This window comes from Pristis pectinata, chromosome 20, assembly GCF_009764475.1.
Source record: "Pristis pectinata isolate sPriPec2 chromosome 20, sPriPec2.1.pri, whole genome shotgun sequence".
In the NCBI taxonomy this organism is placed as follows: Eukaryota; Metazoa; Chordata; class Chondrichthyes; order Rhinopristiformes; family Pristidae; genus Pristis; species Pristis pectinata.
In genome coordinates, this window is record NC_067424.1 from 15,439,823 (window position 1) to 15,584,001 (window position 144,179).

General features: G+C 42.6%; 1 protein-coding gene and 1 long non-coding RNA gene across 6 annotated transcripts; one reads left to right on the forward strand and one right to left on the reverse strand.

The window, feature by feature from the left end:
* The first annotated feature begins 24,257 nt into the window (after positions 1 to 24,257).
* tfeb (transcription factor EB) lies at positions 24,258 to 91,641 on the forward strand. 5 transcript variants are annotated; one of them, XM_052034470.1, is made up of 9 exons: positions 24,258 to 24,567; positions 49,750 to 50,001; positions 60,098 to 60,376; positions 60,656 to 60,751; positions 70,049 to 70,154; positions 76,826 to 76,882; positions 77,923 to 77,998; positions 81,156 to 81,303; positions 82,409 to 91,641. In XM_052034470.1, exons 2-9 carry the CDS (start codon positions 49,801 to 49,803, stop codon positions 82,820 to 82,822), a joined length of 1,377 nt encoding a protein of 458 aa, XP_051890430.1. In that variant the 5' UTR covers positions 24,258 to 24,567; positions 49,750 to 49,800; the 3' UTR covers positions 82,823 to 91,641. The 5 variants fall into 5 exon arrangements, with proteins under 5 accessions (XP_051890430.1, XP_051890431.1, XP_051890429.1 ...); XM_052034471.1 differs by having other exon boundaries at positions 76,832 to 76,882; XM_052034469.1 differs by having other exon boundaries at positions 60,098 to 60,349; positions 76,781 to 76,882.
* LOC127580706 (uncharacterized) lies at positions 51,795 to 52,958 on the reverse strand. The gene is made up of 3 exons (XR_007957868.1): positions 52,873 to 52,958; positions 52,386 to 52,448; positions 51,795 to 51,914 (listed from the first exon to the last, which is right to left on the reverse strand). It is a non-coding gene; the product is annotated as an uncharacterized LOC127580706 (long non-coding RNA).
* Positions 91,642 to 144,179: the final 52,538 nt, after the last annotated feature.

A 144,179-nucleotide genomic window follows, 5' to 3' on the forward strand; every position in this document is an offset into this window, starting at 1 on the left:
AAGTCCCAAAATATTCTTTTCTGAGCTCTACTGTGGGAAGTGATTATGAGACATACAGAGGAAAAGATTCAAGGATGTGCTAAAGCCTCCTTGCAAAAAAAAACACAATACCCTCAGTGACTCTTGGGAACCCTGGCCTATAACTACTCAAAGTGGGGAAGGAGCATTTGGGATGGAATTGTGAAGCTCGACACCATGTATCAGGAGCACACAGAGCCCTGTGTAAATTGCATGAGGAGTGCGCCACCTTGCATATTGCCCACTTGCTTGCCCCTCTCCTGCCCCATCTGTGCAAAAGTCTGTGGTCCCACAACAGCCTCATCAATCATCTCAAAATCCAGAGTGGAAGCAAATCATCCTTGATACCAAGGGACTGTCTTAGACAAGTTTACCACTGCAAATTAAAAATGTAAGATTAAGAGAATCTAACAGTTAACTACTTAGAATAAAATTACACCCTTACTTGGCAAATCTGCTTTCTGTAGATGGTGCGCTCAGTGGACACTGCAAGCTGTGTGAAAATACAGAAAAGTTCAGAGGAGTATTGACAAGTGGTGTTATTCACACTGAAAGAACATAGTTTATGATGAAGGTTGAGTTGAAAGGAAATGTCGATTATGGCATTGACAAAAAGGCCCGGGTAGAGATGAAGAGAAGTTTTCATCTAACACAGTACGATGTTACTGAACTGGAATGTGCTGCCTGAAGAAGTGATGGATTCAATAATAACGTCCAAAATGGAACCGAATTAAGTAACTCCAAGGGGGAAAAAGATTGCAGGTCTATATGGATAGATGAGGCAATGGAGTTTAATGGGCTAAATGGCCTCTAATATGGTATCATTCTTTAGTCTATCAGCCAGGTAACAGTAATCATTTCTGGAGCAGATGGTCTGAGCAATATGTAGAAAGTTGAGCCTCCATTACACAGTGGGTATATTCTTAGAAAAACACTATGCAAATAGAAACTGTAAAGTGATACCAAGAGTCAGTGGGAAACAACCAACTTTACTGGATGCATCTATGTATCTCGGTGACCAAGTGGCACTTCTTTTTTTAAAAAGATGAACTCATAAAGTAAAGGGTCACAATCAAGGCCTGACTATCACGTTACAAACATAATGCCTGGAATAAATTGCAGAAGTCGACACGCTTTCATGTGGTGTACTGGGGGCTGTGTATTGTGGCTGAGAAAGAAAAGAAGAACATTGTCTTAAAGTTCAATTGCAAAATTCATTTTTCAGCATTATGCAGTTGAAAATTGATTTTGTTTCCGAAAAAATGAGTAACCATTTCTGTGTTGTTTCCTGTTGGAAAATTTTGACCTGGCACGAGTCATCCTTGTGATCTTGATGTGATAGTTATGTCAGAGGTGCACGGGATTAGGTAATTGTCATTGCTTGTGGAACATTGCAGGGGAATTTGGACGATGTTGTTTTGGGGGCACCTGTTGTTGGGAACTCCCCAGGTCTTAACAGCCAGACTGGGAGATGTGCATAGTAAGTAAATTACAGACTTGCATACTTGTCGGCCCTGCACTGAAACAGCACGCCAACAACACTCAAGTCCTTCCAGAGACCTCTCACCTGCTTCTGGCCATGAGCAGGCTCTGAATGTGCAGTGCCCAGGCTCAAGGACAGCTTCTATGTGCTGTTATAAGACTATTGAATGGGCCTCTTGTATGATAAGATGGACTCTTGACCGCAAAATATACCTCATCATCTATCTCATCATGGCCTTGTACCTTGTTGTCTGCTTGCACTGCACTTTCTCTGTAACTGTAACACTACAATCTGCATTCTGTTATTGTTTTTCCCTTGTACTATCTTGATGTACTGATGGATAGTGTGCAAAACAAAGTTTTTCACTGTACCTCAGTACATGTGACAATAGTAAGCCAAGTTACCAATTTACTATTTAATTTTATGCTGTGCCCCATTAACATTGCCACTTGAAAATTCATTATCCCCTTGACATCAGCCCATCCATTGTGCAGCAGTGCTTCCATGCTTCAAATGAGATTTTTAGCCTGTAAGATGCAAGATTTTATTCATGGTTTTCTGAGCTGAAACTGTAAGTGTCATCAATGGAGTTAAGCAGACTACTTAATGCCTATAACGTGTGGCATCTCATTATTGCCAGACTTCCCCTCTCCCTGCCTACCTTTAGAAAAAAGATATTACAAATATTAGAATGGATCCAGAGCAATGATCTGCCCCCTATATTGCTGGAGTGTCCATAATCTGCTGATCCAGTCCTAGTTTTGGGCCATTGGAGCTCTGCCTCCAAGTGTTCACATGCACAAGTGCCATCTATGTATTTCAGCTCAGTGACTGAAGTTGGAGTGACTTTGCTTTTGGAGTGGAGGGAAAAGGGTTGGAGTGACAACATATCCTTGCGTAACTCCAGTCTTCACTGGGATTGGGTCTGTGATCGATCTGTTTGTTAGATTTGTGACTTGCATGCCCTTTCATAGCAGACATGAATTTTTGAAGGTAAATTTGATGTGGATTCATCAAAATCTGTCTCTGAGTCAAAGGCTTTTGTAAGGTCATGGAAACCTTAAGTTCATGCTACACTCTGCATTTTTTTTGGATCTTTTGCCCAGTGCAGATCAAGCCCGTTATGCCTTTTGATCGATGGAACCTGTACTGCTTCCTATCAATGGGTCATTGTTGATTTGGTCACAGCAGCACAGAAGTAATAGGCCTGCACTAAACATCTGCAAAACAAAATGTTCTCTACCAACCTGCCTCTCTTGCACAGCGTCTTTCCCTGGCAGTACAGGCATGATAAGTCCCTGGAAAAGGTGACACATGTTCTGTATCTCAGATGCTACACCTCAGCGAATACAGAGATCGATGAAATTCACATTTGCCTTCAGCATGTAAGCAAAGTCTTTGCCCATTTAAAGAAAAGAACATTTGAAACTCAAGACCTTAAACCTATCACAAAGCTCATGGATGGCAGCCACTCCTGTCTTGCTGCATGCTTCAGGGATGTGAACCATCTTTCACAGGTACCCTGAAGAGCTGTAGAATTACCACTGAAATCCGCTGGATAAGTGAACCAACATCAGCATCTTCTCCCAGACTAACATCCCCAACATTGAGGCTCTATTTATATTACACCCAGCCATCTGTGGTTGGGGGTTCGGGGGGAGTGGGAGCTGCATGGTTCATGCCCGATACCAGAATTATGAAACACAATCAGAATTTTGATTGTATGACGTGAAATGTGTTGTTTTGCAGGAGCAGTACAGTGCAAAGACATAAAATTACTATATATTACAAAACTAAATAGTGCAAAACAAAAGGAATAACGAGCTAATGTTCATGGGTTCATGAACTGTTCACAAATCTGATGGCGAAGGGGAAGAAGCTGCTTCTAAATTGTTGAGTGTGGGTCTTCAGGCTCCTGTGCCTCCTACCTGATGGTAGTAACGAGAAGAGAGCATGTCCTGGGTGGTGAGGGCCCTTAGTGATGGATGCTGCCTTCTTGAGGTACTGCCTCTTGAAGATGTCCTCGATGGTGGGGAGACTTGTGCTTATGATGGAGCTGGCTGAGTCTACAACCCTTTGCAGCTTCTTGCAATCCTGCGCATTGGAGTCACCATATCAGGCTGTGATGCAACCAGTCAGAATGCTCTCCAGTGACATACTGAATCTCCTCAAACTCCTAATGAAGTAGAGCCGCTGGTGGGCCTTCTTCGTGATTGCATCAATGTATTGGGCCCAGGATAGATTCTCTGAGATGTTAATGCCCAGGAACTTGTCGCTGCTTACCCTTTCCACCTCTAACTCTGCTCTGCTCAACTCTACACCAAGCTCAGTCACAGGAGAAATTACTGTAAATAAAGAGAAAATACTTCAAAGGTGTTCTGGAAGCCTTCTTGCAAAATGTAACTTCATCACCAACTTGTGGAATCACAGACCTATGATTAAGGCATTATGCTGCATTAACAAATATAACAGTATGAAGCCAGTTGTTAAAATGTAACAAATACTCTAAATTTAGTCATGGATGATAAAAGTTTAAAGAAACTTTAGAAACTGCTTTAGTGTGCAATGTTAATACAATGGCTAATGATGGTAAGGAACAAACAAAACAATTTTATGCAGGATCTTATTAACTAGTGCATTATCAAAGAAAATTAAGCCTTATCTGACATCGTCTGACACTGAGTGAATTGTGAAGTGGGGTTAGTGGGAGAAGTGGCTGTTAAAGTGTTTTGTGGCTGGCAGCTATGGGTTCCTGGACACTGTTGGTTTCTGAGGCAGTGTGTGGGGATATGACTCTGGGAAACATTGGTGAGCTGTTGTTTTCATTGTCCCATACTGGTCTCTTTCACCTTGAGAAATGATACTCTCCTAAAGAAAACAACATAGGTTAAATACTTCACAACCTGCAGGATATCCAACCCTGCTGAGTGATAAGACCATAAGATATAGGAGCAGAATTAGGGCATTTGGCCCATCAAGTCTGCTCTTCTATTCAATCATGGCTGATTTGTTTTTCAATCCCTTTCTCCTGCCTTCTCCTAGATGTAGGCTTTCAACTATTGAAAACTTGGCTCTTGTTAAAGGGGCATTGTGATCTGCAGGAGACATCCCATTTAATTCTCTTTGCATTGCAGGAGTTAGGAACATGGGAGCAGGAAGACTGTGTCAGCTGGGTACTCAGAGATATCACAGCTAATCTGTACCATTTATTTGCTGTACCTCCATAATGCTCAGTGTCTTTATCCAACAAATATCTACTGACCTTAGCCATGATCATGCCAATTTATCCATAAAATATTGGGAGAGAAAGTTTGGGATTTTTATTATTCCCATGCTTTCATAAAAAAAGGGTTTCCTGACTTCAGTTCATGTTATCCAGAAATTTGTCTGTACCATTCTCCCAGCATTAAAACAGTATTGGCCATCTCATTAAAGCTGTTTTAGAAAACTCTTTAACAGCACTGGTGGGCTTCCATGGGTAACACAACTCCATTTCACGAACAGTGGGTTGAATGTTAGAGTGCCTATTCTCACAGCCCTGTCTTGACGAAGTGGCCTATAAAAGACTCTCCAGAATACAACCAGCACTACTTCTTGACAAGGTAAGAGTGCATGCTGCAATTATGGGAGTGTGGTGGCAGAGACTTCCCAGGAAGAAAGGGAACCTGTACAGGCATTTGAAGAATCATGTGTGAAAGAGGCAACTTTCTTGTGTAAAGGGGACTTAAGGTGGGAAACTGCCAGAGGGTGTGTGCAAGGGCATGAATGCCCTCTATGAATATCTGCACTGTGAGGTGTGCTGTAATGCAGCCGATGCTCCTTCTAGGTGCGAATGCAAAAGACAAATGGACTAAAAATAGAAGTTTCCCCACTTTGCCAGCTGTCCTTTGTTGACTTCTGCAATAGTGAGCAGCCAAGTGTCGTTGGTGGCACATATCAGAGGAGCAAACTTACATGGGTCCTGAGGTAAAGTTTCTGATCCTTTGACCTTGAGAGGAGAGCAGGCATTCATGTGAGCTTCTACTGAGGTTGTCATAGGTCACAGATGAGGGGCCTAGGTAGAGTGAATACACACCATCTGGGGAATCAAGAACTAGAGGACATAGGCTTCGGGTGAGAGGGGAGAGATTTAATGGGAACCTGAGCGGCAACATTTTCATCCAGAAGATGGTCAATATATGGAATGAGCTGCCAAACTAAGTGGTTGAAGCAGGTACATTAGCAACATTTAAAAGGCACTTGGACAGGTACATTGGATAGGAAAGGATTAGAGGGATATGGGCCAAATGTGGGCAAATGGGACTAACTTAGATGGGAATCTTGGTTGGCATGGAGCAGTTTGGCTGAAGGGCCTGTTTACATGCTGTATGACTATGTGAGTGAGGGTGACCTTATGGGAGGGTAGCCTGCATAGACTTTGCTCCTGCAGGAAGTATCGATGAAAGAATGCCTCCCTGCAAAGGCTAGGCTGGAGAAGGTTTTTGGCGCCACCTCTTTTGCCAGCTGATAAATTACTCTTTAACTCGTATTTCATGTGATGATCATGGAACCATCTCCCTTTTTGCAGAACTACTTGCATTTCTGGCTGTGTAATTTTGAAGGGGAACCTGCAGAAACCTGAGGTTGGTGACTGGGAACCAGTTTGGGTCAGTTTACTCAAGGCTTGTCTTGCAGAGAGTTGTGTGGCACCCTGTCAACGAAAGCAGGAAAAAAATTGTTTCGGCCTTTAAATAATGTTCAGTTTGAACCTTCAGAGCCGGTTCTCCTTTGAGTGAACAGTGCCAGTCACTATTAAGATCAATGAGGTGCAAAATCTCATCAGGACACAATTTTGGGTGTTATGGCCTGTGTGTGAGATGGGAGTCAGGATAAATATAGGCACAGGAGGCAACTTCCTTGTTCAAAGGCCAGTTGAGGCAAGAAGTTGTCAGGTAAGGGTTTATGAAAATCTCACTCTAAAAGGTCCAAGCACTATTAGTGGTGTGCATTAGCTCCCCAATGCTGCATTAACACTGTTTTCATGTACAGTGGGTAGTTCTGGCAACGTACAGATGAATTTCTAGGCCAATACAATTGAATATAAGTATTGTGAATTAAACTGATCACAGCTAAAAAATATCCCCTCTAATTTGTGGAGTGATTTTAATTAATTTGGTTTTAATAACCAATAAATACCCAAAGATGGGTATTTGGTCATGGACTGAAGCATCTCTGAAATGAAAAAAATGTGTCCGCAGTGTGTCTCTAATCTATTTGTGAACTTTGCCCCGAGTGAACTTAATCACTGATTCTCAATTATTTCATCTGGTTATCTCTGATAATTAAAATCTCCATGACAAATGTAAGGAGAAAATTTAACTCAACCCTGCACTGCTACTCAATTAGATCATGCCTGATTTGACCTTTGGCCTCAGCTCCCTGATCCCCGTAATCCTTGAGTCCTTTGTGAAAATCTACCTTGTATCTTGCCCTTGAAAATATTCAATGACTTGGCATCCACAGCTGATAGAGTCATAGGGTTGTACAGCATTGAAACAGGCCCTTCAGCCCACCACATCCATGCCGACCTTTTTGTCCAATGTACACAAATCCCATTTGCCCACGTTAGGTCAGTATCTTTCTATGGTTGGCCTATTTAAGAGCCTATTTAAGTGCCTCTTAAACATAGTAACTGTATCTGATTCCACCACTTCCTCTGGCAGCGAGTTCCTGATATCAACCACTCAACCTTCTCACCTTAAACCTATGCCCTCTAGTTTTAGATACCTTACCATAGAAAATAGATTCTGACTACCTACCCTATTTATGCCTCTCATAATTTTATATACCTCCATCATGTCACCCCTCAGCCTCCTTCACATCAGGAGAAACAAGCCCAGCCTATCCAATCTTTCCTCATAATGAAAGCCCTCCAATCCAGCCAACATTCTGGTGATTCTCCTCTGCACTCTCTGCAGGCAATCACATCCTTCCTGCAGTGTAGTGACCAGAACCACACATAATACTGCAACCTAACCAGGGTTTTGAAAAGTTGCAGCATAATGTCCCAACACTAATATTCTAAGCCCCAATATATGAAGGCAAGCATGCCATTTGCCTTTTTCACCCTATCCATCTGTGTTGCCACTTTTGGGAAATTATGGACTTGAACCCCCTAGATCTCTCTGTTCACCAACATTCCTTGGTGCCCTACCATTTACTGTGTATGTCCTACTCCTACTTGACTTCCAAAATGCTTCACCTTTGGGTTTATATTCCTGGGGCACAGAATTCCAAAAATTCACAATCCTCCAAGAGAAGAAATTCCTCTTCACCTCGGTCTTAAGTGGTCGACCTCTTATTCTTAGACTATGTCCCCTAGTTTCAGACTGGAATTATTTGCTCAGTCTACCCTGACAAACCTTCTCAGAATCCTTTTTCAATGAGAGCAGTGATAATTCATTCTTATCCTCTGGTTTATTCCCTGACTGATGCCTCACTGTAATTTGTTTTGTATATATAAAAGAAAGAACTGCTTGGTTTTTTTATTGTGCCTTTCAAAATCTCAGGATAACCCAACGCTTACTTCAGCAACTACCCACTTTTGGAAGGGTGGTCACTGTTGTCAGGTAGGAAGTGTGACAATTGGGTTCTGCTTTGCAAAGTCCTACAAGCAGCAAGATCAAGAAATGCTGAACAAAATAGGAAAAATACTGAGTAGGATGATCTGTATTATGTGGAGAGAGAAACAATTAGCATTTTGGATTGCTGACCCGTCATCCAAACTGGGAAATATTAGAGACTTTTTGTAGTCTATAAGGAAGTAAAGTGACAAAGAAAGAGAGAAGAAAGGGAAGACTTGGGATGGAAGGCAGGTGCGATTAAATGCCAGAAGGGCTGATCGTGCAAAGCAAAGGAGGATGGTATTGGAACATGTGAAATGGATCTAAAGGAGGTGTAGATACAATGATAGAATGATTATTAACAGCTGCTATTTAATGAATGAGAATGGTGGTTAGGGTCTGAACTTCTTTAACTCCTCCTGAGTCCAGATAGCTGTAATGTCCTTCATCAAGACAGGAGTTGCTGTCCCTTGAGTTTACATTGCTGTCTTCAGTTCCAACAAAGTTCAACCAGAATGGGAATGGGAGTGAGACAGAGAGTTAAAGTGAGAGGCAATGGAAAACCTGTGGACTCAATGGGTGATAGCTATGTGGAATATCTCCTTTTAATCCGTGTTCATTCTCCCAGTGTAGAAGAGGTAAACAGCATTAGATAAGATTTCTTTATTAGTCACATGTACATCAAAACATACAGTGAAATACATCGTTTGCATAGAGTGTTCTGGGGGCAGCCTACAAGTGTCGCCACACTTCCGGCGCCAACATAGCATGCCCACAACTTCCTAACCCGTACGTCTTTGGAATGTGGGAGGAAACCAGAGCACCCAGAGGAAACCCACACAGTCACAGGGAGAACATACAAGCTCCTTACAGACAGTGGCTGGAATTGAACCCGGATCGCTGGCGCTGTAATAGCGTTATGCTAACCACTACACTACCATGCCTATGAGCAGTGAACACCATATTGAAGTACAGGTGAATAATTGTTTCACCTAAAAGGATTGTTTGGGTTCAGAATTCTGGAAAGGGAAGGATAGGTGCTGCGCCTTCATTTGGATGGAACTTGTGGTTGGAAGCGAGTTGTTTGTGGGTGATTGAAGAGTAGGCTAAAGTGTTGCAGAAGGGTTGGGTCCTTCAGGGTGATGAAAGGGGAGGGGCGAGGGAAGTGTGCTTGCTGACAACATCTCCCTGAGGTTGATGGAAGTGGCCAGGGCTGATACACTGAATGTGAAGTCTATACTATACCCTCTCAGCTTCCTGTAAGGCTGCCTGCACACACCTACAAACACCTACTCATCTTTTCACAACAACAAGTTATTTTTCTCCTCCCTTCCCACCATCCACAGCTCCAAATGTACTCACCAGGTGAGTCAACAGTTTACATATTTTATATAGTTGCATGATTGTGCCTGGAATGCGCTGCCTGAGGTGGTGGTGGAGGCAAATACGATGGGGGCGTTCAAGAGGCTCTTAGATAGGCACATGAGTGTATGGGAAATGGAAGGATATGGACATTGTATAGGCAGAAGGAATTAGTTTAGTTGGGTATTTGAGTACTAATTTAATTAGTTTGGCACAACATTGTGGGCCGAAAGGCCTGTTCCTGTGCTGTATTGTTCTATGTTCTAACTGCATAATGGGAAGACCAGATGAACTATTGAATGAGCAATTTTCTGACCACCTCAATTCAATCCGCAAGTATGATGCTGAGCTTCTACTTGTTTGATATTTCAGTTATGAACATAGAACATGGAACAGTACAGCACAATACAGGCCCTTCAGCGCACAATGTTGTGCCAACCTTTAAACCTCGCCTAAGACTACCTAACCCCTTCCTCCCACATATCCCTCTATTTTAAATTCCTCCATATGCTTATCTAGTAATCTCTTGAATTTGACCAATGTACCTGCCTCCACCACCACCCCAGGCAGTGCATTCCATGCACCAATCATTCCCATTCTGATCATGCCCGCTCCCATTCTGATCACTTAGTCAAGTCAGGTCGAGTTCATTGGCATGTGCACAAGTACGGCGAGGTACAGGTACAATGAAAAACTAGCTTGCAGCAGCATCACAGGCACGTAGATTCAGATGACACACAGAGAATAAATTATGCATAAATTATACAAGAGACTGAGGGAAAAGACTAACATAGACAAAGAAAAACAAAATTAGAAACAAGTCCATGGGAGTGCAAGAGGTGGTCTAGAGTGTTCCATTGCTGAGGTAGGCTTAGGGACCATCTAATTACAATTTTTTAATGAAGTCTGAAGAATGACATTTTGTCTACTCATAAAGCACATTACACTCTTACAGGTTGAATGTTGCTCGCACCAATTTCAGATAATTTATTTTGGACATCAGATTTTGGTGATGATTCTGCTGTAACAATTCACATCTCCTTTAGATCAATTTTTTTTTGTTTTTTTTTCAGTTGTCCAATCACCATCCCCAATGACAATAACAACTTGGCAGGGTCTGGGAGTTGCCATTTAAATACTCTACTGTCCCCTGGAAGTTCCTGTTCCAGCTTTAGTTTTCTTGAACTGAATAGACACAAGGGAACAGAATAGAGGAAGAAGTTGCTCTTGAGTTGCCTTGTGCATGGGAAGAACTTACCAAGCATTTTGAGAGGAGATATCACAGTTAATGCCTAGAAGAAGAAAGGAATTGGAAAGGCTTCGGGGTGAGGAAGGTGAAGACATAATCACACATGAGATTTTGTGGATTGTCACAAATATGGAAGAGAGGGAGAACATGGGGTGAAGCATTGGCAGTGGGATGGACAGAGGTCCTGCAGAATGAAGGAACGGAGCGGGTAGCTGCCTTGGTGGAGGTGACATCAAACAGAAAGAAGACTGATCTTGTGGAGGATGGGGATGGGTGTAGACTTGGTGAGAATAGGGAGATCCTGAAAGGAGTGGAGGAGGGGAAGTTCTGACCTCGGAGAGGGGGATGACGGAGTGGAGAACATGGCAACCTTTAGGATGGAGGATGCTTGATAATGGGATGCAATATCTCGGGCTGTGGGAGATTACTTGGTGAAAGTGGAAAGTGTGGGAAAGATCTGACAACAATTTTGTTAATTTATTGGCTGAGTTATGGGAGTGGGCTGACCTCCTGTTTACCTTCAGCATTTTCAATTTCTTTTCCTTTTCTTATCCAGTTGTGTGGCTGCCATTGTCTAGCCCAGCTCCCAATATGCTCCCACAAAGACTCCATTTCCCTTGTCTTGAATTTCTAGGAAAGAAATACCATCTGCCATCGTGCAAATCTATAACCAGCAGGGTACAGTACAAAACAACAAAATTTGATAATGGCAAACATGGAAGCCATTGGGGGATTCAGCATGTTGTGAATGATTACCCCAGGCTCGTCAGTCTGAGCAGTCCCCTCCCTTCTTGTCAATTCAGTGGCCTTCCCAAACTGCATAGTGTAGATTCAAGGACCATCTGATATTCCCTGACTTCCTTGCTTATAAAATAGCAGGGAGAACATCTTGACCCTGATCAAGGAAGCAGCCAGTGGGTGAACTTAAACTTGGGAGAACAAAGAATGCTTTCCTGTTTTTGAATAACTTTGCTTTGTTGTTATTGAAGTCTGCAGGGAGATGCACGTGTTCACAGGCTGTGGAAGGATGTGTAATTAATCTTCACACTGGTTGGACTGTGGATGTGAGCTTGGCTCAGTTAGAAACTGTCTCACCTCCATGACCTAAGGTGAAACTGTCTCACCTCATGGCTAGAGTTGCAATTATACAAAATATTCCGTCAGCTGCACAAAACAGATGGGGAAAAATATTAAACACTTGCAGTGGTTTAATAGAAATTGCTAAAGGAGGAAATCTCCAGGGTGTGTCTGGAAAACTTTATAAGTTTTTTTATGTCTTTGGTACATTTTCTAACACATTGCATTGAAAATATGCAGTGTTATTTTTTGACTTTATGAAGTGATGCTTGGGGTTGTTTTGGGAAGAGGTGCTGGGGGGTTGTTGAAATCTTCACCCATTAAAAATGACTTAGTTTTAATTCCAGTTAAGCTTATTTTAATTTTGATCATTTTGGGGACTGGTTAGTTTTGTGTTCCTGAAACGCTGTACCTAGTGTTGGATATTGTCAACCCACTGGCTTTTGCTCACAGCTCATGCACCAAACTCTGGTGTGCGTGGGAAAGCTCAAAAGCTTTCTTCATAAATGAATGCACGAGGCCTGTTTATTGCTGTGGGTTAACGTCACAAAATGAGAGAAAGACGAGCAAACACTTACAACAATAGTTCACCATTAGTGAAAAGTGTCAGAAATTGTGCAGTGTTAGTGTGAGACCCCATGAACCACAATGTTAACCCCAGTGGGTTGGGGTCTGGGTCATGTGTTTAAATTTTTTGAAACCCACACCCTGACCCAACACGACTACAAGCTGCCCTGGTCCCAATTTACCAGAGGCGGGACAAGGGATCAGTTGCTGACCTATTCCGATAGCAGCCCTGGATTTGATATTACTGGATAGATTTCCCAAGATTTGGAGCTGAAGTAAGGTGAGGGTAGTTTCAGGGATGAAGTGAGTGCTTTTACAGCTTTGTTTGTGGGTCAGGAGCTGGAATACTTCTTCCTGCCACAGACACTTTCTTCTCGCAGTGGGTGTTGAATCTCTAGAATTCTCTATTCTGGATGGTTGTGGAGGTTAGATCATTGAGGGTATTTAAAGAGGAATCAAGTACAGTTTTGAAAGATCAGGGAATTGAGTGTTATGGTGAGCTGGTACAGAAGAGGCGATGAGGCCTGGAGCAGATCAGTCATGATCCTATTGAATGGTGGGATAAGCTCGAGGGGCCGAGTGGCCTATTTCTGCTCCTAGTTTCTTTTATTCTCATGTGACACCTAACTCCACATATGATCAGATCCAACATGAACAAAGACCACTCATCACCCACCTCCCAAACTGGAATGTGGCTTTTTGTGGAATAGTAGCCAAGCCTGTTAATCAGGCTGATTTCCAGAAGATCAAAATAAAACAAAATGCTCAGTGATCTGGAATCAACTCTCCATTGCTTGTGGGGATAGCTGGACTTCTCTGTAGTGATTGGGGTTTGTCAGTTTGTGAAATGGTTTTTCCATTTAATCAGCTGATTGGATCCAAACCTCAATGAAAATTGGTGAAAATTAAGGCTTCACTCAACGTTGTTAAAGGAAAGTGTGTGGCAAAAATATTGGTCAAAATTAAGGTGACCTTCCACATTTTAAAGTTAACGATTGTCTCGGAACAAATTTTGGATGCTGGCCAGTACCAGTTCTCTCTGTTATCTGATTTAACGCAGCATTAATCCCCCAGTCTGTTATGGAGATAGCCCTGAGTGATTAGCTTTATATTTGCACATTAGGTGCATTTTAACCCCTCTTCCCTCTTTTTCCCATTGTTCACCCATTACTGTCAGCTGATGTGAGTGAGCCCTTGCAGGTGAGCAGCTCCACGGCCAGTCAACCAGTCTTTCTTCAGTTCTGAGTTTTGATAGTGAAAGGGCAGTTTTATCTGGAGTAGTCCTTTGTAGAGGATAAGACTACTCCAATGCTGGGTTTAGGTCCACACTCAAGATAAGCACCTGTCCAAACCTACCACAAGTGCCATAGAGGGTGATAGGCTGGAATGACAATGGAAAACAAATCCTATTAATATAACACCTTACCAAAGAAGGGATGTCCAAAGAATGTTGCCTGCATTACTACTTGTAATTGCATGGCAGTTATATTCTGTGGCACTTAATAAATATAAAATTATTATTTTGTTACCCCTCTAGCATGCAATATAAACTCACTACCTTCTGAACCAGAAGGAAGAATGCTAAGCAAGGAGCTACTGATGAAATGTAACTGTATTAGAGAGAGGCAAGTCTCATGTGGAGACATTCTGAAATGCAAGTAACAGTCTGTTTAATCCTTTGCATCTTGTCATCAGTAAACCACACTGGTGCCACTCCTGAGTTCTGTTGTTCCAGTGGCTTATACTTTGAGAATGTGAGGGTAACTTTGAACAATGATGTGGGTGGATTTGTGTTTCTGGGTTGATTAAGTGTTAATTAAGAAGTGGCAGGAACAGATAAACACATATGGGTGGATATTTCCCAATGGAGTTCCCAGGGCTGGGATTGGGACTACACCAGTCAGTCTCATCTCAGCACTTGTTTTTGAGACGGCTACAAACAGTTGATGAATGTCATCTGTTTAACATTTGCTTTTTAACTAAGCAGTTCGTTGAAGTCATAAGCTTTGGCAATTTTTGTTTGATAATACTCATATTAAAAAGCACATTGGGATGGTTTTCTATGTAAAAATCATAAAATGTGTTTACTGCCTTGATGTAAAGTTCCACCTTTTGTATTCTAGAACTAGTCCTCAACAAGCTGTGCCTGTGGGACTTGATTGTTCCAGTTTGGCACAGCCCCTGCAGATTTCCAGGAAGTTACTGCGTGAAAGGATTTTCAAAGCCAGCATTCTGTGAATGCATCCAGACAGATAGATAAAGGCAGAAAATACGGAAAAGGAAAGAAGTTTCAACAGAATAAAATGGCTGGCTATTATGAAGGAGCATCCTGTGACAGTGATTCAGCACACAGAACTAGATTAGAGCACCAGAATAATGAAGAACAAGAAAAAGTTGTTAATTCCATCAAATCGATTCCCTTTGTTTAAAAAAAACTGCAACCTACCTCTACCTGCCCTCCTTCTCACCATGTTCTTAATCCTAGTTTCTCTTCTTTATCCCCCCTTATGCACGTTCTCACCATGTCGTAATACTTTTCAACTCCATCAAATATTCCCTAAATGGATTCCATGTATTCTCTTTTCTAAATAACATAAGTTCAGTTTTCTGGACCCACTAAGTGAGTTTCACTATCTGATGCCTATGACATTTGCCTCTGATCTCTCCATTTTCTCCTACTGGTCTGGGCTTGAGGGCTCTGCTGCTGATGAAAATTAATTGGAAACCTTTGCTAATTAATCCACTGAGTAACAGACTCTGGCAACTTGCTAGTGAGCAAAGTGGAAGAGGCTGACTCTTTTTCTCAAAGAAAGAAATGCATTTACCATTTGGCTTATAATTTGGAAATTCTTGAACAGAAAGTGGACTCTACAAAGTTGGATGGTTAAAACTTACAGATGTGCTCCTCCCTGCCAAGGAGGAGCTCTAAGTTATTCCAGCTGCTAAACTGTGATTTTATTACAGCTGTTGCTTTCTCCCTTGAACGGAAGCAATTGGTGTCAAGTGTCTATGGCAACTCACCTGAAGCCATGGCAGTGGCAGACATTGTTTCATGTAAGCTTGTGGAAGTGTAGTTCACATTTCAGAGTTCTCAGAATGTAAAAGAGGCCTTTTGGCCCATTCAGTTTATGCTGGCTCTCAGAATATTCCCATTCTCCTACAAATTTCCTGGGAACTTATTCTCTCTCATGTGCCCATTAACTCAACTCCAATTCTCCTACCACCCAATTATACTCGGCCTGTTAACATACCAACCAGAATGTTTTTGGGATGCACAGACTGGGCATCTTGCAGCCTGCCTGACTTAACATCAAGTTCAGACATCCCCGATGATGATTCATCCTCTTTGTCATTTACCTCCCACATTCTGCAGTTACAAATTGTCTCTTTTGTTCTTTTCTCCTCTTCCTTATGTTTGCATAGTTTCCTCTGGAAATTTCTCCAGTTTTGATGAAAGGTCATTGCCATTAAATTTCTTTCTGACCTGCTGTGCACTTAAACCATTTTATTTCAGGTTTTCAGCAACTGGTAATTTGATTTTATTATATTGGTATTGGTTTAATATTGTCACTTGTACTGAGGTACAGTGAAAAACTTGTCTTGCATACCGTTTGTACAGATCAATTCATTACACAGTGCATTGAGGTAGTACAGGGTAAAAACAACAACAGAATACAGAGTAAAGTGTCACAGCTACAGGGAAGTGCATTGCAGGTAGACAATAAGATGCAAGGTCAAACAAGGTAGATTGTGAGGTCAAGAGTCCCATCTCATCGTATAAGGGAAGCATTCAAAAGTCTTATCACTGTGGGATAAAAGCTGTCCTTGAGCCTGGTGGTACGTGCCTCAGGCTCCTGTATCTTCTGCCTGATGGGAGAGGAGAGAAGAGAAAATGACCCAGGTGGGTGGGGTCTTTGATTATGCTGGCTGCTTCACCAAGGCAGCGAGAGGATAGACAGAGTCCATGGAGGGGAGGCAGAAGAGATTTAGTTTAATTTGACATCATGTTTGGCACAGACATTCTGGGGCGAAGGGCCCGTTCCTGTGATGTCCTGTTCTATGTTCTATTTCAAATTCAGTTTGAGTGTGAGAAACTTGGATCTGAAACATGTCCTAAACTTAAATAAAGGCAATTGCAATGGTACAAATACAAATTTGACTAAACTGGATTGGGAAACCAGCTGCACCCACAACTCTCTGCAGTTTCTTGCGGTCCTGGGCAGAGCAGTTGCCGTACCAAGCCGTGATGCATCCAGATGGGATGCTTTCTATGCTGCATCGATTAAAGTTGGTGAGGGTCAAAGGGACATGCCAAATTTCTTTAGCCTCCTGAGGAAGTAGAGGTGTTAGTGAGCTTTCTTGGCTGTGGCATCTACGTGGTTGGACCAGGACAGGCTGTTGGTGATGTTCACTCCAAAGAACTTGAAGCTCTCAACCCTCTCGACCTCAGCACCATTGATGTAGACAGGTGCATGTACACCACCCCCTTTCTTGAAGTCAATGACCAGCTCTTTTGTTTTGCTGATATTAAGGGAAAGGTTGTTATCGTATTAGAGCAGGAACAGTTTTCAGGAATGTCAGAAGAGGCAGGGAGGTTAAGGGAGGAGATTTCATGGTTGTTGGGACCAGGCAGCTGAAGACAAGGCAACTGGAAAAAGACCTGACATGTTTTTAGGACTGGAAAAGATTTTAAATGTAGGGAGGTGTGAGGTAATTTTTGATCAAGGATGATAATTTTTAAGTTGACTCGTTGCTGGACTGTGTGCAAGGTGTGTTAATAAATATAGGAGTGATGGATGAATGGGACTTAGGATGCTGGCGGAATTTGGCATGTTTGAGTTTTTATGGACTGTATGATGCACCAAAAAATAACCTCTGAATGTCTCCTGACCAGCACATCAATTTTTTTTTCAACATTCCCCTCTTCTGATTTTTGGTCTGCTAGTCTGGCTGATTATGACTCTTGTTCCATGTGTAATCTCAAACCACCCAATTATACTCTGAGATCAAACTATCCAGCAAACAAATCCAGTGAGTGCAAAATGGGAGAAACATTGTGTGACAGTAACTGAAGTCAGTGGGAGGAATGAATTGAGTGAATGGTGTTTTGATTGGATTTTGATTTTAGTGCAGAGGAGAAGGGGGAGATACTCCTGTATTGTCAGATCCTTGGAACTTCATGCAGAGTTTAGAGAAGTGCTAACTATCATTAGTTGAGACAAGAAAGCATTTATGTTCTGAAATTAATTACCCAGCTGCTTTCTGAATAAGTTATGCTAATGTACAATGGTTGTTTGTTGACCTATGAAGGGTAAAAGCATTGGCACTGAATTCTAAAAGGATGTCATGAGTTCCTATTTTTTTTGCTCAAAACATGATTTAATCTGAACCAAACAATTTGAATGCTTCCCCATGGCAAAGGTATCTGAGAACAGGGAGTCTGAGAACAGAGGGTATAGGTTTAAGGTGGGGAGACTGAGGAGGAATTTTTCAATCAGGGGGTAGTGTATATCTGAAATCTACTGCCTGAAAAGGTGGTGGAGGTAGGTATTCCCAACATTTAAAAAATCTGGATGAGCACTTGAATTGCCAAGACATTGTCGTCTAGGGATGAGGTGCTGATAAATGGGACTAGTATAGAGAGGTACTTGATGGTCAGCATAGACATGGCAGGCTGAAGGGCCTGTTTTTTGCTACATCACACTATAACAAGAGGCAACTGTTGTATGAATTACATTTTAATTAAAAGATCAATTGAATTAACTGACTTTAAGAGGTGTGGTCTGTTGCAGCCATTTTGGCAAGTTGGTGCTGGAAGGTCATTTGAGTGAAAGTTAAGTTTATTGTTATATGTATAAGTAGATGTATGCACAGGTGCAATGATAAACTTACTTGCAGCAGCATCACAGGCACGCAGCATCAGATAAGCAGCATTCACAAGGAAAACATAAATTAAGCACAAATTTTACAAGAAAGACCACAATTAGAACAAAAGAACGGTCCATTGAAGTGTAAAATGATCAAAGCCCCGTGTGTGTAGCGAATCCACAAACTTTTATGTTTTTAAAAAAACATAACATTTTGTTAGCAGACTTGGCTTTTGTCTCTGCCTCTGAATCAAAACTCTAGTGATGAGGGTTGTGCTGGTTGGTTATGAACTGAATGGTTGAAGGGAAGTAGCTGTTCTTGAACCTGGTGGTGTGGGACTTCAGGCTTCTGTACCTCCTGCCCGATGGTAGCAGTGAGAAGATGGCATGGCCCGGATGGTGGGAAGCTTTAATTTGGAGGATCTGTCATAAAGCATTGTAATAAAATAAATCTATCTCTGACCCATGCAATTAAAGGACCTCCTGTAACCAAGGTTGCAAGGTCACTGAAATTAAACAATGCTCAGTTCTTAAATGCAGGGTAAAGTCAGGAGTGAGTTGAGTTATCCTGAGGGTGACTGACTTTCTGCATGTCCAGCCCACAGCCACAGATCAGTGATTGGTGTTTTGCTCTCAGATGGACTGGCCTAATGTGTGACAGAGTGTAACAGCCATCCAAACATGCACTTGAATTTAAACATCATCCATAAATATTTGCAGTGTTTCATTTCTGGAAAAGTACTTCCTTCATAATTGGCTTTTGTTTATTTTACATTTAATGGAATTTCCACCAGGGTGCAGTGTTTTATATTTTTCAACACTACTGAAATTGGTCAAGAGATTGCCAAATTGGGGAATTCCAAAAGCCCCGTGTGTGTCGCGAATCTACAAACTTTTATGTTTTTTTTAAGAAATGACATTTTGTTAGCAGACTTGGCTTTTGTCTCTGCCTCTGAATCAAAACCATTATCATAGCAAGTTTCTATTAACTGAAATACCCACTTGTGAGTGATAGAGATGGATTTTTAAACCCTAAATGCACAAATGCACACATTTTAGAAGCTTTAACCTTTCTATATTTTAATAATGTGACTGAATACACCATCTTAGCTAGTAAATGGTCGTGCATGTTTTTTATAGCCATTTTCAGTTAAAAACTGTTACCACTTAATGGGATATTTTGATGCAAAGATTCCACCTTTAAATGATCAAGTTTGAAGACACCGACTGACTGCAGTGGTTCACGGCAGATTTGCATTTGGGGATATACAAGTAGTTAGAACAGAAGTGTGAACAAAATAAAATATTTCTCAATCTAAGTGCAATTTTGAGTGCATTTCGCAACTGAATCCCAAATTGGGCACAATGCAGAAACCCTTGGCCTTTAGATGTTGATTAGATCTTTTCACATCTGATGAGTGTTCACAGGTTCCAGCTCTTAGTTATGAGGTTAATGCATGGAATAATGATATATTGGGTTAATTGTTTGCCTCCCATTTCTCCAATTGAGATTATGTGATCCAGGAATGAACTTGGCTGCACAGTTTACCATTACAAAGTGACCTGCTGAGACTTGTAGTGGCCATTTGGTTAAGATACTGTATCCCCCAGGGAGAGGTGCCCCCTCTGGATTCATCCCCCCAGGGAGGGGTGTGTCCTGTGGTCCTGTCCCCCCAGGGAGAGGCGCGCCCTCTGCAACCATCCCCCCAGGGACAGGGGCACCCTTTGTAAACTTTTTATTTGCCACCACATCCCGGGGAGATGGTTCCAGCAGATCACCACCCTCCCTGGGGAGTGGTGAGGGGACAGAATCCCCTGGAACCATCCCCCTGGGGAACGATGGCACCCTCTGGAACTGTTTTCTTCTCCCCCATCCCCCCAGGGAGAGGTGCCCCCTCTGGAAATGTCCCCCCAGGGAGAGGTGCCCCCTCTGGTCCCATCCCCCCCAGGGAGAGGTGCCCCCTCTGGAACTGTTCCCCTGGGAGAGGTGACCCTCTGGAACTGCTCCCCCAGGGAGAGGTGTCCCCTCTGGAACCTTTAATTCCTCCTCCCCTCACTACACCATGGAGAGGCAGTGCCATTTGGAAGTGAATGGTGGATGTTCCTTCCGGTGAGTATATTTTCTCTCTGCGTTGCATCTGCACTGCCATTGATTTAAACACGTGAGCCGCCTCCTCTGATTGTGGGCGAGGTGGATAGCTGCCGTGGGTACCAGGTTTACTGTGCATCTGAGTAGGTGGCAGTGATGCCTTGCTTTGTGGCATCTCCTGCCACTGTTTGGCAGTGCAGAGCGCAGTGCTGCGTACCACTGAGAGCAGACGGCTGGAACGAGTTTGCCCTATTGTTTGCATGGAATTGTGTGAACAGCTGCAAATGTGGATTCATCAAGGAAGCCTTCAGAAAAAAAGCAAAGAGCGCCATTCAGAGGTTGATTGCTTTGACTGTTGCTTTGTGTGAAAGCATTTCCAGTTAATGTGCGTCAGGCTAACACTCCCACTAACTTCCCGCTATTCTATCCACTCACCGCCTCTCCCTTTTGGATAACTTTTAAATGATCTTGAACTCTGTTCAATACTTGTGGGAGCACTGGTTGAGGCAGTGTGTGACAAAAGTAGTGGTAACATTTTCCAGCTTCCAGACCCAATAAACCAGTGAGAAGCCTCACAATGGTTACAACTCTTCATGTTTAATTGCCTCTTCTGTTCCTTCACATCCTTTCTGGAAGACACAGTATTGTGTTGTCCCTGCTGAAATAGGCAATTCAACCATATGGGGCATCACAGTCAGGCGTGATCTAGCTGGCCTAATATTCTTACACACAACCTTCCAAAAAGTCAGTGGGTGACTTTCCTTCATTCGTCATTTCTCTTTGTCTTCCTGTCTGCACTTGTTTTTCCCTTTGGCCTTTCCACTTTGCCATCTCTATTTTTTTTCTGTCTTTCATCTTGTTTCTTCCTTCTTTCTCTGCCCCTTCCCTTTGTGTCTGATTTTCTTCTTGTATCTGTCTACCTTTCCCAGTAACTTCCCCTCTCGCTCACCTCTCTGTGTTTGGTGACACAAGAGACTGCAGATGCTGGAATCTGGAGCAAAAAACAAACTGCTGGAGGAACTCAGTGGGTCAGGCAGCATTTGTGGAGGGAAATGGACAGTCACTGTTTTGAGTCACACCCTTTCATCTTGACTGTCCATTTCCCTCTACAGAAGCTGCCTGACCAGCTGAGTTTCTCCAGAAGTTTGTTTTTTGCTCTCTGTGTTTGCCTATGTTTGCATTCTGCCTTTTTTCCCATTTCTTTTTTGTTTATCCTTCTGGTCACACTTTTTACCTCTCCATCTTCCCTGGTGAATCAGTGTGGTCAATTTTCGCTGCGTTCCCCTATGACAAGTACATCCTTTCTTAGGTAAGGAGACCAAAGCTGCACACAATACTCCAGGTGTGGTGTCACCAAGACTATATAATTGTTGCAAAATGTGCTTGCTCCTGCACTCAAATCCTCTTACAATGAAGGCCGATATACCATTCGCTTTTTAGCTGCTTGCTACACCTGCGTGCTTACTTTCAGTGACTGATATACAAGGACTGATACACAAAGTGACTGATATATAAGGATGTCCTTTTGAACATCAACATTTCCCAAGCTATCATCATTAACACAATACTCCGCCTTCCTGCTTTTTTCTACTGCAGTGGATAACTTCACATTTATCAGTGCTATTTTGCATCTGCCATGTATTTGCTCACCACTTCAGCTTGAAACTCCTTTGCATCCTCCTCACAATTCACAGTTCCATCTCGCCAGCAAACTTAGAAATATTACTTGCAAATCTAAAAGTTCCAGATGTTGGAAATCTGAAGTAAGAACAGAAAATGGTGGGAAGAGTCAGCAGGTCAAATGGCTTCTTGGAAAGAGAAACAGAGGTGGTGTTTCAACTGGAGTCAGAGACTCCAAAAACATTTAAGAAGTATGGAGACAAGCACATGAAATGCCATGGCATAGAAGGCAATGGGTTGCATGCTGGAAAATGGGAGTAACAGAGATAGGTGCCTCTTAATTGGCACAGACATTGTGAGCTGAAGGGCCTGTTTCCATGCTCTGTGACTGTGAAGTTGAAGATCCTTCATCAGAAATACTGGTTTCTTCATTCAAACCATTGATATGTTTGGCTGTGGTCTGGAATTGTTACCTTGATTTGAGTCCAGAGGGCGGGGATATTTTTAAAAAGGATTGATGTGCAGGCTCCCAAGCCTCTGATAAGCTGATTGTTGCTGGCAAGTGTGTGATGCATAGATGTTATTTCAGAAATGAATGAGTTTGGTTATGGTTTTGATTTAATCACTTTCTAGATCTGGAGGTTATAGTCAGGATAAGAAGTTGGCCATTTAAGATTGAGATCTGGAAAACTGATTTTTACTGATTGGGTTATGAATCTTTGGAATTCTTAACCCTAGAGGATTGTAGATGCTCGATTATTGTATAGTTTCAAGATTGAGATGAATGGATTACAGACTGTAAAGGAATTAAGCCATTAGGGGAATGGGTGATGAAAAGTGGCATTGTGATAAATTGCCTTGATCGTAATAGATGGAGGAGGAGGCATTTGTCTTCCTTCTTGATTCCTTAATTTCAAACACCGCTTGTGTTGTAGTTGTCATAACTCTGCTTGTGTAACTTGCATCCTTGGCTGAATGTGGATACAAGTTCTTTTGTGAAGGTCAGAATAGCACTGACTCATTCAGTGGGATTATGATACGTGACACTTTTTGGTCATCAGCAGATTTTACATTTTGGGAGATGTGAAATAAAACCTCAAAATAGAATACTGGAAAGCTTTTGACGCTTTCTTTACCTTTGGTTGCACTATGAACTTGGGGAGATTCCAATTCTATATTTATATAGCTATCTAATATTTAAGAGTTTTTGATGGTTGTTTTTCATTAAATATTGATTTGTTTTTTTTTGGAACCATTTCCAACAAGCCCATCAGGAATCCATGATTTTAAGACAAATCCCCACCTGGTTTTAGGAGGCAGCTTGGCACAAGTTGGTAGGTTTCTCACCTCTGGGTCAGAAGGTCATGCATTTAGACCTAGCAACAAAGGCTTGAGCATGAAATGTGGGCTTATATTCCCCAGTGTGCTACTGAGGGATTGCCACATGTCAAAGGAGCACGACTGATGAAGGGGTCCCCATTTGGATGGACAATACTAAGGGAGTGGGATGGACAATACTGAGGAAGTGCTGCACTGTTGGAAAGACAATGCCAAGGGAATGCTGATTGCAGGAGGCTGACATCGAAGGAGCACTGCACTGACAGTGATGGTCTGTTGCACAGATTGAGGAGCAGCATCAAGACTGCACTACACATAGAAGGTATTAAACTGAGGCTCTCACCTTCTCAATTAGAAGGATGTAAAAGATTACAACGTAGTAAGGATGCTTGCTGATTTTTCCTCCTTAACATGAGGACTTAACTTCAGGTAAGCTGGTATTCAACCAAGGATTGAACTGGGTGACGAACCTGAGCCAAAATTTGCCCATCCGTTTATTCACTGGGAGTGATGAATAAATAAAAGTTATTTTTTTTAATTGAGCCTGCTAGGAATCTCAGTAAGCAGAGTCTGTTCTATTCATTATTTAGTTTCACCATCTCAGTGTTGACATGTTTCAACATGAATGCCGAAGTGAGTCTACATAGTAAATACAGTTCAGTTTATAAATAGCTTCTTAATAAAGTCTAAAAGAATCCTGTGATGCACTGTGGCTGTTCCATAATAACTCTGATCTGGCATCCATATCCATACTTCATTCCCCTCCCTTGCCCCTACTTCCTTCAAAACACCCATCATATGGTTTGATAGACTGAAAGTGCAAGATTATGGTTCACAGTGACTCCACCTTCTTGCCTCTTAGGGCAGGCCAAACACTTCACCCAAATGAAATCTGCACTGAACAAACCAAGTAGTGACAGAATTTATTTTGCTTGTTTGTGTGAAGGAGGAGTTGATTCCGTGGTACACAATGAGTTAACTGCAATATCACAGATTCTCAGGCTTCCTTTATTGTGTGTCAGAGCATCGCCTGTTCTTGTTGAGGCATTTCAAGAAGTGGGAAGGTCCTGAGCAATATCATAACTTTCAGTGACCTTGCTGAGTGTCAGCCATGCGCACTTAGTGGGAAAGACACACAGGGAGACAGCAGACTTCTTCTTTCCGAGCTCTGTGAGTTATACCCACTAAACCTTCCTTTTGCAGCCACTGGAGACTTCAAAAAGCCTTATTTATATGAAGGAGTAACATCGGCAAGGGTGCAACGCTGAAAACATCAGGTCTGCAGCATAAAGGAGGTAATCGTTTCAAGTCTTTTAACTGCTTCTCTTTATCTGTTAACAGCAAGCAGCACAGAATGAAAGCTGATCTTCTCATTGGGAAAGAACAAGCTTGATTTGTATAGTAACTTTCATAGTCTTGCCTTGCCCTAAAGTGCTTTACAGCCGATACCTTTGAATGTTATAAAAACAGAAAATGCCGGAAACACACACCAGGTCAGGCAGCATCTGTGGAAAGACAAACAGTGTTAACTTCTGAGGTTGAAGATCCTTCATCAGAACTCAGCAAGTTCAGTTTTTATTTCAGCTTTCTAGCATTTGCAGTTTTTGACTTCCATTTTCGAAATGTAGTCACTATTGTTGTAATGCAGGAAATATGCAGTTGATTTGCACACAGCAAGCTCCCATGAACAACATCTGATAGCAACCAGATGGTCAGTTTTGGTGATGTCTTTTGAGTAATAAGTATGGACCAGTACGCCGGAGCAAACTCCACTGCTTTACTTCAAAGTAGTGCTGGGGAAATTTTGCTTCCACCTGACACACAGGGCCACATTTAACATCTTAACCAACAGATGGCAATTTCTACAATGAGACACTTCCTCTGAACTGGTGACCTGGATTATGTGCCCATGTCACTGGAGTGGGACTTTAATCCACAACCTACAAACTCAGGAGAAGAGAGCAGAATGGAGCAGGGTTCTTGCAACTCTTCCTCCAGTAACTTTGGTTATATGGACATTGGATGAAGGAATTTGTTTGTCAAGCGGTTCAGTTGAACAGCTGGGTCACTGATTTGGCTGTCTCACAAAGAACAACAACTTGAGAATAGCAATGGAGGGCCACTAACACTTGCGAGATACCAGTATGTTAAGTCTCTAGGGTAACATCATGCTATTTGTCATAGTTTGGGGATTAGCTTGAGACATGCCATTGCCTTATCATTGTCACATTGTTTGGGAGAGCTTGCCATGAACAAATTGGCCAGTGTGTTTTCTTACATCCAACCAATGATTATATGCCAGAATAAAAAAAACATTAATTATACAGTGTTTTGGGATGCCCTGAGGTTATGAATGCAAATCTTTCTTTTCCCTGTTAAACTGTGTTGCCTTAAAATCTGCAGACAGGGGATCAAAGGCAAATTTACGAGGTAGGAACAATGCAATTTGCAGCAATTGTGCTGTGAGGATTGATATAATGAAATATAGTCGCCGCTTTTGGTTTAACATGCTCTCTGTGTAAAGTCCGAGATGTGGTACACACTCTTGCAGCAGTAAACATTTAACATGAAACTATACAGTTACTATTATTTTTCGTGTAACTTTAGGTAGCAGGTACAGTTCTGGTAAGATACAGAGCTCATTTTTCACTGTTCCTAACGTGCCTTCAATCCACAATTAGAAGAGCAATCACCACAACTTCAGTTTGGTCACCTTGTCGGAGTTTCAGAGTATGAATGGTGGTTGAGAGTAAACATTTCAATCCTGGAGTAATGTTGGAGTTTGGGTGATTTTGATTGGAGAATTGGTTGCAGAAGTTAGCCCATGCAATGGATCGACCATTAGGTTCTTGGTTGTCAAAACAAATGGATGAAAAAATTGGGATCACTGCAGACATGGCATACTGGTCCCAGATCAGAGTGAGGTGGAGTGGAATCTTGCAGAACTTTTGTCGTACTTGCTCAGTGATTTGTGGTGGTCCAATTAGGATAGGAATAAAAATTCCACAATAAAAACAGAAAATGCTGGAAATACTCAGCATCTCAGGGGACACATGTAAAGAGAAGTTTAATGTTTAAAGCAAATGACTTTTCATTAGAACTTGACTAATTCTGCTGAAAGGTTGTTGGTCTGAAACTTTCTCTCTCCACTGATGCTGCTTGACCCACTGAATAATTACAGCATTTTGTTTATTTTTGGACTTCCAGCATCAGCTGTACTTTGATGTTGTTTAGAAAAGAACACAAACTCATGTCAACTTAAGAAGCTTGTGTCCATATACTGTTATTTAGAATTATACAGCACAGAAACAGGCCCTTCAGCCCAGCTCGTCCATGCTGACCAAGTTGCCTGTCTGAGCTAGTCCTATTTACCTGCATTTGGCCCATATCCCTCTAAACCTTTCCTATCCACGTATCTGTCTAGATGTCTTTTAAATGTTGTAATTCTACCTGTCTCTACCACTTCCTTTGGCAGCTCGTTCCATTTACCCTCCACCCTCTGTGTGAAAAGCTTCCCCCTCAGGTCCCCTTTAAATTTTTCCCCTCATTTTAGATCTAGGCCCTCTAGTTTTAGACAATAGACAATAGGAGCAGAAGTAGACCATTCGGTCCTTCGAGTCTGCACCGCCATTTTGAGATCATGGCTAATCCTCAACAATCAATATCCTGTTCCTGCCTTGTCCCCATATCCCTTGATTCCCCTATCTATAAGAAACCTATCTAGCTCCTTCTTGAAAGTGCCCAGAGAATTGGCCTCCACTGCCCTCTGAGGCAGTGCATTCCACAAATTCACAACCCTCTGGGAGAAGAAGTTTTTCCTCACCTCTGTCCTAAATGGCCTAGCCCTTATTCTTAAATCATGACCCCTGGTCCTGGACTTCCCCAACATCTGGAACATATTTCCTTTCTCTATCTTGTCCAATCCCTTAATAATCCTGTATGTTTCAATCAGATCCCCTCTCGATCTTCTCAATTCCAGCATGTACAATCCCAGTCTCTCCAACCTCTCAGCATAAGACAGTCCCGACATCCCCGGAATTAACCTCGTAAACCTACGCTGCACGCCCTCTATAGCCAGGATATCCTTCCTTAACCCTGGAGACCAAAACTGTACACAATACTCCAGGAGTGGTATCACCAGGGCCCTGTACAAATGCAAAAGAATCTCTTTGCTTTTGTATTCAATTCTCCTTGTAATACAGGCCCCTATGTTGGGGAAAAGACTGTGACTATTCACCTTATCTGTGTCCCTCATGATTTTATAAACCTCTCAGGTTTTTATGGTATATAAAAAGAATATAATAATAAGGACATCTTCCATGCTCCAGGGAAAACAGTCTCAGCATATCAGTTCTGGGATATTAGGAATGGGTAACAAATGCTGACGAAAAACATGATGATGCTGGAGGAACTCAGCAGGCCAGGCAGCATCCGTGGAGAAAAGCAGGCGGGCAACATTTCTAGGAGGGAAAAGCAGAGCAGTGATAGGTGGACGAAAGATGGGAGGGGGGGTGGGCACAATGTGGTGATAGGCAGGTGCAGGTAAGAGATAGTGATAGGCAGGTGCTGGGGGGGGGGGGTGGGGAGAGCAGATCCACCAGGGATGGGTCAAAGGTAAGGAGGAAAAAAGGGGGATAGGGGAAAGAGAGAGAGGTGAGGAAAGGGAAGAAAAGAGGCCTAGCCTGCTGAGTTCCTCCAGCATCATAGTGTTTCTCATCTAGATCCCAGCATGTGTCATAGATCCCATGAATGCATTCAAAAAATAATTCATAGAGTCATACAGGATGGAACAAGCTCTTCCACCCACTGTGTTCGTGCTAGGCATCGAGTACCTACTGTATATACACTAATCCCATTTTTCAATACTTTGCCTGTAGCCTTCTATTTCAAATGCTCACATAAGTACTTCTAAATGTGAGACTTCTCTGCCTCCAGCACTCCCTCAATCAGTGTGTTCCAGATTTCAACTACCCTCTAAGTGGAAAAAATTCTTCCAGTGGAAACCAGAGTGCTTGGTAGAAAGCCACACTGTTACAGAGAGAATAATGCGAACTCCACACATGCAGCACCTGAAGCCAGGTCCATGGAGCTGTGAGTTAGCAGCACTATCTGCTGTGTCACTGTGGCACCCAATACAGATTAGAACATTACACTTGAATCTTAAACGTATGCTGACGTTTGTGCAGAATTTCAGAAAACCAGAACATTCTTCATATTTTTTGCCTTAGTGAAAATAAATCAGAATTAGAGTCCCAAGATCTGTTGGGGAAAGCAATCGAGAAATCTGGAAAGCTTGGCAATTGGGATTGAAACTTCTGTCCTTGTTCTACAGGTTCCCTGATATGTCCCAGGTCTGCTTGTGATGATATAATGGGGACATCAGTTAATCAGGCATTCTCCCACTTCCATCTCCAAAGTCTTATCGCTTTAGCATTGTTTTCTGCGTGTGGTGAAGCAGACCAGTTGCCTTCAGAACTTGCGTTATTTTCTTGTTCAGGTGCACCTGCCGCTGCATTAGTTTTAAAATATTGATTTCCCTCTCCAGGCATCTACCCAACCCACCCATGCTAGTTATCACTGCTACACAGCTTCCTCTCATGTCTGCTGTGAGCTAAAAAATACACCACCAGTTTTGAAAAGAGGAACTGTTGCTTAAACCAATGGACCAGAAACTCATTGGTGTTTAGTACTGTTTGGGAACACTTAATGTTTGACAGGTCTTTGATATCAATTTAATCCTGTTGATTTATTTTTAAAACATTAATATTTTTATTAATTGGTGCCTTTTTAATTTGAAGCTCCATTTTCTTATTCTTAGCAAATCTTCCCTGTTTTATCCATTCAACTATTGTCAGTACTGCTATGAACTGGCTTGAGCTGTTTTGCTTAAAATTGAAGTATGTAAGCCTACTCAATCTTTCCTCGCCTTTTGCATTGAAAGCTTGTTATGTTTTCTCCTTGGCCACATTTCCCTGGATCATGAAGCTGAATTCCTTGCATTCTTTCTCACTACAATATGGATTTTAAACCAGGCATCACCTAACTTACACAGTTTGTCAACCTGGACTAATGAAAAGTCAGAATCTGGATCTATATTGCAGATTATTTTAATCTTTTGAATAGTAATTGAGAGTGGATTATTTTTTGTCTCTTCTGTTGCCCACTGGTACAGTCAGCTCAATGCAGAGGGGGTGGAGCTTATGAACTTCCGGGTCATTGTGGCCCAGTGGTACCCTGAATGTACAAACTATCCTCTTACTGGACTCATGAAACTCATGGGAGATGTAGAAGATGCTAGCAGGGCCTGCCTTTGTTTCTGTCTCTGGAGAGAAGATGGTGGTGAACCATCGTGCTGTCAGGCAGGGATTTCCAAGATCAAGGGTGGGCACTGTGGTCGGCGTGGACTGGTTGGGCCGAAGTGCCTGTATCCATGCTTTATTGCTCTGTGACTCTCTGACCCACTCATGATGAAGAGTTTAAGAGATGAATAGACATCAGAGTTAAGAGCTTAACCATATAGTAATGTAAGCTCCTCAATGCCCGTGTCTAGGCATTCTGTTTGCTCTCTAGCTCCTTGCTGTGATGTTCTGAATCAGCACATTAGAACCAAAGCAGTGATGATGCAGCAGCAACTCTCCAATGCTGCAACATTAGCCCAGTGCAAACAGAAACCTGGAAGTGCCCTGCAGGATACTCAGTGTCTGAAGGAGGAAGATAGTTTCGTAACCATCAAGATGTCTTGCAGGGAATGATCTGTTAGTAGAGTTTAAAAGATTGGGCAGATGACAAGGTACTGAACCAAACACATTGGCTGAGACAGTGTTATGTAGTACATGGGCACAAAATCCGGGATGGGTGTTGGTGAATGGATGAGACAACAACAGTTGACAAAATTACTCGGCAGGAGATCCAGTGGGTTAATGGGGGAGAGTCCTGAGGTCAGTGTTCAGTCCAAACAACTGAACAATTCTCTAGTGGATGATAAGATGATGTTTTTGCCAAGTTTGACTTTGAGCTCAACTGGGTAGGATAGCATCCTAAGAACAAAAAAGAGTAAAGTGGGAACTGGAGTGGACCCTGGTATGGTGAGTACTGCTGATGGGCACTATAGCAATGGTTGAACTGTGTTCAGGAAAATAAGCAGAGGAATGGGACTCATGGGAATGGTCTGAGAACCAGCATAGAGTTGATGGGTGAATGGCCTCTTCAGTGGTGAGAAAAATGTGTGTTTTTGATCTCCCCATTATAGAGGCCACCTGGGTTGTGATGTTCCTGAACTGGAGGAAGAGCAGGTGAGTTGCTGTATTGCCTAGAAAGGGTGATTGAGAGCCTGGTTAACAAAGTGGCAAGAAATGAATGGCAGACCTTGTACCCGCAAAATTTATAGGGAACCTGGTTACAATCTGTACTCTGTTGATTCTGTCGGGAATGGCAACAAACCATCAATTTACTTCATGGCCTCTGCTCAGAAGTAACCTTAAGTCAATTCTTCATCTAATATGAAAGACTATTTAGAACTGTAACTGATACAATTATACTCTGGTACATAGGCAAACTTCAGTAGCAAACACTTTTGAAACTGCAATGAAATTGAGCAGCTGGATTGAAGAATTTCACATGAACCCTGCAGATAAGATACAGGGCAATGTGTTTGGTTTAATGAATGTGAAATTCATGCACATGATGAAGGCAGACAAAGGCAGAAAAGAAGTGGGTGTGACAATTCAGTAGAAGTATCAAGTTAATTGAGAGTCAGTTGTTACGAATTAACATTGTGTTAGTTTGCATTTCTGAGGAATTTGATTTTTAAAACCCCATAATAGTTTATTTTAACCCTGTATAACTCATTATTAATTCTGCATAGGAAGGCTTGTCTCTCCTTTTGGGCTCTCTGCCATTGATTCATTGGAAGAAGGTTCAATTACAAACAACTTCCTATTTTAACTGGTTTGCTCTTGGGGATCTCTTCCACAAGAAAATTAAATAAAATCTGAGAATCTCCATTATGAGGGGAATCTACGCAGAAGAAAAGAAATGTAACCAGATTTTATATAATTAGTAACATTAGATTTTGTTTAACTGTATTGTGGAGAAGATCTCCAAGAGCAAACCAGTTAAAATAGGAAGTTGTATGTAATTGAAAAAGGAAGAACTTGCATCTTTATAGAGTCTTTCATAATCTCAGAATGTCCTAAAGTGTAAATAGGTTTGAAATGCAAGCTAGGCCACCAGGGAGAACCCTTTGAATAAGGACATTAGATATAGCGACAGTACAAGACCATTTGACCCCCCCCTCCCCCCGAGCATGATCTCTCATTCATCAAGATCATTGCTGATCTTCTCACTCAGCTCCATTTTCCAGCACAATCCCCCGTCTTTTGATTCCCTTAACATTCAGAATTATATTGATTTCTCTCTTAAATAAATGACTGAGCCTTCACAGACCTCTGGGGTAGAGAGTTCCAAAGATTCAGCATCCTCTGTGTGAAGAAATTTCTCCTCATCTCAATCCTACATGGCCTGGCTCTCATTCTGATAGTGAGTCCTAATTCTAGGCTTCTCAGCCAGGGAAACATCCTTGCTGCATCCACCTGTCAATCCCTGTAAGAATTTTGTAAGTTTCAATGAGATCTCCACTCTTTCTTCTAAACTCTGTAGAATGTAGGCCAAGTTTACTAATCTCTCTTCATATGGCAAACCCACCATCCCAGGAACCTGTCTGGTATATATTTTTAGGAAAGGAGACCAACACTGTGTATAGTACTTCAGGTATGATCTTATGAAGCCCTATATAATTGCATCTTTGATATGCATATTACAATATAGAAGGAGGCGATTCAGCCCATTAGGTCCATGTCAACTACCAACAGCAATCTCATTAGCCCTGTCATCTCTCCTTATTTCACTGTAGTTCTGCAACATCTTCTCTCACATTCCCATCAATTCTCCTGCCATTTACCTAGACCCTGAGATAATTTACTGAAGCCAATTAACCAACCAACCTGTGTCTTTAGGACGTGGGAGGAAGTGAGAGAACCCAGCAGAGAACCACACGGTCACAGGGAGAATGTGCAAACTCCACACAGACAGCACCCGATGTTCAGGTTGAACCTGGGTTCCTAGAGCTGTGAGGTACTGTTGCCCCATTATTACTGTACTTAAATCCTCTCGCAACATAGGCCAATATACCATTTGCCTTCCTAATTACTTATTGCAATTGGCTTTCAGTGACTTGTGTGGAAGGATACTGAAATCCTTTTGAATGTCAACATTACCCGATCTCTCTTCATTTTAAAATATGTTCACTTTTCTGTTTCCTGCACCAGAGTGGATAACATCACATTTTCCATATTAAATTGCATCTGCCATGTTCTTGCCCATTCACTTAGCTTATCTATTTCACCTTAAAGTCTCATTACATTCTCTTAAACATGCACAATCCCACCTAGTTTTTTTTTTATCATCTGCAAACTTAGTGATATGGACCATGAATAGCTGGGGCCCAGGGAGAGATCCCAGCCCACTGAGTAGTTCTGAAAGAGGCAATGAATGGGTGAACAGGTTATTAAAGGATTTCAAAACATAACTAAAATTGTGCAGTGTGGATCTGTGCAATTTTTTAAAAGAAGGGCATTTTGGATTTCTTTTGTTTACCTTTTCCTCCCAACAAGTGAGAGAGCGAGGAGCCAGTTGACCACAGTTTCCGAGGAATGTCACTCTCTGTCTTTAATCATGACAAGCTTCCACACTCTGTCCAAATGGGCCTCTTGTTACAATTTCTTATTCCACAGATGAATGGAGCAGTTAGTTTTGAGAAGTACCTTCGACTGGTGTGGCCCATATTAGGAATACTAAGGTATGATTCTCTATCCATAGAGAGGCATACATTTGTATAGCAAAGAAGTGGGCCCTTCGGCCCACCATATCCATCCTGACCTTTTTGTCCATCTACACTGATTCAATTTGCCTGCATTAGGTCCGTATCTTTCTATGCTTTGTCTTTTAAGCGCCTATCTAAGTGTCTCTTAAATTATTAAGTGATTATATCTGACTCCACCACCTCCTTTGGCAGTGAGTTCCAGATGTCAACCACTCAATGTATGGGGAAAGAAACATTCTCCTCAAATCCCTTTTAAAACTTCTTCTCACCTTAAACCTATGCAGTCTTATTTTTGATACCCCTACCATGGGAAAAAGATTCTGGCTCTATGCCTCATAATTTTATATACCTCTATCAGGTCAACCCTCAGCCTGCTTTGTTCCAGGGGAAACAAATGCAGCTTGTTCAATCTGTCCCCATAACCAAATTCCTCCAATACAGGCAACATCCTGGTGACTCTCCTCTGCACTCTCTCCAGTGCAAACACATCTTTCCTACAGCGTGGCAACCAGAAATGCACATAATACAATAACTACAGTGTAATCAGTGTTTTGTATAGTTGTAAAATATTGTCCCATCTTTTATATTCTATGCCCCAACCTAGGAAGGCAAGCATGCCATAAGGTTTCTTCCACCTGTGTTGGCACTTGAGGGAATAATAGATTTGAACCCCAAGGTCCCTCTTTTTTTTTTTAACATTCCTTAGCACCCTACCGTTTACTGCATACGTCCATCTCAAAATGCATCACGTCACACTTATTAGGATTAAATTCCATCTGCCAATGTTCTGCTGAACTTTCCATCTGATCTATATTCTATATTCTGCTGCAGCCTTAGACAACCTTCCACGCTATCCACAACACCACCGACTTCTGTGTCATCTGTACACTTACTAATCATATCTCCCAAATTCACATCCATGTCATTAATATATATAACAAACAACAAGGGTCCCAGCGCCAATCCCTGGGTCAACCACTGGGCACAGACTTCCAATCACTACGCTCTGTCTCCCATCCCCAACCCAACTTTGGATCCAATTAGCCAGCTCTCCTTGGATCCCATGTGCCTTAACCTTCTGGACCAGCCTACCATGCAGGACCTTGTCAAGTGCCTTACTAAAATCCACATAGACAATGTCTACTGTCCTGCCTTCATCAATCTTCTTAGTTATCTCCTCAAAAAACTCAGTCAAAATAATGAAGCAGGATTTCCCCTGCACAAAGCCATGCTCAAAGTGTTAGCAAAAAAGCTTTCAAATTCTTGCAGCTCACCTTGGATCCTCTTTACTTCTTTTCAGTCTTCCCCCTCCCTTGCACTGTTTCAGGCATGGACTTTCATTGGTTCACAGATGTCAGCAATTTTGTTTTGCAAAAGTCTTCCTCGTCCCAAGGGGCTTCAAGCACCACCTCCCACTAGCTGAAGATTTACTCCCCAAATCATCAGTCCATCATGAGATACTTTATATATTATCTTCACTTCAAGACAACTTCAAGAAAATTATGGGTAGTTTGATGAACTACACAACATGGCCTTTCTGGACCTTAAGTTCCTTCTCAACTTTAGCTGCCCTCAGAAATGCAACTCCCTTCTATATCTGCTACATTATGATATGCAAGTTGTGATTATGACCAATGGATCCATACAGACACAATCCCAATACAGATTAAGTCAAGCAAGGCTTTGTCATTGCTCCAACTCTGACCTTTACTGGTGCATTATTACACCTCACATCCCACAAACTTCCTGCTGCAGTGGAGCTAATCTATGGGATGAATGGGAACGGTTCAATCTCCATCACTTCCAGTCCAGAAACAGACTGTGTTCTGCTATGTAACCTGCAGAAATGGAGAAAGCGTTATACAGGGGACAATGTGCACCCACTTCACTAATCCTCATCTCTTCATGTGTAGGTCTTTGACATCACTGCAATTAGTGTCAACCTGACCATACTAGACTTATGTGACACAAATTGTATTTTCAGAGTGATTTAGAATTACATCATCAACTACCCTGTTTTGGGTCGAATGGACTGGGTTTTAAATCCGAATGCTTATTTCCCTCCATGCTTATTCCTGTAACTCTTCACGAGCAGCTGAGAGTGGGTCAGGTTCTCAAACAGTTTTTGTCAGTGGCATTCCAGCCTGGCTCCCAAACACGCCCACTGATATGTTGCAGACGTGACAAGAAGTTGACACTTAATGTTTGTGACGTTATCACAGCCAAATAGAGAGAAGGATTCATTGACACTTCTGAGATGCAAATAATCTTTACTGTTGAAAGCAGTTTCTAGATAGAGTAAAACAAGCAAGTGAAGACCATTGGTAAATGCTAATTTCCAGAAACCCTTGAGACACACATCATTGGAGTTTGGCATGAATGCAGCACTGTTCCTGCAACATAACTCAATTCTGCTTGCCTTTCCGGCATGTGGACATGCCATGGGTTGCTGGTGCAGAGGCCTGAGGTCAATTACCATTGTAATTCACAGGCACAAGGAGTGCACTGTTTGGCGCTGATTTACATGCTGTGCGCTCCCTTCCCCGTCTTTGATCTGTAGCCAATGCCAAGCATGCAGAGATTCGAAGCTTCTAACCAGCTAGTCCAAACGTTCTGCAGAATCGGATGATGCAAAATGTTGCCATTGGGGCCATCGTGCTTGTGCCAGACCTTTGAAAAACCACACAGAGACTCTTTCTCCAATTTTCTTTCTGAAGTTACTCATATGATCTAATCAGAAAATACTGCAAGTACTCAGTAGGTCCTGCAGGCAGCATCTATGGAGAAAGAATATACTTTCATCATCCTTCTGGCAGACTATAAAAGAAACCATTCTGGTCTCTCCTCTGAATTTTTTGCTAAATAAAATAATTCTTTGTTTTCTGGTTAGCATGATTATGACAGGGAGGATAGTTATTCTGCCAAAACTTCAAAAATGTAAACACCTCCATCATATATCCCCATAGCCTTTTCTGCTGGGCTCCAGTGTCTTCATGCAGTTGAAGTCCCTCATCCCTGGTACCAGCCTAGTAAAGGTATCTCTCAAGGCCTTGGCAATGGTGCAGCTCATATCCCATGCCATCCCACTCCAGCAGCTTGAGATCAGCTTGTGGCCCCATACCTGAAGTGACTACAGCCCCTTCTCAAGCATGGCAGCTCGGTCAAGTGCTGCTTCAGGCTGGCCAGCTCACCCTTCTGCTCCTCTGGCCTGTGCACTTGGTAATGTAGGTGCAAAGTCAGTAGTGAGGCCCATTATTCTTAATTAATGGTGCCCAAAGTAAGACACAATATTCCAGCTTCAGTTTAACCAGTGGCTTATAAAAGTTTAACTCCACTTTTTGTTTGACCTCTGGTTCTGTTAATAAAGGCAGCATCAGGTTTGCCTTCATACTATAACTTAAATTGTTAAATACCTAAATAACTTAAATAGCACAAAGGGACATAATTTTAAGGTGATTGGAGGAAGGTATAAGGGGGATGTCAGGGGTAAATTTTTTACACAGAGTGGTGGGTGTGTGGAACACACTGCCAGCAGAGGTTGTGGGGGCAGACACATTAGGGACATCTAAGAGACTCTTAGACTGACACATGAATGATAGAAAAATAGGGGGCTATGTGGGAGGGAAGGGTTAGATAGATCTTAGAGCAGGATAAAATGTCGGCACAACATTGTGGGCCGAAGGGCCTGTACTGTGCTGTAGTGTTCTATGTTTATTACCTTCAGGGAGGTTATGCTTCAATTATAAAGAGCATTGGTGAGACCACAGCTGGAGTACTGTGTATGGCATTGGTCTCCTTATTTAAGCAAGGATTGTACTGCACTGGAAGCAGTTTAGAGAAGGTTCATATTTCTTCCTAGTATGGGCATGTTGTCTAATGAAAAAAAGTTGGACAGGCTAGGCTTGTACCCACTGGTGTTTAGAAGAGTGAGAGGGGCTTGATTCAATCAAGGTACTGAGGAGTCTTAACAGGGTGGATGTGAAGAGGATCTTTCTTGTGGGGAATCCAGAATGAGGAGTCACTGTTTTAAAAACAAGGATTCCCCCACTTTAGGCAATGATAAGACAGCAATTTTTCTCTGAGATTTGTGAGTCTTTGGAAATCTCTTCCTCAAAAGGCAGTAGAAGTAGAGTTTGAAATAACTTTAAGCTGAATTAGATGGGTTCACTTTGCATACAGTCAGGCTGGGTTTTAGTTTTAGCAAGGAGCTAAAAGGTTAACGTGGGTAGACTGGACCGCAGAGTTGAGGCTACAATCAGATCACTCTTGGTCTTATTGAATGGAAAAGCTGGCTTGAGGGGCTAAGTGACCTAGCCTTTGAATGTAGGTAGGTTCCCAGATTTATTTAGCAAGATCTCCAGGTCTTTCCCCTTTTAAAATTGTACCAATTCATTCATATTGACATTACTCACTCTTCCTCCTAAAATCCATCACTTGTAACTCTTCCCTTTTTACTTTGGAGTACGAATAGAATGATGGGAGTTTGGAGCCACTGATATATTTTCAATGCACCCTCTCTGTCATCTTGCACTGCTTCCAGCTCTCACTGAACGAGAAGCTCTAGTTAAAAGGCCTTTTACTTCTGCTACGTAACCTGAACTTTGGACTGATGCTCAACTGAAAGAAAGAACTTGCATTTCTTTGGCATCTTTCACAACCTCTGAATGTCCAAGAGACCTTTATCACCAATCGATAAGGTCCTCCTGACCAGTTTAAGTGCAGCAGTGTCCTGGGATAAGTCCCTTTGCTCTTCAAGTGGTATCATAGGAGAATGGGCAGGGATTTAATATTTGGAAGTGTGCCAGGGTATAAAACTAAAACCCTACCTAATCGTGGCCAGTGTGAATTTGATTTGAGCCCTGGGACTTGTAATTTCTTCCAAACCCGTGTCCAAATGACACAGAAACATTTGCAGAGAATTGAGCTTGGACACTGACACCAGATTTGACATCTGCACCTGAAAAAGAGAGAGTCCAAGCCTGGGTGAAGTCCCTCATCCATGCCCACCCCCTACCATTCCCACACCCCTCACCCTTCTATGGGTGTATGCCACTGCCTAACAGTAGCGCCAGGCAAACTAGAAGCCATTGCCTGGGAAATTGATCTCTGACCATTGGCAATATTTGGTATTCACTCCCAGGATGAGTATCACTGTCTGACCATGGAGCAGCGGTGAACTGGAGACAATTGCTTGAGAAAGCACATCACAAGCACAGCGAAGGCCGTGTCTGTATTTTCTTGAAATAAATATCACATTTTGCCACCAGCACTGAGCCAAATGAGATGATGGTGCCCAGAAAAAACAGTCCAAGTTCCTTGTACACTTCCTATTACAGACATCACTGCTGACTCTGGCTTGGAAGCAAACTTGAAACTCAAGCTTGAGAAACTCTCTGCAAGACTAGACAACATTCACTGTCCCCTTCCTTGCTAAGTAATACACCCTGCCTCTGACACCTGAAAATTATCCCTCTCACCCTGTGTGAAGGACTGACTTAATAATGGTACTGAACCAACCTAGCACAATCTGGCCTGAAACTGAATATTTCAGCAGAATGTGCTCCTGATCCAATACATATAGTTGGGTCCCATTGGGCTCAAGTTGGGGGCCCAGGATATCTAATGTATCATCAAAAAAAGTAGCCTAGATTTTAATGCCCAAGTCTCTCAAGTGGGATTTGAAGTTGTAACTCATAAGTGAAAGTATTACCCACTGAACCTCAGATGACACAACTTTTTGAAAATAAAAAAACCTGCAGATGCTGGAAGTCTGAAATAAAAACAGAAAATATTGGAAACAGTCAGCAAGTCAGGTGGCATCTATGGAAAGAGAATCAGAGTTCACTTTTCAGGTCTGAGACCCTTCTGAAAATTAGTTCACCAACTAGGAATTTTTTTAATGTCTTTTCAGATTGAGTTTTGATCCCTCTAGTGTGGTACAGGGTCACTAATCCAGGAAAACATCAGCATCAGTTCCAGGATGGTATAATGTTAATAAGTCACAACTGCAGTGATGTGAACTACAATATAACTTTAGTAACCCTGGATTAGGGTAGGAAAAGAATGGTTTGACATCTCATTTAAGGGTCAGCGCTGTGCGCAGAGCCGCACTCCCTTGATTGACAGTGGAATGTTGGGCCAGATCACACACTTTGTCTTGACTCCCTGACCTGACTCTGAACAAGACCTCTACCAGCTGAGCTGGCATACAGCCATTTGGGTGACAATATTTTTGATGATGGTTTTAATGTAATAAATAAGGAGAAGCTGCTTCCATTAGTAGAAGAGTCTATAACCAGAACTGAAGTAACTGGCAAAACAACAAGTGGTGATCTGAGGAAGAAAATATTATGCAGTGAGTTGTTTGGATCTGTAATGCACTGCCTGAAAAGTGAATTGAATAAATAGTTGAAGGCTTTAAAAATTCCAGAGCTATGGAGAAGATGCAGGGTATTGGGATTAATTGGTTAACTCTTCCATAAGCATAGTAGCCCCATAGGCATCCTAAGCCGTGTAAATCTCTGACTCCATGTTGGGTTAAAGATAGGAGTTGCATTTTGCTGTTATGCAGCCCAGAGATGATTGACAGGTAAGCACCCAAAGTTGGATTCACAGCCCTATTAGCAACACCGACACATTCATTCCAATGAATTGATTACTGAGAATCCTGGTTAAAGCTATACTTTGCTAGAAGATGCCCCCTGTAGGAATATGTGTTGCATATGCAAGTCAGAAAGTTCTATTGTCAACAAGTTGTATATAAGCATCTGTCAGAATCAGTGTGCATGAAGAATAACCCCATTTTAAATTGATACTGGGACTGCTCTAATTTTGTTTACCTTGTATACCACAGCTGTGCTATCTTTTTATTAACCAACATTGATTTGAATGAGTAACTATTTCTCCTCAGAACCTTCTTCACTTCTTCCTCCTGAACTCCCGATTTCATTCATTTTTTTTGTCTTGCATTTTCTTATCCTACTCTACCTTCTGTCAAATTCACTGTTTCCTCTCTTGCTCTGCTCCACCCTTTCCCAGATTTCAAAACTAAGGAAGTCCTCATTGCCCTTAATCCTGCCTCTCCACTGAAAACAGTTTGCAACTCAAGCCTAGTGTTATTTCATTAGCTACCTTCACTTTGACATTATTCAGTCTTTGCTTGTCACTAATGTGCAATTGACAGTCAACTACAGGAAGCAACTACTTCCATACATAAATATTCTGGATGCCTTGCAGAAACAGTAACGAAGCGAAGTCATTGTTGCTGAATCACAAAGATGTTTCAGGTGGATGGCAAAACCTTGGTGAAAGAGCTGAAGATTGAGAGCATTCTGTTCAGCTGCCTCTGCTGTTATCCTATCCTCTTGTCCTCTCAAAGAAACCTTCTGTGATTCACCCCTGTCCTGGCCTTGCACTCCTGCTTCTCTGTAGTTACACAAAAGTTCTTCCACTTGAATACGTGGTGGTAACCAATTCAGAAGCAACTTTTAAAGAGCATTGGATAAGAATCCGCAGAGGAAAAATCTGCTGAATATGGGGAAAGGGCAGGGTGGTGCTTTCAAAAAGCTGACGCAGGCACGATGTGATTAGTGACCTCACTCTGTGCTGTTCTGCTCCATTCTCATGGAATTCAACCTGTCCATAAGATCCCACCACCTACTCACTTGTAATTCCCTGAATAAATAATCACCCATCTCAGCCCTCCTGCAGTGGCGCAGTGGGTAGTGTTGCCGCCTTACAGTTTCAGCAACCAGGGTTCGATCCTGACCTCCGGGTGCTGTGAGTGTGGAGTTTGCATGTTCTCCCTGTGACACTGCATGGGTTTCCTTCAGTTTCCTCCCTCAGCCCAAAGACTTGCTGGTAGATTAATCGGCTCCTGTAAATTGCCCCTGGTGTAGGTGGGTGGCGGGGGAATCTGGGTGAAGTTAGTGGGACTGTGGGAGAGAAAAACAATGTGTGACAGTGAAGTAACTGGGGGAATGGGATTGAGGGAATTGTTCCGAGAGCTGGCATAGACTCAATAGGCTGAATGGCCTCCTACGTCGCAAATATGAGTAATGTTGTAAACCATCACACTCCATGTAGTGTTTCCCTCATTTTAGATTACTGCCATAATGCTAATTCCCACAACTCCCGACATCCCCTCAACCTCCTTGCAACATCACTTTGGGTCAAATAGTCTATGCTCTGTCTTGGTGAACAGCCCTTCTGCAGCTATATTTTCATGTCCAAAGTGGGTGAGGTTAGTATGCTGTGATTGAGAGGGAATGTAACACAGAGCAGTGTGAGAATGAGGTAGATTTTAAAAAAATAATTTTTCTGGTAAATTGTTTACCTTGCCTTTAAACATTGTGCAATGTTTTTTGTGGTTTAGCTGCAGAAGGCAGTCAGTGCAGTTGAACTAAATCAAAAAGGGGAAGAAGGTGATGAGTTATAGAAAAATATAGCCTGTGGTTTATTTAACATTTCCCCTGTGTAATAACCCTTTAGCTGTGCTGAATCAGTCCACGTAGTTCATGCCAATTAAACATTGACTACCCACTCACATCTGCCACTATAAGATTCATTTACATCTTGCACATTTCCTGTAGCTCTAGGGTCCTGTATGCAAAATTACAAACAATATAAAGTAAAAGATGAGCTTGCCTCTGACTACTCATCCTGTACCTGGAATGTAGTTTATTGAGAGATGGCTGATTTTCTGTTCACCTGTAGAGTGATGGACAAAGGCAAGAGGCATTTCAACTGTGAGGGCTTCACAGACGAGCCTTAATATGATTCTACCCATGCCCTACTAAATAATGATTTAAGAGCTGGAGCAGGGGTTTATATCCTTCCTCACCTCGCCATGCTCTCTGTTCTCTACCTTTTTCTGGCTGCCTCCCTCATCACACCAAATGTCAGTCAATTGAAGTTGCATCTTGAGATCAAGTCAGGTCACGTCAGGGTTTTAATGAACTGATGGTACCAGTGTAAATGCTTATCATGAGCAAAGTGCTGGGAGAGGTTGCAAAGTTTTCACAGCATGTTTAGCTGTTAGTTTTAATAAATTCTTTCTCTGAAATAAGAATAGAATTTAATGTTATTCAGGTTGTTATGGAAGATACTTTCTTTTGGAAAGTTGCTAAAAGATAGCATGTAGGTACAACAAGCAGTTAGGGAGGCAATGGTATATTGATCTTTATTTGCAAAAGATTTGAGTGCAGGTGTAAAGATGTCATACTATAATTACTAAAGGCTTAGGACTGCATTGCAAATTCATCAGACCAATTCCTGAGATGCAGGTCTGTCACATGAGGAAGGATTGAGTAGGCTAACCTCAATCCCTTAGAGTTTAAAAGAGTGAGAGGTGACCTCATTGAAACATCTGAGAAAATTTATGACAAAGTGGCAGCCATTTCGCCCACTGTTTCTGTGTCAGTTGACAAAGAGCTAGCAAATCTAATCCCATCAATCAGCACTCTTCCCATAGCCCTGCAGTACTGCTCCTCAAGTGCACATACACATGCCTCTTAAACGTAGTGAGGGTTTCTGCTTCATCCAGCATTTTGAGAAGTGACTTTCAGGACCCTCTCACCTTTCCACCAACTACTTTACATGACCTGGTTTTTGATTCTTCAGGTGAGGGAAATAGGGGCTTTCTATTTACCATATCTTGGGTCCTCATAATTTTATTTACCTCAATTAAGATTCCCCTCTGTGTCCTCTATTCCAAAACAGCTTTGCTAATCTTTCCTCGTAGTAATATCTTCTCGCTCTGGTGACATCCTTGTAAATCTCAATCACATCTTTTCTGTAATGTGGTGGTCAGAATTATATACAGTGCACAAGCTGTGGTTAAAGTACTGTGTGCAATTGTAAAATAACTTCCCTGCTCTTGCACTCTGTGTCTTAGATAATAAAGGAAAACATCCAGCGTGCCTTCATAATCACCTTATTTACCTGTCCTACTATATTTAAGGATCTGTGGGTATATATTTCAATGTCCCCCTGTTCCTTCCTGATTCTGAAAATCCTTCCCTGTATTGTATATTTCTGGTGCAAAATACTCTAAGACATAACTCTAAATTCTGTGTTTCCAAATATGAGGTGCATACACAGGGACCATTTTATCTGTATAAAAACAAGGTACAGTTTCACTCAGGATAGGGTTTTGCTGAATAGTTTTGGTAGGTGTCGATCTGTTACTGTAGAACATGGTACAGTTTTGGGTTTAGGTGTCTCATTGAGAACAATGGAGTATATAATATGACCTTCAATGTCATAAGAAAATATGAAAAAAAATGAATACAGATGGGTACACATATAAGAACAAAGATGAAGTAAATTGAGAGAGGTACAATTTAATATTAGTAAAAAATTATGATAGAGGAAATAATAAAACAAAACAAACTACTAGAATATGATGGTATCATCACAGTTCATTGCAAGTGGTAAATTGTAGATGCTGTAATCACAATCTTCCAAAAGTCTTCAGATTCAAGAATTCTCCCATTAGTCTGGAAAATTCCCATTACTAAAGAAGAAAAAGGGAAATTGGACATGAAAGCTGCATGAGTCTAAAATCAATTGTGAGGAAATTACTTGAATGTGCTATTAGGAACAGTATGGGCTTTTGAATTGGTCAGAGAGCAAGCATGGATTTGTAAAGGATGTCATTTTAAATCAACCTCATTGAATTTTTTGGAGCAGTAACGAATGTGACTGATAAAGTAGTGTTATGGAAGTTATTTATATAAGCTTCTGGAAGGCATTCAATAAGATTACATATAAGTGAGTTCAAACAAAACTGAGGGCCAATTGAATTGGAATTAACCTTTTGACTTGAACAAGTCGGGAGGCAGAAAATTGAGGAATCCATATTAGAACCTCAACTTTCCAATATATTTACTAATGAAGACACCACATAACCCAAGTGTGCTGATAATCTCAAACTAGGTGACACAAGTGAATAGTTTAGATAGGAGCAGAAAATCGTAGCGGGGCAATGATGAACTGTGTTAGGGTTAGTGGGCAAAACTGGATGATGGGAGTTCAATGTGGGGTGTCACCCAATTTAGTTAGATCAGTTAGATTAGTTAGAAAGTTAGATCAGCAAATCTTTTAAAGACAAGGAACAGAGGATGATGGGGGGGGGGGGGTGGGTGTCACGGGGACAGATAAAACAATTAAAAAGGAGAATGGATTAATATTAAGGGATGTGGAGTACAGAATATGTTGTAGCAGAATGGAAATCTGATTACTCATTCTGTCGTGTGCTGTGTTCAGTTCTTGCTACTACACCTCAGGATGGACAGATTGGTTTTGGCAGCCCAGATTCAATTGAGTGATACCTAAGCTAAAAGGGCTAAATTTTGAAAATAGCTTGCAAAATCTTGGTTATATTCGTTGAGTTCAAAAGATAAAAGGCTTTCAACATGATTAAGGCAGAGATTTGAAAGGGCATAAAAATATTTAAAGAAAACGGAGGCAGAGCAAAATTCAATTTAGACCGTTTTCCGGGTATGTCAGACCACACTTCCTGATCAAAAGATAGTGAGACTGGAATTCTCTTCCCACAGCATGTTGTTGAATAGGATGATTCAGAACTGAGATTGATAGACTTTTGTGTTGAGACGTTTGATAAATTGAGGTATAGATCAGCCACGATATAATAATTTCTGACCCTATATTTTCCACCCAATAACACAGGGGTATGTAACTGCTTTGTCACTGTGTAAGACTGAGGGACAGGAAGGGCTTCGACCTACCAAGGCTCCCCCGTTCTGGAGTCGAGGTTCCTAGTTTGTGACTGACTGCTGGTTGTTTCGAAACTGGCAGAGAGTGGAGCCAATGAGAACGGATCTCACAAGTGATTTCCCGTTGCTTTGCTGATCTGTGGGTGGTCTGGGTGCTGAATTTACTTGAATCCCTGATCGATGCTGACAACTCTCCATCACCCTGGTCTCCTCTCCCCCTGCTCCCCCCACACACACGTCCCCTCCCCTCTTCCCCTACCCACCTCCCTCCTCTCTCTCCCCTTAAGAAACTAAAGCTTTTGTAAACAATGCAATAAAACATAAGTGTTTGGAAATAACTAACAGGCCCTTCATTTTTTACGGTCAAAATAATTAACTTCTCATTCCGAATCTTTCCTTGAAATCGACAAGGCTGTTTCATATTTCCAGTACATTTTTATAAAATTTCACAATTAGGGTTCTTTTTAACTTGTTGAAATCCTGATCTCCAGAATCGATTCTGAAACAAGCGAGTCTCCTTCCCGAATACCCATTCGCCTATAACGGGAAGGAGCAATAATATAAACGGTAAAGCTCTTCAGTATTTCTCAGATCAGTCGGAAGTGGCCGAGGTCGGGACGGGGGAGCAGGAGACTGCGGTTGAACAGACGACAGACAATGGAGCAAGTTGCTCCCCTCTGCAGAGAGCGCGTCAGGCCCTGCTGACTGTCACATGCACTACATAGCGTGCGGCTGTTGGTGTGGGATTTAATAACATTATTCGCAATTTTGTTTTTGTCAAATGTGGGATTACGAATGCGGGGGTTGACTTGTCTGAACAGCTGGCCTGCAGAAAGGCACTTCTCCCTCCCTTTGATCTCCTGCTCCCTTTTATTTTGCTCACACCCCCAAATAAGGGTCAACCAGTGGTACATGGTAGAAAGAGGCCCCTCCGTCCTCTGTGTCCACGTCGACCGCCACCCATTTATACCAATCCTACACTAATCCAATTTTAATCCCTCCACTTTCCCCAGATTCTACCACTCGCCCATACTCTAGGGCCAATTCACCTACCAATCCATATGTCTTTGGGATGTGGGAGGAAAATGGAGCCCCTGAGGGAAACCTAAATGGTCACGGGGAGGACGTGCAAATTGGCACAAGGACACAAGGAAAAAGGAGCAGGAGTAAGCAATCAGGCCCTTAAACCCTGCCCCATCATTTAATGACTGATCTAAGCTGGCCTCAACTCCTGCACCATTTCTCCATAGCCCTATATTTCTTGATCAATTAAATATTTATCCACCTCTAATTTGCATATTTCTAATGATCCAGCTTCCATCAGCCAGTGGGGTAGAGAATTCCAGAGATTTGGTACCCTCTGCAAGAAAAAAATTCTATATACAAGTTTTAAATGACTGGCTCCTTACTTTGTAGTTATGCCCCTTATTCAAGACTTTCCCATTAGCGAAAACATCCTAACATCTACCCTGTCAAATACCTTAGAATTGTATCTGTTTGAATAAGCTCACCCCTTGTTCTTCTTAACTCCAAGGAATGGAGGCCCAAGCTATTTAATCTCTCTTGGGAGGAGAACCCTTTTATCCCTAAATTAGCCTGGTGTATCTTCTTCATACTGCCTCCAATGTTACTGTATCTCTTTTCAGGTAAGAGGACCAAAACTGTGCGCAGTATTCCAGGTGAGGCTTCACCACCAGCCTGTTCAATTGCAACAAAACCTCCCTATTCTTAAACTCTAATCGCTTTGCACTGAAGACAAAAGTGCCTTCTGAACCACTTGTTGGACTTGCCTGGGAACTTTTTGTGATTCATGCACCAGAACACCTAGCTCCCTCTGTATTTCACTCACTTACAGTCTCTCCATTTAAGATTATAGTCCGCCTTTTGATTTCTCTTAGCAAAGTGCATGACCTCCCACTTCTCCATGTTAAACTCCATTTGCCAGTCTTTTGCCCACCTGCTCAACCTATCTATATTCTGTCGGAGAATCACAGTATCTATATCATAACATGTCCTTGCACCTATTTTTGTGTTATTGGCAATTCCAGAAACCTTGCATGCTGTTTTTTCCTCCAGATTCTTAACGTAAATAGTGAACAATTGTGGGCCAAGAACTGATCCCTGCGGTATTCCATCAGTTGCCTCCTTCCATTCTGGAAAGGATCTTTTTATTCCAACTCTGTTTACTATGGGACAGCCAGTTTTCAATCCATTCTAATGCACTTCTCCCGATTCCATGGGCATTCAATTTATGCACCAACCTCCCATGTCATACCTTGTCAAATGCCTTTTGGAAATCTAAATGAAAGAGGTTCCCCTCTATCAACTCTCCCTGTTACAACCTCAGTGCTTTACCCCTGCTCCCTGTCAACTCACCCTCACCCCCCACCAAGGCTTGTTTTCTTGCATTGGTTGGACATAGCCCACCTTGCCTATGTGTTCTTCCTCCATAGAACTGAGGATCAGACCTGGCTCCCAATGCCTCCTGACACACAGGCAGTGGCAGATGCAGGTGCTTACCTTGAGCTGAGGTGTTCTCTGCTAATAGGGGATCATGTTTAAAAGAAAAAATACACACCATAGAGTTTAAAAAAAGGACTTCTGTTTGCCTCCACCTTGTTCCCCAAGCTGCTCATGGTTCATAATGTAGAAATGGAGTGAACCTGGTATGGTGAAGTTATTAACTCAATGGGATGTAGTTGGATCCCAGTGTTGTTGTCTTGCTCTGGAATTTCTTGCCAACTTCTGCCTCTCTTCCACTTCCTCTCATTAACTCACCACTTTGACCAAACCTTTGATCGCCTGTCTCAATATCTCTGTACACTGTGGTTAAAATTTGTCTGGTAACTCTCATGTTAAAGGCACAATGAAAAAGTAAATGTATTTTTGTAAGTTCACCAGGATTTTGAGGGTATTTCAAGAGCCGTGGTGGTTTGGGGCTGGAGTCACAAATAGACTGAGGTGGCAGATTTCTTGCACTCAAGTCCTGTTGGGTTTTATTTTAGGTGATCCAACACCTTTATTGCTATTTTCATCAATCACTTATTTTTATGAACTGTCCTGGTGGAACATGGATTTATACGTCCAATCTTTTTGTTAAAGAGTCCAGTAGCGAACATTGCGTGACCTGACCCAATATATCTGCAGTGTTTTAGACCATAAGCCTTAAATACACTGAATGACTTGGCCTCCACACCCTCTGTGGCAATGATTTCCACCACCCTCTGGCTAAAGGAATTCATCCTCACCTCAGCTTCAGAGGGACCTCCCTTTATTTTGAGGCTGTGCCCTCAGATCCTAGATTCCCCTACTAAAGGAAACATCCTTTCTACGTCCACTTTATCTAGACCTTTCAGTATTTACAGCAGGACTCATAGGACGGTGATCAGGCGCATAAGCTCTGGCTTCGTCCTCCCGGAGTTAACTCAGGCATGCTAATCCTAGTCCTGAGGCAGGGTTTTGACCTGAAACGTTGACAATTTCTTTCACCCTCACAGATACCATTCGACCCGCTGCGTTCTTCCAGCTGAAGATTATTTGTTGCTAATCGCACATTTACCAATGTCAGTTACTGAGCAGGTTTATTTCTCAAACTGAGATCTTGTGATCTGTATTGGTTAATGCCACATGGGCAGTCCAGACACTAACAGAGCTTTGTGACTGGTACACTTAGCCCAGCAAGATGCTCTCTGACATGCTTTATGGTCTAGGTGCGGTGTTACTTTCTGGGATTGGCTACAATCAGGCCTTGCTGTTTTGGGTCTCCTATTTATGGTTCATGATTAGTTGATCTTGCTAATCTTACTGGTCCACCTCAAAATGGGAAAGGGAGGGCAGAGAAGGGGAAGGAAGAGGAGGAATGCGTGAAGTTGGGGGAAGAGAAGGCAAGAGTGACAGGAGAAAAAAGAGGGAGGGATTGGAAACAAGGCCCAGACAAGGACAAGAGAGAGCAAAGGTTAAGAGGAGGGGAAGAAGGTGTCACAAACCAGCAACAAAAGAAACACACTGAGCATGATTCAGCGTTAAAAACTATTTTATTAATGACTACTTATGGTAATACGTAAAATAAAAGTAAAAATGTTAGTATGTTAGAATTCAAAAATGTTAAACCTCGAACGTTAACCCCAAAACTAAACTCTTCGTGTGTGTGTGTGACAAAGTCCAAAACTCCCAGTTCCGGAATGGTCCTTAAAGTTCAGTTCCGCAAGCCATAAGGTGAAACGTGAGCAAGGGCTTCTTCAACAACCACCGTTGTCTGAAGATAAGATGTAGATGTAGAAAAACATAGAGAGAGTACATACGAAATCCAAATGTTCCACGATGGAACCCAAACGACACTTCAGTGTTTACTCGGTAGTGACTTCCTCACCCCGAAAAGCATCCGAACCGTGGTCGTCCACACACAAATACCTGTTTCCTTCTACAGGTCAGCAACAAAGTGAACTCCACCGGATTACTTCCAACTTCCATACATGGATTTCAGTGGTAAACACAGTTATTGTTTCTCATCCATCGATAGAGAAAAACAAGCAGGCTGGTGTCTCTCTCCCTTCTCTCTCTCTCTTCTTCTTCTTCTTCAACCTTCTTCAACAACGTCATTACGTCCTTTATCTTCTATTGACGTAAGCACGCCCCACACACACATACACACACACTCTATCTTAAAGGGACTTTCACTGAGTCCATAACAAAGGTGAGGGAGAGGTGGGTTTGGAAAAGAAGGAGAGTGGAGGTTAGAGGGAGAAAAAAGCTGAGAAGAGGGGAGGGTAACGACAGAAGAGCAGATTGGGAGGGAAAGAGGGGATTCCGTCTCTTGTATGAACTCCTCTTGATGAAACATTTGTCTGAATATTTTGCAGTGATTTTTCTTTTTTGTCGGGGAGTCGTGAGACGGGCCTCGATCTGCCACGATGTCGTCCCGCACCGGTCTGCGGATGATGTTAATGCGGGAGCAGCTGCAGAAGGAGGAGCAGCGGGAGAAGGAGCAGCAGCAACAGGCAGCTATGCATTTCATGCAACAGCGCATGCCAATCAACACCACACCTGCCATCAATGTCAGCAACTCCATCCACTACCAGTCACGGCCGCAGGTTCCTGTCGAGGTTTTAAAGGTGCGCTTCGTTCTTCCTTTACCCCTGGCATTCAGCTTGGTCTTTACAGGGTGGTGTCGACCTTGCCAAATGGACAAATGGGGTGGCAGTGTCTAACACCCCTGTTACAGTGTTGTAACCAGGGCTGAAATACTCTCCCTCCCACACCCCTCTTTCCCTTCCCCTTCTTCTCCCTCTTTTCCTACTTCCCCCTTCCCCCCTTCTCTCCCTCCACTTCCCTCTCCTTTCTTCTTTCCCCTTCCCCCTTTCCCTATCCCTCCCTTCCCTTCTCCTGTTTCACTTCCTCCCCCTGCTTTTGGCCATTCTAATCCTTTTCATTGTCCACATTTCCCCTTATCACCCAGCCCCTTCCTCTTGTGGAACAAACACTGGTGTTGCTTCAGCCTGCACCAAATGTACTGGTGAGTGAGAAATGGAAGCGCATCGAGTTGGCATCTGATGGAAAACATTGGGACGGTTGGGGTTTGCGATGTAGGAGGGGGAAGGAGTTGGTGACTGGAATTACATCAGAAACAGGAAGAGTGTGATTTTTTTTCTCTATTTCAAGCCTCCGTGTTGGCTCTCACAGGCCATCTTCCCATATGAAATTTGTGGCTCCAGATCACTTCTCTGAGAAACAGCCAAAATTATTGCTTCAAAATTCTGTCAATGCTGGTATAAAGGGAAGTTTGGCAAAATGTAGCAAAACTCCACACACAAGAACAAGGTGTATCCATTTTAATTTGGACTTGAGGGAAGAGCACTCAGCCTTGATTCCGGGAGAACTCCCTGCTTTTGTTCAAGTAGTTCCATGGGATTTATTAATATCCAACTGAATTGGCAGGAAGAGGTTTTGTCTTAACATGATGGACATAGAAGAATACAGCCCTTGATCATCAAGGAGTCTAACTCTATTAAAGACTTCATCTACTAAGAAGCAGAATATTTTCAGCTCTATACTTTCATGGAGAGGGTGTCTCTGAGATCAGTAGTAAATGTTTAATCCTGAGGAAGAGTCAAGGAAAGAAAGAATTTGCATCTGAGGTAATTTCTGACCAGGTACAGTTACAGTAATCAGTTCAGTGAACTCACACTTCCTAAAACATAACACTGAGGACATAGTGTGGGTTGGGTATTCAGCAAGGGGTTTATATGCATCAGAAGTAATATACTAAAAAATGCTGGCCATGGGATTTTCAGCATTTCCTCTTGCTTCAGTCCGGTGACTTTGAGTCTATTTGTAATTTCAGTCCCAGCAATGTATTTGCTGTTCATTCTGCACAATCTTTTCCCTCCCCTCCTTTCTTTCTCTGAAGGAGATAATTTGAGCTACAGTCTTGGCATGGGGAAGGGGTAAGGAAGAAACCAACAAAAATTAACATGGGGAACTGAGACATTCAGGGAACTATTTTTACCAAATCTGCTTTGGAAACAGGGCGGGCTGATGGATAATTAAAATTGGTTATTTACTTAATCTCAAACTGGTATTACTTGATGGTTCCCAAATTTTAATTTGTGACTGGATCTTCCATGACATGACAGTGTAATTTGGGCCTAACTGCAATTTTAACTTGGCAGCTTGTTTTTTTTCCACCAAATGAAGACAGTGAAGAAAAGGACAAGGAGCACTGGTAACCTAAAACAGCTCCATTGTGGGAAGGAAGGCAGCAGAGTTGGGAAAAAGGTTGATAGAGAGGGTGGGAAGTGGGAAGAGAGATCTCGAATTGTTGTTGGAGAATCTGGGGTTGGAATGGGTGGGAGAGAGGGTGAAGGGAGAGACAGGTGGGATCAGGGAGGAGTGGATGCAAGATTTGCGTGTGGCTGTGCAATGCCAGGGGACCCTTGCATATCTTTGAGGAGGTTTGAAGGGCAACCCTGACACTTCTCCAGTGGTTGTCAGGCCACACAGTTATCCGCCGCATCTCACGAACCTCCTGCAAGGAGCAGATACATGACTAAGATCAGTGTACGTAAGATAACTTCAATTTAATTTCTTTAGCAGCCAATGAGTTTCTAACTTGACAGAATAATCACTCTACACTTTCCCAGGCCTAACACAGAGTACACCTTCCTTTACCTTGACCTATCAGACCTTGTTATTCCTTTTTTTTGCACTATTTATTTATTTTTGTAATTTATTGTAAGTTTATGTCTTTGCACTGTACTGCTGCTGCAAAACAACAAATTTCACATCATATCAGTCAGTGATAAATCTGATTCTGATTCCCAGATACAGCCTGGGCTGGATAGAGAGTAAAGCTCCCTCTCACTGCCCCATGAAACACTCCCAATTCAGGTGCATTACTGGAGGCTGTGAGCTCCTTCTCCCCACTTTCAGTTCCTGTTCCCCATTCTCTTTGTGCTGGCTCCCCTTCCCCAGGTTAGATACAAAGTACTGTACTCACTCAGCATGTGCAGATTGCACTAGATCCAGAATACTTTGCTCCTCTCCCGGCACAGTGTTTCTCCTGAGTAATGAGAAGGGTGAGAGATGGAGAGAGCAAAGGGGGTCATGGTAATTGATTCTAAGGGCACTGAAGAGTGGGATAAGAGCTTCCTTTTTCACTGTTCCAGTGTGATATTTCAAGCACAGTCACTGGATCCCTGTACAAAGCACCACCAACTGCATTTTGTTTTATACAGAACAAGACCACTTTTGCCCTCTTGTTTATTTCCTTTATATAAAGCATTGAATCAGATATCGGCCTGCTGCATAATAGGTCAGTGTTGGAGTGGGATGTGGAAGCACCAGTTCCCGAAACAGGACAAAGCCAGATTTAAATCTTAATCTGCAAGTGACATTTGATTAGAAAACAAGGAACTTCCATGACAGCAGTAACGACTGGGTGGGGGAAGGGCTAGTGGGAAGCAATGAAGGAAGTGTGTACTTACAAGAACTAACTTTGCAATAACTTGTCCTTCTAACAAAACCCAAGAATCTGGCTCTGTCTCACAGCCCGCACAAAACTTCTTGATTTCATTTTGTTGCTGATTGCAGTGGAAAAGAATGTTTCAGAAGGCCCCAGATTTAAGTCCCCACCCCTGAGCCCAGGCTGATCCACTCTGTACTGAAGGGGTGCCGCACTGTCAGTAATGCAGTCCACTGGGTGAAACATTTAACCAAGATCCTGTCTGTCCTCTCAGGCCCCATGACATTGCTCAAAGAAAAGAAGGGGATTTATCCTGGTTACCCATTAAGTAACAAAACACTTTAGCTGGTTATCTCACTGGAGAATCTTGCTGTGTGCAAATTGACTGCTGCATTTTCTATGGTACTGCATTGACTACTAAAATATTTGCCGGATGTCCTGAGATTGTGAAACGTTATGGAAATGTGAGTTCTTATTTTCTCTTCTGTTCTGAATGCACACGCATACAGACTGCTTGTGACCATTCTGGGCCAGTTCCTGCTAGCCCTTAATGCAGCCTCCTGGGTTGCGTTTGGATAATCAGATCTGGGACTGGACTTTTTGCTCTAGTTGTGGCCAGCGACTGGGAAGAGTGGCTAGGGTCACTGAAGTCAGTATGTGTGCATGTGTTGTGGACATTGCCATCATCAGCTGATGGAAACAGACCCAGCAAGTGAGAGTTGGCTGGCCCACACTACTGAATAGTACACTTTACAACAAAGGTACCTTCAGGGACATGGAGGTATTGACCAGCACTGTAATAGCAAAACAGAAGGAAAACATGCCCTGATGGTTAAATGGTTAACCAAATATTTTTAAAAATTAATCACTTACTCGTAAGCAGTCTTAGTATTCCATGTGTGCTCTAGGAGTGCTTAATGAGAGCGAGCTTTACTCTGTTCAACCTACACTACAGTAGCCAGCAGAGGGGGAGTGGATACCAGGAGCTGGAAATAGGGAGAGGGATTTCCTGACCGTACTTGCACTAGGAATATTTGATGTGGCACTGTTGAGGAAGCTTTGCTTTGTCTAGCCTTTGCTATATCTGGGGCAGGCATGACGTGTTTTTGTGTGGAAAGTATGGATGTACTTGTGTGGAGAGGAAAATTTCCCAACATCAGTGGTTAAGTTCACTGCAGTGATACAGAATGGGGTGAATATTACTGTTAAGACAAAATAGTCTGAGACAAGGATACAGACTGCTGTTAACTGTGAAGCTTTGAAAGCAGACAAGTACAGCGAGTAGTTCAGAGGGCAAATGGCATGTTGGCCTTTTGTACAAAGGATTTGGAGTTTAGAAAGAGGGAACTTTTGTTATAATTGTGCAGGGGTTGGTGAGGCCACAGTTGGAGTACTGCACACAGCTTTCGACCCATTACCTAAAAAAGGAAAAAGTAGTATTGGAGGTGGTCCTAAGGAGATTCACCAAGCAAATCTCAGGGCTGGGAGGATTGTCCTATCGAGAGAGACAAAACAGGTTGGGTCTGCATTCTTTGGAGTTCAGAAGGATGAGAGGAGATGTTATTGAAACACATAACATCTTAAGGGAGCATCCTAGGGTAAATGTCAAAATGTTTTCACAGGAGGGAAAAACCTGAACAAGGGGATAGACTTTCAAGGTAAGGGGCCAGTCACTTAAAACAGAGGTTCCTTGAAATTTCTTCTCGCAAGGGGTGGTGAACCTTTGGAATTCTCTACCCAGGGAGATGTGGAGGCTGAATCATTAGAAGTATTGAAAGTGGAGGTAGATGAATCTTGAAAGTTCGGGAGATTTGAGGGCAATGGGGATCTGGCACAGAGGAGGAGTTGAGACCTGGTAGATCAGCCATGATCATATTGAATGGTGGGGCAGGCTTGAGGGGCCAGGTGTCCTACTCTCCTGATCCAATTTATTCTAATTCACACAAGAACACTAGAAAATAGGGGATAGACAGACATTCCAACATCAGCTTCTTGGTACGGTGGGTTTGATGTATGAAGAGAGATTGAGCAGACTGGGCCTACTTGCCCTAGAGTTTAGAAGAATGAGAGATGACCTCACTAAAATGTACAAAATTCTTAAGGTCTTGAATAAGACAGAAGTGCAGCTGATGTTTCATCTGGCATCAAAAACAAGAAGGCCTAGGTTTAAGGTGAGAGATGGGAGGTTTAAAGGGGAACTGAGGGGGCAGATTTTTTACACAGACGGTGTTTGTTATCAGAAACGCACAGATAAAATAAGATATTTATTATTCACATGTGCATCGAAACACACAGTGAAATGCATCTTTTGTGTAGAGTGTTCTGGAGCAGCCCATAAGTGTCGCCATGCTTCCAGTGCCAACATAGCATGCCCACAACTTCCTAACCCATATGTCTTTGGAATGTGGGAGGAAACCGGAGCACCTGGAGGAAAACCCACGCAGACACGGGGAGAACGTACAAACTCTTTACAGACAGTGGCCGGAATTGAACCCGGGTCGCTGGTGTTGTAATAGCGTTACGGTAACCACTATACCAGCTAGAGAAAGTGGTGGAATCAATATATTTAAGAGTCATTCAGACAGGCACTTGAATAGGCAAGGCTTGGAAGGATACGGAACTAATGTGTGCAAGTTGGATTTGTGTAGATCTGAAATAAGGTTGGTGTGGATGTGGTGGGCAGAAGGGCCATTTCTGTACTATACGACTGTCAGAATCAGAATCAGGTTTAATATCACTGACATATGTCATGAAATGTGTTGTTTTGTGGCAGCAATACAGTGTAAGACATAAAGACATAAAAATTACCATAGGTTACAAAAATAAATAAATAGTGCAAAAGAGGAATAATGAGGTAGTGTTCATGGGTTTATGGACCGTTCAGAAATCTGATGGTGGAAGGGAAGAAGCTGTTCCTGAAATGTTGAGTGTGGGTCTTCAGGCCCTTGTACCTCCTCCCTGATGGTAGTAGCGTGAAGGGGGCATGTCCCGGGTGGTGAGGGTCCGTAATGATGGATACTGCCTTCTTGAGGCACCACCTCTTGAAGATGTCCTCCATGGCAGGGAGGGTTGTGCCCATGATGGAGCTGGCTGAGCCTACAACCCTCTGCAGGCTCTTTTGATCCTGCAAATTTGAGCCTGCATTCCAGGTAGTGATGCAACCAGTCAGAATGTTCTCCATTGTACATCGGTAGAAATTTTCAACAGTCTTTGGCGACAAACAAAATCTCCTCAAACTCCGAATGAAGTAGAGCCTCCAGCGTGCCTTCTTTGTGATTGCATCAATGTGTTGGGCCCAAGATAGATCCTCTGAGATGTTGATGCCCAGGAACTTGAAGCTGCTCAGCCTTTCCACTGCCGACCCCTCAATGAAGACGGGTGTGTGTTCTCCTGACTTCCCCTTCCTAAATTCCACAATCAATTCCTTATTCTTGCTGATGTTGGGTGTGAGGTTGTTGTTGCAACACCACTCAACCAGCCGATCTACCTCACTCCTGTACGCCTCCTCATCGCCGTCTGAGATTCTGCCAACAACATGGTGTCATTGGTCAATTTAGAGATGGCATTTGAGTTGTGCCTAGCCATACAGTCATGAGTGTAGAGAGAGTAGAGCAGTAGGCTAAGCACGCATCCTTGAGGTGCTCCTGTGTTGATTGTCAGCGAGGAGGAGATGTTACTACTGGTCCGCATTGACAGTGGTCTCCTGATAAGGAAGTTGAGGATCCAGTTGCAGATTGAGGTACAGAGGCCCAGGTTTTGAAACTTGTTGATTAGTATTGAGGGGATGATGGTGTTGAATGCCAAGCTGTAATCGATAAACAGCACCTGATGGATGTTTTGCTGTTGTCTAAGTGCTCCAAAGCCGAGTGGAGAGCCAGTGAGATTGTATCTGCTGTAGACCTGTTGTGACAGTAGGCAAATTGCAGCAGGTCCAGGTCCTAGCCATGACCAACCTCTCAAAGCACTTCATCACAGTAGATGTGAGTGCTACTGGGCGACAGTCATTGAGGCAGCTCAACCTACTATTCTTGGGCACTGTTTGTAATTGATGCCCTTTTGAAGCTGGTGGGAACCTCCCGACTGCAGCAGTGAGAGGTTGAAGATGTCCTTGAACACCCCAGCCATTTGGTGCGCACAGATTTTCATTACCCTGCCAGGTACAACCGTTGGGGCCTGACACCTTGCGAGGGTTCACCCTGTTGAAGTATGTTCTGACATTGGCCTCCAAGACAGAGATCACAGGGTCGCAGATGCTGTGGGGATTCACACAGGTGTACTGTTATTCTCCCTTTCAAACAGTGCGTAAAAGGCATTGATCTGATTGGGGAGTGAAGCATCACTGCCATTTATGCTGTTAGGTTTTGCTTTATAGGAAGTAACGGCATGCAAACCCTGCCACAGCTGTCGTGCATCCAATTATGTCTCTAACTTCACACGGAATTGTCTTTTCATTCTCAAGATGGCTGTCCATAGATCGTACCTGGACTTCTTGTAGGGTTCTGGATCACTGGTCTTGAACACCACAGATCTAGCCCTCAGCAGACTGCGAATCTCCTGGTTTATCCAGGGCTTCTGGTTTGGGAAAACTTGGTATGTTCTCGATGGTACACACTCATCCATGCAGGTCTTGATGAAGTCGGTGACGGCCGTGGCATATTCATTCAGATCCGAAGATGAATCCTTGAATATGGTCCAGTTCACTGGTTCAAATCTGTCCTGTAAACGCTTCTCCGCCTCCCTTGACCAAACCTCCACGGTCCTCACCACTGGTGCTGCAGTCTTCAGTCTCTGCCTATATGTTGGGAGCAGAAGTACAACCAGGTGATCAGACTTGCCAAAGTGTGGGCATGGGATGGCACGGTCAGCATTCTTGATGGTGGTGTAACAGTGATCGAGTGTGTTGGCTCCTCTGGTTCTGCAGGTGACATGTTGGTGGTAGTTTGTTGGAGACTTCTTCAAGCTGGCCTGGTTGAAGTCCCCCGTGATGATCGGGAAGGCATCAGGGTGCGCTGTCTATTGACTGTTGATCACGGTGCTCTGCTCCTCCAGTGCCAGCTTGACGTTTTTCAGGGATGGAATGTACACCGCTACCAGGATGACAGCAGAGAACTCCCTTGGCAGATAAAACGGATGACACTTGACCGCCAGATGTTCCAGGTCAGGGGAGCAGGACTGTGACAGAACCGCCACGTCTGTGCACCACGATGAGTTAATCATTGAAGCAAACGCCACCACCTCTGTCTTTACCTAATGCTGCCATTTGGTCCATGCAGTGGATGGTGAAGCCCTCAGGCTGGAGAACTGTGTCTGTGATTTGGCTAGAGTATCTAGAACCAGGGCCACAATCTCAAAGTAAGGGGTTGGTCATTGAGAACAATGTGGAGCAGAAATATTTCGCCAAGAGGGTAGTGAATCTCTCGACCCAAAAAGACTGTGGATGATTAGTTGCTGAGTATCAAGGCTGAGATTAATAGACTTTTAGATATTTATGGAATTGGGATATGGGGTTGGGAGAGGAAAGAGACACTGAGGTAAAAGATCTTATTGAATGGCGGAACAGGCAAGAGGGACTGATTGTCCTACTCTTGCTCCTATTTCATTAGATGAAAATAAAAAAAAACTGCTGGAAATCTGAAATACAACCAGAAAATGCCAGGAACACTCAGCAGGTCAGGCAGCATCTGTGGAAAGCGAAAAAAGAGCTGACATTTTAGATTGAAGCTAGACCATTGCAGTGAATTTGGGAATAGGCTGCGGTGCTAAGTCACCAGTTGATGCAACCCTAGAAAGGAAGAAAGCCTTAGCACTTACCACATATTCCCAGTTTCAGGGTGCTTTATGCTGACTCATGGTGAAGAAAGCAGCACTAGTTGAGAATATCTGGTACACATTATCCATATGGAAACTCTTAAATCCCACAACCCGTGTTGGCTGGAAAGAGCAGGCAAGTATTTCAGAAAAATGGGGAAGAGAAAGTGGAAAATGTCACAGAATAGACAGAGGAGAGCCGTCTATAGCTTGTCATGTGATGGGCACATATTTTAGTCATGTTTATAAGTGTGATTCAAAGCTATTCTACTCCTGAGTGACTGTCATACAGTTGGCTGTGAGATAGTGACCCTTTCAATATCGTCACGAAAGCCGGCTTGAAAGCTCAAGCTGTGCATTTGGAATATTGAGAAAATTAGGGGAACACATGATCCAGAAAAGCAGAAGGGGAGGCGATTTAACCCTCTCCAACTTTGTTTTTTGCAGGGCAAGATGTTAAACTTTTTAAATAAAAAAGATGTCAGAACCCAGCCCCCTTTTGAGACTCTGCATTTCCAGTTTTAATTGGAGCAGAACCCACTCGCAGGTGGCAGGTCACCCATTTAAACATTTCAATGAGGCTGTGTACTCAGATATTATCACTCTCCCACCTTTAATTCTGGCTGGTTGGATACCTGGGCCTTGGGAAACCTGGCTGATGGATTCGGAGCTGGGAGAATCAAGAGTGCTGCTACTGAGTACCTTAAAGATAACTTGCCCCGCACTGCATGTAACCAGACCCATACCGCAGATCAGATCCCCATTCAATGTGTATTTTGCACCTTGATTATCATCAGCTCTTGAGGTCAAGAAACTACCCTGTGAGATGGAACTTCTCTCCCAACTCTCCCTCACCCCCCAAATGTGTGATGAACCCATCCCCACTGCTTCAGGTAATTTGATTGGGAATCCACCTCTCCCCTCCCCTCCAGTCCTCACAATTGGGATCTCACCCTTGCAGTTCATGCAATGGGTATCACCCCTCGCCCTCCGCCCCACCCTGCTGCCCAATCAGTATAATGGGACCCCCCCCATTTCATTCCCCTCCCCTACTCTCTGCCCCTCCTACTGCATCCATCTGTCTAGCCAAGTAGTATTTGAGCTGATGTATAGACTAATAAAATAGGGGAACTGATTTGTTTTCAGGCCCAGTGTATCCCAGGGAGATTTTCTTCCAACTTGAAGGAGATATCCAGGACGTAAACATTTAAAATTACAACTATGCATCTTGAGGTGAAAGGTGGGGACCATGTTAAGTTTTCGAAGCTAATCTATTCCAACTCCATCATATTATTGAAGTGAGACCCAATTTAACATGGTTGATTATGTATGTTTCATGTCATTAAAGCTGCATCGTGGCAGACTGTTTATCTAGGAAAGCTCTGCATTCAGCAGGATTTGAACGTGCTAACAAAAATATTGTCTCCCATTGCCTGTAGGTCGAGACTCACCTGGAGAATCCCACCAAATACCACATCCAGCAATCACAGAGGCAGCAATTGAAGCAATTCCTCTCCACCAACTATGGCAACAAGATGGCTACGCAGTCCCTCGGACACTCACACTCTCCTCAACCTTCAACCATTTCGCCTGGCATGAGGAACGATCATGGGTTGTCTGGCTCCACTGGAAACAGTGCCCCTAACAGCCCCATGGCCATGCTGAACATTGGCTCCAATCCAGAACGAGAGGTACAGACTATCAAACAGGTTTTACAAGTAAGAAAATCTATAATGATGAAACCCCCCCTCATACCCTATCATGGAATTAATCAAACCTTCTGCACCCATGTACACTCTGACCTACCTTTAACTCTCACCTACCAACCTAATCACCTTTTACAGCCCATCTGTATGCTTCCCAATAATGGACTCTACCCTACCTGGTTTAATTTGACGGGGTTTTACTGTCAAACTTTTTTTACTGTCAAACTATTATACATGCAGAAACAGTATGCTGCAGGTACATTTATCATATTGTTAATTCTCTTTATCTAGATGGATGAAGTAATTGATGATATAATTAGCCTGGAATCCAGCTATAACGATGATGTTCTTGGCTACAGGGACCCCATTGTTCAGATGCCAAATACTGTAAGTTTCTGAAATGTTTGTCAGTCTATTGCAGTACTGGGAGAGGTGCACTTGAGAACAAAATCTAAAAATCAAATCTTTTATGAACAATTAAGACTCAGACTCTGCATCTGATGTTGAAATAACTACAAAGTGTATTTCTAAGTCATGGAAATTAATTGTGAATGAATGGAAATAGATGGATTCCTCTCAGCCAATCCTCCAATCAATATTCAGCAAAGTTGATCATGGGCCAAGTTTGATGTTGATCAATTAGCTGACCATTGAAATTCAAGTTGTGGCTGAAAATTAATCTGCTCCAATAGTATTTTGCCTTATAAATGTATGTGAAAATGAATCCAATAAGGCTTGAAATATTGGGTAGACACCATCTGATATCAGGTGGAGACAAATTTCTGTGCCTCTAATTGATGATTTTGGTTTGAGACATTGCGGTTCATTGGTAGGTTTCTCATCCATTTAGTTGCAATAGATGCTGCTTTATGAAGAAGATACTTGTGCCACTCAGGAGCAAGTGACCTTTGTGTGGCAGACACATTGGATGCATTAACTTTACTGGTTGATTGCTCTTGGCTGTGCACCCAGAGGGGCAGTGGTTCTCTTTGTTGGTTTCAGGACAGAGGGCAGGCTGGCACTCAGTGTCACTGGTGGGAGCCTTGGTTTGTATGATGAGAAGCAAAATGTCCCAGCCGTGTCCCATCAGTTGTGGGACTCTGTGCCATCAGGTAGCTTAACCGGATCCCAGAAAAGGACAAGTCCTGCAGTAATTTTACAGGAAAGGATGAGGTTTGGTTTAGAAGCAGCCTAGAGTGGTCCCGGAGGCCAAGAGAGTGCTCCTGGTTATCCCGGACACACAAAGGAAAAAACATACTTTTATTTATGTGGTGTCTTTCACCATATCAGGATGTCCCAAAACCCTGCACAACCAATTAATTACCTTTGAAGTGTAATCACAGTTGTAAAGTAAGAACCCTAGCAGCCACATTGAGCACAGCAAGTTCCCATAAACAAAATGATAACAATGACCAAATAATTTTTTCCCAGTTACGTTGATTGAGTTGATTCCTACAATTCAACAATTGCCACACTTCATCATGGCCTCAGTGGCTATGAGGTGCTTTGGAATGGCCAGAATTCATGAAGCCCTTATAAATGCAACTCCTCCTTTTGTGACTCTTCCTCTTGTGCTTTTATCTTAACGTTATTGGCAAGGATGTGGAGAAGAATTTGACAGCTTTTCAAAATGGTGTCTGGGATCTTTACCTGAGGGCACCACTGGGGACTCAGTTTAGCTGATTCACTACACTGTGCAACATGCCCTTGATACTGCCGTAGCAAGTCAGCCTGAGTCTCTCGAGTCAAGTCGAATTGTTTATTGTCATGTGCACAAGTCGGTGAGGTACAGGTACAATGAAAAACTTGCTTGCAGAAGCATCACAGGTTCAGACAACAAACAAAACATAAATTATACATAAATTATACAAGACAGTGAAGAGAAAAAAAGAGACTGTGAAAATACAAGACATTAATGCAAAAAAAGCACTATCAGAGACGTCCATGGTAGTGCAAGAGTGGTCCATAGTGTTCCATTGCTGAGGTAGGATTAGGGTTGTGCAGGTTGGTTCAAGAACCTGGTGGTTGTAGAAAGTAGCAGTTCCTAACCTGGTAGTGTGAATGAGCTGCCAGAGGAAGTGGTTGAGGCAGGTACATTAACAACATTTGAAAGGCACTTGGACAGGTGCATGGATAGGAAAGGTCTCGAGGGATATAGTCCAAGCTTGGGAAGATGGGGTTAGCTTAGATGGGAATCTTGGTCAGCATGGATGAGTTGGGCCGAAGGGCCTGTTTCCATGCTGTATGACTCTGTGACTCTAATTACTACTTCTGGTTCGGATTCTCCACAATCCCATGTTGTCAATATAACCTTATTTGCCATCTGCTTGTTTCTTTCCGTTTTAATAGATGGGCAATTAATGGGCTATAATTTGGGTGTCTCAGTTGCTATGCTGCCTTAAATTAGACTGATTCTGTAGAATGAGGGATATGGGCTGAAACGGTTAACAGCTCAGCCGAGGCTGATTCAGAATGTCAGTATAAGGCAGTGCCTCAGTGTTGCAGTCACCAGCCTGTGCCAGCCAACTCCTGTTACAGTTGTCTGAGATTCTCACTGCTGCCAAGTTGAAGTGTTCACAGTTTGTTGCTGAATTTGGGTCCTGTGCTGCAAAGGAAAGGTGGCCAGACCTGTTGGCCAGTATATGCATCTCTGACAGTCTGTAGGAATCCATGGTTCAGTTTGAAAGTGAGAACCGTGCTGATGCTTTGTGATTACTTTCATGGTAAACCAGGATTTATCATCCTCCACAACTTCTCTGCAGCATTTGATCATATATGTCTCATCCAAGGCTTCCTTTCTGTTGCCCAGCTCTCCAGGGCTGCCATTATTGGTTTCCTCTTGTCCAGTGCAGTTCAAATATTTCTTGCGATGACATCACTTCCGACTTCTACCTGTAGGCTACACCCACTCACCCCTCCAACACCTGCCTTAACCATTCCACTACTTGTGTGTCATCTGACTGATTAACTGATTTCTGATCTGGAACATGCTGAAGTTTCTTGCACTTTAACATCAGTACGAATAAAGCCATTGCTTTTGGTCCCTCCTACAATCTCCACACCATCGCCACTGCTTCCATTACCCCTGTCTGTCCACTCTCTCAGGCTGAACTAGATATCAATGAATGTGAGCCACAGAGAGTTGGAGAACATAAATGAAATGGATGCACAAATGAGACTTAGTGTGGGGCAGGATGTTGACAGACTAGTTCTGAAGAATTTGAAACAGAAGCTAAGCAGTACAAATGTAAGAGAGAAGGAATGTGTGGGACCGTGACCACAGTTAAGTTTAATCTACCAAACGTGATATGATGTGCTCTCACTAATTTTAGACTGCAATGAACACACAAGAAAGGCATAAACTATCAGGTAAAAATATTGTGGGGCCCAACCATCTGCTTGCTTGTCAGCTCTTTCGTAATTAAAAATGAATAATTGTTGAAACTCCCTAATTAACTCTGACTGAGGAATATACTAATTTTGGCACTTGCCCAAGTCTATATTACCGAAGCCAACGTTGCTGTTCTGAATGGCATGAGAGTACATAAAATGATGGAACAACCATTTCTTGTCACAAATGATATTGAGTGTGGCCCTGAGGAGCCACCAAAGAGCCACTCTTTCAAAAGTCTGCAGTGTTGGCTTGCATTTCATCTACTCCCTGAGCACAATGTGAATATGTGTCATATTCATCACAGGATACTTTTGGAGAGCTGTGACTTAGCATGAGCCAAGCTGAGTATAGTTTCCAGACTGCTAACTCATGTTGGGTACAGTTTTACAGGCAATAAGAAAGAGGAAGGTTAGAGGCTGGAGAATATGTGTCAACTAGATGCAAAAATAAATGCTTGTACTTTGTCTTCATTGTAGTGTAGCCTGTTGCAAGTGTCACCAGGTATCCGAGCAAGTTTCGTATCTTGGACCACTTTGTTGCAAGTTGTTATGGAGAAAAGATTTGGCATAAAAAGGGGAGACTGCATTTCTTGCATAGCTCTTTGCTTCTAACCTCATTAACTCAGCACAATCTTTGACCTGTTGCAAACTAGGGACTTGCTTAATCTCAGATTTTGTTTTGAAAGCCTCTGATGTAAACATTAACGATGTTGCTTCCAGAGGTTAGTGATCAAACTGCTGGGATCAAGCTAAAAACTAACCGCTGTTTCTTCACGCCCAATAAAGTGCAAGAAGTCTGAAAGGGAGAGGTAGGGGAGAATGCGAGGTGGTGAGCTTGCAGGGGGGAGGTGGTGAAGGTTAAAGTTCCTTTTCCCGCTTGCCCAACGTTGGTTGTAGTCTTTGGCCACTACTTCTGGTCTCCCAGCAATGCCGGTCTCAGAAGACAACACGCTCATGAAGGAACAAGACGGAACTGTCGCAATCCTTGAGGTTCCAAACTCTCAGAAGTTCCAGCGGGTAAGGCCTTTGTCAGCACACTGCAAACGGCAAAAGCAGTAATTACACTGAGTCTATCTAACAGCACAGTCTGAGGTGCACTGTCAAGGTTAAGTCTGAATTCCCTGCGTCCTTTGAGATCCTATACATTCTGCAGGTGCTCCATATTTTTGTTGAATAGATAACAGATATCACACTCTTAGTTTTTAATTTTTCCATTCTGATTTTGTCCTTATTCAGAAGCTTCTGGCAGTGACTGAGGACGGCAGACTGATCCTCTGTCTGTCGAACGTCTCTGTATATTTCTCACAATTTCTGCATCCTGTTCTTAATGGCTTTGTGTGCCTCATTCACTATTTTCTTTGCTTCACTTTTTTCTGCAGTGCTCTCTCTATCTGTGATCTGATTTTTATCTGTTTTTTTCTTCACACTTGGCTCTGCTCATTTTCATTTTTTTTCTCTTGCTCTTTTTCTTCCCTCCCTCCACACCGCCCCCCCCCCCCCCCACCCCATATTGGTCTGTTACAAGGTGAGATTTAACAAAATCTCTTCAGTTCTCTGTTGCACTTTGGGCAGACCAGAGTTCACTGCTGTTGAAGTACTGGCTTAAATCTGAAACAACTGTGAGGAGATAATGAAACACTCAGTTCCTTTATCAGCACAGCGAATTTTTAAGAAGTGATGCTTCTGAACTTTGTTGAATGTGCCCAACCTTTACATTGCTTTCCTTTGTGCAACAGCATCAATTTTGTAACTGAGGTACATAGCATTCTTATGTGTAACTAACCCACAGCTGAGTCAAACCTTTATCAGCACAACACAGCTTTAGGGAACACATATGATGAGGTCATAATTTAGCAGCAGGCTTCACAATAGATAAGTGTTGAATCGATCTTTTATCTAGTTTAAATTCCTTGTTTTATATTTATGGAGGTGTCAGCTGTAGTTCAGTGTAAAACGCTCACCTCTGAGTCAGAAGCTTGTGGTACTCGAGTCTACTCCAGAGACATGAGCACAAAATCTAGGCTGAAGCTGCCAGTGCTGAGGCTGTGTTGCTCTGATGGTGTTATCTTTCAGATGAAATATTAGACCACATTCGTCTTCTCAAGTGAATATAAAATATTCCATGGCATTATATTGGAAAAGAGGAGCAGAGATTACCTTAGTGCCCTGGCCAATATTTATCAGTCAAGCATCATTAAGTAGTTCATCTGGTCATTATCACTATTTGTACAACCTTGCTGCATGAAAATTAGCTACTGCATCTTCTACATTACTTTGGTGACAGAAGGTGAAATTATCTGTAGTTGTGGAGTAGAAAATGAAGTTGAGATCACCGGAGAGGCAGAGATACCAAGGCAGAAAGGTAGTTCGAGAAGGGAGACTGATCTAGAGAAATATTGATGGCGAGACAAAATGAAATGAAGAGAGTTAAATGGAGATGGAAAGACTGAGATAAATAGAGGTAGGAGAAGAGACTTAAGTAGATGATGGAGGGAGGACATAAATAGAGAGGATGGAAGTGGAATGATGGAGAGAGGGATATGAGACAGCAGAGGTAGAATTAGTAGAGAAATAGAGAGAAAGATAGTGTGAGATATAAAGGTGTGATCGGAAACAGTCAGAGAATAAGAGAGAGAGAGAGAGAGAGAGAGAACAAAAATGGATGAGAAACTGAGAGGGAGAGACCTGTACCTCCAGTTAGCCACATGCACCAATCCACACATTTTTCATCACGTAGGACGCCAACAGCCAACAGAAAGGTTTACTTCTTTCTGTTCCGATCCAGTGGACAGTATGTGTCCTAATGTTCTTGCCAGTGGCCTAACCATTTACACTGACATGAGCTGAGTTTTGAGAAACTGAGTAGTTATCAGCTGGCTTATCTCAGCCTGAAACAATGCACTTGCAGCTCTCCTCGGAGCACTATGTTTTAAAAGAATGCAGCTGATGGACTGTTTTACCTGCCATGTGCAGTGACAGGTCACTGCTCTGTCATCCTCTATTATGGAGTTCAGGCACTAGTTAGATATGAGTCTGTGTCAGAATTTGTTTCTTCTTGAAGATACTGAGCCCCATGTGGGATCTGAGAGCAGGTTTATTTCCCCTTACCAGTTCAAATACAAACAGGGAACAAATGATTCTATAGTTGTACAAAATTCTGGCCAGACTACAAATGGAACATTGCATTCAATTCTGGTCACTGGGGAATGTTACTTGAGGGAGTGCAGTACAGATTTAGCAGAATAATAGTTGTATAAAAAGGTTAAATTACATAGACTTGAATTATATTCCAGTCAATTTAGAAAACAAAGGGGTGATCTTCAGGTATATGGGACAGTTGAAGGGTAGAAAGACACAATTCCTTCTCTTAATGGAGTTTAGGACAAGGGGAATTACCTTAACAGTTCTGTTAGGCTGGGTGAAGTCTGCATGAAATTATCCACATGAAAGGTGGTGGAAATTTGGAGCTGTCTCTTCTAAAAGATCATGGAGGCTGGTTGCGCAATGATATGAAGAGATACAGAAACAAGACATGTTGATGGAGTTAACATGCAGATCATCTGCAGTGCAGTTTATTAGTGGAACAGATTTGAGAGGCAGAATGTTTCCATGTCCCCCCAGGCTAGTCTTGCCATTTTGGGAATGATTGAACTGTGTAGAAAGGTCAGACACAAAACAGCAACTCAAGAAGAGACTCCTGAAAGCTTGAGATTGAAAGTAGAAAGTTCCTGGAGAATAAGGCAAGAAAATTTTACAGACATCTGAGGACATGTGAATTATTTGATTAACCACAGCAGTCTACAGTCACTGTAGGCTCAAGTACTTGCAGGAAACAATTTGTTGTTTTTTCGAGCTGGTGGCTTGTTATGTGAGTGGAGATTGAATGGAGAATTGCTGTCTGCTGCAGGGCTCAGGTCAGCTTCCTGATGTGTGGCTTATTAGTTGGAAGTATTAGTGGAGTCTCCTAATCTGCTGTAATAAAAACTCACTTGCATCCTGGTGTGAGCACATTATGGAAGACCAGCTCCTAGAAGTCTCTACTCACTGATCCTAAAGCCTTTTGTGGCCAAGTGTGCTTTATCCAGTTTGCTTGCAAGCTAGTTTGGAGACTAAGACCCTTTTATAACAGAACAAGCAGACAGGGCCCTATCATGGTGGGAAGATAAGGCCTGAAGATTTGATTGACTCCACAGAAGCTTGCATATCAATTTTTGGCAAAGAAGCATGTCCAGTTAGCCATTGATGGGGTTTATGATATATATTATCCTTCGACTTCATTGTGACCTATTCTGTGCATCCTCAGCTGTTCCTTAAATGCATCTGTACTATTTATCTCTGTGATAGTGAGTTCCAGTTCTCACCACCTTCCATATGAAGGTGTTTCTCCTGAATTGCTCATTGGATTTATTAGTAACCATCTTTATTTACAGATGCCCCTCATACTTCCAGAAGTGGAATCATCTTCTCTATGGCACGTATCTATATCTTCTCTGAATCCACCTTATTAAATATCAGATTCAGTATTTTAAATATCACTATCAAGTCTCATCTCAACTTTGCCCTTTCCAGTGAAAAAATCCCAAGTCTGTTCATTTTTCTGATAGATAATACCCAAAAAGTTATAAATTCATACTGTGATTCATTTTTGTGTACCTTCACCAGTGTCTCCATATCTCTTTTGGGCTTTATCACTCTGTAGGTTGCAGGAGTGATGGGAGGAAAGTGTGTAGTGTTACAGTTTCAAATATATTGAGATTATCACCTGCGGTTTGGCTGCTTTGGGTCCAAGCAATGTTCGATAATTCTGAATGTAATAGTAATTGCAGTTAATTTTATTTAAGTGATGTTGGACAGGATACTTGAGAGAACCCCTCTGTCCTTTTGAATAGTGCAACAGGATTTCTTGCATTCATCTGGGAGAGCAGATTGTAGAACATAGAACATAGAACTTTACAACACAGGAAAAGGCCCTTCGGCCCATGATGTCTGTGCCGACCATGATGCCAAATTAAACTAATCCCATCTGCCCGCACATGATCCATATCCCGCCTTTCCCTACATGTTTATGTGCCTGTCTAAATTCCTCTTAAACTCCACTATCATGTCAGCTTCCACCAGTGCTTCTGGCAGCATGTTCCAAGCACCTCCCTCTCTGTGTAAGAAACTTGTTCCGCACATCTCCTTTAAACTTTCCCCCTCCCACTTTAAAGCAGTGCCATTTCATATTTGACATTTCTACCCTGGGAAAAGACACTGACTATCTAACTTGGTCAGATCGATCTTGATTTAGCATTTCATTTTAAGGTTAGCACCTCTCACACTGCTGTTTCTCCTCAACTCTGCCCTGGAATGTCAGTCTAGATTATGTACTCATGTCTCTGGTGTGGGATTTGAATTCACAACTTTGTGACTCATAGAACCATAGCAGATGCTCCACCAATGGCCATGAACATCCTGATCTGATTTGCTAAAACTATGCCAAAGTTTGCGTCCAAATTCTAGGCAACATATTCTTGGGAATCTTGACAAAAGTTACAAAATATGAGCTGAAATCTGCACAAGCAATCAAACCCAAGGAAAGCATGGAATAGCCACTGTCTCCCATTGAGTCTTCCTTTACCTCACTGAAGTGTATATTTTATTATTGAAAACTGTTCTCTTTAGTGTGGATGCTTTCCTGTATTGGTCTCAGTGGAAGAACATAATGAGAAAAAGATTAAAACGTAAGGAATGGTTATTATAGATTTGGATGGACCTAGAATTTTGGGAGTAAATTCAAATCCATTCAGAATGAGAGTAAATGCAGAAATATCTGAACTTCCAACTAGTGTAGAGGGACAGGCCTGTGTTAACAAGTGTGGGGTTTTAACAGGTGCAACCTGGGAGATCATTAGTCGATGGCAACATTTGCACGTTGGACCCATCTTGCATACCTACCAGCATATTCTCCAAGAAATGAGCTTTTATGAACTTCCTTGGGGTTGGAGGGGGATTAACCAGCTCAACTCCATTCTTGCACCATAGTGACATCAAAACTTACTAGAAAAATTTGGGCCAATTAAACCCATTTATAAAGAGACCTAATTTTCCAATGATGCTTCATATGGGCATGAGGCGGATAAAATTTGGCATTGAGCTATTTAAAGATATATTTGGGTAGGTGACCAATAACTTGGAAAGAGAATTGGATGTTTAAGAAACTGCAATGGTATTATAGTGTAGCTGTGGCATAACCTAAAGAAATAAAGCAAATGTTAATGTCTAATGTTGACTGTGTTTCTCTTCCTCTAGTTGCCTCTATCCAGTAGCCACATGGATGTCTACACAAGCCATGCAGTTGCAGCACCTACAAGCACTTCGTGTCCTGCCAATATTGCCATTAAAAGGGAAATATCAGGTAATGTGTCCTGTAGCAAGATGATGTAAATGGTGTTTATTTAAAAAAATAAGATAATAAGATGTTTATTTATTAGTCACATGTACATTGAAACACACAGTGAAATGCATCTTTTTGCGTTACTGAGAATGTGCTGGGCAGCAGCCCGCAAGTGTTGCCACTCTTCCAGCGCCAACATGGCATACTCCTAACCTGTACTTCTTTGGAATGTGGGAGGAAACCTGAGCACCCGGAGGAAACCCACGCAGACACGAGGAGAATGTACAAGCTCCTTACAGACAGCGGCAGGAATTGAACCCGGGTCGCTGGCCCTGTAATAGCGTCATGCTAACCGCTACACTACCGTGCTGCCCTTGTGCTTGATGTGTTTGATACTTTACTCCATGCACTAAATGCTTTTTTAACCCTTACTTTATTCTCAGATTCTATCTTCTCCATATATTCATCAACCATTTTCTCCTCCTATGCCTCCTAAGTGGACTTACTTCTTACCTTCTTGCCTCTCTCAACTTGACCTCTCCCATATCCCAGAACCCCAACTTTTTTCCCTAATTTTGCCCTTTGCCCCATATCCCTCAGTTGCTTCTCTTAGCAGATAAATCGCAGTTACTTCTTGAGCCCATTTCTCTGATCAATGTCCTTTGCTGGTGATCTCATTCAATGCTCTAACACGCCTGCATTGATAATCTTCCCCCAACTTCTCTTTTCATTCCCCACTTCCTCATTTTTTGTTTGTGTTTCACAGCCTCAGAAACTCTCTGGAATAGTTCAAATGCTGATCTTTTCAATAAAGCAAGCCTCAATTTTGTAACCTTCGGTAATAATGTCAATTCCTGATATTGCTTGTGGGTGATGAGCAAATTGCATTATTTAATAAGTGACCAGAGCTTCCAATCTCACTGAACCTGTCATAATCGTAGATCGACATATTCATATAGTGCAGTGGGAGGCAGTTTGGTCCATTCTGCTTGTGCTGGTTCTTTGAAAGAACCATTCAATTAATTTATTCTTCAGCTTTTTTTCCTTGTTACTCTGCAATTTTTTCCATTTAGCTATTACAGTTCCCTTTAGAATATGAGAATGAATCTGGTTCCATCACCCCTTTTACAGGCTGTGAATTTCGGATCATGTCAGCTACGGCTTACAAACACGAAATCTCTTTAACTGTCAGATGAAGGGTCTCTACTCAAAACATTCACTGTTCGTTCCCCTCCACTGATGCTGCCTGACCCGCTGAGTTCTTCCAGCAGTTTGTTTTATTTTGCTCCAGATTCCAGCATCTGCAGTCTCTTGTGTCTCTCTTTAACTTCCCTTTTATTTTTTTTGGCAATTACCTGGTTTGACTGCTGGGAGATTTTTTTGTCCCTTATTTATTCTGTCAAAACCTTTTATGCTTTTAAACACCTCAAGTGAATCCCCCACTTTGTCCTCCCAAGGAGTCCAACATCTTTTATCAGCTAATCATGTGTTTACATCATATAATCACGCTGAGCATGTTTTCTGATAGGGATTTAGGTGCAGTTTTGTTCAGAGGTGAGTCAATTGCATCTTTTCTGCTGCCAATTGCCTTTCCACTCCAAAGCAAGACCTTACTTCCCCTTTATCTGCTTCTCCGATGGTGAAAACTTCCGAGCCTCCCAAGTTTTGGGTAAAATTAAGCAGCAGCACCACCTTGTGGACAGCATGCCTTTCCTCCAGCACTTGGGAATAGCAGGATTTCCAGCAGCAGGCAGAAAGATTGATTTCTCTTCAAATCTTATTGATCCTCAGCCCTTACGCATTAAACACACAGTGGTTGCTATGGTGAAGCATTGGGCGTAGGTCGTACTGGGCCTTACCCCAGAGGGACAGCACTTCAACTAGCTCCAGGCCTCAGTGGGTGAAGCAACAAGATGTACAGTCACAAACTTGGAACCACTGCTGACCTTGCAGGAATATTGCTGTGATTTTCCCAAATGTTGGGCTTGGGTCACAACTGCTACTGATCTGGTTTGGAAAGTTCTGTTTGCAAATTCTAAATTGTAAATCAAACACTAAGTGGGCCTCAGTCTACAGTAATGTTCACCTCCACCCTCACAACTCACAGATGTTTCCTGCTTTTACCACATTACACACGTAACTTCTCTCATTGTTTGCACTCCTCACTGCACCCTTTCACTGCTCGCACAGCTCTTACGAGCTGAGTCCTTTTCCAGTTCCTACCTCACTGCAGGCTCATCTCCCCACACTGCTCACTGTTCCCACTCTGACTACTCTTCCTCTTGTTCCTCACTGCTTGCACACCCCTCGCTTCTCCCTCACACCCTTGCCCTGCCCTAGCCCCTTACTGCCCCCTCACCCCCTCGCCCCTCACTGCTCCCTCATTCCCCTCATCCCTCACTGCTCCTTCGCCCCCACTACTCCTTCACCCCCTCACTCCTCAGTGTTCCCTTGCTTCCTCACCCTCACTACTCCCTCACACCCACTCGCCCCTCACTCCTCCCTTGCCCCTCACTGCTCCCTCACCTCACCCATGCCCCTCACTGCTCCCTTGCCTCCCCCACCCTCATTGTTCACTCGCCCCCCCCTCCCCAACCCCTTGCCCCTCACTACTGACCCTCCTTCTCTGCCCACAGATGCTGCCCAACCTGCTTGGGGCTTCTGGAGTTATATTTTATTTCCCCCAAGACTCCTTCAGCTTTCCCACAGTTTACCCACTGGGCTTCCTGTCTAACAATGCTTTCCTGTATTCAGTGGGTCTCCTGTCCAGTAATCCTCAGACTTTAGCCAGTTGGTTTCCCATCTAACAACCTTTCTCCTTTACCTACCTCTTGCTCCCTCTTTGCTGCACCTCATTCCTATTTTCCACACACATTATCACCACCAATATGCAATATGTAATAATAAGTACTTCCTATCATTAGAAATGATAAGCTGTATTGTGTTTGACTTCTATCAGTTTCTTTAAAAAGAAATCTGTTTTCATCATTCCTGCTCTGGCTGAGTTTCACTAGTTTCTTGATTCTGGGATCTTTTCCTTCCCTTTTCATGGCTTACAGCCAGTGATATGCATTGTGTAACAGTCAATTGGCAATCTTTAGAAAAGATAATTATTCATTTAAAAACAATCTCTTTAAAATTTTGCACAAAAAGCAAAATACAGCTGAACTCTGAAGGAGAGTTCACGTTCCAGATCAATAAACTTTCTCACAGTTAGACAGCAGAGAATCAGACCCACGCCCATGCTGACTTTCAAGTACTTTTGCCACCACTGGGCCCAACACCTGGGAGCTTCAAGTCCACATCCAGATTGTTGTGAGAGCACCGACTTCCACCACCTTTTCAGACAGTGTGTTCCAGAGTTCAACCACTTTCTGGGAGAAAAATTCTTCCTCAGACTCCCTCTCAACCTCTTGCTCCTCACCTTAAACCTATATCCTCCATTCTCAAATACATCTGTCATGGGGAAGCATTCAAATTGTTGGGTTCAAATACAGAATAAATAATACTTTTGAGCAAACCTCAGGTAGGCCTATGATTTCCCAGTAATCTGATTGCTGATTTTGGACCCAGGGGCAGGCACGGTAGTGTAGCAGTTAGCGGAACATTATTACCGTGCCAGCGACCCAGGTTCAATTCCTGCCTCTGTCTGTAAGGAGTTTGTACACTCTCCCCGTGTCTGCGTGGGTTTCCTCCGGGTGCTCCGGTTTCCTCCCACATTCCAAAGACGTACAGGTTAGGAAGTTGTGGACATGCTATGTTGGCACCGGAAACATGGCGACACTTGCTGGCTGCCGCCAGAACACTCTATGCAAAAGATGCATTTCACTGTGTGTTCAATGTAAATGTGACCAATGAAGATATCTTATCTTATAAATAATCATAACACAATTTTCATCCCATATTCTGAATTACTGGTTTGCTTTCAGGAGCATGTCTTTTATTTTACCATTTGCTCCTGTACCCTGGGACTTCCTGCAAATCCATCTGCTAAGACGGTTTCTTCTTGCTTCCTAATCTTCCTCAGCAACTAGGAACTCCTGACCTAAGATTTCCCTTGCATAACTATTCCCACCCTCTAAAACAACAGTGCCGTGCAGCTTAAAATTGACCAAACCAAGGATTAGAGCACCATTGCACCCATTTCTCGCTCATCGGGAACATTTTGTTGAGGTTCTTAGAGCTTTTTTTCTTGCATCAAATTCTCTCAGATGACACCAGCAGCATGACACCACCCAAAATTTGTCTCCAACACGATTTTCATCCTTATAGTTGTTTGTATTTAGTTTGGTTTTCCTGGACCTGTTTCGCCTGAAACAGTGCTAACTGAAAGGTCACAACTCAAGTTGCACCCCTGCCTTTTGAGAGCTGTGAGCTCAAGCACCATCTCACATTATGTCTGGCGGGGACTTGGTGGGGAAAAGGATCTGTATCCCTGTTATATGACTCTATCTCCTTATGAACCTTTCCACATATGCTCCTTGACTGCATTGCCCTTGGTAGTCATTATTATAGTCATTCTCAGCCTTGGGATCATTCCAGGTTATTGCTGTTGAGTTCTGCCACATGTTACTCAGTGCTCTATCATGAATCTCACCCAGACCACAAGACCATAAGATATAGGAACAGAATTAGGCCATTTGGCCCATCGAGTCTGCTCCGCCATTCGATCATGGCTGATTTTTTTCAACCCCATTCTCCCACCTTCTCCCTGTAACCCTTAACCCCCTTACCAATCAAGAACCTATGAATCTCTGCCTTAAATACACCCAATGACCCTGGGTGAAGGCCTCCACCGCTCCCTGTGGCAACAAATTCCACAGATTCACCACCCTCTGGCTGAAGAAATTTCTCTTCATCTTACTTTTAAATTGAGAAATTTCTCAGTTGAGGAGAAATTTGGAGAGGATGAAATTTCTCCTCATCTCTGTTTTAAACAGAACCCTTTATTCTGAGGCTGTGCCCTTGGATACTAGACTTTCCTACTAATGGAAACATCCTCTCCATGTCTACTCTATGCAGGCCTTTCAGTATTCGGTAGGTTTCAATGAGATCCCCACTCGTCCTTCTGAACTCCATCGAATACAGGCCCAGAGCCGTCAAATGTCCTCATCAGTTAAGCCTTTCATTCCTGGGATCTTCAAACTTCATATTTGAGGAGAGACGTCATCAACTTTTCCTTCAGCCCACAGGAACAAGTGGAGCAAGTATTGCCAGCACTGTAGATTTCCCCCACACTGCAGCTGTTCAGAGGCTGCACTTGTGTGACATTAATCCTGATAGAAACGTCACTGGCAGCCTTCTGCCTGGAATACTAAGCTATAGCCCCAAAGGATGTGTATGCAACATAGCCTGGATAAAACACCTCCCGTTCCTCGCTAGTTTGTCTAGATTGACACCCCCCCCCTTTAACCAGGAGAATTCTCACACTCCTTTCTCATCAATGTAGCAACACTCCTCGGTAGATAGAAGAGTGCTATTGTATTGTGATTCATCCCTTCAAGAGGTTGGAGGTGAAATCCCCACTGTTAGACTAAATGTGGGCCTCAGTGAAAATGTGTAATATGATTTTGCTAAAATGGACCCAGCATGGTGTTACCAGAGGAAGCTCAATAGCAAAGCTCTGTGAAGCATACAATTGAAGATCTAGATTTTTACGGAACTTTAATAAATTGCTTGAGGGTGATCTATAATGCATTTTTAACACAATTAAAAAGTACTAAAGCAGTTTCTAGATTCTGGTCTCTCTCCTCTCCCTATTTTTCTCCAAAATAAGCTTTGTTTCCTGCTCATATCTGTCTTTGTGTGAATAGTGTATTTATCAATTGTGTATCTAGGCCTCTTTGGGGACATCACTGATAGAGAGAGCCTTTGTGTCCCAGAGCACTTGCATGTATTACAGTGGGAGATATGACCACAGTTGGGCCTTAGGGTGGGTTGGAGGTCAGCTGACCTTGACATTCTAAGTATGTAGCATATCTAGGCATAATGGAGCAGAGAGTAGTCTCGCAAGAGGCTTTTCTTCCTCCTTTCAACAAATCATGGTATAGAAGGAGACAATGTTAGCTGTTTGAAATAACTCCAATCAGTCCCATTTTGCCTCTTCTTTTTCCCCATATCCTTGTGATATTTTGCAGTAGCAAGCTAATTGCAGGTATGTGTAAGAACTTGGAATAGAATACACTAAAACTGACCCAGCACAGAGTTATAAGAGGAAAAGTGCAATTGATGATCCCAATTTTTACGGGATTGTATAAAGACTATAAGGGCTGTCTGCGATGCTGTTATAATGCAATTGAATGGTAGTAAAGCAGTTTCAATGTCTGGAACGTTATTTATCCAACTGCCTTTAGAAAGTTACAGTTGAATCTGCTTCCATCATACTTTCGGGCAGTGCTTTCCAGACCACAACTTGCCATGCAGAAAATCTAGTGCTCATCTTCTCTTTGATATTTTTTAATCTCCTTATATCTGTGTCCTTTGATTATTCATCCTACCGCCACTGGTAACAGTTCCTCCTCATTCTTTCTAACAAAGCATTTAATGATTTTCAACATTTTTATTAACCTTTCCTGACCTAAGGAGTGTGTTTCCTGAGGGGATGGCTTTGAACTAATTCTGGGGCACCCAATGCACTGTTTCGGCAGCATTTTGTCGCACTGTCCTGATTGGTTGTCTATGTTTTTGGCCAGATGCAGAAGCGCGAGCATTGGCTAAAGAGCGACAGAAGAAAGACAATCACAACCTCAGTGAGTAACCATTCCTTCAGCTAGTGTCTTGTCTTCTGTCAAACTGCCCCCCTGGTTTTGAGGCTATGGTGAATTAGTGCTTCACCTTGCCCAGTTTCAAAGACGCTCAGATTCCTACTGAAAGCAGCTTCAACAAGGTCATGACTTTGTGACTTGAGTTTGGTTAGACTCGGTGGATGAAGTTTTAGGTGGGAGGATTCGGGGCAGCCCAGGGTGGGATGGATCAGGGGTCAAAACTGGAAGCAAAAACTGCTGGCTGAAGCAGCAATGGCTTGAAGGGGTGGGGTGAGTAACGTTTTGTTTTTTGGGATTCCTGAAGAGACAGGATGAGCAGAAGTTAGTACTTTGAGCTTCAGATGGACTCCTAGAGCCTCCCCCTGCCCCAAAGCCCTACCTAGTGGCGATGATTTATGGAAAAACCCTCGCCTACTCTTGCCTTACACTGGGAGCTATTACCTTAACTTTTCTGACTCAGTTGCTTTGATGCCTTTCTCACTGGCTTCGGACGGGAGACAGATGTCTGATATTAAACATCATCTGGGACTCAACAGCTTTAAGACTTTCAGGATGGGGCTTGTATTATAGTTTTATTATTTTCAGACTTATTTGATTGTTGTACTACAGTTTTTTTTAGTTCAAATTTGAATTTCAGTGGAAGGCAGGAGTTTTGCTTGGCATGGGTGTGAATCTGAGAACTCAATTGGAGATGGAGAGCGTGAGACAAAATTTGAGTGGGGAGCTGAATGTCTTGCATTAATGCACATTTGAATGTGTGTGGATGAACAAATGGCGCCCACCTTTGTAAGCTCTGCTGGTACTGTTACTCCCCATTGGACCTACAGACTGGAGACTGGAACGCTTCCCAGTAGAAGGAGGTTGCTTTTGGCTTCCTATTTTCTGCTGTGTGGACTGTGTGGTGGTGACCATGTGTGACCTGGTTTTCTGTTTCTTCGGCTCCCCAGGCTTGAAATTATTAAAAAAAAAAGCTGCTTAATTGTAAACTGTCTTCACATTCACCATGGCTTCAATTTTTCCACCAGTTGAACGCAGGCGAAGGTTTAACATTAATGATCGGATAAAAGAATTGGGACTGTTAATCCCCAAATCCAATGACCTGTGAGTAGACTTTACTTCAGTTGTGCATTTTTACTACTAACTCCTCTCAATGCTGCATTCATCTAATGCACTTGCATCTTAGAGTTGGCTGTTTTTTGTCTGAATGACCCATTGGGAGACGTGTCATCTTCCTCACTCGCCAACCATCAAAAGAGCTGTCCTTGCTTATGGAGACCAATCCATTCTCATTCACATCCTGTCCCATCTTATATTCCTGCACATCCTGGCACTGACTCAATTGATTCTGTCCTGTAGTATCCTTTCGTATTCATGGCAACAGCACAATTAGAGCCGTTAGTAGCCCTGGTCCAAATATATCCCTGTACCATTGGTAATATTCCATTGAGTCTCATCCTATGAAGGGTTAGCACTGCCTGCATTGCTGCTGGATTCCTGTTCTATGCCACTACATTGAGTCATTAAATCAATGATTAAAAGGGAGTTGGGTTAAATTGTGGTGAACATAAAGCATAAAATTGTTTACACTGCTGGACATAGCTTAATCAGAAATGAGTCTAACAACGCAGCAAACTGATTTGCAACAAACTGATTTACCAATGTTCTCATGAGACATAAATCCCTTATTGGTAGTGGGCAGGCACGGTAGTGTAACAGTTACAGTAACGCTTTACAGCGCCAGCGACCTGGGTTCAATTCCGGCCACTGTCTGTAAGAAGTTTGTACGTTCTCCCCGTGACTGTGTGGGTTTCCTCTGGGTGCTCCGGTTTCCTCCCACATTCTAAAGACGTACGGGTTAGGAAGTTGTGGGCATGCTATGTTGGTGTCGGAAGCGTGGCGACACTTGCGGGCTGCCCCCAGAACACTACGCAAAAGATGCATTTCACTGTGTGTTTTGATGTACATGTAACTAATAAAGATATCTTATCTCTTATCAAATACCTGATCTAAGTCATGATGTACCTGTTTGTTTCAGTGATAAAATGATTGAGTTTTGTCAAAGGGTATCTATCCTGTCGGTATTTGACATGCATACAATGAGACTGAATTTTCCAATATTTTGCCTTGAATCTCTGTTAGTCTGTGTCAGATAAATTAAGTCGTGGTACAAAATTTTGAAGTCCATGCTGGAGTTTTTTTTATTTCAAATTGTTGCCCTGTTGTGTTCTCATTGGTTTATTTTTTTTGAATATTGTTTTACTTCCCTTCATGGAATCATGTTGCATTATCTACTTTGTGATGCACTTTGTGATGGTCACTCATACTTAGCATGATAGGGCTGGGTCATTTTTCATTAGCTAGTGAAATGTTCTCTCTACACTATCCCATCAAACAAGCTTAGCAAAGGTGCAGCAAAGCTTTTCATCTGTACGATCCCATTAACCACTCTGAGGTCAATAACTGCAAGTGTTAGATACAGTGTAAAGCTCCCTCTGCACTATACAGTCAGGTGCAGCACAGGTTAAGTACAAAGTAAATATTGACCAATGTTCTTCAGTAATGCCATGCAGGTAAACAGCCCCAGCCAGAGGAAGTGATCCCACAGGCAGGCCGGTGGTCGTGAGATGGCTACTTGTCCTTTAGACAACCTTTGTCAAGATTTTTGAATTTCAAAATTTATCAGCAATGTAGATGAAAGAGGGTGTATTACTTGGTCTACCCTGGCTCTCTGGTAGTCTGTCTCAGATAAATAAAGTATAGTAAATTGGTAAATTATAATGGTAAATTGGTTTATTATTGTCACATGTACCGAGGTACAGTGAAAAACTTGTCTTGCATACCGCCCATACAGATCATTTCATTACAACAGTGCAGTGAGGTAGTACAAGGTAAAACAATAACAGAATGAAGCTGGGGTATTTTATATTCTAAAGTATCACCCAGTTGTACATATCAACATAAAAATATCCTGTTTTAAATATTGATTTTCTTGATGGAATTTTCTTGTCTCATCTCATCTCAAATTAGATCACCCACTTTGACCTTTGAGCTGCTATATTGGGGTCAGGGAGGCACCTTAGAGTAGCTCAGAAGCGATTCATGTACTGTAGGCACAACGTCTAGAAACCTGGGAACAATATGCTGCCTGTGTCAGATCAGAGAACACTTCATGTGGATAGGTCTAAATAAAGTAATTTAAAAAACACCTGCAGATGTTGGAAACCTGAAATAAAAATAGGAAATAATGGAAATGCACAGCATGTCAGGCAGTATCTGTGGAGCGTGAAACTGAGTTAAGGTTTCAGGAAAACAACCTGTTTGTCAATCTGACGATAGGTCATCTATCTGAAATGTTAACTCTGTTGTTGTCTCTCCATAGATGCTGCTAGACTGCTGAGTATTTGCCATGGTGTCTATTTTTATTTAAAATTTTACACAGAGTGGGTGAGGCTTTTATGCAATCTGCCCTTCGCCGTCCCCACCTACCTTTGTAGATAATTCAAACCACAAGATCTGCTCATCAACTTGCTTCTGCTCTTCATCTCTTACCATCCCTGATCATGTTTAAATCAGGAATGAATTAGGATTCAGTTATGTAGCTACATCACCTCCTCCTCTCTAAAATGGTGATGTATGAAATATATAAATGGGACTGGATTGCCAGTGTGTTATCTTTACATGGACTGTATTTTTTCAAAATCTAACTAACTATGGGGTCAAAGACCCGACCCACCCAGGTTATTCTCTCTCCTCTCCTCTTCCATCGGGTAGGAGATACAGGAGCCTGAGGGCACGTACCACCAGACTTAAGGACAGCTTCTATCCCACTGTGATAAGACTACTTAATGGTTCCCTTATACAATGAGATGGACTCTGACCTCACGATCTACCTTGTTGTGACCTTGCACCTTATTGCACTGCACTTTCTCTGTAGCTGTGACACTTTACTCTGTACTGTTATTGTTTTTACCTGTACTACATCAATGGACTCTGTACTAACTCAATGAAACTGCACTGTGTAATGAGTTGACCTGTACAATCGGTATGCAAGACAAGTTTTTCACTGTACCTCGGTATAAGTGACAATAATAAACATATACCAATACCATTATCCCAAGGGTCTTTTCTATTTCTTTCCCATCATGATCTTGTGATTCATAACTCAGGTCATTGTGCTTGTGTTACCAGATTAGACAATCTGTGTCTATTGTTGTATATTTTCTTAACTACATTGAGTCCCCATCTGTTGCTGCTGCAGGGATGTTCGTTGGAATAAGGGGACGATACTGAAAGCTTCGGTCGAGTACATCAAACGACTCCAGAAGGAGCAGCAAAGAACCAGAGAGATGGAGGGCCAATCAAAGAGGCTGGAAATGACCAACAACCACCTGCGGTTTCGCATTCAGGTAAGGAAAGGAAACGTAGAGTGTCGGCAGTAATAGTGTTCCTTCAATGCTATGGATTCAGGTGCCACTCTGTAATCCTGGCTAACACTCCAGTGCAGAAGCTGTTGTTGGGGGTGTCTCGTTTCCAATGAAATGTGAATCTGAGCCCCCATTTACCTTCTCAGGTGGTGTGATGGCAGCACTATTTGGAAAAATTGCAGGTAAATTCTTCCTTATATCCAAGGTAAAATTGGTGTCTCAACCAAGATCACTGAAACAGTTTATTTAGTCATTATCTCGAGGTGCCGTCCTGAACTATCCCATTTGCCTGAATTTTGCCCATATCCCCCTAAACCTTTCCTATCTATGAACCTGTCCAAATGTCTTTTAAGTGCTGTAATTGTACTCACCTCTATCACTTCCTCTGGCAGCTCGTTCCATGTACCCATCACTCTCTGGAAGAACTTGCCTTCATATCCTCTTTAAATCATTCAACCCTCACCTTAAAGCTTTGCCCTCTAGTTTTAGACTCCCCTACCCTGGAAAAGGACTGTGACCATCCACCTAATCTATGTCCCTCCTTCGTTCCAAGGAAAACAGTCCCAGCCTATCCAGTCTCTTCTTATAATTCAAGCCCTCCAGTCCCGGCAACATCTTTGTGAATCTTTCCTGCACCCTCTCTAGTTCAATCACATCCTTTCCTATAGTATTGCAACCAAAACTGCACACAATATTCCAGGTGTGGTCTCACCAACGTCTTGTACAGCAGTAACATGATGTCCCAACTCCTGTACTCAGTGCCTCATCCAATGAAGGCAAGCATGCCGTACGCCTTCTGGGTTTTACCATGTACTACCTCAATGCACTTTTGTAATGAATTGATCTCTATGAATGGCATGCAAGACAGGTTTTTCACAGCACCTCGGTACATGTGACAACAATAAACCAATTTGTCAATTTACCTTGTCTACCTTTCATTGCTGTGTGCAAATATGTTGTTGCATTTCCTGCATTACAAAAGCATTTGCAGTTAGATAGACGCAGGCTGTCTGAAGTCAAAGTAGAGATTATAACAAAGCCCCCCAATATTAACCACAAGCATTTTTCTATTCCTGGTGGCATGTAGGAACTGGAGATGCAAGCTCAGGCCCATGGATTGTCCACCGTCTCGCCCTCAGGGCTCAACACATCAGAGATCCTTAGCTCTTGTGTCAAACATGAAGAGAATCCAATGGACTCACTTCAACAGCCGCACCTGAACCAGCATCACCAGCAGCCTCCTCAAAGCCAAATGGATTTTGCTCAGTCCTTTGGCTTTTGTGACACCATGTTGGGCTACGGTGACCCCATGAACCAATTTACTGACCTCTCCTTCAACGTTCCCACCAAAAAGGAATACCAGCTGGATGACATGTTAATGATGGACGACACACTCTCTCCCTTGGGGAAGGACCCCTTGCTCTCCTCGGGGTCACCAGAGGCTTCCAAAGCAAGTAGCCGAAGGAGCAGCATTAGCATAGAAGATGGTGACATTCTGTGACACAGAACATCTGGCATTAAAACTACAATGCGCGTGTAAAACTGTTGGATGGGCAAGATGGGGAGATGCCAGCATTTTGAGGTTCAGGAATTTCTTGAACTCCTCTTGATTTTAAGAATGTGTCAGAAGTTGCTCTTTTTTTTACTGATTTTCTGGGTTTGAAGATTTTCACGTCCTTTTGCAGGCCATATTTTATAGTGATTTTGTGGAGTCTGCCTACCCTTCTTCTTCCCTATCAACAGTGTGACACTGGTGGAAAGTGCTGCACCATATCTATGAGAGCACCTCCACCACCTCTTCCTCTCCCAACACTGACCAACATACTCCCCCGAGTAAACTACTGATCACCCATCTTTTAAGGAAGGGGTTGGGTTCAAGTCTGTGTTCAGCCACAGTTTGCATTGTGAAAGTCCATCAGAGTTTGGTGTTACTGAGCAGAAGTTGGGGCTGGGGTTGGAGATGGGGTTCTATTTAAAAATTGAGATTTCAAAGGTCTCTTTTGAGCTGGGCGATTAAAATTCCTATGATCCTTCACTAGTTTGTTGGGCTGGTGTGGCTTTTGGAGCTGACACTGGATCCATACACTCAGGACAACCCAAGATATGATTCCTTGATACCACTGCTTTGGCTGATCTGTGCCAGGAATACTGTTAGGCTCAGTATCCCTGGACGAGAAAGTCCTAGTTTTTGAACATTATCCTCGGGTAGAAAATGAGTGTGTGCGCTTTAGTGTCGTGTAAAGCCAGGGTTGGACTCAAATCTCATTCCCTCTTCGTTAAGCCCATTTTCCCCCAATTTAGATAACTTGCGAGGAGTCTCAGTGCACATTCACAAATGAATCAGCTCTTTCAGCTGAGCAAAGCAGGTAACTGGATAAATGAAGTTTCTGCAGTCCCGGTCATATGCAAATGAATTCACCAATCTCCAGGGTTGAGTTTTATGGTGGGAATGTGTGCGAGTTTAAAATGGTGGGATGATATTGCCCTGTATTTCTGAATTATTCCTACTGCCCCTGCCATTTTAGTCCATGAGTCCAGGCACAGGAAGGCCACTGGTTGAGTGAGGGTCCTATTTTAGTGACAAAGTTACGTCAGGATGATGACCCTGTGATGTGCCCAGAGTTTTAATCACAGGTCCGTGCAGCCTCTGATGAAGAAAGATCCCGGCCAGAGGAGACCCAGGTATGGGAGAACCAGAAGTGACTCATCCTGGCCCCAAGGGCATTTTAAAGCCTCAGCTCCTGTGCTTTCACCTCCTACTGATCAAAGCTGCCCCTCACCCAGTATTTATTTACCTGATAAGGGGCCATTTATCCCAGTCCATGGCAGCTGCTTGATGCACCTCACCAACTTAACATCTAGCTCAGAGGTATGGAATCCTCCATTTCCCCATCATTGTAACCCCTTGCAGATATACAACAAACTGTAATCCGATCTCTGCACAAGTTTTAGCCTGTGATTTACAGCCATCTTTTTATCCACAACAAAAAAAACTGCCAAAGAAACATCAAGACCAAATGCGGCACTAATAGTACCAAGGCCCAGACTTGGTGGATGTGACAACATTGACCTGTGTAGGCAGTGACGAGTTTCTGTGTTATATGGATACTGATTAATTACAATGTGCATTGGAGTACTGGAGCTGATCTGTTTAAACATAATAGAGGCAATGCTTAAAGTTTGTTAAATAAATGGCTGGGAGATCTTGCTGACCATGACTGAGGTCTTCCAAGACTGGAGCTCAGATCACGAGGAGCTGGCTTGTTAAATTCGGCCTATGTAGAGGAGGAGACCATTTGTAGCTGCTCCACCCCTTCAAAAGAGCTATCCAAGTAGTTCCACATTCCCTGCTCGTGCCCCAAGAGCAATGCAAACATTTCCTTTTCAAGTACTTTGTGCCAGCAATATTTGCCCGGTATGTGGCTTCCCTCCCTTCAGTGTAAACTTTCCATGTCATTGGTGGGAAGCTCCATGTAGATGCCTACAAAATAAGGTTTGCATGGCTGTTGGCCTGTTGACCGTAAGCCAATCATTTGGCAATCATCCAAAGCAGTTTTTATCTTGCTTAAAGAGAAAACAAACCATTATGGGGAATTCAAAATCCTTAAAATTCTTTAAATCTTTTCAAAGTTGGGAATTCCTGTTCTTTGTCCCTTGGGGAAAACAGACCCAGATTTATGATTTTGGTACTATAACCTCCGAGCTGCTGGCAGAAAGAGCAAGCTATCCAAAACATCAGTGAATGTAATGTGGGAACCCTGGCGCCCCTTCACGTCCCAACAAGGGATTTACTAAAATTACACATAAAGTGATGGAGTTACTTGGCAGTCTTTTGCTTCTTTACTTCACAGACACTTCTTTTCTTGGAGTGCTCATCCTGAAGAAGTTCTGATTTTGTCATCAGCATTAATGTCTGTCTCTATTTCTTTGTTCACCTTCATTACATTCAGTTTCCCTTGCCTTTGATCAAAGTTTGCTGCCGCTGTCACATTTTTTTTTCTCCTGAGCAATTCCAGCACTTTTTATTTGAGATTTCCTGCAGGTATTTACTGGGGTGGGGTGGAAATGGGGTAGACAACTTGTGTGTTCTGTTTGCAAGGGTCACGATTTACGATGGCCTGTAGCTCGCACTCTTGGCTCTGAAGCAGAGAATTGTGGGTTCAAGCTTCATGCAAGAGAATGAAGCCCGTAACCTAGGCTGACATTCTACTGCTGCACTATCAGCGATGACAGCATTTGGACGAGACACTGACGCAAGACTTGAACAGGCACCACTGCTTTGCTCTGCTGAAAGGACTGATTCACTTGTGAATGTGGCCTGCTCTCTCGTCTCAGCTAGATCTAAAGGTTCTGCAGCAAACTATGAAAGAATAGCAGGGAAGTTCCTCAGATGTTTTGGCCAGTGTTCATCCTTCAGACAACTTTACCAAAATGAGACCACATGGGGATTAACCTCATTGTTGTTTGTGGGATTTTGCTGTGCTTAGTTGGCTGCTACATTTCCTGCAACAGAACAGTGACTACACTTCAGATCTACTTCACTGCCAATGAAGTGTCTTGGCTCACCCTGAGTTTCTGTAAACCAGCAGAGAAATATAATTTCTCTCTTTCCAAACTTCCTGCTATTTCTGAAAATGTGCTGAAGAATTAGAAGCAGGATTCCTGCTCATTTTGAGTGAATTATAATAGGGAGCTGTATTGGATTTGTAAAGTAGTCTGTAATATAATGCAGAGTTTTAGAGTGTATTGGAAACCTGGAATGGAGTCAAGCAGACTGCGAATGTTACTTGTATCTTGAGATTGTGTTCCATCCACTATCAAATCTTCATTTTTTTCTGTTTTCCACTGCCAATGTCTGTACTAATGGTTGGAAAGCCTTTTGAATCATGTTAAGCTATTGATTTGCATTTGGAAATGTCTATCTTTTGGTATCTTATAGCACAAGGAAAGTTCTTGAGCACATTGTTGCCCACTACCATCACCACTTCACCTTCCGATGTTTGAAAATTATAGCCAATGTGTGTTATATTAACAGGAGCAGGGGTCATAGTTGTTTGCATATGGGTGTGACTGACAAGAACATTTATTTCCCACCCCTATCTGATCCTCAAGAAGGAGGTATTAAGCATTCTTCTTGAACTATTGTAGTTTGTGTGGTGAGAGTCCACTTTGCAATGCTGTTGTAGGGAATTCCATGATATTGATCCAGCTGTAATGAAATCCTGGCCAAGACAATTCCAGTTGGGATAACTTGTACCTTGGAGGTGGTGGCCTCATGCATCCACTGTCCTTATCCTTCTGGGTAGTTGAGTTGATGTACAAGGATGATTCGTATTGTGTGTGGCTGGATTGTAGGATATGGGCCTTAGCCACTTGTAAGCTCTAGCAATGTACTTTGAAGGAGCCACATGTGATCCAGTTGCTAGGAAACTCATTAGGTCCCAGTGAATTGCTGCAGAATTAAAGCAAGGTTCTGTTCTCCGTTTCTCTCTGAAGAGTAGTGTGATCCTCAGATTGGCCTATAACATTGCCTGGCTCTATTTGTGTCATGTATATTTGCATACCAAGGCTCTATGCTCTGAGAATCACACCTCCAGTGTATCAGTCAACAGCATATGGCTTAAGCCATCAAAGTATTTGGGAGTGCCCAACTTTTTATTTTGATGGCTTAAGGCATATGCTGTTGTCATGGGGTAATCTGAACCACATTCAGAGTTTAAATCCCATTCATGTTGTTTTTCAAATTACTGAACCAAATTTAATCTTTGCGTTCTAATTCGGGCTTTATCTTCCAATAAGGGAGTAGCATCAAGGACCTTCTCCTACCCCTTCCCCTCCAGGCTGTTGAAGATTAAGCTGGATAAATCAGTCAGGAAGAACTACCACAAAGCTGAAGTGAGCCGTGAGGGTAGATCAGGAGGGCTTTTGAGCCACCTGCTTCTGGAGAGTTGTTGGAGGTCCTGCCACAGTTTGTGGTTGTGGTTTCAGTGAGAGTTCGATCATTCGTGATAGAGAGTAGGGGACAAAGTCTCAGTGTCTAGGGACTGGTTTGACTCACCATCTGGGTTCAGTTCTTCCTTCACTCCCACCTCCACCGCACGCCCTTCTAGCTCCTGCCACCAAATTTAGATACTGGTCGCTTTCAACATTTCTTGCAGCCAACACTCAGCTTTTGTTACTTTGCTATGACTTGAGATAGGATATTTTCTACATTGTGAGTGATTTCATTTCATTTGAAAATCAATAAACTGCAGATGCTGGAAATCTGAAATAAAAACAGAAAGTGCTGGCGACAATCAACAGGTCAGACAGCATCTGTGGATAGAGAAACAAATCTTATATTTCAGGTCAAGGATATTTCATCAGAATGGATGAGGAGTCTTCAACCTGAAATGTTAACTCTATTCTCTTTCCACAGATGCTTCCTGACCCGTTGAGAGTCATCAGCATTTTCTTCTTTCTTTCAATTTGTTCATGGAATTTCTGCTTTTGAATCAGTGCTTTAGGTATCCAGATTACTCAGAAACAGCTTAACCATCGGTTACTATTCCCAAATAAAAAAGAAAAAAATACTGGAAACACTTAGCAGGTCAGGCAGCATCTGTGCAAAGAGAAAGAGGCCTCGGGCCACTGTTTCAGGTCTATTTCAAGTCTGGGGCACTGAGGTTCTGATGAAGGGTTTCAGACCTGAAGCATTTTCTCTTCCTGCTGTCTGACCTGCTGAGTGCTACAGCATTTTCTGTTTTTATTTTGGACTTCCAGCATTTTTAGTTTTTTTGGTTTTCATTTTCTGTTACAGTTTCCGACATAAGTGTGATTTCCTGTTGCAGTTAAACAGTTCAGCAGCAAATGTCAAAACCTTGATGGAAATACCCAGATGGTGTTGGTGTCCTGTTCACATATGACATTATTGTGACACAGTTTTTTTATAGCCGTTTTAGGGGCTTTAACCCTCCCACCGCATCCAAACCCTTTCATCCAACCTTCCTCACTTACCCTGTGTCAGGTGGAAATTAGAATCCAAATTCAGATTTATGCTGTAGCCCATATATACCCATTTTCACTTGTGGCCTATCTCTGGTCCTCTATTTTCCCATTTTGACCTCCTATTGACCAGTCATAGAGTCGTACAGCACAGAACTGGGCACTGCGGCCCACCATGTCCATGCTGATCATTTTGCCCATTTGCCCACATTAGAACCATATCCTTTTAAGCCTTACCTATTTGTCTCCCAAATGCCTATTAAATGCAGTATAATTTTATCGTATTCCACCATCTTCTGTGGCAGCGTGTGTAAAACAAAAAGACGAACACTTAAGATCCCCGTTAAATCTCCTACCTCTCACCTTAAAACTATGACCTCTTTTGGTATCCCTTCATGGGAGCAGTAAAATGGTGAAGTTTGGATGAAGCAATGAATTAAAACAACAACAAATTCTATTTACAAAGCACCTCTAACTTAGTAGGATGTCCCAAAGAGCTTCAGAAGAACATTAACAAACAGAAAGTTGATATTGAGCTTCACATAGAGATGTGTTAGCGCAGGTGATTAAAACACCTGATCGAGGAGGTTGGTCTCACAGAGCAAGAAGGAGAGCAAGAGATTCAAGGAGGAAATTTCATGGCTTGGGAGCCAGCCAGCTGAAGGTATAGTGCTCAGTGGTGGGGTGATGATGTTCTTGGATGGAGAAGGCCTAGAACTGGAGGAAACACAGTGACGTCAATGGATTGTAAGGGCTGCAGGAGATTATGGAGATATGTTAGAATGAGGCCCTGGAGAGTGAGAAGAACACGAGGATGAGAATTTCAGAACCAAGCTATTGCAGGACCAGGAACAAGTGTATGTGAGTGAGCACAGGGGTGATGATAAACAGGGTGATGCAGGTCAGGACCGCATGTAAGCAGATTTAACTCAACCAGCTGTTTACAACCTAGCTAACTGCAAGCTCCCTTGAAGGCAATGTAAAGTAAAGTTTGACTTCACGTGCTGAATCCTGATTTGGAACAAATTCCCTACTGTCTGTAAATCATGATCAACAGGAAATCTGACTGAAGCAAAGGTTGGGCTCTGAAATTTATCATCATGAAGCTCCCCTTCAGGTTTTGATCTAGTGGTCTGTCCAGTAAAATACTGAGGGATTCCTTCAGATGAAATACCAAACAAAGAAGCATTGGATGCTGAGCTGTGCTGGAGCAGTATAAGAGGCAAAAAACAGGGTTAACATAGGGAGTAGCATGGACATTTAAAGGGACAGGCCACTGGAAGCTCAGGCTACCTTGTGGACTGATGGAGGTGTTCTGTGAAGCCAATCTCGTTCTTTGGCTCTTTGAGCATTTCAGAGAAGTTCAAAGTGGGCTTGAGGGACTCTGACTGGGCATGTTATAGTCCTCAGGACTTAACATTGAATTCAACAAATTCGGATAAACAGCCTTCCAGTTTATCAGAACCAGCCAGTTCTGATGAAAGCTCATCAAATTGTAAAGTTAACTCTGCTTTTCTCTCTCCATGGACTCTCTCTGGCCTGCTGTGTATTTCTAGCATTCTCTTTAATTTCAGACTCCAGGAACTGCAGTTGTCTGTATCTCAGTTCCAGCATCATTTCTCTATCTCACGCTGTTTTATTTGTCTTCATCTATTACCATCACCTTCATACAGATCACCTGTGATTAAGAAGCCTTCACCTCCCTCTCTCAGCCGACGTCAGCACCATTTGTCTCATTCGTTCTCTCTTGGTCTCCATCCTATCGCAGACATTCCCTTTGTTCTCTCCATCCCTCCCTCTTTCTTTTAACTTAAAACATGTTTGATTTCTAACCTTTCCTAGCATTTCTCTCATTGATGTTTTGGGATCTTGCTGTGTACCAAGCAACTATCAGAACTGCCTCTTTGTTAATTCAAAGCAATTCATTGACAGATCCAGCTTTGAAATGTTGCAAAGTTATAGCAAGGTCAGAGGTGCAAAATAAGTGAAAAATGTTCATAAGATATTTAAAGAAATGTTTATCTTGTAAAGAATGCAAATTATGTGCCTGTTATAGAGTCAAATCTCTAGTGACTACGGTTTACCAATGGATTCCTGAAAGTTTGCTGCCTCCAACTGGCCTGGCCCCCAGACTCCTACCCTTGGTTCTACAATGTGTCCATCCCTTGCAGTGCCTTTTACCCACAAAGACAGAGTCAGCATGGTTCAATGTTGCCTGGCTGTCAGTCAAGCATTCCTTTCATCCCATTTTGCAAATATTTTCATCACCAATAAACATACATGTTCAAAGGGTAAAATTTAACAGCTTGTTTTTATTGATGCATGAGGTTTCCCCTGAGTTTTGCTCACAGGAGTGTCCTGGAGATTAAGGTTTAATGCCTGGGGACTCCAGGGCACTCCTGGAGTATTGGCAATGCCTTCCAGTATTCCTGTGGCATTCACTGGTAAACTAAGAGTGATTTTGTCAATTGCTCCATGCTTGAGTGGTTTGTCGGCCCCAGTTTTGTGCAAACATTAACTTGGATGGGAAATTGTGATTGGTTAAATCACATGCTTTCCTGACTCAACTCTCAGCATGGATGCTTTGCCTTCAAGCTTCAAAGCTCACAGATCTTAGTGGGGAATTGCAGGGATTGTGGGCGAACATCCATAAGTTGGTTTTATTTTAGATGCAAAGTAGGGTCAGGTGAAATGCTGCAGACGCAGGCTTTGCTGTGTCAAATTTCATCTCTGCCTTCTCAAATTAAGGTGGGAACATAAGGTATTGGGTGATGTTCTCCGATCTAATCCTACTCAATTCTTGCTTCCCCTGAAAATCCCTCCAATTCAGAATTTGCTCTAAGGATCGGCGATAGGGTGGGAGTGGAAATGAACAGTTAGATCCTCTCACTATGGTAGAAGTGGAAATGGGTTTCCCAGCTTGTAAGTTAATTTGTCCATGCTAGCTCCCACGCTAGTCTGCAATTAGAATCATTCATAATTTTCTCAGAGTGGTAAAACAAAATCCTTCTTTGCTAAAATAAATGGTTCTGAAATTAATATAAAGCATTTAACAGGGTTGGAGTCCGACACTGACCCACATGGAAGCCTTCTTCATTCTACTATGACTGTTAATTTTTAAGTATTTTTTCAACATGGCTATGCAAATGCTTTTGAGCATGTTTTGAAATAAACATGCACTCTCTCCTACTTCGGTCTTCTCAACCAGTTCACAGGTAAAACAACCCATTATATTTTCCAAGTTGTGTTCTTTTTGTAATGCAAAGGAATGGAAAACCTACAATGGTGACTTTACACATTGTTGATGAAAAAACGTTTATAGTGTGAGCATCATGTTTCTACTAAGAATATTTACCTCTTTATAAAATATATAGATTGTTTTATTTGAACTACTTTTGTGTTCTTGTGTGCTCTCTCTTTGGGAAGAGTGGTTGAATTCTGGGAGGAGGGAAGGAAAGTGGTTTACGTTTTCCAGCTTGTTTTTTGGCCAGAGAGACGGCTGATCAATAATGTGAGCTGCAGCCAATGGCAAGTGATGGACCTGGTTCTTCCGATTTGGGGAACATCTATCCCGGGGCAACCTCCTGCACTGCAACCCTCTGCCCTTTTATGGACAAATTCTCTCCTGTGGCATGGGAACCTCTCTGTTAATCTGCAGGTGCCCTGTATGTGATGGTTTGTATTGGATAAAGGCATCTTGAAATAATTGAAGACACCCTTTTATCATTCTGAGGGCAGTTGTGAGAAAAGTAGCTGTGGAGAATTACATTTTAAGTTCAAATTCAAGTTTATTGTCATAGGCATACACACACAGGTTATGAATGCCATGAAAACTAGCTTTTTGCAGCAGCAGCACAGTACATTAGAAACATGAAAAACATAAGTTAACATAAACTTAGATTAACATATATTATACATAACTTACACGACAAGATAAACAAAACGACATTAGTGCAAGTTGAGAGAGCAGAAAAGAAATATGGTCTGAAATAGTTCTTTTTTTCTCATTTTAGTTCTTTTTTTCCTGGAAAATATAGACACTTTTATCTTGTATCAGTTATATAAATGCTTCACTTATGTCTCTTCAGCAGTAGAGGTTTACAATTATGAAACCACTCTGGCTTATATGTGTCTTCAATGCAGTTGACTCTTAACTGCCTCTGAAGCGGCGTAGCAAACCATTCAGTTATTTCGAACTGATCTGCAGTAGCTTAAGGTGGCAGCCTACCACTTGCATATCAGGGCCATGGGGATGGCAATAAATACTTGTTCTCAAAATGAATTATTTTCCCTTGCACATCTCTGACGTGGTCTTACTGCAAGACTACATAAATCTTCAACTCTCACTCACCCTTAGTTACTTCAATCACAGACATGCCCTCTGATTGGATGTCAATTTTGAGCCAGAACTAAGTTACACAGTTATAGCTGGCTATACTTCAGCAGGTGTCCTATATGAATTGTGGAAATCTTGCTGATTGAGATGCTGATCATTGATTGACATGGTTGCAGAACAAGGGAGCCACCTTGTGACTGAATATTTCGCCTGCAATGGAAGACAAATAAAACAGCAGATACTGGAATCTGAAACAAAAACAAAAATGCTGGAAGAACTCAGCCAGTCAAGCATCATCTGTACGAAAAAAGAAACCAGACAGTGGTTTTGATCAGTGATCATTCCTCAGAACTGGCAGTAAGTTCTGAGAAAGGGTTGCTGACAGGAAACATAAACTGGTTTCTCTTTCAACGGGATTTCTCTTGCAGCATTTCTGTCATTTCTTCTCCTGCAAGCTCTTTTGATTTGGAACAAAGGCCATTTTGACCTTCTCCTGTTCAGTTGGATGTGCTTTAAGGGAAGCAACCAATGTCACTAAATAACAGATGTGCTGGTCCTTATGCCAGAGATGTTGCATTGGTTGGGTTTTGGGGCAGTCAGTAAGGCGAGAGGTGTCACCAACAACCAATATGCACATTAAAGACACATATGTGCACAACGAATGTATGCCCCTCTAAAAGAAGGTACATTTAAATTCCCCTACCCACTCCTACAAATGCTGGTTGTGGGAGATCGGTGTGTGAAAATTGACTTCTGCATCTCCTACATTTTAAAAAGACTACCCTTCAAATAATTAATTGAATGTGCAACATTTTTCAGGTTGTGAAAGGTGTGGTGGAATTTCAGCTCTATTTCTTTTCCCCGAGGCCTGCTGGACCATTAGTCAACATAAGATGGGAACATCTGGAGGTTCAGGTGTGATGCTGTCTATGATTAAATGGTCATTCCACATTTTCCTTGTATTTTCTCTATTTTGGGATTGGAGGAACCAGAGGAGTCGTGTAGACCTGGAAATCACTCCTCACAGAGCCAAAACTGTATTTTCCAGCTTTTTTGGCCAGTGAGAGGCCTGACCAATGGTGTGGGCTCAACCAATGGCCAGCAATGGGCATGATTCTACTGATATGGGGAACACCGATCCTGGGGCATGATGAATAATCCCGGAAATATAAATTCAAATCCCATCACAACTGTTGAAAATTTGATTGCAGTTTACAAAAAATTCTAGAAATTAAAAATTGGTAACATTAAATGTAAAAATAAAGCTACCATAGGTGCTGTAGAAACCCGACCAGTTCAACAGAGTCCTATTGAAATGGGAGCCTGTTGCACTTAACCTGTTCACGAGCCCTATTCCCTCCAAATTACCAACCATCTGTAGCCCAGCAACTTGGTTTGGGCAATAAATTTTGACCTTGCAAACAATGTTCTAAGAATAAATTAAGATAGTATAAAATTAACTAAATTTCTTAACGATTTACAAATGTTGCCTTCACTTTAAGAGGATTAAGGTGCAGTATTGTCCTGCTGGCTCTAGGTGGCGACGCAGCATTGCAGAAAGCAAGTGGTAAAACTATTACCTTTCAGATTTGCAGCAAGAGGCAGATATTTAAAAACTGGGCCACGGATGTTATTGATTACCCGAAAACTGTGTGGTTTGCAAAATGGGTGCCTAACTACCAAATTGGATTTTCAGATCTGCAGCTGTGTTGTGCCTGGTTCTGGTCTCTAGAATGAATTGTAACAGTTACTTTGAAAACGAATTCCTGTGGCTCTCAACAAACACAATGCGTGTGTTAATGTCGAGTCTTAAGCGGTAGAGCATTCCAAAGCACTCTACGAAGGTGATTGCCAAATGAGATCTGACATGGAGGTACAAAAGGAGCGATTAGCCTGGTCAAATTGGTAAGGTTAGAAATTGGATCTTTTAGTACATGGCTCTCATGAGCCTTTTGCATATAAAAGAGACGGGTTAGATCCCGTCAGCAGATATTCCTGGGTAAAATTGGACCTATTCAGAAAATAGCGATGTACCTTCTGAGTCCAATTCACTTTAGTGCATCGGATATTTCTTGCACCCACTCTGATGTCACAAGTCATTTGTTTCAAGTTTTCTCCCTAACCAATGTAAATTGTAGGTTTCAGGTGCAACCTGTGTTGGACATGCACAGAAAACTGGGATCTCACTGCATTGAGATTACCAACAAGGTGTTAATAAAAAGGTCTTCATCTTGAAATGGATGTCTTGCACTTAACCTCTGCCAGTTTCAGATTTTTATGCTCAGGATATTTTAAGTTTGAGTGTTCCATAACTGTTTGCTGCCTTTTAGACCATTAGACCATAATTTATAGTAGCAAAATTAGGCCATTTGGCTCATTGAGTCTGCTCTGCTATTCAGTCATGACTGATTTTTGTTTTCCTCAACCCTATTCTCCCTATAACCCTTGACCCCTTTACCATTCAAGAATTTATCAATCTCTGCCTTAAATAAATGCAATGACTTGGCTTCCACAGCCCTCTGTGGCAATGAATTCCACAGATTCACCACCCTCTGGCTGAAGAAATTCCTCCTCATCTCAGTTCCAAAGGCACAGCCTCAGGATATAGGGTCACCCCTTTAGAGGCTGTGCCTTTGCACCCTGGACTCTCCCGCTAATGGAAACATCCTCTCCATGTCTACTCTATCCAGGCCTTACCACATTCAGTAGGTTTCAATGAGATCCCCCCTCATCCTTCCGAACTCCATCAAGTACAGGCCCAGAGCTGTCAAACAGTCCTCATATGTTAAGCCTCTCATTCCTGGGATCATTCTTGTGAACCTCCTCTGGACCCTCTCCAGGGCCAGCTCATTTCTCCTAGCAATGTTCATCAGAGCTATTTGCTGTAATCTCTGCCTCATTATCATTCCATGTCTTACAGAGATATACAGCCACTCATAATGAGGGTCTCAATCAGGGCAAAAGACCCCCATGATCACCCCCCCCCTTTCCCTTCCCTAATGTTTCTCCTCAAATCAATGCCAGTCTTTTATGCAGACTTTTGGTGATTTCTATGGTGAGGGTTCCTTTAGGGTCGGACAGAGCATGACAAAGCTACCACTGTTGGGAGCTTCATACACATATCCCATGGAACCCAGTTTTAATGCAAGATTCTGGATGTAAACCACCAGAACAATATTTCTAGCATCTTTTTAGCCAATTTAGCCAATGGTGCAATTGACAATTAGTACTATGCATTGAACATTTTTAGTGTACAAAAAAGGGTGCAATCTAATTTCAAGGCAGTAGGCTTTAAGGAGCATCTAAAAGGAGGAGGAGAGAGATGGAGAGGATGAAGAATTTAGGGAAGAGACTTCAGAGCAGCTGAAGGCATGTTCACATTTATCTACATGCTTGAATATTGCTTTAATGTGGCTCAGTGTCAGATTTTGTTTGATAGTAGCTCCTGTGGAACACTTTGGGATTTTAAGTACTCTAAAGCAGTTTAAAAAAAAATTATAGAGAAGATGCAGAGAAAATGTCCTCATTCCCTATCCCAACCCGCTCAATATTTGGCACATGCTCCAAAACTTCCGTACATCGTAACGTAACACAGCTCCCGAGATGTTGTAGAAGTCCAATCTGTGTTCAGGTCTGTCTCCATTGTTGAGGAAAAATCATTTCAGTGGGGTTCTCTCCTCACTCATTTCCAATGTTCCGCTATCCAAACTTACACTATCCAAACTTCCACAATCCAAACTTCCAATCTCCTCCCCTACCCATTTTTCTCTTCCTGACCTCTCACTGTGTTAGGATTTAGCTAAATCACCCCATCTCTTTAACAACCTCAGAATCTTTCTTCGAGAGCGGAAGATACCATACAAGTGCAAGTTCTGGGTTTCTGTCATGTGCTGATCTCCAACTGGCCACTAGGAGGCACACATGTACAAGCCCTCTATGTACTAAACTATGACCTTAAGGTGCCTGTTCCAGGTGAGCAATGAACTCTACTGCTATTTCCAAGCGTCTCAGATCATGGCAGAAGAAGAACGTTAGCCATGCTCATCTATACCATAGAGTTATACAGCACAGAAATAGGCCCTTCAGCCTGACTCGTCCATGCTGACCAAGTTGCCTACCTGAGCTAGTCCCATTTGCCCACGTTTGGCCCATATCCCTCCAAACCTTTCCAGTCCACGTGTCTTTTAATGTTGTAGTTGTAACTGCCTCTACTACTTCCTCTGGCAGCTCGTTCCACGTACCCACAACCCTCTGTGAGAAAATCTTGCCCCTCAGGTCCCTTTTAAATCTTTCCACTCTCACCTTAAATCTATGTCCTCCAGTTTTAGACTCCCCAATCTTGGGAAAAAGACAGCAACCATTCACCTTATCTATGCCTCTCATGATTTTATGAACCTCTGTAAGGTCATCCCTCTGCCTCTTATGCTCCGGGGAAAAATGTCCCGTCCCATCCAGCCTCTCCTTATACCCCAAGCCTTCAAGTCATGGTAACATCCTTGCCAATCTTTTCTACACCCTTTCTAGCTTAATGACATGCTTCCTATAGCTAGGCAATGTATTGGACTGAAGCCACCAAAAGGGTTCATTCACAGCTATTGAAGTTATGGCGTCATTTACATAATTTTCTTCAAATGATGCAAATCATTTGCATCATTTCTTCAAATCAGTAGTGATTTCCCTAAAAATGTCTGGAGAATCTCAGTAAAAATTAAAGATCGGAGTGAAACGAATGCGAACAGTGGAGGCCTGAAGAAAAGACTGGACATTTCCCCTCCTTTAAGATCCTCTTTATCTTAATGAGTTATGAAAATTAGAGTTTGAAACCATTATTTATGCCCATTAAACATGTTGAAGGAAATGCAATTATCAAAGCTATTCTCTTTTTAATGTAAATGATTATAATGCCATAAAATATTCAAAGAACTGGAAAATACAGTGCAGTTTTCAATAAAGAGAAATAAACTAAATGGTTGAAAAAAAAGAGAGAAAACAGAGGAGACTGCAGATGCTGGAATCTGGGGCAAAAAACGAGCTGCTGGAGAAATGCAACAGGTCAGCCAGCAGCTGTGGAGGGAAGTGGACAGATGATGTTTTAGATCGAAACCCTTCACCTGGACTCCTCTGGGTAAAATGATTTCTGTATAACGCCAGTGATTTTTAAGTCATATCGCCCCTCAAATTTTGAAGCATAACATTTGACCAGACACCATTCACAGTTTGGGTGAAATGGCTTTGTTTATAATTTGGCATGTGGCAAGTGAGCAAAATATATGTTCCTGCAAAAAATCTCAGACCTGAAACATTAACCGCTTCTCCTTTCACGGATGCTGCCTGACCCTCTGAGTGTTTCCAGCATTTTTCAGTTTTTATTATATGTGTAGCATGAGCCAGGATGAGGAAGGATATTACTGTGTGTGATGCTTTCACTTGTTGAGCGTGTGCAGAACAGGTCATCTGTCATGTCAATCAGTGTGCGATGCAGCAAGAAACAATCTGCTGCAGGAACTCAACAGGTCGAGCAGCATCTGTGGGAGGAAAGGAATTGTAAACATTTCGGGTCAAAACCCAGCTTTAGATTCCTGCATCTGCAGTCTCTTGCGTCCCCAGTGTGCAATGCAGATTTAATGTTAGTGCAGCCAACTTAGAATTCAAAGAAGTTAAACTTATATGAAATTCCCAGGTTTAGCAATAGTAAGGTTCTCCCCTTCTGAGTTAGTTAAATAAATTATCTATTACTTGTAGAGATAGGTATTGATTGACTTATGTGGAGTATTAAGCCTACAGTTTGGAGGTTTCAGACCTTGTTACTATTTATAGAAATATTCAGGGAGTGGTGTAGCAGAAGCAATGATTTTGTCTTCACTTCAAGACTTTAGCAAATCTCAGTTGCTGCCAGATGTGGAGGCTTAGGTTGTCATCTCCCTGGGAATGAAACGTATTGGAGTCAATGAGAAGAGAGAGATGGAGGAGGAAGAACCTCAACAGGAGGTTTTATCCACCAAGACCAATTCCCCTTCAGAGTTGAGAATTTGTGAGATGACTCCAAATTTAGTAAGGAGGTTGTGATGGTCAAATCCCACATATTGCAGCCATTGATACATCACAAAGCAGGTCACAGCTGCTTTGTCAGTGGTTCGTGTCATGACTGACAAAACTAAGCCATATGGAAGCTGTAACTGCGAGATATAGAAGTCTTTTTTTTCCAAAATAAACTTTATTCATCATAAAAAACAAACTATATAAACAATAAAACAGTGCAAACCTTTACATTCATGTTCGGATCAATCATTAGTGTTACCTTTTTATATAAAAACACAGCACTGCTGCCACTCGTGTGGCTCCCTGGGGTGCTACCCCAATCCCATATTTACAATATGTAAGGGGCTTTCTCGCCTGATCCCGCCCCTCCCTCTCCAGTGGCAGAAGAACCCTATACTCTAGTCCTTCCCCACTGAGTCCTTGCGTTGGCTGCACCCAGCTTCAGTGCGTCCCTCAGCACGTGCTCCTGCAGCCTGGAATGTGCCAGTCGGCAGCTTTCCATCAATGGTGCTGAGGTTGACAGCTTCAAGTTCCTGGGAGTGAACATCACCAACAGCCTGTCCTGGTCAAATCACGTAGATGCCACGGCCAAGAAAGCTCACCAGTGCCTCTCCTTCCTCAGGAGGCTAAAGAAATTTGGTTTGTCCCCTTTGACTCTCACCAACTTTTACCGATGCACCATAGAAAGCATCCTACCTGGATGTATCACGGCTTGGTATGGCAACTGCTCTGCCCAGGACCGCAAGAAGCTGCAGAGAGTTGTGGACACAGACCAGCGCATCACGGACACCAGCCTCCCCTCCTTGGACTCTGTCCTCCCGCTGTCTTGGTGAAGCAGCCAGCATAATCAAAGACCCCAGCCATCCGGGACATTCTCTCTTCTCTCCTCTTCCATCAGGTAGAAGATGCAGGAGCCTGAGGGCATGTACCACCAGACTTAAGGACAGCTTCTACCCCACTGTGATAATTGTATTGAACAGTTCCCCTATACAATGAGATGGACTATAACCTCACGACCTACCTTGTTGTGACCTCGCACCTTATTGCACTGCACTTTCTCTGTAGCTGTGACACTTTACTGTTGTTTTTTTTACCTGTATTACATCAATGCACTCTGTACTGACTCACTGTAACTGCACTGTGTAATGAATTGACCAGTACGATCGGTTTGTAAGACAAGCTTTTCACTGTACCTCTGTACAAGTGACAATAATAAACCAATACCAATTCCAATACATCTCGCAGTGCTGGGAGACCAACAAGTTTCAGGCAGACCAAAGGGAGTCTTTCACTGAGTTGATGACATTCCAGCAGCAGTTGATGTCCATCTCTGTGTGTGTCCCCGGGAACAGCCCGTAGATCAGAGAATCCTCTGTTACACAGCTGCTGTGGATGAAACGTGACAAGGACCCTTGCATCTTTCACCACACCCTCCTCGCAACCCCACAGCCCACAAAGAGGTGGGCGACCGTCTCGTCCCCAGCGCAGTCCTCCTGGGGGCAGCGCGCGCTGGGACTTATGTTTCTACCACGCAGGAAGGATCTGACAGGGAGGGCCCCACTCACCGCCAGTCAAGCGAGGTCTTGGTGCTTGTTGGTGAGTTCTGGCGAAGAAGCATTCTGCCAGATGGTCTGGACAGTCTGCTCAGGGAACCACCCCACAGTATCCATAGAAGTCTTTATTCACACAACAGATCTTCTGGAGAGAGAGTCTAAGAGAATCTCACTCTCCTGACACATAGTTTATACTTTTTAAACACAAGACAACAATAAACGATTAACTACAGTTTCGATGGCTATAATCATGTACTTAACTTTAACATTTGGAATATAGGCAGGTAACTTTACAGAATTACATGTCTACAATGGTAGCACACCTCAACTAGCAGAACACTCTTTGATTATTCAATACTGGTGTCTGTTCTGAGAGCTTCCGAGAACTCCAGACACCCAAAATACATCTCTTTTGTCACTGTGTTGAGGGATAGTTCCATGAATATACAACAGACCTGTCCTGAACTATGCATTAAGTGGCAGGGATACACCTTTAATCGTGTGCTAATACAGGAGATGGTCACTTAATGCCTCCCTTGATCTCATTCAATGAAAGTTTTCAATGACCGCCAATTAACATGAACATCCATCTATTGTCTTCCCCTGAGTAGTTTCAATGGTACAGAATCAGAATGTCCCACACCCAATGATTTATTAAAATGATTCTCATTTTAATTAATTCATAATTATGCTATCTATTATTTCATATTTCCAGAATAATCCCAAACAGCTTGTAAGGTTATGGTGGCTATCGGTGATTAAACCTTCCAGGCAGAGGTATCTCCAGGATTCCCAGTTTGCAGCATAATAGGATCAGAGAGAGTTACAGAGTCATACAGCAGGAATGCAGGACCTTCGGCCTACTATGTCCATGTAGACCATTAAGCAACCGTCCATACAGTTCCCATTTACCAGCACTTGGTCCATAGCCTTCTATGCCTTGGTGATTCAAGTGTTCATCCAGATACTTTTTAAACGTTGTGAGAGTACGTGCCTCCACTTCTCAGGCAGTGCGTTCCAGATTGCAATCATTCTTTGGATGAAATAAAAATGTCTCAGGTCCCTTCTAGCCTGCTCACTCATCACATTAAACTATGCCCCCTGGTTTTAGACATGTCCATTGTGGGGAAAAGTTTCTCACTATCCACCCTATTCATGACCCTCCTAAGAAAAGATAAGATAAGATATCTTTATTAGTCACATGTACATCGAAACACACAGTGAAATGCATCCTTTTGCACAGACCATTCTGGGGGCAGCCCAATTTTGTATACCTCTGTCCACCCCCAGCCTCCTCCACTCCAAAGAAAACAAGCCCAACCTCTCCAGCCTCTCCTCATAATTGAAATGTTCCATCCCAGGCGACATCCGAGTAAATTTCCTTTGTGCCCTCTCCAGTCCTTAATCCATGATGTTGAGTGCGGGTGGTCATGCATATGCTTTATTCTAGGAGAGGGGAATTAAATGGCAGTGAGTGGACCTCTTGAGAGAAGGCAGCCCATTCATGCTCCATGGAGCAACTGTCACTTCCTCTGGGGTTACACCTCAGCAATCTGAACATTCCGTCAGAGGGAGGATTGCTGCCGATGTTCTTCACAAGCTCTCTTGAGCAGAGGTCTCCACAACCATCGTGGTGCCAGTCTGAGCTTCCCTAACAGCAATCTAAGTTTTCACTGTACAACGTGGCCATTCAGTGGATTCTACTTGAGTGGAAATTGGGAAGCTATCTGCTTTTAGGTGATGTATTATGGGTGGGTTTGTAGGAATTGTAATGGAGACAGATGAAAGACCAGACTCCAAGTCTTATGCAAGATTGATGCTGGATACCACCATGCTCTTTGATGTGTGCCCAGGCTTTCTGGAAGGCCAGTGCACCAATCAGTTTATTGTTAATACTCATCTGCCTTCACATGTTGGCTACTGTCAAAGTCCTAATTCCAAACCTCTCCAACAGAATGTGACTATGCCCTCCAGTGAGTCGACACCTTTTTCATCTGCCTTGGTTATAAACTATTCATGCCTGGTGACTTACCATGTGCAGATCCAATGCCTACAGCATGTGGAGTATTTCTGACTGAGCTGGTGTCTCTGTCAGATCAAGTGAGTGTGTGCCCTCACTCTCTCCCCACTCTATTGTATCATGACTCATAGTGAACTGCAGTGATATTTAGAATGTCTTGTGTTAAACTCCCCCACCTGAGAAAATAGTTTCTTCGTATCAATTCCTCCCAATGCTTCAATTAAATCACCCCATAATCTTCCATATTCGAAGAAGTACAGAGCTATGCTACTTGTCTTGTGTTTTGTGACTATTAACAAAAAATAGTTTGCACTAACCTGGAGATGCCAAGCTTCTGTGCATTGAAGTCCAGGTGCTCAGAGTTAACAAAAAGTGTGTTTGAAGATCACACTAAATGATTTATTATTTTGTGAAACTCTATTCAATGTTCAAGATTCAAGGCTTAGAATTCAGAAAACATTGAACATCTGAGTCACATGGGGAGTTCAGAGTCTAAATGAAGAAAATTTTCTAACACATGAGTTTCTCTCTGTCCTGTGAAGGGAAAGACTGAGAACCTTTTTATGTCGGCAGAATACTGAATATGATATTGTTCCATTAACTCTCTATCAATGTAAGATCAAATTCCATACTCAGAGAGTGCTCCCTCCCCCCACTTGGCCTCGCTGGGACTCGTGAGACTTCAATGAGCCTAATTAGGTAACTGAAATGAAAATGGCAAAATAAGGTGCCAATTTACAGTGCACAGAATTGGAAGATCAAATCAAGTTAAGAGCAATTAATGTGGGCAAGAATAGGATGGAAAAGCACAGAGGAGAAAAACCTTCTCTACTTCATTGTGAAGCCTTTCATTTAAATCCTGCTGCTCAGTGTCAGCAAAATGGATTATGTTCAAGGGCATGTGTTGGGAGATATGACCTTGTGCTATTTTTCAAAAATAAAGAAATGTAATATACCCTGGAACTGTTCAAAATCATGCCCTAAAAATTGTTTCATGGGGAAGGGTTGAAACATGTGCAATGATCAGAGTTGGTGCTCTGAGCTCTAATCTCAATCAGTTTCGATGGTCACACTGCATTGTTGTTTGTTGGTTATATTTTAATGGAAAAGAGAGGCACATTTGATTAACTGTGAAAACTGCTCCATATATGAAGAACAGGAGCATCCCTTTCACTCCTCCAATTAATCCAGAGCATTGATGCCAAGTCAGCACACTAAGTTGCAGGGAGTAGTGCCCTCATTAATCAGTGAGTGTAGAAATTAAGAGGGATTCGTTTCTGACAAGAATAAATTGCTGCATAGCAATCGGCTGAAACATTACCTAAAATAATGATGCTCCTTTTATGATTTGAATGCAACATTTATAACCCCATTTCCCTGGTGGCTGATGCAGTCTCGATGATCAGTGTTGTTATGACCAGGGCCCTGATTTTATTGGCATTGATAGCTGTAAAATAAAAAATTATTACAATATTTAGAGATTTGTTTTATTTATGATATTAGTATGGATTATGATAAAATATTGCATTTCAGTATTTCTACTTTACTCAATACTGTGCATAAATAATTCTTGGCCTCCATCACTAGTATTTAGTATTAGTTGTCCTCAGTCGCTATGGCAACCAATCTCAGTGCCCTGAGCCAAATCAGGGAATCACCAGCCCAATTTCCCTCTTTTGCACTGAATTATCAGGACCACAGCAATCTCTGAAAGTATTTTGGTTCTCTAGAATGGTTGGAGAGGAAGTTCCCAGACCTACCCCATTCAAATAGGGAAATTACTACAAATGTTCTTTCAAAGAGCTAGCACATACACAATGGACCAAATTACCTCCTTTGATCCTGTTAGATTTGTTGATTATAACTAGACATGGGTTCTTTTAAAATCTGTCTTCTCACCTCTCTCAGGGGTTTACATGGTCTTGGGTTAGGAGGGCTTGTTACATAAACTAACACAGTTGTGTGAGACAAGTTGGATGGAGCAGGGATTGGTTTCCTTTCTGTCATTAGTCCTTTGAACTGATTAGTATCGAATAATTCCACCACTCCCGACCCCCCGCTTCCCACCAACCCAGCTACTGGAGAAAAGTGTATAGGAGTCGGGCTCAGTTAAGAACAAGAAATAAAAACAGAAAATGCTGGAAGAATGTCCTGGGTGGGTGGGGTCTTTGATTACGCTGGCTGCTTCACCAAGGCAATGAGAAGTATGGACAGAGTCCATAGAGGGGAGGCTGGTTTCCGTGATGTGCTGAGCTGTGTCCACAACTCTCTGCAGTTTCTTGTAGTCCCAAGCAGAGCAGTTGCTGTGCTAAGTCGTGATGCATCCAGATAAGATGCTTTTTATGGTGCATCGATAAAAGTTGGAGACATGCCAAATTTCTTTAGTCTCCTGAGGAAGTAGAGGCGCTGGTGAGCTCTCTTGGCCGTGGTATCTACATGGTTGGACCAGGACAGGCTATTGGTGATGTCCACTCCAAGGAAGTTGAAGCTCTCAACCCTTTCGACCTCAGCACCGTTGATGTAGTCGGGTGCATGTGCACCGCCCCCCTTCCTGAAGTCAATGACCAGCTCTTTTGTTTTGCTGACATTGAGGGAAAGGTTGTTGTCGTGACACCATTTTACTAAGCTCTCTATCTCCTTCCTGTACTCCAACTCATTGTTATTTGAGATATGGCCCACTATGGTGGTATCATCTGCAAACTTGTAGATGACGTTCTTTGGTTTTATATTTTTTTAAGAACAAGAAATACTCAATAAGCCAGGTAGGATCTGTGCAGAGAGAAACAGAGTTAATGTTTCAGGCTGGTGACCTTCCATTAGAACTGATAAAGGTTAGAAATAAAACAAGTTTAAAATTGCAGAGAAAAGTGGGGAGTGGTGGAGAGAACAAAAGGAAAGGTGTGTGATGGGTGGAGAGCAGGACAAATTGAATGACTCAGGTGGTGGTGTTGCTGGCAGACTCTCAATGTCCAGGCTCTTGCATGGAAAATTAAACTGGGTGCAGTCAGTGGATGGTGCAGGTGTTCCAACAAGTGGAGCAATAAATAATATCAAAGTAGAAAGACCTGAAAGAATAGAAGGCCTAACACTTCTTCAATCTCTTCCCAGATTTTCCATCAGGATAGGACTACAGCAGCATTGCCAAGTGCAAGTCATGGTTTCCTGAATTATAGAATCATAGGAAAATACCAGTAGCCATTTATTCCATTGTGCCCATGACGAAGGATTAAGTCCCTTTAACCCTCCCCCATACCTTTCCCATGACACTGCAAATTCCACCCCTCAAATATTTTTTCCAATTCACTTTAGAAAGATAGAATTCAGTTTGTTTCCATCACTCTTTTAAACAGTGTGTTACAGAGCATTGTAACTGCTTGCATAACTTTTTTTTGTTTTATGCCCTTTGCTGAATTGGTTAGTGTGAGGGCTTCTTCTAGCAACTGATCACACAGAGCTCTGTGTTTCATACAGACACAAAGCCCAATGTATTTTGAGTCCTGTTAGCTTTGTGAGAGGAAGGCAAGACCTCAATTTAATGATTGTTCACTGTAGAATAATACAGAAGGTCTTTCAGCCCATTGAAACTTGAATCACCGTTTTGAAGAGCAACCCACTCCCCATATCTCTACAATCATTCCTCCTAGACAAGTTGAAACTGTTTGCACATTTTGGAAGAAAATTTATGTTGTATTTCACCATTATCGCTTTACAAAAATGGAACCAATCAGAAATTGTCAGCAATGTGTAAAAGACTTATTGGCACTTGGCATAAATGAAAGACTGGATGTTTAACAACAGCTGTCGCATCAGATTTAAGGTATGTAACTTTTTTCCCCTGTGTCAAGTCAGCACGTGGTTTATTCTGAGCATAGTTCCAACACTACATCTTAAAATAAGTATGTGCTGGATGATTTTGCAGAGAAACAGCAAACTCTGTTCAACTTTCCAGTCTCTGCAAAACCAAAATGCCACTTGGATTGGGTTGGTAATCACCAAGGCTACCACAATGGCTCAGAAAATGAAAGCACTGCTATGTGCTGCACTCTCAGATACATTGTGAAAATGTAATTCACATGCTAAAATGGGATAGCTTTATACCAAGCTGATGGATAGGGATATTGGACCAGATGAGTGTGACTTTGAAACAGATGAATTAAAACTATCATTATGTATTAAAACTTTATTATGTCTTTGGCTTTTCCTAATGCGTTAAGACCCAGTTCTGACATTCTGACTCTCTTTCCACGTAGTACAGTCACATGGCCTTATAGGTATTGCCAGGTTCAAGGAATGTTATCAGAAATTTCAGGGACTGCCTTGGTCCTGCAACTAGATGGATTCAATTTTGAATGCTTCAGTGTTGGAAGTTTTCATTTCAAAACATGGTGACCAGATAAAGTTACAGAATCCCAGTCAAACCCCGGTGGAATCAATGTAACTTCCATGCGTATTTCCGTGAAGTTTTGAATCAATGGGATCGACTGCATCTAGTGCAGGGAATTTACACTTAGTGGAAAATGGAATGAGCTGCTACTCATTCTTGACCTATTGCCTTTGACGGGTATTTTATACTTTCTTCAGGGTACAAAGATCTAAGCTGTTTCCAATGCACTTGTCCACATTAATTGACATTGACTCCACATTGCACATTTTGACCCCATTGCTTTGGTTTGAGTTAGCAAGCACTCTGCATCCTTTTGTGTTGTCATCAAGTTGAATAGTGAAAGAATGGGACAAGAGTAGAAAATTCTGAAAATGCCCAGGAGTTGAAGCAGCATCTTCCAAAACAAAACACAGTAAGCGTTTCACTTTTATCAAGATCATTCACCTGAAGATTTAAGTCTGTTTCTCTTTCCACAGATACTGCCTGATACTTTCAGTATCTCTGGCATAAAACATAGAACATAGAACAGCACAACACAGGAACAGGCCATTCAGCCCATGATGTCTGTGCCAACCATGATGACAAATCAAACTAAACCTGTCTGCATATCATCCAAATCCCTCTACCATTTTCTGCTTTTATTTCAGATTTCCAACATTCACAGAATCATCCCTTTGCAAATTGAAGAAAGGTTCTGTTAAGAACCTCCCTAAGTCATAGGTGACATGGGAAGTGAATCTTCGCTTCAGTAACTCTGAGTCAAGATTCCCTCTGGAAAGGAGGCACAAGAGAATGCAGATGCTGGAAGAACTCAGCAGGTCAAGCAGCATCTGTGGAGACGAAAGAGATGGTGGAAAACTTCTTCAATGTGGACGTACCTTGAAGGGAGCGCACAGTGGAGTAGTAGAAGGAAGGATCCTCAACCCAAAACATCCCTTTTGTCTCCACAGATGCTGCTTGACCTGCTGAGTTCTTCCAGCAGTTTATTTTTCCCTCTGGAAAGCCCTGGCAATTGGTGACCAGAGATTTCACTCAAAAATCTGGATTGATACCCACTGTGTTATTTGTGTTTGATGTATGGGTGACCCTCCATTCACCGTATTGGTTGCAGGAGACCATTTGCTTCCACTAGTGCCCACTAACCTTTACTGGAACCAGTTCTTTCTGATGGCAATTTTAGCTAAATTTCTGTCATACAGCAACTAACATCACCAGAAGGGAAAATTGATCCCAAATACTTCTTTACCTCAAAAGTTATCTTTAATCCTCATACTATCCCTTATAGCCCGAAATCACTGACAAGAACAATAGGGTCTTTAATTGTTTTATGACTTTCAGCATAAGTGAAACAATCTTACTATTAATGCTGGAATCAGAATGCATACTCCTTGTTTTTAAAATGCCCTTTCAGAATTCCTATTGCTGGTTTTAGTTATATCCAGCTGTGTTTTAATGCTTTCCTGATTTTCCCAACAACTGAGTCTTTTATTCAACAAGGTTGTTTTAGGTGATTAATTTCTGTTCAAACACTAGTATTTAGCAATTTAGCCACTTTATCCCGAACCACATATTCTATTCCTTACATACAAGGTTTCCATATGCTTTCATGCTGATTTACAAATATTCAGTTTTCATTACAGCATGGTACAGGCCCTTCAGCCCATGATGTTGTGCTGAGATTTTATCCTGCTCTAAGTTCTATCTAACCCTTGCCTCCCACATAGCCCTCTGACATCCCCCCTATACCTTCCTCCAATCACCTTAAAATTATGTCCCCTCACGTTAGCCACTTTCGCCCTGGGAAAAAGTCTCTGACTGTCCACTCGATCTATGCCTCTTATCATCCTGTACACCTCTATCAAGTCACCTCTCATCCTCTTTTGCTCCAAAGAGAAAAGCCCCAGCTCACTCAAGCTATCCTCATAAGACATGTTCTCCAATCCAGGCAACATGCTGGTAAATCTTCTCTACACCCTCTCTAAAGCTTCCACATCCTTCCTGTAATGAGGCAACCAGAACTGAATACAATACTCAAGTGTGGTCTAACCAGAATTTTATAGAGCTGCAACATTACCTCGTGGCTCTTGGACTCAATACCCCAACTAATGAAGACCAACACACTATATGCCTTCTTAACAACCCGATCGACCTGCGTTGCAACCTTGAGGGATCTATGGATGTGGACCCCAAGATCCCTCTGTTCATCCACACTGCTAGGAGTCCTGCCATTAACCTTATATTCTGCCTTCAAATTCAATCTCCCAAAGTGTATCACTTCACACTTCTCTGGGTTGAACGCAATCTGCCACTTCTCAGCCCAGCTCTGCATTCTATCAATGTCCTGTTGTAACCAACAGCAACTTTCTACACTATCCACAACACCACCAACTTTCGTGTCATCTGTAAACTTACTAACCCACCCTTCCACATTGTCATCCAAGTCATTTATAAAAATCACAAAGAGCAGGCGTCCCAGAACAGATCCCTGGGGAACACCACTGGTCACCGACCTCCAGTCAGAATATGCTCCATCTATAATCAACCCCTGTCTTCTATGGGTGAGCCAATTCTGAATCCACACAGCCAAGTTTCCCTGGATCCCTCGCCTCCTGACTTTCTGAATGAGCCTTCCATGAGGAACCTTATCAAACGCCTTACCAAAATCCATGTACACCACATCCACTGCTCTACCTTCATCAATGTGCTTTGTCACATCCTCAAAGAATTTAATCAGGCTTGTGAGGCATAACCTACCCCTCACAAAGCCATGCTGACTGTCCCTAATCAGCCTGTGCTTCTCCAAATGCCTATAAATCCTGTCTCTAAGAATCTTCTCCAGTAATTTGCCCACCATTGAAGTAAGACTCACTGGTCTGTAATTCCCAGTGTTATCCCTACTCCCTTTCCTGAACAAAGGAACAACATTTGCCACCCTCCAATCATTTGGCACTACTCCTGTGGCCAGTGAGGATGCAAAGATCATCGGCAAGGGCACAGCAATCTCTTCCCTTACTTCCTGTAGTAACCCTGGATATTACATCTGGCTCCAGTGACTTACCTATCCTAATGTTTTTCAAAAGTTCCAGCACATCCTCTTTCCTCACGTCGACATGCCCTAGCATATCAGTCTGTTATACGCCATCCTCTCAAATGTCAATGTCTCTCTCACTGGTGAATACTGAAGCAAAGTATTCATTAAGGACCTCCCCTACCTCTTCCAACTCCAGGCACATGTTTCCTCTTTTATCCCTGATCAGTGCTACCCTCACTCTAATCATCCTCCTATTCTTCACATACGTGTGGATCACCTTGGGGTTTTCTTTAATCCTACTTGCCAAGGCCTTCTCATACCCCCTTCTAGCACTCCTAAGTCCATTCTTAAGCTCCCTCCTGGCTACCTTGTAACTCTCCAGAGCCCTGTCTGATCCTTGCTTTCTAAACCTTAGGTAAGAATCTTTCTTCTTCTTGACAAGATATTCTACATCTCTTGTCAACCATGGTTCCTTCACTCTACCATCCTTACCCTGCCTCAATGGGACAAACCTATCCAGAACCTTATGCAAGTACTCCCTAAACAACCTCCACATTTCCGTTGTGCACTTCCCCAAGAACATTTGTTCCCAATTTATGCTCCCAAGTTCCGGCCTAATAGCATCATAATTCCCCCTCCCCCAATTAAATACTTTCCCATATCATCTGCTCCTATCCCTCTCCAAGGCTATGGTAAAGGTCAAGGAGTTATGGTCACTGTCTCCAAAATGCTCTCCCACTGAGAGATTTGAAACCTGATCAGGCTCGTTGCCTAGTACCAGGTCCAGTATGGCCTCTCCTCTAGTCAGCCTGTCCACATACTGTGTGAGGAATCCTTCCTGGACACACCTAACAAATTCTGCCCCATCTATCCCCTTTCCACTAAGGAGGTGCCTATCAATTATTAAGGAAGTTGAAATCACCCATGACAACAACCCTGTTATACCATAGAACCATAGAACAGTACAGCACAATACTGTAGAATAGGATAGATGACTATATAGGATTTATATAGGATTTATATAGGATTGTATAATATTTATAAATCCCGGGCCTAGTACATTCACTTCTGCCTTCTATCCCACTCTGGTCAGCTTGGTGCCATGAGCCTCCACCCTGAATCCTCACATTTTCCTGTCTATCCTGCCTCACAACACCAGAGACACAGGTTCAATCCTGACTTCAGGTGCCGTCTGTGTGGAGTTTGCATGCTCTCCTTGCTATACCTGAGTCTCCTCCAGGTGCTCTAGTTTCCTTCCACATCCCCAAGATGTGCGAGTTGGTAGGTTGATTACACCTAGTTTGCGGGTGAATAGAAGAATAGGAGGATGATTAGAGTGAGGGTAGCACTGATCAGGGATAAAAGAGGAAACATGTGCCTGGAGTTGGAAGAGGTAGGGGAGGTCCTAAATGAATACTTTGCTTCAGTATTCACCAGTGAGAGAGACATTGACATTTGTGAGGATGGTGTACAACAGACTGATATGCTAGGGCATGTCGACGTGGGGAAAGAGGACGTGCTGGAACTTTTGAAAAACATTAGGATAGATAAGTCACTGGAGCCAGATGTGATATATCAAAGGTATATAGGACAGTACAGCACAATTATTTTTGCACTTCTCCAAAATCTGCCTCCTGATCTGCTCCTCAGTGTCTCTGCTGCTATTGGGTTCTGTAGAATACCCCCAACAGAGTGATCACTCCCTTCCTGTTTCTGACTTCCACCCACACTGACTCAGTAGACGATTCCTCCAGGGCATCCTCCCTTTCTACAGCTGTGATACTGTCCCTGATCAGCAAAGCCACTCCCCCACCTCTTTTACCTCTGTCCCTGTCCCTTTTGAAACATCTAAACCCCAGAATATCCAGCAGCCATTCCTGCCCTTGTGACAGCCAAGTCTCTGTAATGGCCACAATGTCATAGTTCCATGTACTTACCCATGCTCTAAGTTCATCACCCTTGTTCCTGATACTTCTCGCATTAAAGTACACACACTTCAGCCCATCCAACTGACTACAATTTTGCCCTTTCAATTGCCTATCTTTTCTCACAGTCTTTCTGCACGCTGCATCTATTTGTACACTAAATGCACCAACCTCTGACCTATCACTCGGACTCCCATCCCCCTGCATCCTTTAATACTTAGGAGAAAAGGAAGTTAATTTAGATAGCACCTTTCACAATCTCAAGAGCGGCACAGTGGTGCAGTTAGTAGAGCCACTGCCTCACAGCACCAGAGACCCAGGTTTAATCCTGACCTCAGGTGCTGTCTGTGTGGAGTTTGCATGCTCTTCTTGCGATGCCTGGGTCTCCTCCAGGTGCTCTAGTTTCCTTCCACATCCCCAAGATGTATGAGTTAGTAGGTTGATTACACCTAGTGTGGGGGTGAATGGTGGAGTCTGTGGGGAGTTGATGGGAGAATGAGGGGAGAATAAAATGAGATAAGTGTAAGATTAGTGTAACTGGGTAGTTGACAGCTGCTGTGGATTTGGTGGGGCAAAGAGCCTGCTTCCATGCTGTACGTCTCTATGACTCTGTGACTCTAGGTCCCAGATCTCTCTACAGCCAATGAAGTATCTCTGAAATAGATTTAGTGCTATAATGTAGGAAACCCAGCAGCCAGAGCATCGTCCCACTGACAACAAGGTAATGAAGACCTGAAGTTGTTTCAGGTATAATATTGGACAAGGCATTGACAAAACTTCCCGATTCTTCTATGAAACTGTGTTGTAAGATCCTGACAGGGAAACTGGAGCCTCAGCTTAATGCCTGATCCAAACAGCTTTCAGTGTTGCCACTGGAGTGCTGCCCAACACTTCGTGCTCAGGTCACTGTACAGAGATGTATCCCAGATCCAACTGCACATTTTAATTTCTCTTGTCACATCTTCCCACCAAATGAAAATGTTGCATCACTCACCTCCCTTATTTTTCCTACAATTCTTAATTCCTGATATCTACAGATCGTTCCCGGGTAACAAACAGGTTCCATTTTTACAGAAGTCTATAAGTCAAATTTATCCATAAGTTGGAAAATACACAAAAATCCCTCAATTTGGTAACTATACCTTCACAGTACTGCAATGAATGGTGTCAAAAACACATGACTGCTAAGCAAGAACAATCACTATAAGTGGAGAGAGGAGACTTGTTTTGCTGCTCGTAGGAATGAATGTATGTACTTACGTCGGACTTTTGAATGTAATAATATTATGGGAGCTCGCTTTTATGTATGAGTTATCCATAATCAGGCATTCTTAACCCAGGGGTGGTTTGTATAGGATTTATAGGCCCCAGGCCTAGTACATTCACTTCTGCCTTCTATCCCACTCTGGTCAGCTTGGTGCCATGACCCTCCACCCTGAATCCTCACATTTTCCTGTCTAGTATCTGCTGTGGCTCATTCAGTAGCCTTAAATCAGAGGGTTAGGGTTAGGGTGCCTAAGATGGCCCTCCAGTGCCCTACCTGTTCGCTTGGGAGAATGTAGAAGATCCCATCACACTCTTCCACAGAAGAGTAACCCAAATGTCCTGGCCAATATTTACCCTCAACCAGCATTACAAAAAAATGTTTTGGTTATTATCGCATTGCTGCTCCTGTGAGCTTACTGTGCCCAAATTAACTGCTGATTGTTGTGTAGTTTTGCATGGAGTTTGAAGTCCTTTGGGACAGGATGAAGGGTGCTAAATGCAAGTCTTTCTACATAGTGCCTGTACAGAGTAACAAATGGAACAGATGCAATTGACCAAGGCTTGGGTCAGTCAACAGGAATGCTACTTTTATGCTGACTGCCCAGTTGGATTCACATGACCTCCCAAATAGAAATAAACCTCTTATCATGTGACAGGAAACACTAGTGGCTTATGTTACCCATTCTGTTCTGATACAAGATAGGAATTGAAACTCAGTGCTTCCACAGAATTACTTCAAGTTTACCCAAATGTGAGGGGCTTTGGGTTGATTTAAAAGTTATTGTTAGATGAGGCATAGAGTTAGTCCACATAGAAATAAGCTGTTGAGCCCAAGATTGTTCATGCTTATCCTGCATACAAGATTTCCTCCATATCTCTTCATGGCAACATTATTATATTCTTCTAGTATTTTCTCCATCATGTACTTCTTCAGCTTCCTATTGCATGTGATAAATGGTTTAATGGAGAAGTTTAACCCTGAGGAGATCCCTTGTTCAGGGACAATCTACAAGCAACAGCCTACCTTTAACCTGCTCCCTGGCTTTATGCTGGATCATTTGGTCCTGAAACTTGGAGTTAGCAAGAGCAGAAGTAGTAAGAGAGAAGATAATTTGAGATGTAAGAATCCCCACTCACCCATGTAATGCAGAAGTAACTTTCATGTCCTCACAAGATATGTTACTCGCATGCTACTAAAAGCAGTGATGGAATCATAGAGAGGTACACAACAGAAACCAGCCCAGAACTTGCTGAATCCTCACCAACCCTCAATCACCCATTGACACTAATCCTACATTAATCCCATTTTTCATTCTCCCCACATTCTCATCAAATCCCAGATTCTACCACTCACCTACACATTAGAGGCAATTTACAACAGTGAATTAACCTATCAACCCACATCTTTGGGATGTGGGAAGAAACCTACACGGTCACAGGAAGAATGCGCAAACTCCACACAGACAGCACCAGAGGTCAGGATCGAACCCAGGTCTCTGGCCCTGTGAGGCAGCAGCTCTAGTAGCTGTGTCACTGTGCTGCCCTGTAGCAAGTCATTTCAGTGACTTAATCACAGAGTCATTCTTGATGTGTTTTGATCTGGGTGGACAGTTTGCCAGAGAAGGATGTGAGGAGTTATCTGTCTGGGCTTTCCTGCTGGTTATTGGTGTTAAAGGATATAGTGCGAAGAGGGTAACTTTGTCTGCATGGGAGTGCTATTTCATCTTAAATCTGCTTTAAATAGTTTTTTGGGCATTCTGCTCACACCAATCCAATCCCATTCCTGACTACTAACTTCGTGTTCAGAGCAGATCTGGAAGCTCAAAGTTGAGGATCAATATGGCTCTGTTGGCCATTGGCAGCAGTAGAAATACATTCCATCACAATCTGTAACCTCATTCAGTCATTACCATCAGCCAAGGGATTGAACTTGTTTCAATAATGGTCAAGAAGGATATGCCAGGAGCAGTACCTCAATGTGAGGGGCCAGCCTAGTGAAGCTGCAACACAGGACAATCTACATATTAACTGGCAAAAACAGCATGCAATAAAGAGAGCTAAGCATTTTCCATAACCAACTAGTGACATTAAAGCAGTCCTGTTACATCCAGTTGTGATTGGAGATAGAACACTGAGCAGCTAACATCCTCAGTGCTAGTGAAGGCCAGTGTATGAGTACGAAGGACAAGGTAACTATCTTCAGGCAGAAGTTCTGGGTAGGTGATCCATCCTAGCTTCCTCCTGAGGACCCTACTGTCACAGAAACCAACTCAGCTCGCTCCACAAAATATCAGGAAGTGGCTGAGAGCACTGATGAGGCACTGAACTAGCTATATGTTGAGACAAGCTGTTTCAGTGCAATATTGTGTATCTGACAATGTGGAAAATTGGGTAGCTATGTTCCATGCAAAAGGGAATGACAAAATAACCTAATCAATTAGCATCCTTCAGACTACTCTCAGCCATAAGCAAAGTAATGGAAGATGTCATCGATAGTACTATCAAACCGTCCTGTCAAATAACCTGTTCCCTAATGCCCAGATTGGGTTTTGCTGGGATCACATATCTCCAGGTCCCATTACAGTGACAAAAGAACTATTTCCAAAGTCAGAGCTATTGCCTCTGATCAGGGCAGCCTTAGACCAGTGTGTCCTTAATTACCCTTGGGAAAACTGAAGTCAATAGGAAAACTATGCACTGGCTGGAGTTGTACCTTGCACAAAGTGAGCCAGTTGTGGTTGTGTCAATCATCCCAGTCCCAGGATATTGCTGCAGGAGTTCCTCAGGAAAGGGTCCTAGGTCCAGCTATTTTCTGGATCAATGACCTTTCTTCCATCATAAAATCAGGAGTGGAGATGTTATGACAATAGCTCAAGAAGAAAATGAAGTAGCGAGACCTGGACAATATTTAGGCATGGACTGATAAGTGGCAGGTGATATTTGTGTCTGTCAAGTGCTAGGCCATGACCATCTCTAACAAGACAGAGCCTAACCACCTACCCTTGACGTTTAATGGCATTACTATTGTTGAATTAAATAATGTCCTGCCAGTATCACCATTGACCAACTGAACCAGACAAATAAATATCGTGGCTACAAGTGCAGATCCAATATTGTGTATCCTGTGCATGGGAACACAACTACCAATAAGTTCCTCGCCAAGTCATGCACCATGTTACCTGGAAATATATCACCATTCCTTCATCATTGCTGATTCTAAATTCTGGAACTCTCTACCTAAAAGCATTATGGGAACATTGTCACCACAAGGACTTTAGTGGTTTAAAAAGAAGGCTCAACACCACCTTTTCAGAGGCAACTAGGTTATTGGCAATAAATACTGGCCATCAAGCCATTCATAAATAAATAAAATCCATGGAATATCAGAAGAATTGTGCAGACTACCCAGTCTCAATATGCTGCCTGGCCTATGTACTATTTATATTTCCAAACAACCAGACTATGATGTAGTATGTATATTCCTACACATTAACTGGCTTTGAGTGGGTACAGCTGGTAAGAGAATCCAGCATATTCTCCCTATACCAGTGATGCTTCACTGAGTGTGCAATGGGTCCCCTTGGGAAACCTGGACTATCTCTCTCTGCAGTGAATGAAGGCCTTGACTCAGGTCTATTTGTGACCCACTGGGTTAATTGTTCTTTGCTAAACTCAACAAGCCACATTCACAGGTTAGAGATGGTCTTGAAATTGGACTCGTGGGGCAAAGCCTATTTGAAATATTTTATGCAAAAGAGAGTCTTCAGACTTGGCATTGCTGATTAGATGAAAGTACATTTCTGGAGCAAACGCTGATATAGCTATTAGACAACAGACTTGACTACAAATCAGCAGATTAAGACTCCCACACTCAGAAGAGGGGCAGATAGTCCAGGCTGATACTTTCAGTGCAGTACTGATGGAATCCTGCATGATTGGAAGTTCTGCCTTCCAGGAAAGAAGTTATCCCGAGGGCTGTCTGCCTCTCAGGTAGAGGATACATGATTCAGAGAAAAAAGGAATTTTCTTCAGATGTCCTGGCCAATATTTATTTATAAACCTCCATCCCATTGTGAAAGTTGGCAATGTACAAGTTGCATACAGCTAATTAAGGACTTGCGTTTGGCTCTTGACAATATTGGGACATACTGTAGATCTGATACTGAAGAACTCTGAGGGGGCAATACTGTTGGGCACAAATATGTCACTATATAATATTGGTATACAGAACTGGAGGGCACTGTAGGTACAGTATGTACATCATGTATGTCACTGTATAAACTGGGGCATTTCACCGGTCATATATCCTCATGGGAGTCAGTGTCAAAGATCACTTAGTTGAAACAGCCTGAATCTCAAGCTGCAAGCATCATGTGGATTTTCCATGTTCCCTGTCCTGTCCATAACTAGGGATCTGAGGGGATTGTTTTCACCCAGAGAGTGGTGAGCACCTGGAATACACTGCCTGAGAGGGTGATGGAAGCAGAGTTGCTAACAGCATTTAAGAAGTGTCCAGATGAGCACTTTAATCACCATGGCATAGAGGCTATGGGCCAAGTACTGGAAGATGGGGTTAATATGGATGGGTGCCCATTGGTTGGCATGGTCATGGTGGGCTGAATGGCTTATTTCCATGGCCTATGACTCTATGACTCTCTATGACTCTATCTGCATCTGAGTGAATATCCTGAAGAGCCTGGTATTCTGAGTGTATGTACTCTCTCATTTGAACTTCATGATCCATTTGGTTTGGTTTTATTGGACAGAAACAGTTGGTCTTTTTTTCTCAATCACTTTCAAAGTTAGTGAAGGATAGCATGTAATTTATAGTCACAAACAGAACAATTTTAGTCATAGAGTCATACAGCATGGAAAAAGGCCCTTCAACCCATACATAGCCATGCCACCAAAATGTATATTTAAGCTCATCCCATTTCCCAGCACTTGGCCCATATCCCTCCAAGCTCTTGCCATCCATACACCTGTCCACATACTTAGTTAATGTATCTAATATACCTGCCTCAACCACTTCCTCTGGCAGCTGGTTCCATATATCTACCACCCACTGTGTAAAAAAGTTGCCCCTCAGATTCTTGCTAAACCTTTCACCTCTAACCTTAAAACTATGTCCCCTAGCTTTTGATTCCCCAATCCTGGAAAAAAGACTGCTCACCGTATCTATGCCCCTTATGATTTTATATACTTCTATGAGATCACCCCTCAGTCTCCTACACTCCAAGGAGTAAAGTCTAACCTCTTCCTGTTTTACTTACTAAAGAACTTACAATTTGTGAAACAATATTTATTCACAGAACCGGACGCAGGAAGCTTCTTCATTTTGAAGAGTGCTGTAGCATACAGAGAGCTGTTAGTTGAATGCTACTTTTCTTAAAGTGGTACTAACCAATATTACAGATATTACAGAAAATGAGCAGACACACTTAAAATTATATCAAATATATAGTGCAGAAAAAGACCATTCAGCCCAATTCCCAGGACAAATAGAGTGTAGCTCTCACTACACTGACCCATCGCACACTCTCAAGTCAGGTACAAATTGGATTCAATTCAGAATGAAGCTCACTCCATGCTGTCATATCAAACACTCTCAGGCTAATTCAGAGCAAAGCTCTCTCTACCCTGTCCCATCAAATGTTCCCAGGACAAGTCAGATACAAAACAACATTCCTTCTCTCCAGTCATGTGCCTCCAATTATCTTGGAGTGACATTTTGCTTTTGCCTGCCTAGACATCCTCTGAGGAAAGTTGCAAATTTACTTACTAATGAGGGGCAGAAAGTAACTTTAGAAAATAATTTCATGCCCAGTTCTGATTGAGACTTCTATATTTCCCATTAGTCTCTTGGGCCCATCGGTCCGTGTTTAATTTGAAGCTAGCTGGTCGAGATGTGAAACTATGTCACTGAGCAACCAATCCCCATTCATGTGCTGTTTCTTGATTTAGTTGGGTAATAGGGACTGGCAATACAAAAAGAAAAATAGCCCAAGTGTCATTTAAGCTTACTCATTTAAACACTGATAGGTGTGAATATTCTAATAGAGTGAACTGGGCTTTTTCCATTCAGTTGTAACTTGACCTAGGACTATAGCCAGGTGCAACCTACTGAAGGTAGTGGCTGAGTGGAATAAATCTCTGACAGTGAATGGATGCTGAAATTCTATTAATCCAAACTTTGTATAAAAGTTGATGCAATCAGTCCAGATGAAGGGTCTTGATCTGGAACATTGACTGTCCATTTCCTTCCACAGATGCCATTTTGTTCTTTGATGCAATCATTTGTTTGTCATACCTTTCACTTAAGCTGTGCCTATTCCAAGAAGGTTAGTCATTGATCAGAGGCAGCATGGTAGTGTAGTGGTTAGCGTAACGCTATTACAGCACCAGCAACCTGGGTTCAATTCCAGCCACTGTCTGTAAGGAGCTTGTACATTCTCCCTGTGTGTAGTGTGGATTTCCTCTGGGTGCTCCAGTTTCCTCCCACATTCCAAAGACATACGGGTTAGGAGTATGCTATGTTGGCGCTGGAAGAGTGGTGACACTTGCGGGCTGCCCCCAGCACATTCTCAGTAACGTAAAAAGAAGCATTTCACTGTGTGTTTCGATGTACATGTAACTAATAAATAAATATCTTATCTTATCTGATATACAGTATGCAGACAATGCATGGATATGTGCATATTTGGAGGCCTACTCCAAGTCATCATTGTAAGTCAAGTCAAGTCAATTTTATTGTCACATGCACAAGTATGATGAGGTACGGTACTATGAAAAACTTGCTTACAGCAGCATCACAGGCATGTAGATACAGATAATACACAGAATATGAATTATACATAAAATTATAGCATACAGTGAAAAGAAAGTGTGCAAAAGCAAGCCCTTAAAGCAAAAAAAAGACACGATCGGAGACAAGTCCATAGTAGTGCAAGAAGTGATCCATAATGTTCCATTAAAACCATAGAACCATAGAATACTACAGCACAGAAAACAGGCCATTCGGCCCTTCTAGTCTGTGCCGAAACGTTATTCGGCTAGTCCCATTTACCTGCACCCAGTCCATAACCCTCCAGCCGTCTCCCATCCATGTATCTATCCAATTTATTCTTAAAACTCAAGAGTGAGCCTGCATTTACTACATCAGATGGCAGCCTGTTCCACACTCCCACCACTCTTTGAGAGAAGAAGTTCCCCCTGATGTTCCCCCTAAACCTTTCCCCTTTCACCCTAAAGCCATGTCCTCTCGTACTAATCTAGGTGGAAGAGCCTACTCGCATTAACTCTCGTACTATACCCCTCATAATTTTGTAAACCTCTATCAATCTCCCCTCATTCTTCTGCGCTTCAAGGAATAAAGTCCTAACCTGTTCAATCTTTCCCTGTAACTCAACTCCTGAAGATCCGGCAACATTCTGGTAAATCTCCTCTGCACTCTTTCAATCTTACAAATATCCTTCCTATAGTTAGGTGACTAGAACTGCACATGATACTCAAATTTGGCCTCACCAATGTCTATACAACCTCACCATAACATCCCAACTCCTATACTCAATACTTTGATTTATGAATGCCAGGATGCCAAAAGCCTTCTTTACAACCCTGTCTACCTGCGACGCCACTTTCAGGGAATTATGTATCTGAACTCCCAGATCTCTTTGTTCCTCTGCACTCCTCAGGGCTCTACCATTTACTGTGCATGCCCTACCTTGATTTGTCCTTCCAAAATGCAACACCTCACACTTGTCTGCATTAAATTCCGTCTGCCATTTTCTGGCCCATTCTTCCATTTGGTTCAGATCCCTCTGCAAGCTTTGAAAGCCTTCCTTGCTGTCCACAACACCTCCAATCTCAGTATCATCAGCAAACTTGCTGATCCAATTTACCACGTTATCTAGATCATTGATATAGACAACAAACAACAATGGCCCCAGCACAGATCCCTGAGGCACACCACTAGTCACAGGCCTCCAGTCTGAGAAACAATCATCCACTACCACTCTCTGTCTTCTCCCACACAGCCAATTTTCAAATCCAGTTTACAACCTTTCCATGGATACCTAGTGTCTGAACCTTCTAAACTAACCTCCCATGTGGGACCTTGTCAAAGGCCTTACTAAAGTCCATGTTAGGACTACATCCACAGTCTTTCCCTTCATCTACTTTCTTGGTAGCCTCCTCGAAAACTCCACAATATTTGTTAAACACGATCTATCACGCACAAAGCCATGCTGACTATCCCTAATCAGCCCTTGGCTGTCCAAATACTTGTATATCGATCTCTCAGAACACCCTCCAATAATTACCCATACTGATGTCAGGCTCACAGGCCTGTAATTACCTGGTTTTTACTTTTTAGAACCTTTTTTTAAACAATGGAACAACATTAGCTACCCTCCAGTCCTCCAGCACCGCATCAGTGGCTAAGGACATTTTAAATATATCTGCCAGGGCCCCTGCAATTTCTACATAGTCTCTCTCAATGTCCGAGGAAATATCTTATCAGGCCAGGGGATTTATCTACTTTATTTGCTGTAAGGCAGCAAGCACCCTCCTCCTCTTTAATCTCTATATGTTCATGACACTATTGCTGTTTCCCTTCCTTCCATATCCACTCTGCCAGTTTCCTGAGTAAATACTGATGCAAAAATCTCCCCCCATCTCCTGAGGCTCCACACATAGACGACCACTCTGATCTTCTAGGGGACCAATTTTGTCCCTTGCTATCCTTTTACTCTTACTTGTAGAAACCTTTCAGGTTTACCTTCACATTATTCTGCCAAAGCAACCTCATGTCTTCTTTTTGCCTTCCTGATTTCCTTTTTAGTATTTTCTTACTTTTTCTATACTCTTCAAGTACCTCATTTGTTCCTAGTTGCCTATGCCTGCTATGCACCTCTCTCTTTTTCTTAACCAGATTGCCAATATCCCTTGAAAACCAAGGTTTCCTATGCTTGTTAACTTTGTCTTTAATCCTGGCAGGAACATGCAAACTCTGCACTCTCAAAATTTCGCCTTTGAAATTTACTCCATTTACTGAGCACATCCTTACCAGAAAACAACTTATCCCAATTCACTCTTCCTAGATCCTTTCTCATTTCCACAAAATTGGCCTTTCTCCAATTTAGAACCTCAACTCGAGGACCAGACCTATCCTTATCCATAATTAACTTGAAACTAATGACATTATGGTCACTGGACTCAAAATGCTCACCTACACATACTTCTGTCACCCGACCTGTCTGGTTCCCTAATTGGAGATCAAGTATTGCATTCTCTCTCATTGGTACCTCTATATGTTGATTTAGAAAACTTTCCTGAACATATTTGACAAATTCCAAGCCATCCAGCCCTTTCACAGTGTGGGAGTCTCAGTCAATATGTGGAAAGTTAAAATCCCCTACTATTACAACTTTCTGTTTCTTATCTGTTTCTTACAGCTATCTCACTACAGATTTGTTCCTCCAATTCTCTCTGACTATTGGGCAGTCTATAATACAACCCTATTAGTGTGGCCACACCTTTCCTGTTCCTCAGCTCCACCCATATGGCCTCTGTAGACGAGCCCTCTGGGCTGTCCTGTCTACGCACAAATGTGATATTTTCCCTGACTAGTAATGCCACTCCTCCCCTTTTCATCCCTCCCCCTCTATCATGTCTGAAACAACGGAACCCTCGAACATTAAGCTGCCAGTCCTGCCCTTCCTGCATCCAAGTCTCACTAATAGCAATAATGTCGTAATCCCACGTGTCAATCCACGCCCTAAACTCATCTGCCTTACCTATAATACTTCTTGAATTGAAATAGTGCACCTGAGAACATTTCTATCATGTACAAACCTTTGATTTCTGTCAATACCTGCAGACCTCACATGACCTTTTCCCTCGTCCACCTCACTATCTGTTCTAACACTCTGGTTCCCCTCCCCCTGCAAATCTAGTTTAAACCACCTGGAGCAGCACTAGCAAACCTACCCACAAGAATGTTAGTCCCCCTCCAGTTCAGGTGCAAACCGTCCCGTCGGAACAGGTCCCACCTTCCCTGGAGCAAAGCCCAATTGTCCAGAAACATGAAGCCCTCCCTCCTGCACAATTTCCTTAGCCACGTACTTAGCTGCATGATCCTCCTATTTCTAGCCTCACTAGCTCGTGGCATGGGTAGCAATCCTGAGATTGCAACCTTGGAGGTCCTGTCCTTCAACTTTGCACCTAATTCTCTAAACTCTCTTTGCAGGACCTCCTCCTCTTTCCTATCCACGTCATTGGTCCCTACGTGCACAACGACATCTGGCTGCCCACCCTCCCTCCTGAGAATATCGAGAACTCGATCCAAGATACTATGGACCCTGGCACCAGGGAGGCAACAGACCATCCAGGATTCTTGATCTCTCCCACAGAACCTCCTATCTGTCCCCCTAACTATCAAATCCCCTATCACTACAGCTCTCTTCTTTTCCCTCCCTCCTTTCTGAGCCAAGGGTCCCGTCTCGGTTCCAGAGACGCGACCACTGCAACTTGTCCCTGGTAGGTCGTCCCTACCAGCAGTATCCAAAACGGTATACTTATTGTTGATGGGAACGGCCACAGGGGTGCTCTGCTCTTTCTGTCTATACCCCTTCCCTTTCCTGACAGTCACCCAGCTACCTGCCTCCTGACTTTTAGGGGTGACTATCACCCTGAAACTCCTGTCTATGTCTGCCTCTGCCTCACGAATGATCCAGAGTTCATCCAGCTCCAGCTCCAGTTCCCTAACTCGGTTTGTCAGGAACTGCAGCTGGATGCAACCTTTACAGGTGTAGTCATCAGGGACAAGTGTGCTGTCTCTAACTTCCCACATACTGCTGAGGTAGGAATAAAGTTGTGCAGGTAGGTTGTGATGGTGGTGAGAAAGTAGCTGCTCCTGAACCTGGTGGTGTGGAATGAGAGGATGGGCCTTATACCATACATCCAAAAGGGAAGGGTCCTCTATCAACCTGCCCCTGCTAAACAAAGTGATCAACACCAAGACCTCGGAAAATATGGGTCATTTTCTACATTTTGAGGCTACCTTTCAACAAGAGCAGAGGTCAGTGATGAAATTCATCACTGTGTCTAATACAACAGCACAGCCTACAGTTGGCTGAGGAAAATAATGCTCAAGGATCAGGCACCAAGCTCATGATCTACCAGGCAGCACTCACCTTTGCCTTTTTGTATGCTTTGGAAGCTTGGACAACCTATGAGGCATCTCAAAGCTTTGAGCAATTTCTATCAATGCCCCCTCTGTAAAATCTTCCAAATTCATTGGCAGAATATGTGAATCAATGTCAGAGACCTCTCCCAGGCCACACCCTCAGCATGGAGACATGGCTCATTGTCCACCAGCTCTGGTAAGTAGGTTACCTTGCCCGATACTAGACTCCTGAAAAAAAATATTTTACTTTGAGCTCCATCACGATAAAAGAGAATGCTTCAACAATGTTCTCAATCTCTCCTTGAAGATATGTAATAACCTCACCAACATACAGGAATTACTGGCTTGTGACTACTCAAAACAGAGAAGAAAGACTTGGGAAGGAACTGATCATCTTGATTCACCATGACGGGACTATTGCAAAGGCCATGCACAAACAGCAGAAGGAATGTACACCATAGTTAAACCACTTACCCATTTGCAAGTCAAGTTGCACTAACAGACTGTTAGTGTTTCACAAAGGCATTATCAGCCACCTCAGAACCCACAGAACTGGAGTGGAAGCAAGTCATCTCTGACCATGAGGGACTGCCTAAGAAGGAGAAGTGACACTTCACTTTGAAGAATTACTGGAATGAGTTTAGATGAGAAGGGATAGAAGGGTGAAACTAGGATGATAAACCCATTAAACAAGTAGATGGATGATGGAACACCAGAAGGTTCAGGAAGGATCAGATCAACTGGGCATAGATCCTTCTGATGAAAGGTCATGTCTTGCTGCATTGATTCTGCTAACCTCTCCACTGAAGTTGCCTGGCCTGCTGTATATTTCCAACATTTTCTATTTTTTTATGTGTAGATCCTTTAACATTGGAATCAATCCTGTGATCTATCTCTACATCAGCCTGCTATTACCTGTCAGATACTGATGACCCTGGTACGGGATCCTCAGTTAAGTGAATTACACCATAGGGATTTAAGTAGTTTTAGCCAAATGATACATTGCAAGTAAAATCATGAGGTATTTTGATAGTTCCTGATGTGTATTTTTAAACAAAAATGATACACCTCAGAACAACGAAAGCCCAAAATAATAAAGGAATTTGATGAAACTAACAGAAACAAATACACTTTCATAATGTGGAAATGGATTTTTTTCTTTCTTTTGTATTATCAGTTATAGAGATACCAGTTTAACTGAAGCTTAGCACCTCACAGTTGGTATTATTAATCAGAGTGGTTAGGATTTAAATGCATGCGAACTTGGGAAGAATTCAGCAGCTATTTCCTAAAGGTCATTGCATTTGAGTAATATCCTGAGGGAGGAAAATTAATACCTTTTTACTGAATTAATTAATTATATAATTTATCAGCATGGGTCCCTTCGAGATTTCACTCACAGGTGATTAAGGGAAGACTTGCTGGTAAGAGAGCTCCTCATTGTATTCAAATGCTTAAGCTATGCATTCAACTAAGAAATTACTTTTTTTCTTTCTCTTTCTCTCTGTGTGTCTGTTTTTCTTAAGTATGTCCCACCTGGGTATAAGGACTGTCACTCAGGCAGTCTTTAAAGTGATTTTTTGATAAGACAGAATCTCATCAGTGGGTTTCTGTACAGTTTGAATTTGACCCCTTTTTATAACCAGGCTATTGTGGTGACATTCCTTTCTTCAAAAAAAAGATTTAATAAGCTTCCATTCTGGTAATTATATCAAGCTCTGTTTCATGTGGACTTGAGCAGAGAACTTGTGCTGGTGACGTCCAGCTGCCAGGAGTGAGATTTCAGCAGATTGTTAAACCTTGTGACGTGCCTGCATTTCAAAAACAGGTGACTGCTTTATTTTGTTTTCTTGTCAAGGAGGGAAACATGAACAAAAAAGAATGAGCAAGAGACAGAACAAAAGGAGCAGATTAGCATTTATACAGCACCTTTTATTACCAATGTATTACCTCTGAAGTCCAATCACCGTTGGCATGAGGGAAATGCCACAGCTGATTTGTGCACAGAAAGATCCCACTATAAGCAATGATAACTGACCAGTTAGTACATTTAGTGATGCTAGATGATGAATAAGTTTTTGGCAGAGCATGTGGGGAGAACTATCCTTCAGTTTTTTTTTAAATGGCACCCTTTCATCTTCACATCCACCTGAATGAGTAGTTTTAATTTTTCATCATGACGCTGGAATACACAGTCTATCAGGTGGTAAACAAACACAGTTCAAAAATTAGGGTAGAAATCATCTGCTGAAATAACAAGTTCAAAGATGTTGCAGCCTTCTAAATGATGATGAGAGTCAGGGTTAAGTTGGGTGGAAGGATGTAAACAGTACAGCTTGTTGAGTGCTATCACTGGTCATTGGATTCATGCTGCTTTGGATGTGTTTCATTGACAGCATGATTAATCCTAGCCCCATCTGTCTAAGCATCTAGGACACTGGATGGTTGGTGTTGAGTTACAGGACTCAATCTGAACTGATCATTTGTAATGGCTCCATTAATGTAATGTAATACAAAGCTCAAGTGGATCATATATGTCAGCAGTGCTTGGAGCACTGTCAGGAATTTACAATAGAGCTCTGGAGCTGGGATGGCCTTTTCCTCAAGGTACATGGTGGATAGGATTTAAAGGCCTTTGCCTAGGAATTGGACCCTTCTTTGCACCCTTTTTAAAGATGTGTATAAAATTATTTTGCCCATGTTTTAGTGTGATTATGCCCAATTTCATTTGAAGACCCACATGTGGGAAATTGGATCATGAACTTCCTTCATCCTGGGCACCAAACCTGAGAAGAACTTTGTAGAGATTTCCCAGTGTGGTACCTGGGATGAGGACTCAATTAATTGGAGAGATTGGAGAAGCAGGGGCTAACTTGAGCAGAAAGGTAAGAAGACAGTAATCTCCCAAATAATGAATGATTTTGATGGAGTGAATAAGACAAAACTGTTTCCAACAGCTGAAGGGACAACGACCAGAGGACTAAAGAAACAAAGGTAATGTGAAGACATATTATTTTACACATGAGATTACGATCTGGAATGCACTGCCCAAAACAGTATGGATGCAGATTCAACAGTACCTTTTATATAGGAAATGGATAAATATTAGAGAGAAAAGTTCATGGCTTCTAGGAATGAGAAGGAAAGTGCAACCAATTGAATAGTTCTTCAAAAAGCCAAGGTAAGCATGATAGTTGGACTGACCTGCTGTGCTATACAAGTCCATGATTCTGTGATTCCATGATGTCAGTGCCAGAGGCACAACCTTTGGGAGTGAATGGAAAGTTGAAGGCAAGAGAGTGAAATATAGTGGATATTTATTTTACTTTAAGTTGTTGCTGCACAATGTCAAGAATCTAAATGCTTCTTGGAAACATTTACAGTGCTGGAACAGTTAGGCGTGCAATTTATGATTAAAAATAGTAAAGTCAACCAGAATCCTGTTTAAGTAAACTGAACAATGTTTATTTATAGGAGACAGAAATATATAAATAGTGAGATACATTAAAGTATATTACATTTCTAAATTGAGCAGAAGAAATCCCATCCAAGTGAGCAAACCTACATAGACCTGACCTTGTTTGAGTCAACAGATGCCTGGTGCAAGGTCCTGAAGCCTAAAAGCTTTCATCACTTTAGGTTGCTTCTTTCACCAGATGGTAAACAGATGAGCTGATGTAAGGGTGGTCTCTGACCTGTGACCTCTCTAGATGGCTTGATCCACACAGAATGTGTGGAGACTTAAAAAAGTTTATCTGACAAAAGCTGATCTGTTTGCCAGTTTCCTTCCCAGCTCTCCTGCAGGTTGCTAAAACTTTGCCGGAAACATGTCCATACATAAGGTAATCTTACTCCGCTCTAACTGCACCTCTTCCACTCATGAGGCCAGGCAGTGAATGTTGGTTTGCAATGAGGACCATCACAACAAAGCCTGTGAGTCAAAAGAACAATTGTTATGATGGAAACACTAGGTAATGATTGGAGGAAAGAATCCTGTCCCCTTTTCACAGCTAATCCAACAAAAAACAGCTAATTTTGTATTGGTTGGCAGCAAAGGTTTGATTTTCCTGGCTTGTTTCACTCAGTACTGCCAGAAGAGGTGAAACTAAACATCAAACCTTCATGGCATGATTGACTAAACTTTTCCCATCCTTGTTTTGAAATCCCACCCACATATACCTTGTAATTCACCAGAGATGGAGCATGCTCCAATGGGTCACCAAGTAGTTGAGGTGGGGGCATTAGGTGCCCTAGTAAGAAGAGACCTACCTGTTGATGTTTCATGTTACTAACACTGAGGATACACTGTTGCTGCAACCTGTCTCCTGCAACTGAGGAGGATGGGATAGGGATGGGGGGTGGATAGGGTGGGTTGGAGAGGAGAATGGAAATCTTGAAGGGGGAGTGAAGGGAGAAAGTTGGAAGGCTTTGAGAAGGCCAACAGAACTGGGCAGTGACTGGGTGGGCAGCTACTGAGGGTGGAGGAAGAAAGATAGGAGAAGGTGTTAGAGAAAATGAACCATGAATTCTGGTGATGTAAGGCATTGTGGCTCAGTAGCCATGTGATTGAAGAAGGACCTTGAGATCATGGCTTCAAACCCAGCATGCTAAAGTTGCAAGGTTGGGAAGTTGTAGAAACTTGAAACAGAAACCTGCCATGAACACTGCTGGATTACTCAGTCACTAATGCTCTTCAAGGATGGGATTGCGACACAGACAGCCAATGTCCCCCTCCCCTTTCACTATCCTATCCAGATTCTCTCCCCACCACAGCGTCCCCCTTTGCTCTCTCCCTCCCACACCATACATGACTCCAACCCCTCCAGATATTCCCTGGAGCCTCTAAGAATGGAAAATTAATTTTACCCATCTGCTTTCAATTTTACATGACATGTGCAGGAAGAGACTATTTAGTCCCCCGTGCCTGTTTGGCCATTAATGAGATGGCTGATCTATACCTCAACTTCATGGACATGCTTTAATAACAAAATAATCTGTCAGCTGCAATCTTGAAAATATCAATGGACACCAGTGTCCTTTGTATAATTCTGCTATTAGCTGTGCAATAGCAATAAATGGTTAGTCAAGATTCATACCAATGCAAGGCATCCCATCAAGGGTTTTGTCCAGGGAGATCTAATTCCCAGCATTGTGTGGGTGCATTTGAGTGACAGGTCAGTTTAGGGACCATCTGGTATTAGAGGGAGAGTGATAGCTGTCTGAGGAACTGCCTGCTCTCTGGTGCATCATCATCTGCTTCAGAATTCAGCATTTCAACCTTGAAGAAACAATAAACTCTACAGATGGAATACAATTATTTAGCCCAGAAAGTTATAAACTTGTTGAGATTACCTACTTATTTTTACATGTGAGATGACATATCTGGATTCCTTGCAGAGTTTACACACACCAACATGAAACTATCAAATCTCTTAAATCAATGGAATTCTTTGAGTATCCCTCCCTCCTAGCACTCTGTATTACTGACTATACCTCTACTGATATAAGTTTATCTCCTCTGCACTTTCACTTAGTAACTCCTCCCTCTTAGCACCCTATATTACTGATGGTATCTCAATCAATGTAAGTCCATATCCCTTGTATTTAGTTAAACGTTACACTGATATTCAGTTTTGTTTTATTCGTTTTTCAGGCTCTGCTGCTGGGTTTCAATCATAATGAAGGACAGGAATGTGGCTGCCTTCATTTCAGACATTCAAGCCTCCTCCACTCTTCCCCAATAACATTCCTCACCCAGACTTTAGAAGAGCCTCCCACACTGTGGTGCTCTTTGCCTGGTGATTCAGTGGTGTCTGGCTGAGCCCAGAAGCTGTATCGAACCAACAAACTAATTTCATGCTTAGAGCCAATTTACCTCAGGCCTGACAGATTATTTTACCCACTGCACCAGCTCTGATTTTTGGTGAGCAGACTGTGCAAAGCAACACAAAATTTCAGATCAGATATTGCATTTTTATCACTCTGAGATACTTTCATTTCTTTGCTTTCACTTATTTTTCTTGCACTGCTATACAATTTGAAGTGTCAATGCCAGTATTTGGCACAGTGTAAATTTTAATGTGTGCAAGTATCAGTGCCAATGCCAGTGCCAGTGTTAGCTACTGTATCAATGATTCTGCCAGGGTCAATGCATGTGTCAATAGTCATATAAGTGTTAGTGCCAGTCACTGCATCAGTGTCAGCAGTGGAAGTGCCAATACCAGCTTTATTTTCAATACCAGAGTCATTGTAATTATCAGTGATTATCATTGTTAGTTTTGGTTCCCCTACTTTCATCGTTTTCAGTGTCAATGTCAGTGCCATTGCTAACTCCAGACTGTCAGTTCCAGTGGCAGTGTTGCACCCAGACTGTCAGTATTAGTGCCAGTTTCACTATCAATGAAAGGCCCATTGCTAATGTTAGTGCCAGAACGATTACTGGTGCCAGTTTCAATACAGGCTCCAGCGCTAATGCTAATGTGGGTATCAATATATTAATCAAACAAGACATGTAACTAAACCAAGCTGGACTCAGTCCTCAGTCAGCAAACATGCACATTCCTGCAACTGGTGGTAGAAGGTGCACTTAAGGAAGATCTGAGCCCAGTTTAAAGGCACTTTGAGTCCTCCGCTTGGATGAGACAAGTTATCACATCTCAAATTGGAATTGAACCTGGAAACAATCCAGGATGGTAATGTCATTCCAGGTGGCTCTTTGATCCACTGATCCATTGTTTATTTTTAAAGCAATTACAAAATTCACTGACCTGGTTTGAATCTGATTCTTTCTTAAACTGTTACTCACTCTGCAGCACAACGTTATTTACACTTTGTTACAGTAATCTGTGTATTGACGAGAGACATTTCCAAATTAGCCACAGTTGAATAGAGTTCATTGGTTGGCTGCTTCTGAATTATGAAACTGCACTGGAATTGACAGGCAGACTGCCCTGCAAAACGGCAGGAGCAGCCATTCCAGAGAGACAGTGAAGCAATCATTTGTTCTTCTGCCTCGTCAGTCTGAAGAAAACCACAAAATAATTGCCACTAATTCTAATTAACAATTAGCAAAGGCTCTGCCTGTAATTATGTTGTTTCATTGTAATTAAGGAGCTAATTAGCAAGATGTCAATGTAGATTTAATTACAGCGTGCACAGTTAATCCCCTACCAATTGTTAGGCTTTTCTTCAAAGCTGCTGTATCTATGATGTTGGATATTCTTTTTTTGTGCTAAACCAATCCACAGCTTTGAGGCATCTCGTCACTGACCTTGCATTTGTCTCGACTGGAGTAAAGACTGTATCACTCCTGAGATCTGCCCCAGCTCTACAACTCCTGGGAATCCCCTGTCTCCTCCAATTCTTGTACCCCTGTGTATCTCATATTTTAATCATTCCACCATGGGTTGCTGTGGTTTCATTTGCTGATGCCCCAAGCTCTGGAATTCCCTCTTAAATCTCTTCCCTCTCTCCTCCTCTGACACTTGATAACTGAGCTCTATGACTGAGCTTCAGGTCATCAATTCTTATATCTTCCTTTGTGGGATGCTGTCAAATGTTTTCTGAAAATGCCTTTCAGATGTGCTTTGGCGTTGTAACCACTATAAAATCGCAAGTAATGCTTGTAGGATGAAGAGGTTTGTTCCTGCTTCCAAGTCTTCTTCCATTCAATATTTGACTGTACGCCTCTCCACTATAGTCACCTCAACAGAGAAGCGTTTTTTTACATTCAGTCCCACTTCAGAGCAGGTCACAAAATCATGCCCATCTATGAAGATCCTATTTCTAAATACTCTCCAAAGGCACTGTTTTCTACCTGGACCTCGGTAACATTATCATAAATATTGTTTTATGGTAAACTTATCATAAGTAAGCTCGGTAATGTAGCAGTTATCTTCTCTTATCTTAAGTAAGAAACTATATTGTTGGGCATAACTATTGTTGTACAACATTACTCACTGCTACATCACCAATAACCATCCTGCTCCAACCACATAGATGCCACAGCCAATGCCTCTACTTCCTCAGGAGGCTAAAGAAATTTGGCATGTCCCCTTTGACACTCACCAACTTTCATTGATGCACCACAGAAAGGATTCTATCTGGATGCACCACGGCTAGGTATGGCAACTGCTCTGTCCAGGACCACAAGAAACTGCAGGGAGTTGTGGACACAGCCCAACATGTCACGGAAGCCAGCCTCCCCTCCAAGGACTCTGTATCTCTCGCTGCCTTGGTGAAGACCCCGCCCACCCCGGTCATCCTCTCTTCTGTCCTCTCCCATATGGCAGAAGATACAGGAGCCTGAGGGCACATACCACTAGGCTCAAGGACAGCTTGATAAGACTATTGAACGGTTTCCTTTTACATTGAGATGGACTCTTTACCTCACAATCTACCTTGTTGTGACCTTGGACATTATTGCCTACCTGCAATGCACTTCCCTGTAGCTGTGACACTTTACTCTGTACTCCGTTATTTTTTTAATTTTGTACTACCTCAATGCACTCTGTACTAACTCAATGTATCTGAACTGTGTAATGAATTGATCTGTACAAATGGTATGAAAGACAAGTTTTTCACTGTACCTTGGTACAAGTGTCAACAATAAACCAATACCAATACCAATACATTATATTTTGTTTAAAGGAAATTTTGCTTAAAGGGAAAAAGCGTGGCGATACTTGTGGGCTGCCTCCAGAACACTCTATGCAAAAAAAGATGCATTTCACTGTGTGTTTCGATGTACATGTGACTAATAAAGATATCTTATCTTACATTGCATTGTCTTCTCCTTCTTTGGCAGCACTTCAAGTTCGAAGATGATGATTTCACTTCAAATCCGAGGAGACTAATTAACAAATAGTGCTCTGGAAAACAAACAAAACGTAATGACCTCTCTATTGCCAACGTATTCACAGCCTCCAGTTTTCCAAGGCTGTAATCACAGAAATATATAAAACTTTGTGGTAAGATCTTTGGCTACACGCTCCTGCCAGGACTTCTCTCTCCATGGAGATCAAAGTGACATCAATTCTCAGTTTCCTCATCACAGGAACATCCTAAGCAGCTGCAGCACATCTCTGCAATGCCTCACAATTTACTTCTCACCACAACAATAGAGGAATCATTGAGGCACTATTCATAGAGAGATGATTTCATCTCCATTCCCTTCAGTGAGGAGCATGTGGCATCTTGGGCATCACAAGCTTTTGTTCAAATAGTCATTGAATAAAGTTATATGTCTATTAAGTCTTCATAATTAACCACACCTTCTCAACAGGAAAGGCTTCTACTTCCACAATGTAAGATAAGATTTCTTTATTCGTCACACGTACATCAAAACACACGGTGAAATGCATTTTTGCGTAGAGTGTTCTGGGGGCAGCCCACAAGTGTTGCTATGCTTCTGGTGCCAACTTAGCATGCCCTCAACTTCCTAACCTGTACATCTTCGGGATGTGGGAGGAAACAGGAGCACCCGGAGGAAACCCACGCAGACACGGGGAGAACGTACAAACTCCTTACAGACAGCGGCCAGAATTGAACCCAGCTCACTGGCGCTGTAATAGTGTTGTGCTAGCCGCTGCACTGTAGGTAGTTGTGCACTCTCAGAAGATTTTCCCGCTTGGTGAAAGCATAATGTTGGACTGGGAGGGTGAGGTGTTCGACTGGATGATATTGGTCAGGGCGAATGTGAATGAAATAGGGGAATGTGATACTGGACTTGGTGAGTGGGATGTTGAACTGGATGCTGGACTGGAGGAGTGCAGGTCAATGTTGTGTTGGACTGCAAAGGTGGGATGTTGGACTGATTGAACATGGTGTTAGACTTGGGGAAAGGAATATTGGATGAGGTATGAAGTGGGACTCGGTGAATGTGATGCTGGATTGAGTAAGTTGAATATTAGACTGGTTAACGTTGATTAGGGTGATTGTGATACTGATTGTGACCAAGATTGGGGGCGTAGTGGACAGTGAGGAAGACCATCAAAGCTTGCAGCGTGATCTTGACCAGCTAGGAAAATGGGCTGAAAAATGACAGATGGAATTTAATGCAGACAAGTGTGAGGTGTTGCACTTTGGGAGGACAAATCAGGGTCAGACTTACACAGTGAATGGTAGGGCTCTGAGGTGTGCAGTAGAACAGAGGGACCTGGGAATACAAGTCCATAGTTCTTTGAAAGTGCAACACCACGGGTCGTAAAGAGAGCTTTTGGCACTTTGGCCTTCATTAATCATGCATTGAGTACAAGAGTTGGGATGTTATGTCAAACTTGTACAAGATGTTGGTGAGGCTGAATTTAAAGTATTGTGTGCAGTTCTGGTCACCTACCTACAGGAAAGATATCAATAAGCTTGAAAGAGTGCAGAGAAAATCTACAAGGAGGTTGCCAGGACTTGAGGACCTGAGTTATAGGGAAAGGTTGAATAGGTTAGGACTTTACTTCCTGGAGCGCAGGAGAATGGGGGAGATCTTATAGAGGTATACAAAATTATGAGGGGTATAGATAGGGTGAATGCATGCAGGCTTTTTCCCCTAAGATTGGGTGAGACTAGAACTAGAGGAGATAGGTTTAGGGTGAAAGGTGAAATATATAAGGGGAATCTGAGGGGAAACTTCTTCACTCAGAGGTTGGTGTGAGTGTGGAACGAGCTACCAGCAGAAGTGGTGGATGGGGGTTCAATTGTACACTTAAGAGAAGTTTGGATAGGTACGTAGATGGGAGGGGTTTGAAGGGGTATGGTCCGTGCACAGGTAGTTGGGACTAGGCAGAAGATCAGGTCAGTATGAAGTAGATGGGCCAAAGGGCCTGTTTCTGTGCTGTAGTACTCTATGACTCTAACTGAGTAAATATGATATTGAATTGATGCTTGGAGTACCAGACAGGAAGGGTTGGATATTGGTATGGATGATTTTGGTCAGGATTAGTGTGATTTACAGTGGGTGAGTGTGATGTTGGACTGGGTGGTGTGATATTAGACTGGGCTAATGTGCTATTGGATTCATTAGATGGGATGTTGGATTGTGTGAGCATGATGCTGGGTTGTACGAGTTTGATAATGGACTGTGTGGATGAGATATTGGACTGGAAGTCTGGGATATTGGACTGGGTTATTGCGTTGTCAGACTAGGTGGGTGGTATATTGGACTGTGTGAGGGGGATGTTGAATTGTGTGGCATGATGTTGCACTGGGGGACTGGTCTGTTTGACTGGGTGAGTGGGATGTTGGATTGTGTAAGCATGATATTTGTCTGGGTGAATGTGATATGAGTGGGTGAGTGTGGTGTTGGACTGCGCATGCTAAGCTAGGGTGACTTTCAAGGTAGTTGTGATGCTCAACTGGCAGATGTAATATTGGACCGTGTCAGCAGGATGTTGGACTAGGGGGTGTGATGTTGAAGTGGGACATTGAATTGGGTAGGCTTGATATTTGTTTGGGTGCATGTGATGTAAGATTTGGGGAATGGGATATTGAACTTGGTCAATGTTACAATGGGCAGGGGGAGTGAAACGCTGGAGTATATTTGTGATGTTGGACTGAGTGAGTAGGATATTATACTGGGTAATGTTTGTCAGGATGGTGGTATTGCTGAACTTGGTGATTGTGATGTTAGATCCAAGGAGTGGCATATTGGAATAGGTGAGTATGTTGTGATGTTTAATTGGATGAGTGGGATATTGGACAGGTGAACATGATTCTGACTTGAATAACACAGATAATACAGTGGTTGATACTGATCAGAATGACTGATGTTTAATTGGGTGAGTTGGATTTGGACTGGGTGAGTGTGATGTTGAACTAGGTAAATGTGATATTGGACTGGTGAGTGGGATATTGGATGGGGTTAGTTAGACATTAGAATGAGGTTGGAGTGGGTGAGCATGTTGTCAGACTGAGTGTATATGATGTTTGACCAGGGGAGTACGATGTTGGACTGGGTGAATCTGATGTTAGACTAGGTGTATGTGACATTAGCTTGAAGGAGTGGGCTATGGAACCAGGTGCGTGTGGTATTATGCTGGGAGATATTGATCAGGGTGAGTGTGATGCTTAACTGGCTGAATGTTATACTGCTCTAGGTGATTGGGATGTTAGATTGTGTGGGCATGTTGGTAGTCTGGATGTGAAACTGAGGACGTGTGATGTTGGAGTAGGTGAATGTTATATTGGACAGGGTGAATGGAATGTAATTTTTGGGCAGGGTAAATATAATGTTCATGGGGAAGAGGAAAGTTGGACTGACTGAGTGGGATGTTAGACTGGGAGATGCTGGTCAGGATGAGTGTGATGCTGGATGGACTGAGTGGGATATTGGATCTAAGGAGTGGATATTGGAATGGGTGAATAGGATGTTGAACTGGGTGGTTGGGATATTGGTTAAATCAAGTCAAGTTGAGTTTATTGTCATGTGCACAAGTATGGTGAGGTAGAAGTACAATGAAAAACTGGCTTACGACAGAATCAGAGGCATGTAGGTTCAGACAACACACAGACAAATTATACATAAATTATACCAGGAAGGATGAGATTTTGATCTGAGTGGCATGTTGTGCTGGGGGAGGGAGATATTACTCTGGTGAATTGGGGTGTTGCTTGATATCGAATTTTAGTCTGGCTCTGTGGTTTAATGGCCTGGGTAATTGGTGAAGTCGGTTTGGGTGAATGTGATTTTGGCCTGTTAAGCGTGATCTTACACTCTGTGAGTGTGCTTTTGGGCTGGGTGATTTGCCTAACTGTGTGAAAGAGGCTTTTGGCCAAAGGACTTGTTCTGTCCTTGATTTTTTTTTCCTTCTGTTCTTTTCCTGTAATTTTTTTTCATGTGATCAACATTTTCCCCAAATTTTGGTGGGTCCACCAACCACATTATCAGGTGTTCCTCGTGGAACATGAACATAATCATTTCTAACCGGATTCATGAAGGAGCACAGAGTCTCGAAGATGATCATATCTCCCACGGGTTATTGACTTGAGCTAGAAGGGTAATTTCCAATTTTCTTTTTTAAAGCATGACCATAAGTCGAAATGAGAAAATGTGAGGTGGGTGTATTTTTACGGCCAATCCAGTCCATTTAGGCTGAAAATCAAAAAAAAGTTCAAGCCAGCTTTTCTTTTCCCCAGGTTCTTATTGAAATGTATCTGCATTTTTAATTTAATTCAGCTCTTTCTTCTCTCTCTCTCTTTTCCTGCTTTTTTTAAATTGCTTTTTTTTGCCATCATAGGCTGGAGGGTAACAGTTTCATCAAAGCTGCTGACAAAATAGTGTGAGACAGGTTATAATTAAACCCACTCGTGGCGGCCATTACACCACCAGTGCATTAGTCACAAGCTGACATGCGGCATGTCAGGCCTTCATTCAGCCCGTTAATAAGCATCATTAGCATGTTTCCCGAAGCCTGATGTTAGGTATATATTCATTTTAAAATCACAGACTTCCATCTGTGATCCAAAATAGACGTCACCTTTTGGAGCTTGCCCTGTTTCAGCTGAAACCCTGAATACCTGAGGCATTGCTAACTGCTACTTGCTTTTTATATAATTCATGTTTTCCAAGCAGCAGCTGAATTTTCAAAGCCCTATTTTCTCAGTTTATAAAGGTGGCAGAGAAGTAAACACATCATCTGCTTCAGCCGATATGCTGTTGATATCCTAATCCATGCTGCCGGCTCTACCATTTGATTAAATTCAGTGCTGTTTTGACTCTCTGTTGGTTTGTACCAAGTCCCAGTCACTATTCAGCCCTGTCCTTGCTGACCTGCACTGACTCTAGGTTTACCAAAGCCTCACAAAAACACAAATAAGTAAAAAGGTAGAAGCAGCCAGAGACCATTCAGCCCCTCATGCCTACTTCTCCATTCAATAAGACCATGGTTGATCTTTTACCTCAGGGCCACTTTCCTGCACTATCCCAATGTCCTTGGATTTCCTTAACATCCCAACTTCTATCCATTTCAGTCTAGAATATAGTGAGTGACAAAACCTGCAAAGCCTTCTTGGGTACAGAGTTCCAAAGATTGTCTCACATCTTGGTGCAGAAATATTTTCTCATCTCAGTCCCATATAACTGAGCTTTTATTTTGAAACTCTGATCCTTAATGTTTATTTTTATTCTGTTTTCTGTCTGTGACACTATCCTCAATCATGCCAGTGAGATAAGATACGATATCTTTATTAGTCACATGTACATCGAAATACACAGTGAAATGCAATTTTGCGTAGAATGTTCTGCGGGCAGCCCACAAATGTCACCACACTTCTGGTGCCAACATAGCACGCCCACAACTTCCTAACCCATATGTCTTTGGAATGTGGGAGGAAACCAGAGCACCCAGAGGTAACCCACACAGACACGGGGAGAATGTAAAAAATCCTCACAGACAGTGGCCAGAATTGAACCCAGGTCACTGGCACTGTAATAGCATTATGCTAACCCCATCCCATAGATCATAAAGTTATACAGCACAGAAACAGGCCCTTTGGCCCAACTTGTCCATGCCGACCAAGGTGCCTATCATTGCTTATCCCACTTGGTGCATGCCCCTTTAAACCTTTCCTATCCATGTACCTATCCAAATATCTCTTAAATGTATTTGTACCCTCCTCTACCATCTCGTCTGGCAGCTCATTCAACATACCCATCACCCTCTGTGTGAAAAAGTTGCCCCTCAGATCCCCTTTAAATATTTCACCTCTCACCTTAAACCTATTACACTCCCCTACCCTGGGAAAATGATGGTGACTATCTACCCTATCCATGCCCCTCATGGTTTTACAAACCTCTATAAGGTCACCCATCAGCTTCCTCCACTCCAGGGAAAACAGTCCCAGCCTATCCAATCTCTCCTTGTAACTAGCAATATCAGGCAACATTTCTGAGAATCTTTTCCGCACCCTTTCTAGTTTAATCACAGAACTACCCATAATGGCCAGAACTACCCATAATACACCATGTGCTCTAATTTTGTAAATAACCTTTGCGTGGTACCTTATCAAAAGGCTTCTGAAAGTCCAAATGTACCACATACACTGGTTCCCCCTTCTGTATTCTGCTGGTTATAACCTCAAAATTCTTGTAATTTTTTTTTGCCTTTGTTCTTTCCTTTCAGCTCCTCATTTACTCTAGACCTGCTGTTCTCCACTAATTCTGTGAAGACAGACACAGTGAATATGTTTAACCTCCCTGCCATTTCTTTATTCCCCAACAGCAATTCTTTTGCAAAAACCAGACTGCTGGAGAAACTCAGTGAGTTGATGCTGCTCAACCCTTCTGAATTCCTCTTTTTTTTTGTTTTTTTGCTCCAGATTCTAGCATCTGCAATATCTTGTGTCTCCATAATTTCTGTTGCCTTGGTTTGTGAGGGATACAGTTTTTTTTATTTCTCATCATTGTGCTGAGGTCCCCTCATCACCTCATCCCTCCTTATTTCTATCACTCGTTCCAGCCCAAAACCACCAGCGGTTAGCGTAACGCTATTATAGTGCCAGTGACCCCAGTTCAATTCTGGCGTTGTCTTTAAGGAGTTTGTACGTTCTCCCTGTGTGTCTGCGTGGGTTTCCTCCAGATGCTCCAGTTTCCTCCCACATTCCAAAGGCGTACGGGTTAGGAAGTTGTGGGCATGCTATGTTGGTGCCGGAGGCGTAGCCACACTTGTGGGCTGCCCCCAGAACACTCTGCACAAAGGATGCATTTCACTGTGTGTTTCAATGTACATGTGACTAATAAATAAATATCTTATCTTCTCTTATCCTCTTCCTTCATTCCTCTGTAGGCAGACATCCCTGTTGTGGCTCAGGATCTAAGCTCTGAAATTCCTTCTCTGAACTCATTGAGTCATAGAACAATGCAGCCCAGAAACAGGCCCTTTAACCACCACATCTATGTACCCACTGTACTAATCCCATTTACCAGCTCTTGGTCCTTCTCTGCATTTCTATCTTTTTCTCCTCATTTAAAATGCTCACTGATTAAGCTGTCTCCTACTTTGGCTTGATATAAATTGCTGGATTATTGCATTCCTGACTCCAGTGCTTTACAAGTAAATACAGTGTAAAATCCAAATTGTTGCTTTCTAACTCTGACTATTTACTATTTTCTCCACCTAGTTTCTCTCTCTGCTACTAACTCAAACATTTCCTATAAACTATTTTGGGCTACAGATCTGGCTCTGAGTTGTTGATACTCCTCAAACGGCCCTCTTTGTGGTGCAAAGTAGCAGGAAATTTTGTGAGTTCTATCTTCACTTTTAGAATCTCATTGGAGTAAATTTAGTTGAATAAACCATAATATCTTTTGAGTATTGGCTATAGATACTGCCTTGATCCCGTATAATTTGCATGAAATTTAACTATTGCATTACTGTTGGTTCTATCATGGTCCTCACCCAATGATTCCACCAAGACTTTTCCCTTCCCAGCCTACAGATGTTCAGGTCGAATGTGGTTCTTTATTGATGCTCTAACAGAGGTTAACTGAGCGGAGGCAATGCGTTGAGTCTTCGGCATCTGTAATAAGCACGACCCGGCACCACAGCTACGCAACTCCATTTTGTAGCTAAGATCCCAGGTCAATCAAATCTTCACTAAAATGCAGTTTGATATGAAAAGCTACTTGCTGTTCTGGCAAAAGAACTCAGAATTATTTGTCCCACCACAGATCCTGCCTCACCTGCTGAGTTCTTCCTCTGAGCTGAAACATTAACTCTTCTTCTCTTTCTTTAGATGCTGCGTGGCCAGTGGAGTTATTGATTCTGTTTTTATTTCAGATTTGTAGCATCTGCAGTTTTATTTTGACTTTCAACTATTTTGCTTTTGTCACCTGGTTATTCCTTGGATCGGAAGTGGAAGGTTGTGAATGGAAGTAATGGCCAGTGACTAGGGCAGTTGACTTAATATGGCATTCCAATCCTACAAGGAGGGACTGCCATGCTGCTATCTTTCAGAGGGTCATTAAACCAAGGTCAAGTCTGCCCTCTCAAGTAGAGATCAAAGATTTCATAGTACTACTTGCAGAACTGCCAACATTTGCAACTCTATTTTATTTTACAGACTTAAATATAATATCAGTCCTGAAGACACTGAATCAAAGGATTACTGAAATTCTAGAAGGTGACAGTTAAATAAAAAATAAACTTACTTTGTCAATTACTTAAAATTGTTCTCAGATGTGTTAAGTTTATCTGAACACCCTTGCCTATTCAACGCTGACAGAAAATGCACAGTTGTTTTAACAGAAGGTAGCAAATTATTCATTTTCCTGTGGAAAAGAAACCAATTAGTTTCCTTTGAGTAATTTCAGCAATTACCTCGAATCTAAACAGTCCACTTTATTCCTTAATTGTAACTTCCAAAGTCCCAGTGCTCGAGTTTCAAGATTCCATGTTTGGAAATTGCAGTGCATTTCAATATACTTCTCACTTAGTGAATTTTTATTGACACGAATACCTCAACGCTTCATCCTTAGAAATTTTTCTCAGAATCTTGTCTTCTTATCTGAGGTAAATGTGTTTGTAAATAACAGGAGGATGGGGAAATGGAAGTGCATTTGGGATGGGAAAAGAGGGTTGTTGGGCAGAAAAATGTTGGTTGTGTGGAAGGTGGAGTGGGAGAGTAGAATCCAGGATTTTATGGTTAATAAGCAATCATTAAAAAACGAAATGCTGGAGAAACTCAGCAGGTCAGGCAGCAACTGTGGAGGGAAATGGACAGTCAATGTTTTGGGTTGAGACCCTTCATCTGGGCTGGAGGGTCTCAACCCTATATGTCGACTGTCCATTTCCCTCCACAGATGTTGCCTGACCTGCTGAGTTCCTCCAGCAGTTTGATCTTTGTTCCAAATGCCAGCACCTGCCACCTCTTGTGTCTCTAAGAAATCATTAAATATTTGTTGCTTTTCTTTTATTCATCTTTGGGATCTGATTGTTACTGGCAGAGCCAGAAGTTATTGCTTATCCCTAACTGCCCTTGAGGAGGTGGTGGTGAGCTGTCATCTTGAACTGCTGTATTCCTTCTGGTGAAGTTACTCCCACAGTGCTGTTGGTTAGGCATTTCCAGGATTTAGACCCAGCAATGGTGATAAATTTCCAAGTCAGTTTGATGTATGACTAGGAAGGGAAATTGCAAGTGGTGGTGTTCTCATGCACCCGCTACCCTTGTTCTTCTTGGGGTAGAGGTTGCAGGCTTGGGAAGTGCTGCTGGAGTAGCCTGGGTGAGTAACTGAAGATCATTTTGTAGATGGTACACTCTGCAACCACTGTGTGGTGATGGTGGAGAGCATAAATGTTTATGGAGTACAAATGAAGTGAACCTCTTTGGCCTGGAAAGTGTTGAGCTTCTTGAGCATTGTTTGGGTTGCACTCATCCATGCCTTTGAAGAGTATTCCATCATGCTCTTGACCCATGCCTTGGAAATGGTGGAACATCCTTGGGATATCAGGAGATGATTCACTCACTACAGAATGCCCACTCTCTGACCAGCTCTTGGAGCAACAGTGTTTGTGTGGCTGATCCACTGAGTTCCAGGCCAATGGTAATTTTGAGGATATTGATAGTGGCAGACACGGCAATATCAAGAGTAGATGGTTAGGCTCTCTCTTGTTGGAGACGTTCTTTGTCTGGCACTCTTGTGGCATGAAATTTACTTATCAGCCCGATGTCTGACTGTTGTCTGAGGAGTTGTAAGTGGAACTGAACACTGTGGGTCATCAGCAAATATCCCCTCTTCCGATAGTAGGAAAGTAATTGATCAAGAAGCTGAAGGTGGTTGGATGTAGGTCTGCTCTGAGGTGTTCCGGTGTGCTTTCCTGGGACTGGATGGTTGATCTCCGACATCCACAACCATCTCCCCCATTTGTGTGATGAATGATTCTAACTACTGCGGAATTTTCCTTTGATGCTCATTGACGTCAGTTTTGCCAAGGTGCCTTGATGCCACAGTCAGTCAAACACTGCCTTGAGGTCAAAGGCAATCACCTCTGGAGTTCAGCTCTTTGGTCCATGAATAGTCTAAGGCTGTGATGAGGTCTGGAGCAGTGTCCTGGTGAAATTTAAATTAAGGATTGATGGATAGGTTATCGTTAAGTGCAAATTGATAGGATTATCACACACTGGCCCCTTCCCTCATTGAGGATAGTGATGCTTCTAAAGCTGTTTAATTGTCCAAAATAATTCATGACTAGATGTTTATCACACTTTTCCTACTCATCTTGGAAACCTGAGTTCAGAATCAACTTAAGAGGTTTAGATGGCCCAAACAACATTTTATGAGCCAATGGGTCCAATGTTCTTCCTCGTCCCTGCCTATCTGCTCAAAGATCTCAGTCCTCCATGCTTCTGTAAAGTACAAGAAAATTACTGTCTTGCCGCCACTAGGTCTTTGACTCTCAGGCCACTGGACTCTGAATTTTTTTTCTCTTTTCCTTTCTCTCCCTCTCCATCTTCTCCTGCCCCCTTCTCTTTCTCCTCAAGTGAATTCAAATCAAAACAGGGCAGATGATGATCTATTTATTCTTTCATTATCCTTTGCTGTCTGTCAGACATTCCCCTTTATTTCCTCTTGACTCTTTCTCTCCCTGTCTTGCTATCTCTCACTGACTTTCTCCTATCCTGAGACACTCTCATTCTCACTCGTCTATTGCATTCGGTGCTCTTGATGTGGCCTCTTCTACATCAGTGAGACTAGGTAATCATTTTGTAGAACACCTGCCCTCTGTCCGCAATGGACATCCTAGCCATTTCAACTCACCTTCTCGTTCCCTCACTGAGCTGTCAGTCCTCAGCCTTCTCCACTGCCAGGGTGAAGCCAAACACAAACCAGAAGAACAAGACCACATATTCCATCTGGGTAGTCTACAACCCAATGGTATGAACGTTGAATTTTCCAACTTCAGGTAACCCACACTTCCTGTCCACCTTTTTCTTCCCTTCTGATCTCCATCTATCCCCACATCTCCCACCACCCCCTTCACCCGGTTTCATTTCATTCCACTGCCTCAGTCGGTTCCATCTGCCCATCATCCCTCCATTATCTGGTTCCAGTTTTCACTTCCTTTACTTATCAGATTCCATACCTGTTGCCTCTTATTTTCACTTATCATCTTACAGACTCTGTCTCTAACCCCCAACCCCCGACT

What these genes read in the sequence shown, in the direction of transcription:
- tfeb (XM_052034469.1), top strand. Translation starts at nt 49,801, where the DNA reads ATGTCGTCCCGCACCGGTCTGCGGATGATGTTAATGCGGGAGCAGCTG. An exon ending in TTCCTGTCGAGGTTTTAAAG is followed by an intron (nt 50,002 to 60,097) that starts GTGCGCTTCGTT and finishes CATTGCCTGTAG; the next exon opens with GTCGAGACTCACCTGGAGAA. An exon ending in TTGTTCAGATGCCAAATACT is followed by an intron (nt 60,752 to 70,048) that starts GTAAGTTTCTGA and finishes CTCTTCCTCTAG; the next exon opens with TTGCCTCTATCCAGTAGCCA.